Genomic DNA, 144,179 nt, shown 5'->3' on the forward strand with positions numbered 1-144,179 from the left:
TCACAAAGGCGAATTATCAAAATGTTACGCATGTAAAAATTAGTAAAAATTAGTATATACATGTGTAAATAGCATGTATTTGTGTATATGCTATTTTTATATAGCTCAAATATACATGTGTAAATAGAGTTCTCATTTAAATTTATGCATGTAAAAAAGGGGCAATCTAGGGCAATCTGTGGTGGGGCCAACAGTTTAAAGTGAAAGTTGCTATATTATAAGAGACTTATGCATATAGATTTGGCTGCTTACTTGCATATACTTACACCCGCTCGTTATCTGCCATAAGTGATATTAAACTTCTTTATTGTGACGTACTGAGTGGGGGGGGGGGGGGGTTGGGAGAATTGGAGGGAGTTAAGGCTGAAGAACTAGGAGGGTCTAAATGACCTGCAATTGGTCTAATTGGTAAAACTGGTAGTTTCCTTTACTGGCGCACGTTGGAAAATCTACTGACTTACATGCGTAAAAGCCGACTTGTGGGGGCGAGGGGAGGGGAAATGCATAAAGTAAGAAGTAAAAATACACGCTCAGAGCAGTTGTATGTCACTTATAATTCTGACTTATTCAGCTAAGTGAGATAGCCGAATACATTTTAAAAGCACTAATTAGCCTGATAAGTAGCGTTTTTAAGATTTATCTGGTTATCTTACTTAGCTGAATAAATAGTATTGTTGAGACTTATTCTGCTAAGTAGCAGCATGTGTGAGAGGGAGAGAGACTGGTCGGGGGAGGTGACTGGCATGTGAGTGAGTGAGAGAGACTGGTCAGGAGAGTGATCGGTGTGTGTGTGTGTGAGAGAGAGAGAGAGAGAGAGACTGATTGGGAGGTGGATAGTGTGTGTGAGTGAGCAGGTTAGAGGACAAAGGAGGAAGAGGCTAGGGAGAATCGAGCAGGGGAGGGAGAGAGCACAGGGAAAAGGATGCAGGGGGTTTGGGAATGTTGGGTAGGGATGTGAATGTGAGGGGATGATTGAAAAGAAGTAATTGGGAGAAGTGAGGGATGATGGGACCTGGAAGGGGAGTGAGAGTGTAAGAACCTTAGGGCCGGATTTTCAAAGGATTTACACGTGTAACCGGGCTTACACATGCCGGGCCTATTTTCAAAAGGCCCGGTGAAGCGCATAAAGCCCCGGGATGCGTGTAAGCCCCAGGGCTTTACTAAAGGGGCGGGAAGGGGGTGGGGCGTGGGTGGGATGTGGGCGGGGCGGGGTCAAAGGCTCCCAGCAAAACGGCCATTTGCTGCTGTGAGGGGGATCGTACGCCGGCAGTCAGTCGGCGCGAGCAAATTACTTCAGCCCCAGGGCTGAAGTAAGTTTTAAAACAAGAAAAAAAAAAGAAAAAGGTAGGGGGAAAGGGGAGGAGATAGGGGAAGGGAAGGTGGGGTGGGGGGATAGGGAACAGGGGAAGGGAACGGGGGAAGACAGCGCGGCTCAGACATGGACATGGACATGGACATGGATTGACAACGGACTCACTTTGTCTAAGGTACTCTGCCTCCTTGGACTTGCCGGAGGTGCCCGCTCCTCGGGGGCCTCGCTCTCTCCTTGTTTTTTCAGATGCCGGTCTGGAACCGGTACTCGCTCCTCGAGGGCCCTCATCCCAGACTTACTACGTATACTCTTCTGCCTGGAAGTCTTCACTACCAACTATCTCAGCTACATCAGTGAGTTGCCATTGTTCTCTCTGAGCTTTCCCTGGAAACAGGTGCTCGCTCTTCGAGGGCCTATACTTTCCAGCTCCTGGGCTTCATTGGGATATTATGTGAGTGTTACATCTGCATACCCTGCCTACTCACTATATCTCGGTCTCTCTTCAGCTCGGCCTCCAGGGATCGCTGTTCCAGTGTCTGAGGGACTACAGCCCAGCTGGGCTTGCCAGCTCACTACTGCCATCTCTGGTGGTTCAGTATACTGTCTAATAAAGAACTAGTGTGTGTTTGTCTCCTAACTCTGAGCCTGACCGGTGGTCCCTCTCGGGGTCATTCTCCGGGGGCGTGGTCATCTGCCACTGGTCCAGGGATCCACCCTCAACTCTTATATATATCTACAGATCCCGAATGGATTGCTAACTACTGATTGCTCCTCCCATCAGGCATCAGATCAATAACAGATTGCTAACTCCTAGTATCAGATTCCTAACGGGTATCAAATAAAGAGTACCAAGTAGTCACTATGGAAAAATCTAGAAAAATATGATCTTACATATAACCATCCATCTACAGTAATGGTCTTTAAAACAATTTTTTAGATTTTTTGAAAGAATGTTAATTCATTGAACAATAATACCATTAGTAGTAATATGTCAATTTCTAGGCTCTGTCTGCGGTTATTGGTAGCTGCTCTCTGGTAGAGTCTGTTGCTGGATCTCAGGTGAGCTTTCGTCTGTACTCTGAGAATGGGTTACTTGCTCTTTGATAGGATTTGTTTGCTGGGTCTTAGGTGAGCTCTGCTCTGCTCTGTGTCCTGGAAGTGGATTGTCATTTCCTTTCCCTGTTGGGTGGCTGGATTTGTTTGGGGCTCAGGTGAGCTATGTTTTGTTCTCTTTAGATGGGTTACTCGCTGACTGAGTCACAGGTGGGCTGTCTGTGTCATCTGCTTCTTAGCAGACTCTGTTTGCTAGGTATTAGTTCTATGCCACTGGGACTGGGTTATCTGCTCCCCGACAGAGTTTGTTGATTGATTCTCACATAGATTCTGAGTTCCACTTTAGGCCATTACACATCTCCTTTTTTCACTTCTGTCTCTGTCTCATATTCATTCTTTTTTCTTCTGGATTTTTGAACAGTCATAAGTAGTTACTACAGATTTTCTTGTTCGAGTTCAGATCTTTTCACAATGCTGTCACGATTCTGGCTGCTAGGCAGCCCTCCCACCAGCAGAGGTCCTCATGGATCCACGCTCTTTCCCATTCTAGCCACTGCTTTGACTCAGCAAGGACAGCCCTATTAAGCCCAACCTCTCCCAGAACTCGAGGCCTCTTCATCAAGGCATCCTGGCTCCTTACATTGTCCCATCTTGTTTTCCTTCCTGCTGCATGGCCACTGCGGCCTTCTTATTCCTACCTTGCCTTTCAGCCTCCTGGGCCATCTTGTCTTGCCTTGTGGCCTCCTTGACCTTCCTGTCTTGCCTTGTGGACTCCTCAGCCTTCCAGCCCTGTCCTCTGGTCTCCTCAGACTTCATGCCCAGCCTTGCAATCTTTGAGTTCCCAGGTCTTGTCTTCAGTTACAGCTCTGTTTTCAGTCCTAGGCTGTCTCGAGTTACAGCGCGGTTTTCAGTCCTAGGTCTTATGTCCAGCTCTGCCTGCCTTCAGTATCCACTGTGTCTCCTGCTCCAGGCCTTGCATCCACTTCCAGCCCTTGCCTCCAGCCCTGCTTGTCTCCAGTCCTGTCTGCCTCTGAAATCCACCGTGTCTCCTGCTCCAGGTCTTGCCTCTGATTCCAGCCCTGCCTGTCTTCAGAAACAGCCGTGTCTCCAGAATCAGGCCATGACTGTAGCACCAGCTGTGTTTTTAGTTCCAGGCCCATTCTCCTATTCCAGCTAAGTCCTGCCGGCCACCAGAACCTGAGGGCTCAACCCGAGGGGGAGGTGGCTGGTCCAGGCAGAAGATCCAGTCTGGCCTTACCTCAGAGTCTGGCCCTGCTTCTGATGGAGAAATCCCAGTCCTAGCCTGCCCGACCGACCATGGGAAGTGCTTTACACTCTTGTTGTATCTTTTACAGCTCTTCTTTTCAGCTCTTGATATCTTTTTCCAGTCTTTCAGTCAGGTCTGTGATTTTAAATCACATATGGCTGACTTGTATTCATTTTTCATTTTGACGGTTTCATTTTTTAGAAATTACCAGGAATTGTTACTATTAGCTTCTTTTTTGTTCGTTCTATGAATTTGGCAAATTGCTTCTGTAAGGAAGCAAGGCAATCTGTATCCCTTTTATGGTGATTTTTTTTCTGAGGTTTGGTTCTTTTCTGATTTCTCCTCTTCTTGTATAAGGATTGCTTATTTTGGGCTGGGATATCAGGGCTAGTTATTTTCACTTTTTCCAGTCTTGTTTTGTCTTTAGGGCAGGAGTAGTTTGCTGTAAGGGTTTTATTTGCTGCGACTGGCTGTCCTAGTAACACAGGTTTCACTGAAGACCCAGTTGGAATCCTGGGCAGAATTTCATCTGAACACTATATCTCTCCCCTTTTCTAAAAGAATATTATTAATGTGTCTAGCAGCCACAGAGCCTAAATATCTGTGACAAACTAGCACAATGTTCATGTCCCCAGAATCAGGCATCCTTAAGTCACCTGCTCCAGGTCTTGCCTCTGATTCCAGCCCTGCCTGTCTTCAGAAACAGCCGTGTCTCCAGAATCAGGCCATGACTGGAGTGCACTGTACTGTATCGGCCCGGTACAGCGCACTGTTAACCCGCGTTTGGACGCGTGTTTTTGACGCGCTAGCTTTACCCCTTATTCAGTAAGGGGTAATAGCGCGTCGAAAACGTGCGGCCAACCCCCCGAAACTAATAGCGCCCGCAACATGCAAATGCATGTTGATGGCCCTATTAGTTATTCCTGCATGATTCAGTAAGTAAAATGTGCAGCCAAGCCGCACATTTTACTTTTAGAAATTAGCGTCTACCCAAAGGTAGGCATTAATTTCTGCCGGCACCGGGAAAGTGTACAGAAAAGCAGTAAAAACTGTTTTTCTGTACACCCTCCGACTTAATAGGGGTGTGCATTCGTTTCCTACGTATTGGTAATCCACAACGTATAGGGCCATATTCATTGTATTCGTGGGGAAGTGAAATGTATCGCGATTCCTCACGAATACAAGAAGTCTGCGCTGAATTATTCAGCCATCTAAAGGAGCGGGTTTAAACAAACCCCCCACCCTCCTGACCCCCCAAGACTTACCAAAACTCCCTGGTGGTCCAGCGGGGGGTCCGGGAGCCATCTCCTGCACTCAAACCCTCGGCTGCCGGTATTCAAAATGGCGCCGATAGCCTTTGACCTTACTATGTCACAGAGGCTACTGGTGCCATTGGTCGGCCCCTGTCACATGGTAGGAGCAATGGATGGCCGGAGTGCAGGAGGTCGCTCCCAGACCCCTGCACTCGGGCCGTTGGCTGCCAGTATTCAAAATGGCGCTGATAGCCGTCGGCTGCCAGTAATCAAAATGGTGCCGATAGCCTTTGTCCTTACTATGTCACAGGGGCTACCGGTGCCATTGGTCGGCCCCTGTCTCATGGTAGGAGCAATGGATGACCGGCGCCATCTTGTGCTCCTACCATGTGACAGGGGCTGACCAATGGCACCGGTAGCCCCTGCGACATAGTAAGGTCAAAGGCTATTGGCGCCATTTTGAATACCGGCAGCCGAGGGTGTGAGTGCAGGAGATGGCTCCCGGACCCCCCGCTGGACCACCAGGGAGTTTTGGTAAGTCTTGGGGGGGTCAGGAGGGTGGGGGGTTGTAGTTAATTCAATTTTAGCCGGGAAACGAATAGGAATTAAAGCATGAACGTATCGGGGGCCCCCCTTGCCGAATGCAACGTATCTGCCCCCCGACAAATACGAATCCAGAATGCAACGTATGGCGTCCCTCTGCACATCCCTACGACTTAATATCATGGCGATATTAAGTCGGAGGTCCCAAAAGTAAAAAATAATTTAAAAATTAAAAAAAAAAAGTAAAATCAGCCCGCGGTTCGCGGGTTGAAAACCGGACGCTCAATTTTGCCAGCGTCCAGTTTCTGAACCCGTGGCTGTCAGCGGGTTTGAGAACCGACGCCAGCAAAATTGAGCTTCGGATTTCAAACTCACTGACAGCCGCCGCTCCTGTCAAAAAAGAAGCGCTAGGGACGCGCTAGTGACCCTAGCGCCTCTTTTTACCGTGGGGCCTCATTTGAATACTAAATCGCATGCACAGGAGAGTGGCCTGTGCGGGCGCCGGGAGAGCAGGCGCTCGCCCGCTCTCCCGCAACTTTTACTGTATCGACCCAATAAGGATCAATTTACTAGCGTACATTAAAGCTAATGCAAGTGTGAGGTTCCTTACAAGTGAAAATGTATCTCCATAAGGGCACGCATATGACTCAGGTTACAGGATACACCACAAAGGTGTTACGGTTGGTGGGCGATAGCCAGGTGTGATGAACACCACCTGCAGGGGTGACTCAGGACAGGAGAGTAGGAGCCACAGCAGAATCTCTGGTAAGGCTGGTTAGAGTTTCTGGATCGGGGTGCAAGATGAGAGGAGTCTCTGGTGCTGGCTGGAAAGAGTCTCTGGTGCTGGCTGAGAGGAGTCTCTGGTGCTGGCTGGAAAGAGTCTCTGGTGCTGGCTGAGAGGAGTCTCTGGTGCTGGCTGGAAAGAGTCTCTGTGCTGGGTACAGGCTGAGAGGAGTCTCTGGTGCTGGCTGAGAGGAGTCTCTGGTGCTGGGTGCTGGGTGCTGGCTGAGAGGAGTCTCTGGTGCTGGGTACAGGCTGAGAGGAGTCTCTGGTGCTGGCTGGAAGGAGTCTCTGGTGCTGGGTACAGGCTGAGAGCAGTCTCTGGTGCTGGCTGGAAGGAGTCTCTGGTGCGGGCTGAGAGGAGTCTCTGTTGCTGGCTGGAAGGAGTCTCTGGTGCTGGGTACAGGCTGAGAGGAGTCTGGTGCTGGCTGGAAGGAGTCTCTGGTGCTGGGTACAGGCTGAGAGGAGTCTCTGGTGCTGGCTGGAAAGAGTCTCTGGTGCTGGCTGGAAGGAGTCTCTGGTGTGGGCTGAGAGGAGTCTCTGTTGCTGGCTGGAAGGAGTCTCTGGTGCTGGGAACAGGCTGAGAGGAGTCTCTGGTGCTGGCTGGAAGGAGTCTCTGGTGTTGGCTGAGAGGAGTCTCTGGTGCTGGCTGGAAGGAGTGTCTGGTGCTGGGTACAGGCTGAGAGGAGTCTCTGGTGCGGCTGGAAGGAGTCTCTGGTGCTGGGTACAGGCTGAGAGGAGTCTCTGGTGCTGGCTGGAAGGAGTCTCTGGTGCTTGGTACAGGCTGAGAGGAGTCTGGTGCTGGCTTGAAAGAGTCTCTGGTGCTGGGTGCTGGGTGCTGGCTGAGAGGAGTCTCTGGTGCTGGCTGGAAGGAGTCTCTGGTGCTGGGTACAGGCTGAGAGGAGTCTCTGGTCCTGGCTGGAAGGAGTCTCTGGTGCTGGGTACAGGCTGAGAGGAGTCTCTGGTGCTGGCTGGAAGGAGTCTCTGGTGCTGGCTGAGAGGATTCTCTGGTGCTAGGAGTTGGCTGGAAGGAGTCTCTGGTGCTGGGTGCTGGCTGAGAGGAGTCTCTGGTGCTGGGTACAGGCTGAGAGTAGTCTCTGGTGCTGGCTGGAAGGAGTCTCTGGTGCTGGGTGCTGGCTGAGAGGAGTCTCTGGTGCTGGCTGAGAGGAGTCTCTGGTGCTGGCTGGAAAGAGTCTCTGGTGCTGGGTACAGGCTGAGAGGAGTCTCTGGTGCTGGCTGGAAAGAGTCTCTGGTGCTGGGTACAGGCTGAGAGGAGTCTCTGGTGCTGGCTGGAAAGAGTCTCTGGTGCTGGGTGCTGGCTGGAAGGAGTCTCTGGTGCTGGCTGAGAGGAATCTCTGGTGCTGGCTGGGAGGAGTCTCTGGTGCCGGGTGCTGGCTGGAAGGAGTCTCGGGTGCTGGGTGCTGGTTGAGAAGGAGTCTCTGGAAGTGGAACAAGGTGCGTGGGGGTAAGGGTGAACTTCGGGAAACACTGGAACAGCATGGGGGGTACGCGTGGATGTGAGTGCAGGTAAGCGTTGTCTGTGCACAGGAACTGAGTGCAGGTATGGGTGGAATCAGGTAAGCGTGAGACTGGATGTAGGTAAGTGTGAGCTGGATGAGAGAACCAGGGAGAGCAGGATAGATAATGACTGGACTAGACAAACCACGACAAGACTTACACTGAACAGGAAGCACAAAAACCCGAAGGCAGCGAGGCAATGAAGCGGGGGGAGGGGGGAGTAGGACAGCAGCAGGGGGGAATGCAGGAATAGGGAGCAAGGAGGCAGGCAAGGCAGAAGGCTACAGGACAAGAAGAGCAGAGGCCCAAGGCCACGGAGCCAGACAGGTAGTGAGAAGCCCGGAGGCGCACAGGAAGTAACAGGAGGGAACTCAATGCCGAAGCACCGAGGCATGGGCTAGGCGGGGTGAAATAGGGAGTTCGGGACATGGTGTACTAGGTATGGAGGAGAGAGAGAATACTGTGGGGGTGTGGTAGGGGAGGCGAAGAGATGCTCGGTGCTTGGTAGAGAGAAAGAGAGTGGATGCTGGACACTATGGGCAGGGAACAAAGAGAGGGATGCTGGGCAGAGGGTGGAGGAAGAGACTGCGTAGGGATGTTGTGCCAGAGCCAATCAAGCAAAAAAATGGGAAGCTGGTTTTACTATAAAAAGAATTTTTTGCTCTGTTTTTAGTCTTTTTTATTTATTTTTATTTTTAATTAATTTTTATTTTTAATTAATTTTTAATTTTCTAATCACATCTAAAGTAGAAGTAAACTGCATCAGCAAGCCTGACAGCGTCTCTTGACGTTATATAAAGAGCGCCCGGTCTTCTCAATCATTTGCAGTTACTTCTGAATGTTATACAGCTTTGACGAACCCAAATGGATTTTTATGGGTTAACACAACTTTGGGTTTGCTGAAAGTCTCGTATAAAGGCAAAGTCTGTAAACACCGGCCTTGCTGAACTTCAAATGATGCAGCTACTTCGTTACAAAAAAGACGGAATGACAGGCTAAGACCACTGCTCTACTGCGGCCGAAGTTTCGCTGTGAACCAGCTTCATCAGGAGCCTGAAATCACAATCTTTAAATTGAGGAAATATCATACAGTTCCGTCTTGTCAGAAAACAATGCAGTTATACTTCTAAAGTTGCAGCATTTGCTGTTGAAAGTTTCTATAATTGCGTCTTCAATCTCTTTACATTTTCAGGACCATCCGGTCTCCCGCACAGATTGCCAGAGCCAATGCCAGTAAAGGGAGCACTGTGCTGGAGCTAGCGGCAATAGGCAAATCTTGGAAGAGCTCAAGACCAGGGGTTCACCTAGAGCACCTAATACTCTTGCACTGGCCCCGTGGATCCAGGGTTCCAGGAAGGTGCCTTTGGGTTTCTCAAGGAGACAGTTTCTGGAACTGCTTGTATTGGGGGTTTCAGGAGAAATCTGGAGAGGATTCCTAGAGTGAGCAATCAGAGGAGGCTTTCTGGCTCTGCTGGGATTTGACTTGTCAGCATTTTTTTTTTTTTAATGTGAAAGTGATACAAAAGCTCAAGGTGGTCTAGTGTGTCTAAAGATCTGCAGGCAAGAGAAGCATGTAGCAGGAAGTTCTCCAGTTGGTGGAAAATGAAGGAGAAAAGAAAGGTGCCCAGAAAGCTTTGCTACATTTCCAGCAAGATGGAGAGCCAACAGGGATAATTCATGAAGGATTCTGTTGCGTTCGGCAGTCCGCAGGCTAACTCCACAAACCGCTGTCCTTACTCGGACCTGCCTGGCATGGTGAAACGCCGCCAGCACAGCTCCCCAGACGATGCAGTGGGACGCCGTTGGAAAGCACGCAGCGCGTCTCTCCTTAGACACACATGCACGACCTCCCCACTTTTAAAGGGATCGTGGCGGGAAAGTCTCCATGGTCCCTACTGATGACGCAAGCACCACGGCCGTATATAAAGGCAGCCTCCCAGATGCAATTTGCCTCAGCAACAGGTCCAGCTACTGCCTTGTAGTGCATGTTGCCTCCCAGCTGTTCCTGTTTTTGCCTTTGCTTTAGCCTGTTCCAGACTTTGTCAGCCTGTGTCTTGATCTGTTTCAGACTTCATTCCAGCCTGTCCCAATATTCATCTTAGTCTGTTTCAATCTTTGTTGTCAGCTTATTCCATCCCTTGCCTGCCTGCCTCAGCCCTATCTATCCCTCTTCCTCTCTCTTGGACAAATACCTGGTTTGACCTCTACATGGACTTTGGATACACTTGACCACCACCTGCCGTGACCTCTGCTTGGACTTCGGATATACTTGACCACTACTTGTCTCTGACCTCTGCCTGGACTCTGGATATGCTTGTCTGCTGCATGCCTCTGTCCTCTGCCTAGACTCTGGATACACCTGACCACTGTCTGCCTATGACCCTAGCCTGGCCTTGGACCATCTCTTCTGTCATCAGCAAAGAACCTTGCCTAAGTCCTGCTGGCCCCAGCACCCAAAGGCTCAACCCGAGGGGAAAGTGGGCTAGTATAGGTGAAGGTCCTGACTGGGTCTCTGCTCCGCCTGAGTCTACCTGCCGACGGTGAGATCCAATCTTGCCTCAGCTCAAGGGTCCACAGACACAACGGATTCATATATAAAAGGGAGTCCAAAAAAATCCAAGGATAGATCCCTGGAGTAGATTGAAGGGATACATAGAGACAAGAGATGTCCCTGCATGATTTGAACTGTTTACGTGATTTTTACCTGAAGAAAATGTGGGTTTTTTTGGTCAACTTATCACGATTTAGCAAGTTTCACAGTATACTCTATTCATTTTGGAATAGCACATTCTGGTGTGGAGGTGACATTATTTCAAGACCTCTGAAGTGTTTCCATAGCTCTACGGGCCCTAAAGCAAAGTTTATCCCTTCTTGGAGGAACTCCAGGGAGCCTCATGGGTTGCACGCTAGTCCACCAGCTCCCAGATGTGCCCACTTGTCCCGTGAGGTGTTGGAAAGGGGAGTTACAGAAAGGTTAACACACATTACACACGCTTTTAACGTATGTTAATGCTGAATTCTTTAATGCACTTTAGTGCATTAATGGCACTGATGTTAATGCAGACAGCACAAATATTTTTAATGAACTGCTTCACATGTAAATCAGCTAATTAATATTAAAATGAGTTTCCATAAACCATTAAGCAGGATGTTTTTTGTTAACTCACTGGTTAACATTAAAACTTAACTATACCTTGGGCTACAGGGCCTCTGGCACGCAAGTCATTTTCAAAGATAAAGCTGAATTCTTTGCAGCTGGTGATGCCTTTGTACTAACGTAAGAATTATCCACAAGGTTTTTGATACATGAGCTTTCCATATCACGCAGGTCCCTTCTTCCAGCAAAGAAGAAAGGTAAAAGCAGAGCAATGGCGACCTCTGTTGGAGAACATCTGTAAGAACAGTTGTAAATGCTAGAAATAAAATACACAGATGCTCTCTGGATCTCAATTAAACATAATCTTAGTGTCTTTAATTCTACTTGGTCACATTTCTTTATTTCATTTCTTTAGATTTTTATATGCCCCTTTTTAGCACTTCAAAGTGGATTACATTCAGGTACTGTAGGTATTTCCCTAATGCCCAGAGGGCTCACAATCTAATGTTGTACCTTCTAATAAAAAAAAGTTGATATTGAGGCATTTTATGGTAATATTAGTTATTTATAAGCCATTTTATCATATGATCTGGACCAATTTAACAGATAACAAATTAGAAGTGATAAACCTCCCGGGTTTGTACAGTTATAACTGGTATTTTTTTTTTCCTGGCAGACTCGGCCTGGCACGACTCCCCTGTCTGAGTCAGCCCCTTCCATATGGCCAACTGGAGGCTCCAGCTGCCGATCCCCCTGTTGTTCCCTGCCACAGCATTTCCTAACGGGAACCGTGCCGGGCGTGCAGCCCCTGACTGCTGGCTCCAGGGCTCTGGCAGCTGGAACAGACTTTTCAATGTTCTAGTGTCCTCTAGTGCCTCTTCGCTCAGGTGGTCTAGACAGGGAAAGCAGCTCCACAGTCCCAGCTGCTTTCCCTGTTTTTTGCCGGCAGAGCGTAACCAAGCATCATGGCCTGGAGTACTGTAACCAGAAGGGTCACAGACAGCTGGACAGGGAAAACCAGGACATAAAGCATCTTTATGCAGAAAGAATGCACAAAAGGGGTTGAAAGAGTTATCTGTATCAAGCTGACATATTTATAGTACTAATTACAAAATGTAATATGTAGATACTCTTAGCACATTAACCCATTATGTCCCGAATGTTTTAAGAGGGTGTTCTCTAAATAGAACAGTGAGACATAATGGGTTAATGCAAGCATCGTATTCTAAGAAAATACCAATACATTTAGATCTTCATGTGTCTGGCTCATCTAATTAGAAAGCCTCTCCTTTATACTAAAGAAAGAAGGTAAACGAGGGCCCCAGAAAGATAAATAGTTCTTCTTCAAAAACTCCGAAACCCATATTCAAATGCTACTTAGCCGGATAAGTTGGACTTATCTGGGTAGGTGGCAGCTGCTGAATATCCAGCTATGTTCAGCAGCCACCACTCAGCCAGGTAAGTCAGTTATCCAGCTAAGCAGATAGCTGGATTAGTTGTGAGTGGGCAGATTGGGGCGGTGCTACTTTTCCGGCTAACTTAGCTGGATAAGTAGCGATATTCATACTTATCTGGTTAAGTTTATTGGATAAATTAGACCTGCCATAGAGCAAGTCTAACTTAGCTGAATATAACATATAATGCTAAGTAGCGCCAAATACAGCATAGCTGTGCTGCTGAATAACCCATGTAAGTGAATGGGTAAGTCTTATCCAGCTAATTTACCTAAACGGATTGCCTTGAATATTGAGGCCACCAAGCCTTGGGTTTGGACAGAAGCACGTATAATGATAAACTAGCTTTGGTTGCCTAGCAGTTGTGAGAACCACTGTGAGAGTTTGGTGTGAGCTGGTCTAACAACTGTTGTTTAAGTGGACTGCAGGTGCCAAAAAGATTACGTTACACAATCCTTGGGGAGCCAAACTACTTTACTACAATCCTTGGGGAAACAATTATTTCCTCCTCCTGTTATGATTTTTCAAAAAACCGCAAACCATGCTGGTACTGCATTCCAAAGGTGGCTGCTTTTGACAACAGCTCATAGCAGGGTCCAAACAACAGTATAATTGTGACTTGCAGTGCTTCTTCAGAATGTAATGCCTTCAGCATTCACACAGATAAGCAAGAAGAGCATTTCTGAAGTCTGCCTCACACGTCCAATAAAGCTCAGAAGTAGCTAACATCAGTCTGAATTCAGTCCACATTAAAGAGCCTGAATGCAATAGCTGGCCTTTGCACACTGAATGTGCTTTCTCCCACCACGTGGGATTTCCATAGCAGCAAAAAGAAATAATCTCTAGTTACCAAGCTATTGCAGGACAGCCCTGGAGACATTACATCACAATGTGATTTAATTAATTACTCTTTCGGGAAATCTCACTGCCCCACATTGTTTACAAGCCCTTCTCAAATAATTAGCTTTTCTCCTTCCCATGCTTACAGTTTTCCAATGGGTTGCTGTTCTGCAGGAGAGGCACATGGATACCAGGCTGCCACCATGATCAAAGTGGGGTGTTGCATCAGGAGAATCTTAGGGGAATCTGCCACTTTTCCCACCTTCTTAGAAAACGTTTCTGGATCTTTACTCTGATCAATCACAGCCTGGACTGAACCAGAAGGCATCTCTCTCACAGGGCACACCAAATGTTTCAAGAAGTCAAAGGGCTACACTAACTATCCATTATTTATTCTGGTCTGAATACTGCATCGCCTGTCCCACCTCCCAGCATTCACTCACCTCTCTGTCCCTTGGCAATCCCTCCACTTTCACTTTTTCTCCCTCTCTCAGTACCCCCATATTTTAGTATAGTAGATACCGAGTTTACATATCCATAAGAGCAGAGAAAGGTGAAATTATACTGCAGGTGGCCTGGGCGCCACTAGATGGCATTCGTAGTCCTGCTTTTTACAAGAGCTCATGTTTAATTGGGTGAGGTTAAAGGTTGTGCTATCGCTCTGGCATTTTCATCTCTTTTCTTGGAGATCCTGCATTCTTTCACGGATGAGGTGTGCTTTAGAGGATAGAAATCTCGGCTGATGACCTAAAATAAAGAAAGAAATATTATAGTAACGAATAGTATTATTACATTTAATGCCTTCATTCAGATTATTTTTTAGGGCAAAATTAAGCAGTGCATCAATCATTATTTTATGGGTTTATAGTTAAATTATCTCAATTCCTAATTTAACTATTGAGAAAAATGGTTTATTTCTTTTCCAACTAAACTAATATTGGGTTCTATAAATAAGTAATATATTTTAGTATTTTATATGAATATATTGCTCCCCCTCACACACAAAGATGTATGTATCCAGATTTTATTAGCAATCATCCAATAAAAAGAAATTAAAAGAATCAGATTGAAAAAAATATCAAGAATAATATGAGTTCCAGGGCTTCTTACATGCTATAAACATTTATATAAATTCTTCCATTTGCTTCATACTATTGTACATATTTACTGCAACAGTTTAGCACTAACACAGCTTTTATTTTTACAATCATCACATATTGCAATTCCATGCCCAGAAAACCTGTTTCTTGATTTTTTCTTTCCTCAAACTCAATATATATACATATAAACTGACATGAGCTTTCTTTATATCTATTATTAATTTTCACTTTTTTCTTTTTTTTTTAATCTCCCTTATTACTCAGGGTACTCCAAGCTAAGAATATTACATCTACTGAAATCCTTGTTAACAACTCAAGACTTCCGCAGTGTCTTACAAACACTTATATTTTCCATCTTAGACTACTGCAACTCTCTTTTTACTAGGCCTACCTTTGAGTCTACTAAAACCACTACAGCTACTTCAAAATGCCTCTGCAAGACATTTACTAATAACAAGGAAATTTGAACACATCATCCCGTCGCTGATTGCTCTGCACTTGCTTCCTATACAATCCAGAATTCACTATAAAGTTTTAGCTCTAATATTCAATAATCATCAACAACATTAGCCCAAGTTTATTAGGAGTGACAATTCAAAACTATACACCTCAGAGAGACCTAAGATCACAAAACAAAGGTCTGCTTATGGTACTTTCAACTCGGAAAACACATCTAACGCAAATAAGAGACCAAATGTTTTCCATAGCAGGACCCAAGTTGTGGAACTACCTTCCAGAGTCAATACGTCAAATAACAGATAAAAATAATTTCAAACGTGAACTGAAAACATGGCTCTTCAGAAAAGCATATGATTTAACGTAAAAGACCAATAATCTGATAACAGCTATATCAGTATCAGAGATAATACTAACGGAGCGAACAATAAACAATGAATGATGTGATGTAAATAGATGTTAATAGAATGAGCAATAAGCAATGAATGATGTGACGTACATTAAATTAAATGGAATGAGCAATAATAATGAATGAAGTGATGCACATTGTTAGTATGATTAGAACTTCTGTCTCTGCTAGATCCAAGGGCCCCCACATTTGGCGTGCACACCCTCATGCAGTGACTGGAGTTAAGTGGGGAGGTAGAGTCCTGGGTACCAAGTAGCAAACTCGTTTTTTGGAGGGAGAAACTGATTCTGAGTATCCACTGATAAAAACAATTCTGTTGTTTAGTCAATTGTTTTTTTGGTTTTTTTTTTGCTTAGTTCAGATATCCACAAGGTATTGGAAAGGGGCCATGGAACTGGTGGGCACAGTTCTCGTATCTCCCAGTTTCTGTTGCGCTTGGAGGTGGACCCTTGTCCTAGAGCAGTGTAGGACGGCTCCCTGGTCGGGCCCAGGGAGCACCTGCCCCCAGGGGGCGGAGCACAGGAGGAGACAGAGGCTAGGAGTAGCTTCACCACTGGAAGCCCAAGGTCCCCTGGGTGGAGCCCTTGTGGCCCCGGGCCGCTTGGACTTAGGTGGGTCTCGCAGGGTCTCCCAGAGAGGAAGTATAGCGGTGTGCCCACCAGTAGCAAGGGAGCGCGGTCGGTCACTAGACTGTAGGCCTGGAGTAACAGGGAAGGCCAGTACAGCGTAGGCGATGACAAGGCAAGGGACAAGGTCAATGGCAGCTGGGGTCAGGTTCCGAGGATCAGTCCAAGGAGTGTCAGCCAAAGCAGGAGTTAGATACCAGGAATCAGTCTGAGAGTAGTCAACAAAGCGAGGGTCAGGTTACGGAGGTCAGACGAGGTCACGAAAGCAGGCAGAGGTCAGGATCCAGGCAGCGAGTAGAATGGTCAATGGAGCAGGCAGAGGTCAGTACCAGAGAGTCAGTCCGAAGGTACTACCTGGGGAGACAGGACAGACAGACGCTGGAACAGAAGGTCGCTGGAACAAGAGAACGCTAGAACAGGAGAACACTGGAACAAGACTGGAACAATGCTGGAACAAGACTGTGATCGCGGAGGCAAACTAGAACACATACAGTGCCGACCTGATTGCCAAAGCAAGGAAGTGCAGGCAAGAACTTCCTTATGTAGTACGTTCAATCAGGATGCGCCGCGGAGCTAGGACCCACCCTTGGCCCTACAAGAGGCCAGGCGGTCCTCGCACGCACGCACGTAGGGGCATGGCCGACGCCACTGAGGACGCCGAACTCTGGCGTGAGGCCTGGTGTACAGTGGAAGGCCCGGTGACCGCCGCCGCGAGATGCCGAGGCCTGGAGGAGCTTGCGGCTGCCACTGGGGAGGCCGACCCGTGACCTGCAGAGGCGCTAGCGAGGTGAGCAGGCCCGAGTGCGGGCCGAGCACGGTCAGGGCATGCAACAGTTTCTATACAGTAACTTGCAACCCCCATCTTGTTCTTCTCTGTCCAAAAGGCTAGATTGGGTTTATTCAGCCTTCCCTCCTTTGGTGACAGGTGCCCTGTAATACCAGAGGGGGGAGGGGGTGCTACATCACTTTTACATAATAACATAGTAAATGATGGCAGAAAAAGACCCAAGTGGTCCATTCAGTCTCCCCAACAAGTTTTATATTTTATGTATTTATTATTTATTTATTTTGGATAGTTACTACTGCTGCTCTGTGCAAGTTACCACATACTTTCTGTTAATGGCAGTAACTGCTGCTCTTTACAGGTTACCCCCATACCTACTGTTAAGGGGAACTGCTGCTCCATGCAAGTTACCTCAGTTAACATAGGTTACTGCTTTTCTTCATTTCCATCCTTTAGCCACTAGAGATCCTCTGTGTTTAGCCCAAGCCTTTTGAATTCCATTACAGCTCTTGTCTTCACTATCTCTTCTCTGAGGGCATTCCATGCATCCACCACCCTCTCCGTGAAGAAATATTTCCTGATGTGGTTCCTGAGTCTGTCTCCTTGGAGTTTCATATCATGACCCCGAGTTCTACAGCTTTCTTTCCAATGGAAAAGGTTTGATTCATGTGCATCATTAATACCTTTCAGGTACTTAAAAGTCTGTATCGTATCTCCCCTGTCCCTCCTCTCCTTCAGGGTATACATATTTAGGTCCTTTCATGGCAGACCCCACACCATTTTGGTTGCCTTTTTTTAGACTGCTTCAGTCCAGTCTCTATCCTTTTTTGAGACACGGTTTCCAGAAATGAACGTGGCACTGCAGGTGAGGTCTCACCGAAGACCTATACAGAGGGATTATCACTTCCTTTTCCCTATTGGTTATGCCTGTTTTTATGCAGCCCAGCATCCTCTAGCCTTAGCCACTGCCTTGTCACATTGCTTCACTGCCTTCAGACTGTCACCACCATCACCCTGAGGTCTCTGTCCCAGACTGTGAGCATCAGTTTTTCACTCCCTGTCACATAGTGCTCCTTTGTATTTTTGCACCCCAAATGCAGGACTATACTTCTTGTACTCGAATTATAATCACCTCTTTTCAAATGATTTTTTTAAAAGATATTTTCTTCTTGTGTATTTTTTAACCACCCATACAGATTGGTGAATATTTCTTAATCACTATTTTTTGATTGAAATTCTGTTCAAAAAATATTTTTTTCAAAAAGAAAAGTTTTTTGGAGGGAGAGGAAGGTTTCATACCACATTATTTTTCTCACTACCATCCAGTAATGTATTCGTTTTAATCATCAACCGACCTCCTCTGACCTAATTTTGTTTTTATATCCAGCGTGAATTAAAACTTTTACATTAACTGTTCAACAATCATCGGTCAAACATGGACCTACAGCTTAGTTTATAGTGCCGACTCAACATCGACTTCTAAAGCGCCTGATTTCTTTCAATACAAGTCCTTTTAATCTGAACATTAAACCGACGTATCTGAAGATAATCGTTTCCCAACGAGTCCTTGTTTCAGATCCGTGGATCTTTCCTCAGGGGATTTTCTGCCTTCTTCAAAAACTGTTGGAAGTGTTCGGCGCTACATTTCTCAGAACATCTTTAAATTCTTAAATAAGCTCCATGGCATTGATGTAATCTCTATCACCGGTTCACATTAAATCCCCATGTTTGCTGACTGCTCTTATATCCCTCTTCTGATTTCGAGGATCACCAAACAATGATTGCGTATTTTGTGACATCATCACATATTTTTGAAATGAGAAGTCCCAGTTAGTTCTTCATTGAATCTGTATTCAATTTAGTTCTCATACTGCATGTCGTCCTACCAATATATACTTTCGGGCAAGTACAAATCAAGGCATACTCTGTGGGCTGGATTTTAAATGCCCTGCGCGCATAAATCCAGCCGGATTTACGTGCGCAGGGCCCTCGCGCGCCTATTTTGCATAGGCCGCCGGCACGCACAGAGCCCCGGGATGCACGTAAGTCCCGGGGCTTCATAAAAGGGGCATGTCGGGGGCGTTCCGGAAATGACGCGGCGTTTCGGGGGCGGGCCCGGGGGGTGTGGCGCCGGCCCGGGGGCGTGGTTGAGGCTTCCGGACCAGCCCCCGGGGTCGGGTGATGGCGCGCCAGCAGCCTGCTGGCGCGCACAGATTTACGTCTGCTTTCAGCAGGCGTAAATCTGCCAACAAAGGTAAGGGGGGGTGGGGGGAGGGCGAAGGAAAGTTCCCTGCGAGGCCGCTCCGAAATCGGAGCGGCCTCGGAGGGAACAGGCAGTGCGCGCTGGGCTTGGCGCGCGCAGGTTGCACTAATGTGCACCCCCTTGCGTGCGCCAACCCCGGATTTTATAAGATACACGCGGCTACGCGCGTATCTTATGTTCGCGCCTGGTGCGCAAACAAAAGTACGCACTCGCGCAAAATTATAAAATCCACCCCTATATGATCTGAATTACACGTGGTAAACGTTCTGCGGGATACCCTATATTTTGTTACAGGATCTGTCCATGTTGTGCCTTCGATACAATTGCAACTATGTGTACAAGTTTATCTTGGATGTTAATGCTCCTCGTGGTGACAATCAATGGGGGTTCTTTGAAGACAGGCCTTACTACAATACAAACCCAAAAGACAGGATCCACAACTTGTATGTGTACTTAAACAGACAATGGCAATGGCCATGATTGTGACATCAATACGACAACACTGGCACATTTTAAAGTTACACGACATCTTCAAAGAACCCCCATTGATTGTCACCACCAGGGGCAGTAACATCTGAGACAAACTTGTTCATGCACAGATAAGTCCACATGTTGAGGCAGGGGATAAAGGCCACTTTAAATTTGGTCAATGTACACATTGTTGCAATTGTATCGAAGGCACAACATGGACAGATCCTATAACAAAATATAGAGTATCCTGCAGAACATTTGCCACGTATAATTTAGATCATATAGTGTATGACTTGATTTGTACTTGCCCGAAAGTATATATTGGTAGGACGACACACAGTATGAGAACTAGATTGAATGAACACAAGTTCCGATTAAACACACAGACATGATCCGCCCCGATTGTTGCACATTATATACAAAACAATCATACTTTCACACAATTTAAATGGACAATTGTAGATCATGTCCAGCAGTCATTACATGTTGGCAATCATATAGATATTTTGAATCAAAGAGAGGCATTTTGGATCTTCACACTACAAACTCAAACACTGGGCGGACTCAATGAAGAACTAGACTGGGGCTCTTTACTTTAAAAACATACAACGATGTGGACTCAATGAAGAACTAACTGGGACTCCTCATTTCAAAAATACATGATGCTATCACAAAATATGCAATCATTGTTTGGTGATCCTCAAAATCAGGAGAGGGATATAAGAGCAGTCAGCAAACATGGGGATTAAATGTGAACCGGCAATAGAGATTACATCCATGCCGTGGAGCTTATTTAAGAATTTAAAGACGTGCTGAGAAATGTAGTGCCGAACACTTCCGACAGTTTTTGAAGGAGGCTGAAAATCCCCTGAGGAAAGATCCACGGATCTGAAACGTGGACTGTTGGGAAGCGATTATCTTCAAACAGATAAGTTGGTTTAATGTTCAGATTAAAAGGACTTGTATTGAAAGAAAGCGGCACTATAAACTAAGCTGCAGGTCCATGTTTGACCGATGATTGTTTGAACAGTTAACGTAAAAGTTATAATTCACACTGGATATAAAAACAAAGAAAAATTAGGTCGGAGGAGGTCGGTTGATGATTAAAATGAGTACATTACTGGATGGTAGTGACAAAATAATGTGGTATGAAACCTTCCTCTCCCTCCAAAAAAAATCTTTCTTTTTGAAAAAAATATTTTTTGACAGAATTTCAATCAAAAAATAGTGATTAAGAAATATTCACCAAACTGTATGGGTGGTTGAAAAATACACAAGAAGAAAATATCTTTAAAAAAATCATTTGAAAAGAGGTGATTATAATTCGAGTACTAGAGTTTCAAGGTATATATCCCTCTAAACATATTTTCAATGCATCGATGTATTGGTATCTGACTATACGTCTTGGCATTGAATCCAGGCTGCAAAGCTTTCGACCACTCTTCGAGCTTTCTTAGATTGCTTCTCATTCTCACTACACCTTCAGGTTATCCATTCTGTTGCAGATCTTAGTGCCATCCGCAAAAAAAGACAAACTTTTCTTTCTTACCCTTCCACTATATCGCTCATAAAGATATTGAACAGGACCAGCCCTAGATATGATCCATGAGGCACTCCATTTATTTCTACTTCTCTCCTCAGAATAGGTTCCATTTACCAGTACTTGCTGCTGTCTGTCAGTCAGCCAATTTGTAATTCATTCCACCACCTTAAGACCCTCTCCTAGGCTTTTCATTTTGTTCATGAGCCTCCTATGTGGGACAGTATCAAAAGCTTTGCCAAAATCGAGATAAATCACACTGAGTGTTCATCCTTAATCTAATTCTCTAATCACCCAATAAAAAAAAAAAAATCAATCAGATTTGTTTGACATGACCTTTCTCTGGTAAAAACCATGTTGCCTTGGATCCTGCAACCCACTGACTATCCTTTCTCATCACTGAAGTAAGTCTAATTGGCCTGTAGTTTCCAGCCTCCTCTTTGCCACCATTTTTGTGAAGCAAGGCCCCCAACTGCCCGTCGACAATCCTGCAGCTTCACTCCCATTTCCAAGAATCTATTAAAGAAGTCTTTGAGCATTCCCAGGGCCTTGCCCACTTTCAATTTTGCTAGTTCTACACAAACACTCTCATCTGTAAATGAGGTTATATCTACCCCACTCCCATCTGTACTCTTGCCAACCAGCAATGGCCCTCTTCCAAGGTCTTCTTAGTGAACACCGATCTAAGAGGTGAATTTTCAAATGTTAAATGCGTAAAAATTAGCACTTGTGCATATAAAATAGCACATACACCAAATCATGCTATTTTCAAAACTGCAACTTACACACATAAATCAGGGTCTGTGTCTGTGAGTAACTTTACAAGTGATAAAAAAAGGAGTGTTCCAGGTTTTGGCCAAATAACTTGCTATTTTAAAACCTGCTAAAGTGCCGCATGTATGCCTTTTTACTTACATATATTTACTGCTGCTCAGTATTTGGTGTAAGTGATCATAAACATCATTAAAGTGAAAAAATGACTGAGTAGAGGGTCTGGGTGTAATGGAGGGACTTCAGGCTGAACAGCCAAGAGGCTTTTCATGAGCTGCAGATGGACGGTGAACTGGTAGACTAAATGTTAAAATTGGCTATTTCATTGCCATGCACATGTTATAAAATGCTCTGATTTATGCATGTAAAAGCCAGCTTTTGTGTGTGGGGGTAAGAGTGTCAAATTAACATGACAAAAATCTACATGCTGTTATCGACCAGCTCCCCCGAGGGGAGGAGTTAGTAATCTGATGTCAATCAACTCCCCGAGGGGTGGAGTTAGCAATCTGTTCCTTCTCTGGTTAAGGAGTTAGCAATCTGTTAATGATCAGCTCCTCCAGAAGGGAGGAGTTAGCAATCTGATCAATGCTGTACCCCGAAGGGGAGGAGTTGGCAATTTATAATACTCCGTAGGCGGAGTTATCAATCTGTAGTGAGTTGGCTCCCCACAGAGTGACAGTCTGTACAATACAACTCTTGTAGTGTGGGGAAGAACTCCCAATGTAAGTTGGTGAATTCCTGGGCCGATGGCAGATGACAACGCTCCCAGGGGGATATCCTGAGAGGGACCACCGGCTAGGCTGGAGTATGGAGACAGACACAGATAGTAGGGATGTGAATCATTTTTTGACGATTTAAAATATCGTCCGATATATTTTAAATCGTCAAAAATCGTTAGAGGCGATATACAATAGGAATTCCCCCGATTTATCGTCAAAAATCGTAAATCGGGGGAAAGGGGAGGGCGGGAAAACCGGCACACTAAAACAACCCTAAAACCCACCCCGACCCTTTAAAATAAATCCCCCACCCTCCCAAACCCCCCCAAAATGTCTTAAATTACCTGGGGTCCAGTGGGGGGGTCCCTGTGTGATCTTCCACTCTCGGGCCATGGGTGCGTTAATAGAAATGGCGCCGGCGCTACCTTTGCCCACAGGGCAAAGTTAACGCCGGCGCCATTTTGCGCAAAATGGCGCCGGCCGTACAGCAACACGATTCGACTGCAGGAGGTCGTTCCGGACCCCTGCTGGACTTTTGGCAAGTCTTGTGGGGGTCAGGAGGCCCCCCCCAAGCTGGCCAAAAGTCCCTGGGGGTCCAGCGGGGGTCCGGAACGACCTCCTGCAGTCGAATCGTTTTTCCGTACGGAAAAACAATTCGCGGTAGGAGATCGCTCCCGGACCCCCGCTGGACTTTTGGCAAGTCTTGTGGGGGTCAGAAGGCCCCCCCCAAGCTGGCCAAAAGTCCCTGGGGGTCCAGCGGGGGTCCGGGAGCGATCTCCTATGCTCCTGACGTCGGGGGACAAAAAAACAAAATGGCGCCGGCGCTAACTTTGACCTGTCATATGACAGGTCAAACGTAGCGACGGCGCCATTTCTACAACGCATGGAGGTCCGAGAATAAAGATCACACCGGGACCCTTCCTCTGGACCCCAGGTAATTTAAGGCATTTTGGGGGGGTTTGGGAGGGTGGGGGATTTATTTTAAAGGGTCGGGGTGGGTTTTAGGGTTGTTTTAGTGTGCCATTTTTCCCACCCTCCCCCTTCCCCTTCCCCTCTCCCCCCACTGGACCCCAGGTAATTTAAGGCATTTTGGGGGGGTTCGGGAGGGTGGGGGATTTATTTTAAAGGGTCGGGGTGGGTTTTAGGGATGTTTTAGTGTGCCGGTTTTCGATTTACACGATATTTAAAAAACCCAAACTGCGACGATCCGATTCCCTCCCCCTCCCAGCCGAAATCGATCGTTAAGACGATCGATCACACGATTCACATCTCTATTATTCACCATTCCTTTTCTAATAATTCCCAACATTCTGTTTGCTTTTTTGACTGCCGCAGCACACTGCACCGACGATTTCAATGTGTTATCCACTATGACACCTAGATCTCTTTCTTGGGTTGTAGCACCTAATATGGAACCCAACATTGTGTAACTATAGCATGGGTTATTTTTCCCTATATGCATCACCTTGCACTTATCCACATTAAATTTCATCTGCCATTTGGATGCCCAATTTTTCAGTCTCACAAGGTCTTCCTGCAATTTATCACAATCTGCTTGTGATTTAACTACTCTGAACAATTTTGTGTCATCTACAAATTTGATTATCTCACTCGTCGTATTTCTTTCCAGATCATTTATAAATATATTGAACAGTAAGGGTCCCAATACAGATCCCTGAGGCACTCCACTGTCCACTCTCTTCCACTGAGAAAATTGCCCATTTAATCCTACTCTGTTTCCTGTCTTTTAGCCAGTTTGCAATCCACAAAAGGACATCGCCACCTATCCCATGACTTTTTACTTTTCCTAGAAGCCTCTCATGAGGAACTTTGTCAAATGCCTTCTGAAAATCCAAGTATACTATATCTACCGGTTCACCTTTATCCACATGTTTATTAACTCCTTCAAAAAAGTGAAGCAGATTTGTGAGGCAAGACTTGCCCTGGGTAAAGCCATGCTGACTTTGTTCCATTAAACCATGTCTTTCTATATGTTCTGTGATTTTGCCTTTATTTTTTCAGACACCTCTTTGAAGAACCATCTTGGTTTCCTTTTCCTCTTACTGTTTTTACTTTTCTTACATAAAAAATGTTTTGCCTTTATTACAGCTCCTTTTCATTTGGCCCACTGGTGTTCCCCTTCACCCATTTTCACCTAGTCCTCAAAGTATTTTCCCATTTTAACAGAGCCTGCATTTTTAATCTTCTCGTGGCTTTGATCTTCACGTGACTTCTCTCTGTCTTGGCTGCTATATCAAACCACATTGTCTCAGACAGCATTTGAGATGCTGTCTCCATATGTGAGCATCAGGTCCAGAGTCTCTTCCCCGTCCCCCCACCCCCCGAGGGCTCCATCACCATTGGTATAAGCAGAGTATCTTGAAGGGCATCCACAATCTCCCTACTTCATACAGATTCTGCAATAGGGATTCTCCAATCTGCATCTGGCAAATTAAAATCTCCCACGAGCAACTCTTTTTCCCTTCCTTCCCAACTTTTTGGTGACCATGAGGGCAATTTTCAAAGGGATTTCCATGGGTAAAGGTGTTTGCCTGCAGAAAACACCCCTTTGAAAATGCTGCTTCCCATGAGATCAAAAGTATGCACGCTTTGCATAGTATGTGAACGTTTCTGTGTGGAGATTAAGAGCGGCGCCGGGGGCAGGATTAGGGTTGATTCTGGTAAAGCATACATGGAAATTTCATTTAAATCCCTGCGCATTCTTTTCCCCGCAGACTTTGCAGGGTAAAGAATCCCGCAGAACTTTCCCACATGGGATTTTCAAAGCATAACTCTGCAGAGTTTCTCTTTGACAACTGGCTTGTAGTTCTGTGAGCAAAAAGTACCTACAGACTTGCAAGCAGCCCACAGAAGTTCAAATTTTCCCTCCATGACTACAAAAGCCACCTCGTGGACGTGTTTATCCACTGAAAGTCTTGGCTTGCTTCTCATAAGTTTGGCTAATTTTGGCAGTGGAAAACTTAACGTTTCAGGTCAAAGACAAAAATCTGCTTTTCTCTGCAATGTTGCTATTCTTGAACCATGCTGACAGTTATGCACTTGCTCAGCTGACTCTGCTTTTAACATTTAATCTGATTGAGTCCGTAATCTGATTTTACCAACCACATGTTCATGATGTAAAATATCTACCCCTCCCTCCTTCCTCTCCGTTATGCTTATCAACACAGAATTGTCCTGCAATCTCGCTGCAGAGCTGGGGATCATGTACAAACAGTGTGAAAGAAGTTAAGGATGACACATTTCCTGAACATCCTACTTACTCACCTTTTATAAAATAGGAGATAGGCAGTTTCAGGGCTGAAAGAAATGAAACAGAATAATTCAATAACGATCCTTGTTGTACCCATTTTTCACAATGTGTCTCCGTAAAATAAAACGGCGTGCGTATCTGTGAACATGTCAAGTGACCTGAACAGGTCTCTGGGAACACCTTCTCATAGTCTGGCTAAAAGTGTATCTACTATGGAAGACCAAGAACACTTTTAGCCAGGCAGAAGAGGGGAAATGGATTGGTCCTCACCAAACCCACTTCTCACCATCTCAGTACTGAACTAAAAGTATAAAAAGGAAGGCCTGGCTCTTGTTTTTTTGGGGTTTTTTTTTTTAAACAGAGGCTGTTTGCAAAATTATAACCTTCCATGGGAATTGGTTACAGGGTTCATAGTACTAGGTCTTTAAAAAGAAATCCACAACACTCTTCTTTAAATACCAACTGTAGAAGTTGCAAATTTCCTATAAGATTGGAGATCCCAGTTGTGGTTGGGAGGGCAAACTATTCATTTCTTTGGCCAAAATACTGACTGTTTTTCCTTCTGCTTTTCTCCACTCCATTCTACTGGCCTTAAAATGCGACTCTTAAATGACAAACTGTTAACTAATACACATCCCCTCATATGAGTGCGTGGCAAATAGCAATACTTCAAGGAGTGAATTTTCAGTACTGTCCCTACTCGCAGAGTCACATGCACAAGTTCAAGCCCAAAGAAACCCAACTTAATGTTCAAACCTAAGATCCATGCATAAGTTGACTTTGAAGACCGGGTTACTGTCCGGTAAAATGTATGTGTGCAACATTACTTGTTGCAGAATAGGGTGTAAGTTAAGTACATAAACAGCCTGCCACTTATGTGCATAACTTTTGGAAAATACAGATAAGTTTACAAGTTTATTGCTTTTTCTATACCGATGTTCGTATGCACATCACACCGGTTTACATGGAACGTATAGTCTTTCACATGCCTCCTGAAATGCCCCTTTTTTTGTGCAGGTAAATTAAGAACATAAGACTTGCTAATTAGGTCAGACCAAAGGTCCATCAAGCCCAGTATCCTGTTTCCAACAGTGACCAATCCAGGTCACAAGTACCTGGCAGGATCCCAAGAGGCAGACAGATTCCAAGCTGCTTATCCCAAGAATAAGCAGTGGATTTCTGCAACTCCACCTTAATAATGGTTAATGGACTTTTCCTCCAGGAACTTGACCAAACCTTTTTGTAAAAGCAGCTACATTAATAGCTGTCACCCTATTCTCTGGCAATTAATTCCAGAGCTTAATTATGTATTCAGTAAAATAATATTTTCTCTTATTAGTTTTAAATGTATTACCTAGTAACTTCATTATGTGTCCTCTGGTCTTTGTATGTTTTGAAAGAGTAACCAACTGATTAATTTTACTCGTTCCATTCCACTCATTGTTTTATAGACCTCTATCATATCTCCCCTCAGCCGTCTCTTCTCCAAGCTGAAGAGTCCAAACCTCTTTAGCCTTTTTTCATAGAGGAATTGTTCCATCCCTTTTATAATTTTGGTCACCTTTCTCACTATCATTCATGCCTGTAATGAACCTCTGTCCTCATTTTTAGGCATCTCAACATCTACGTTGAGTGCATCAGGCCAAGTTGTGCATGTAACTCATTTTTTTACACATCTGTGGGGTCTATTATCCACTAAAGTGCTTTATGGCTAATGTGTGCAAGTATTCTGTAATGTACATCTATAAGAACAGTGTAATTAACTGCTGGCATGCCAAGCCAGCTAGGGGGAGATTGTAAAATATCTAGAGCACTATAGCATGAGGTATGAGAGAAATCAAACAATCGTCCTCAGCTTCATCCACCCCGTTCCCTGTCTCAAACAAGATTCCCACAGTTCCCCAATAAAGCTACCTATTCCCCCTCATAACACAATCCCCCATCTTCAAGTCAATCACCTTTCCCTCTCTCCTCCTGCCCTCAAGTGAAGTCAGCAAGGGGGTAACCTGTACGAAGCAGAAGTTACAGCCCTAAGCACCTTGCTGGGCAGATTGCACGGGACATCATTTACTACGATGCAAGATTCCCTCATACCCTACCTGTGGAAGTCCCTGATCCGTCTCCCACTCCACCCCTGTGGTCACTGACCCTTCTCCCTGTGCTCCCCCACCCACCTCCTCCCCAAGATCAGGGAAATGGCAGGAGGAAGAGTACAGCAGCCTACCTTACTCCTGCTGCTTTACCAGTTTTCAACTGAATGGCAGCATTGCCACCTTGCAGTTTGACTTGCATGTTTCCCACAGGAAAACTGGGCCCTTTCTTGGCTAAATGTTTGTGGAGTTTTTTTTTTTTAAAGTATCTTTGGCTATTTTAATTTGCTTTCCATTTGGTGCACTTTATAATCGATCTCTTGGTTCCAGCATCTTGTGAATGACGGTGGAGACAGAGTACATCACTGCAAGTATTCCTTAAAGAGGCTGGTTTTTGGATTCAAACTGCATTTGGTTAGAGTTGCTAGTTCATCAGTGCTACCTTTCCTATCTTAAATGGGGTGCAGGGGGTGGTGACTTTGCCGATGGGGCTAGGTTATGGATTTCCACGGATGAGGGAGGGAGAGATCTTGCAGTACTCGGTGGGGGGAGGGGCCGGGGCTTTTACTGGTAAGGGTAGTTCCTGACTCAAAGGGTGCAGTTTGGAGGATTCCAGGGTGAGAAGATAATACTCCGTATTGATGCTCTCCCTCCTTGCTAATGCTGGATCATCTTCAGCCCATGCTAGCCACCCTACATCTCTGGGCTCATTAGTGCAGGCTGCAGTGGATTACACAGATCGAGTGGCCATGTTAAAATGGCTGTGTTGAGTTTAATCCGGTCATAATCTGCATCTCATAAGCCGGTGGACTGTGCAAAGCTGTAGTTTATCATGTGAATTAAAATTGGTAGGCAACCTACATTACCTGATGATTTGAATGAGCATTAATGGATAGACCGGAAATCCACATTAAGCTTTTGAAAATTCATCCCAAAATATACTGGTTACAAATGTATCTTGAAGGTAGTTTTTGAATTTGTAAAGCTTTCCTCTGACATTTCTCTACACCCCTGTTAGCAGCCATGATATTAAGAGAATCAGTTGTCTTACAGTCTTTGTTTCTGATTGCTCTAAGATGCCAAAAAAGACACAGTCACCACATAAACCAATCAGATAATATCTGATGCTCTTCTAAACATGGCTGCTTCAAGGGAATTAAGAAGGAAAGTAGAGGGGAGACATTGGGGCTCAAAGCCCTGTTAAACCTTGGTGGGTATGGGTTTGTCTTTAAGTGGGTGAGAGACTGCCTTGAGGGACTTGGTAGCGAGTGATGGAGAAGGGGGCTTAACACTCGAGGGTACCCACCTCATTAAAGATGAGGGGACTGGCTGAGAACATCAGCACATGTAGGAGCTTGCTGATGATCTCAGGGCAAGTTAACAACACATCTTGTAGCTAACTTTCTGATGTGATGTTTACCACAATCCGTGTTAAGCCATTTCAATTTTAATGAGCTGCTTTGCATGCCTTTACATACAGTGCAGCCTTTTAAGTTCTGCTAAACATTCTGCCAAATCTTTTAGCATTTTCGATAATACTCATGCGAGTGTTACTGGTAACATGCATTAATGTGGGGAATGTAGCATTGCAGCTTAATAAATAGGCCCCTAAACGAATACTGGAAGAAGCGTTTTATTTTTAAATCGTACCTAGAAACACGTGTACCTCCAAACGTTTTTTGCACATCTTCCCAGGAGACCTAAGAGATAACACAGAAACATTCCACACAAAGTCAAAGAGCACGCTGTTGATTAAGAGTTTACAATCTGCTCATGTGGTTTCAGTTCTGAGGATTCAGCAAAGCAGTTGCTATTTTGCTTAAAGATGATTATAAAAACAGAAGAGGATGTAAGGGAGAGATGGTGTGAGAGACAAAAAGGAAGGGTCATGGAGGGAGAGTGTAGTAATACAAATCAAGAGAAACCCTGGATGGCAAATGCAATTCCAAAATAAATCTGTGTGACCTTGAACAAGTCACTATTTCCGTTCTTGATTTGCTCAACTGTAACAGATAATATAGCAAGTGCAACAAGATTATTGCTTTTACTCTGTAAAGTTGCCATGCAGTTGCAGACAAGATAGAAAAAGAGAGATCCTATGCCTCATTCGCCAGTCATCCAGCTGGCGTTTCATTAATAACTACTTCAGGGGGATAGTTCAGAAAAACAAGAAACTTATCTGAGGCAAACAACGACTTCCGTGAGTTCATGAAAAAAGGATCAGGTCCTGAACTACCCCCCCTGAAGCAGTCACTAACGAAACGCCAGCTGTCCTTGGGGTTCTTTCTCCTTGCTCATTTCTCCTCTCAGGGATGCTTTGGATCTTTTATTGAATTTTAGTGCATTTGAAAAATGAAAATAAAGCTTTTGGCATTCGTTGCTTTCTGCTTGTGCACCAAAATAAGGGTGAATGATGGATAAGATCGAGCGGTAGAGAAATGTTCCACATACCATCTGGCTTGCTTACACCTCTCATATATTAATATAATACACAAGTGTTGTGAGCCATTAAGACTATTATTTTTATACTTGTCTTTTTCTCATCTGTCAACTGCAGACACCAGGATGTGCAGTCTGGTCATCTGTCCTATCATTTCTAAGATGCCTCTGTAAAGCACATTGGTTTCCCATCAGCCAAGTGATGTACAAATCCAAATATGATTACTGGAAAAAAGAGAAAGAGCTAGACAGGCAGAACAGAGAACAGAGAAAGCTGTAAGGGGAGTGAGACAGAGACACAATACAGAGTAAGTGGAGAGAAAAAAACTAAGGCCATCACGCAGTTCAGAATTCTGGGCAGCCGGTATGAAAAAACAAATCTCTGCAAAAGGAGATCAGATCAAGAAATGACTGGGACTGGAGCACGAGAGGCAAAGGACAGCCTAGGATCAGCCAGCATCTGTTTGAATGATGGTACTGGTGGGGCAGAAGTGATGGGTGACCTGGGGTTACAGGTTAGGGTAAGGAGGGGGATCAGGGAGTGGAGGGCACGGGGGGGGGGGGGGGGGGGGGTTGGCAGTTTTGCCAAGCGGGTGGAGTAGGACTACTTATATGTGTTGGGGCTATGCCTGGGAGGGGGACTATCTGGAGATCTTGTTTGGGAGGGGGCTTTTGAGAGCAGAGGGAGGTTACTTGGGACTAAAGATCCCAGGGGGAGGGATGGCAGCACACATCCACGTTTCCGTGAATGCAAGATCCACTAAGGGTTTAATGCTCTTCAGCAAATCTTGTGTTCATGGCGGAGGGAAACTAAAGTGTGTTAAAAATACACATTAAAGCGTGCTTTTAGCACTCTTTAGTAAATATGCCCCTTAATGTGTCTGGTGACATTTCTTCCTGGTAAGACAGCAGGCACGTTTCTCTTACCGGATGTACAGATGTATCATTTATGCAGTGCCAACGGTCTTGGATCTGGTTCCTGACATAAACCAGGTAATGGCCGGCTGAAGCATTGCCAGAATGGGCTACCACCGAAAACAAAGAGTGCAGCTCCTCTTTCTGAAAAGAGAAAGAGAAACGGGAGGAAATCCTGTCAGATCCACTGCAGAATTACTGGGAACATTTTTCCAGATAAACCGAACATTTCAGCTTTTAAATGGCACGTCGTTTTAATTTTTGCTGAGGATGACCCTCCCCTGAAGTTTCAGGAGGCAAAAGACCGCCCTAAAATGAGGGTGACCCTAAGTGCAGAGAAACTTACTTCAGCACGCTGCTCATGAAAGGACCAGAAGTTTATTTCCTGAGGAAATTTCATATAGTGATAGAGTTTTTTGGGCCTCCCAGTGTTGAAATCCAAAGTGAACCTTTTCAGGTGTAAGCACACAATGGGTGAATAGGTCCGCACTCGGCATCCCTGACAGGAGAAAAATGAATTCAAGGTTTTTAGAAGACATCATCACTATGTATCATATTTATTTTTTTATTAATTGTATTCAGTAATTTTTATAATTAATTTAGGGGACATAGAAATCCCTCACTTGATCCCAGAATATGTACAGAATAGAGATGTGAATCGTGTCCTCGATCGTCTTAACGATCGATTTCGGCTGGGAGGGGGAGGGAATCGTATTGTTGCCGTTTGGGTGTGTAAACTATCGTGAAAAATCGTTAAAATCGTGAGCCGGCACACTAAACCCCCCTAAAACCCACCCCGACCCTTTAAATTAAATCCCCCACCCTCCCGAACCCCCCCCAAATGCTTTAAATTACCTGGGGATCCGGCGGTGGTCCAGAACGGCGGCGGTCCGGAACGGTCCCCTCAATAGAATCGTGTTGTCTTCAGCCGGCGCCATTTTTCAAAATGGCCGCCGCAAAATGGCGGCGGCCATAGACAAAAACAATTCGACGGAGGAGGTCGTTCCGGACCCCCGCTGGACTTTTGGCAAGTCTTGTGGGGGTCAGGAGGCCCCCCCAAGCTGGCCAAAAGTTTCCTGGGAGTCCAGCGGGGTTCCGGGAGCGATTTCTTGCCGCGAATCGTTTTCGTACGGAAAATGGCGCCGGCAGGAGATCGACTGCAGGAGGTCGTTCAGCGGGGGTTCTGGACCGCCGCTGAACGACCTCCTGCACTCGATCTCCTGCCGGCGCCATTTTCCATACGAAAACGATTCGCGGCAAGAAATCGCTCCCGGAACCCCGCTGGACTCCCAGGAAACTTTTGGCCAGCTTGGGGGGGCCTCCTGACCCCCACAAGACTTGCCAAAAGTCCAGCGGGGGTCCGGAACGACCTCCTCCGTCGAATTGTTTTTGTCTATGGCCGCCGCCATTTTGCGGCGGCCATTTTGAAAAATGGCGCCGGCTGAAGACAACACGATTCTATTGAGGGGACCGTTCCGGACCGCCGCCGTTCTGGACCACCGCCGGATCCCCAGGTAATTTAAAGCATTTGGGGGGGGGTTCGGGAGGGTGGGGGATTTAATTTAAAGGGTCGGGGTGGGTTTTAGGGGGGTTTAGTGTGCCGGTTTTCCTGCCCTCCCCCTTCCCCCGATTTACGATTTTTTAATGATAAATCGGGGGAATTGGTATTGTATCGTGGCCCTAACGATTTTTTGACGATTTAAAATATATCGGACGATATTTTAAATCGTCAAAAAAACGATTCACATCCCTAGTACAGAATAATGTCCTGCTGAATCTCCTTAGCTAGGGAGAGTTGAGGTCAGTATTCACCAGTCGGTCCTAGGGTATAAGACTGATAGGTGCAGGTTAGGTACCGGGCAAAAGATCTAGGTGCCTAACTTAAAGTTATGTGCTTAGATCGGTCTTAGTGAATGTTTTCCCCTGCTGGGCACCTAACAAATGGGTGGGCAGATAGTTAGATTTAGGATAGGAGAGAGAATTTAGAAACCTAGGGGCTGATGCAATATCATGCACCGAGCCTAGTGCACAGGTTAACAAGCTCTTGGATGGGAGTTTTGGATGTGCGTCCAAACTCCCAATCCAATAAGGGGATCAGCGCATCCAAAACACGCATCCAAACTCATGCATAGTTAATAGCGCACATCACATGTAAATTCCATGTAGATGAGGCTATTAGCTATTATCCCTTGATGCAAAAAAATTCCCGTGTGCCTGAGGCGCACTTTTAACCCATCAAACTTTATCCCTGCCCAGAACAGGTGTAAGTCTTACCATATGTCAAGGGCTCAACTTAAAAACAAAAAAACTGCTTTTCTGTGGTTTCTCCTACTTAGTATCATCGCAATACTAAGTAGGAGGAACCCCAGAAAGTAGCACCATGCAAAAAAAGAGTCTTGACGTAAAAAAAAAAAATTTCAGGGCACACAAGATATACCCAAAATATACACGCTCCAGGCAGTGTATATTGTATGTGCGTATTGTGCCAGTAAATTAGCTGCTGCAGGTTAAAATGGACGCTTATAAACTGAGAGTCTGTTTTGGTATCCTGCACGCAAAAGGCACTTAATATTAATTTATTCACTGCTTCACTTACTGCCGATTGGTCCATTCACTGTCAGATGTCAGTGAAAGGACCAATCCCCTTTCAGAAGGCTGTCCTAAAAGGGGATTAGTCCTTTCAGTAACATTTGTCAGTGAAAAGGACCAATCGGGAACAGCCCTGCCAGGGGTGGGGAGGGAGCTCTGGCCAGGCTGCTGTGGACATACAGCCACTTCTCCTGGGCGCCTGATGCAGACCACTAGAGGCACACAAATTATCCATTGTGCGTCCCTTTTAGTGCGGTAGCTCATTTGCTCCACTTTGGACGCATGTTTTTTACGCGCATGATATTGCATCGGCCCCCTAATGCTGAAAATAGCACTTTAATCTATGCAGGCAAAGCTAGGCACAGGGATAACCAGCAATCTAGGAGCTATCCCTGTGCCTCAACCCTGATGCTCCCTTCTCCTGAATTGCTATGGCTCCCTTCCTGAGCCTGATATAATAAATATCATCGTGGTCAACCCCACATTTCTGCACCATGAAGATACAGGCCACTTCCCATCATACCATGAAGATTCAGACCCCTCTCCCCACAGCAAGAATATCTAAGCTGCCAACTCTCCAAAATCTGGACTCACGATTCCGGAAGGTCTTCTTTCTTTGAGTGCAGAAGGGACATGATCCCAGTCTCGTTCCTACCAGTCCTGCTGACTGAAGCTGAATAACACATCTCATTGGTGCTGGCATGAGAGAGATCACAATTGCATCCCTCTTCCCAGTAAAAGATGATCCTTTGGATTCTAGAGGGGTGATTGCCTAGATGGTTTTGGTGTGGGGAGACTGGCCTAGAACTTAATGGTGGGTATGTGGGGGAAGAGGTCAGGGGCCTCCTGAGAATATTATATCAGGTGTTGGAAGAGGACATTGTGAATTGGGAGGAAGGAAACAACATATTGACTTGGAAGGGTCAAATTTAAGCACCCATTTTCAGTCAAGGTAGAGCAGCCTATATTTTTTCATCCAAAAATCTAGGTGTATAGGTTCGGCTGAAAATTCTCCTAAACCTAGGCGTTCAGCTTTGGCTGAAAAGTGACCCGCAGGTCTTTGAGAGATTGGTGAATGAAGTACATATTGCTCAAAGAGGTTGGTAGAATGAAGAACAAATAATCTGGGTTTTGCAGTCCAAGTCAGAGGGCAGAGGTTGGGAGCTAAGTGGTGGGTCACCAAGTCAAAGAGGTACCAGTAACAAGTGGATGAGTTGAGAGTCAAGGTGTAGATCAGCAGGGACAGCGTTTAAAATTGAGATTTGGGCAGGGGATAGCAGGGATAGGAGTTGGAATTGAAGGGTGGGTTTGAGAGACAGGGGTTAGTGGCTGAGATGTGGGTTTGGGAGTCTCATGAGGTGCAGATCTGAAGGCAGGAATTTAAGGAACTGTGCAGGGTATAGGTAATAGGGTAGTGATCTGAGAGATTGGTGGGCAGAAGTCAGAAAGTGGAGGGAGGGAGGTAAAGTATTCATGGAATCTGGTAGAGCTCATAGGGATGTGTCGTCATTTGTTTAGTGAGCACTCGTTTTTGTAGTGCGCACTCCAGCCAGTAGGTATTAAATGGGTTTTAGCACGCAGTAAAAAAAAATGTAGTGGGTGCAGAAACACAATAAAAAGAAAACTAAATGAAAAAACTCCAAAATGAAAAAGCAAAAGATTTTTGGCTGCACACTAGATCACACAGCATGTGGCTGAGAGACTGTTAGGCGTTCAATTAAGCTTTGTAATGATTTCAGTTTGAAATATATCTAACACACTCCACAATTCAGAGGGTGTAATATATTTGGCTTTCAAAAATAGTTCCTTATTCCTTAAAATATGAAATATGATTTTACTTCTAAAAATTATAATGACTCATCTAACTTTGGACAGGGTTATTTTTTTCCAAGTTTGAAGACTTAACGTTTAACTGAGCCCCAAATGGAGTTGCTTAGGTAACAAGGAAGGCAGGCAGGGCTTCGGGAGGCTGTTGGGTGGGGGGGCAGTGGCCAGGGCTTTTGGCAGATTGTTGGGTGAGAGTCAGAGGAATGGGGTTGGGAGATCGCTGGAATGAAGGAGGATCAGGAGCACGTTTCATACCTGATGTGCTTTTCTGGTCCTCTCACACTTCTGACAGTACACCATGCTGTCACCGTCCAGGACCTGGGTGCTGAAGAACACTTTAAGGGCCTCCTCCTAGGAAGAAGGAAAAGCCTCAAGTTTAGCCTCACGCAAGAATCCACACGGGCTTCAATGTCCCTCCAGCAGCATTTATTATTTCTAGGGAAGCCAAGATTCAAAGCTGTTTACGTGGGTAAAGAGCACTTTGCTCTCATTAATCTGCCGAGCACCATCTACTCTCCCACTGATGCAGCTAACAATCCGCGTGTTTTGTTCCACTGCGCGCGCACAGGCGTTCCCGGCGAGGATGGGGGGGGGGGGGGTGCTTGGGTCTGAGGAGGGAAATAACACACACGTTCCATTTTTAAACCCAGGCGAATTATTCTCCATGAAAAAAGGGGCATTCACACAAAAAACAGCTGCAGAAAGTTTCAAAGCAAAAGTAGGAGCTTTCCGCCGCTCTGAACACTGGCGCAAAATCCGCGGGTAAAAAGTGGCGCGGGCGTGATCCCAATGCAAGCAGTTTGAAAATCCCCCCCTCTCCCTAAAAAAAATGGGCAGGATTCAGGTACCTTTCTAGCAGGCTTAGAGACATGAGAGTATCTTTACAACCATGTAGTCTGAATTGAGTTCACTCTGAGGCATCCTGTCAAAACAGCTGTCCAGCAGCATAACCACGGTTTCAATACTGAACTGTCTTTACGTCATGATATGTGTCTGTTGCAGAAACAAATATTCATATTCAGGTCGATACAGTACAGTGCGCTTCGATGGAGCGCACTGTTAGCTGGCATTTGGACGCGGGTTTTGGATGCGCTAGCTTTACCCCTTATTCAGTAAGGGGTAATAGCGCATCCAAAATTTGCATCCAACCCCCCCCGAACCTAATAGAGCCATCAACATGCAAATGCATGTTGATGGCTCTATTAGGTATTCCCACGCGATTCAGAAAGCAAGATGTGCAGCCAAGCCGCACATTTTACTTTCAGAAATTATCCAAAGGTAGGCGCTAATTTCTCCGGGCACTGGGAAAGTGCACAGAAAAGCAGTAAAAACTGCTTTTCTATGCACCCTCCGACTTAATATCATGGCAATATTAAGTCGGAGGTCCCGAAAGTTTAAAAAAGTAAAAAATAAAAAAAATAAAAAATTTAAAATGGGCCCGTGGATGGTGGATTGAAAACCGGACGCTGAATTTTGCTGGCGTCCGGTTTCTGAACCCGTGGCTGTCAACGGGCTCGAGAACCAATGCTGGCAAAATTGAGCGTCGGCTGTCAAACCTGCTGACAGCCGCCGCTTCCGTCAAAAAAGAGGCGCTAGGACGCGCTAGTGTCCCTAGTGCCTCTTTTTACCGCCAGGCCTTATTTAAATAAATTAAAATACTGTATCGGCCCGATTATTAGAAAGCTGATGTTCACACCTGTCCACTGCCTGTACGAAAAGTGAGCCTTGAGAAAATCAGTACTTATAGGGACAAAAAGTTTTAGTCCAGAGAGCTGTAGGACTTCAGCTCCCCAAGTCAGCTGCCTCTCTCCTGGGAAAGCAGCTTGGAGCCAAGATTGTTAAAATGACTGGTTAATAATAAGTAGTAATTTATAATCTGATTACTTTTCCTTTTTTTTTTTTTGTAATTTAAGCTTTATTAGACTTTTTTATTTATTTATTTATATTTTATTGGCAATGAGAACAATAACATAGCCATATTCGCTTCAAATACCAAACACTGAAATGTACAATACAGCTTTTACAACCAATATCTTGCCATTCTTTTCTGGTTTTCCCCTCACCGCCCCCCCCCACCTCCCCCCCCATACCAAGCTGTCTAACTTATACTTACTCCAAGGATGGGAGCCTTGAAATTGGCTGCCTCCATCATAGCCCAAGGGAGCCCCCCAATGTCACCATGTCCATAGAACCTAGCTTCTCCTTACCTCCGTCCCCAAGAGGCCCTGTGCTGCCCCAATGCTCTCCTGGTGCTCAAAGCGCATTATACCAATGTAGAAAGGGCTCCCAAATGAGAACATGCTTTGCCACGGCATCCTGTTGTGTGGCCCTTAGGTAAAGCCACGAGTGCATAAGCCATAGCCGCTGGATAACTGACTCTGCAGCCGGCGGCCTGTCCTGCTTCCAATGGGCCGCCAGTTCCTGACGCGCCGCGCTTAGCACGTGATGCACCAACTGTCTCACCCTCCTCGGCCACTTCTCTGGAAAATCAGACAGCAAGAAGAATGCCGGTTCATGGGACACTGGCACATGTAGCATCTGTATGAGCGCCTGCCGAATCCATTTCCAGAACGAAAGGATAATGGGGCATCCCCACCAAACGTGTAAGTATGTCCCCTTTTGCGTACAGTTTCTCCAACATTGTTCAGCTTGTGCCGGGTACATTTTGTGCAATTTGGCCGGTGTCAGGTACCACCTCGTCAATACTTTGTAGTTAGTCTCCATGGTACTTGCCGATATAGTCCCTCTGGATGCCTGAAGAAAGCAAGTATTCCAATGTGCCGCCGTCCAATTCAGATTTAAGTCCTTTTCCCAGGCCTGCTGAAAACGATGACCGGTCAAGTCCTTTTCAGATAGCCAAACGTAGATATTTGAAATAGTCCCCTTTAATTCATCCCTTGTACTGCATAAGCTTTCAAACGCCGAACATTGCCTGCTTACGTTCACTCCAATATAAGGGTCCTGAAGGCAATGTCTAATCTGGATGTACCGATAATACTCCCCTCTGGGGAGGTTGTGTTTACATTGCAAGTCCTCAAAGGAGTTTATGCGAGAGTCCTGAAACAATTGTCCGTAGCGCAAGATCCCCCACCTACTCCACCGATCCAGACCAACCCCCCCTTCAAAGACCGCACATCGTTGTTGATACAGCCCAATAGGTAACAATGGAGTCACTACCTCTGTCCCCGTCAGCCTCCCCCGGCATTGACTCCAAATTTTCAACGTTACCTGCGTAAAGGGATTTGCTACCTCTTTAGGGTGCCCTTTCATTGGGAGCCCCCACACCCTCGTATGGAGAGGCATGCCCCCCCCCCCCCAGACTTTGCTCAATTTGAGCCCATAGTTTGAGACATCGCCCTGCAGCACATTCCGGTATGACCCGGAGCTGTGCCGCTTGATAATACTTAATAAAATTGGGAACCGCTAGGCCTCCTTCCTCTCTAGGGCGATTCAACACCCTCCTCGCTATTCGCGGTGGCCTTCTCCTCCAGATAAAATGGAACACCTTGGTTTGCAGTGACCGTAAAAATTTCGAGGGGACCTCTATCGGCAGCGATTGAAAAAGATACAACCATCTGGGTAATATATTCATTTTAATCACTGCCACTCTCCCCACCCATGACAGCCTATAGGGAAACCAGATATCCAGATCCCTAGTCATTTGCAGCATCAAAGGAACATAATTGAGATGAAACAACTGCCTCCAATTTGCAGACAGTGTGATCCCTAAATATTTTATTCCCTTCGTAGCCCATTTAAATGGAAATTTAGCCTTTAACGCCGGAATCTGCTCCGCCGGCACTGTTACATTCAAAATCTTGGTTTTGGTCATATTAACTTTGAATCCCGACATCCCACTAAATTTGTCCAGTTCTTGAACTAGAATCGGCAGGGTACCCTGAGGGTGAGCCACTGTAAACAGGAGATCATCTGCGAACAGCGTGACCTTAGAACAATCTCCCCCTACTTCCAGTCCCTTTATATCCCCATTTTGACGTATAATAGCAGCCAATGGTTCCATAAATAGAGCAAATAACAGAGGGGATAACGGGCACCCCTGTCTGGTTCCCCTTCCCAAGGCAAACGCTTCTGAATAATATCCATTCACTTTGACACAGGCCTTGGGATGAGTATACATTGCTCTAAGCCATTGTTGAATATTGGGACCTAAGCCCACTTTACGCAGGACCCCAAACAAAAACCCCCAGTGCACCCGGTCGAAGGCCTTTTCCGCATCCACAGCCATTAAGACCAAGGGTACCCCTCGATTCTGTGCGGCCCACATCAAATTCACTACTTTGCGAACGTTGTCCCCCGCCTGCCGGCCCTGTATGAACCCAGATTGATCGGGCTGTATAAGGGAAGGTAAGACCATATTCAAACGCCTAGCCAGCACTTTAGCTAAAATTTTTAAGTCAATATTAAGTAGGGATATCGGTCTATAGGAGCCACACAAAGTTTTGTCCTTACCCGGCTTGGGCAACACCGTGATCCCTGCCAGGCTCATGGTGTCCGGGAGAGCCGAAGTCTCAAGTATATCATTATACACCTTTTGCAATTGAGGGACCAGCAAATCCTTAAATTTTTTATAGAACAGCCCGGTAAATCCGTCCAACCCAGGGGCCTTGTGTATTTTTATACTGGTAATAGCATCAGAGATCTCCCCCCTAGTAAGTGGCATATCCAGAATTCGGATTTGATGCTCCTCTAAACTGGGTAAAGTAATTTTGATGTGATTCCTATCATGAAACTCGGGTTGATGTGATTCCTATCATGAAACCCGGGTTGATGTGATTCCTATCATGAAACTCGGTATAATAAAAATAACAAATAAAAATAAAAATAAATAAATTTTCCCAAAGTAGTCATCAATTTGTTCTGCAGTCACATCTAACTCTTCCGTATATAACTTCTGATAGAACTGGGCAAACCGGTTCCTTATTCCCGTATTTTCCATGAGAATGCCACCGTTATGGGCCTTTACTTTGAGGATGGTACTTTGTGCTATTTGTTGTTTCAGTTGCCTTGCTAGCCATTTACCCGGCTTATTACCCTCCAGAAAGTGGATCCCTCTTCTATGGTCCAGCTTATCCATAATCTCCCCATCTAATAAGGCCCGTAATTCATTACGTTTCTGATCTAACTCTCGAAGGATCCGCCATCCCCCTACTCTCTTATGGTCTCTTTCCAAGTTCCCAATGACCTTCGTCAGCTCCTGCTTATACTTCCTCTCTTCCCGCAGCTTCGCTGCTTCCCTGGCTATTAGGCGCCCCCGAATTACAGATTTAAAACAGTCCCACACCGTCCGAGAAGGGACTTCCCCATTATTATTGTTCTCAAAGTATTCTGCAATGTCTAGTCGCAGAGACTCGTAAGTTTTCACATCTGTAAGGAGCTTATCCTTGAGCCTCCAATATTTCATCCCCCTTTCTTCCTGCGTCAGTCGAAAGGTCCCAGATATTGGGGCATGATCTGACCAAACAATCTGGCCTATCTGCGACTCTTCACAGGCCACCACCCATTTCTTACTACCCAGCCACAGATCTATGCGGGAGTAAACCCCGTGCACTCTGGAGAAAAAGGTATAATCCCTATCCTTAGGATGTCGGTGTCTCCAAATATCAATGAGCCCCCAGTGCTCCATCAGGATTTTTAGCCTTTCTCTGTGCCCTTTACCTCCACCCCGCCCAGCACTGTGATCCAGACTAGGGCTCAGAGTGGTATTGAAATCCCCACCAACTAGTACTGCACCCTGAATAAAATCACTAAGTGATTGCTCCAGTTGAATAAAAAACATCCCTTGGTTTTGATTAGGGGCATAAACGTTAATGAGGGTCATCAAAATATTATCGATCTTTAACACTAGAGCAATATACCTGCCCTGTCGGTCCTTTCTAGTATCCAAAATCTCGACCCTCAGTTCTTTACTCAACATGATTCCCACCCACAAGTCTTCCTCGCCTCACAATTAGAAGCCAGAAAAACATGCGGATATGCCGCATCCCTCAACAACCGCTCATCCCGCCTCAGCAGATGTGTTTCTTGTATAAAGTAGATCTGCGCCTTTTGCGCTTTGGCATCTTTGAATAACAATTGCCTCTTCCTTGGGTGATTCAGCCCTTTCACATTCAGAGACACTATATTTAATTTAGCCATTCTGACCTCCCTCTATTAATCCTGTACTTATAAATTGAAAAGTACTCCCACCCCGTTGTTTCCTAAGCACCAACAGAGTATACCCCCATCCCCCACCCCCCTCCCCCCAACCCCTGCCACCATCCGTGAGGAACTCATCCTCACCCAAGCCATAAGAGGAATGATCCCATCCCTTGTGGCTCCATATCATAGTTTAAACATGTACATGTATTAAGCATTAAAACAGCATAAACCCCCCCCAGTGTAACCACAATCAGAGTCAACCTTTATCCCTTAACATTTTAAACCTGAACTGCCGAACCGGTCTACTATACCCCATGGGTACCTCAACCCCTGGCCAACTTGCGATCCCCATAACAACATATTTAGAGTTCCAGAACATGGATTCCCCCCCAGCACTGAATAGATTTATTCGAATACATCATATTGTCCTCCTCATCCCTCGCTGGATCCCCCCCCTTCCTTAGCAACCTCCTGACGCCGGAGCCTCTTGCCTCCCTTCCCCATTCTTTGCCAGCGGGGGATGGGAACTCCTCTCGATGACGGCTGCTCCGCTGGCTGTGATTTGACTGCAATGCCCTGTTGTCTGAGGAATTTTTCTGCGCCCTCCGGGCTCCTTGCAACACAGGAGTTTCCACTGATAGTAAACATAATGCCAAACGGATACAGCCACCGATATCGCACATTCTCCGCTCTCAGGGTTTCAGTAATATTCTTCATCGCCCTTCTTTTTTGTAACGTCACTGCAGACACATCATTGAAGATTTGTATCTCCGCTCCTTTCCACACTATACGCCCCAGGCCACGTGCTTTATTCATGATCAGTTCTTTGGTGTTAAAGTTATGCAGACAGGCCACAATGTCCCTCGGTTTGTTATTAACAGGCTTACCCAGCGCGCGGTGGGCTCTATCAATAAGAATTGGTTGCCCATACGGTTTTTCCGCTTCCGAACTCAATATGGATCTGCATATGTTTTGCACAACCTGTCCATAATCAATTGTTTCTTCCCCCTCCGGTATCCTGCGGATTCTAATATTGCAGCGGCGCTGCCGGTTTTCCAGATCTTCTAATTTAGTTAGTAAGTCCTCCGTGACCTGCTGCAAATTTTGTATATCTTTATTGTGTTGCCCAAGGGCAGTAGCCTGCTCATCCACACTTTGCTCCACCACATGTACGCGTTCTCCAAGCTCTTCTACCTCCACCCGAAGTGCCCCCATGTTTTCCTTTATTTCCAGTTTCAGTGTCTGTATAATTTCTTGTTTCATATCTTGCAACCATGTCTGCAGTTCCTGCTTAGTGGGGCTATTCTCAAGATGCACACCCAAATGAGACCCACCGGTAACAGCTGGCTCGGCTGCCACATTTTCCACTTCATCCCCCCTCGGGGCTCCTTTCTCCCCTTCCATGGATTCACTGTAGGCAAACGCTGACAAGTCTATAGTTTTCTTACGGGCTGCCATTTGCTTTGCCTTCGCTGTTCAGGTCTGCCCTAGCCTCAGGGCCCCTTTACACCTCAGCCGCCGTCTCAGTAGTCTGCATTCAAGGGCACTCTGCCTGCTGCAACTCCCCGGGGGCTTCTCTTTTACACCGGCACTCACCCACAGCCGTTCAGCTCAGACCCAGCTTGGTTAACAGTCCCAAAGTCCAAAGTTGAAAAATAGTTTACTTCCCCACTGTTGCCACTACACTCCGGGCCCCCTGGAGTCTTTAATTTAACTGTAGTTTATGGTTTCGCCTCTTCCCCGGGACTAGCCACGTGGTCCGCCGCCATTTTAGCTCCCTGTTCGTCCCGCTGAGCTCGCTCCTCCACCTCCTCTCTTCCCCTGCCTGCTGCCGATTTCGGCAAGAGAAGAACCTCCCTTCACTGCTGAAACTCCGGGGTATTTCGACGTCTCAGGTTTGATGCCGATTTGGGGGCACTAGGGAAGTGAGCTGCCGCGATCGCGGACCCCACCACGTGGTCCGCCTCCATTATGGAAAGTACTTGTCTCCCTCGGGGCTCCCTCCTCCACCGCCCCGTACTCACTGCCGGCAGACTTTTTCTCTCCGCGGTTCCTGCTATTCAAAGCCCGGGTGTTTCCCCTGCATAGCCTGCTCGTTTTATCCGGCGGGGCCCCGTTTTACAAATTATACATGCCGTTTCTCATAACTGCCACGGCGAGCTAGGCACTCAAGCTGCCATTGCCCCGGGATGACGTCACTTCCTTCAAGCTTTATTAGACTTTTAACAACCAAGTACAGATTATCAGTATGCTGACAGATATATAAAGTTATTATAATAAGACTCAAAACTTTGAGGTTCTCAGTGCACCCCATGATGTAAGAGAAAAGACAAACAGGCATGTAATAATAACTCTCATTCCCCTCCCCCTTGATCTTGGAGTTGCCCCATAAGAATTATAAGAAAAAGCAGCCATATGGAACAATCGCATAAAGAAGTCATCAAAAAGAAAGCTTTAACCAATGAGTATCTAAGTAATGAAATACATTAAAGGATTGCTTTAATTTAAAATCATATTATTCTAGGGTGGGGGTAGGTGTTAAGTGAGAGATTACTTTAAATTACTTTTTCCATTATACTTTTGACCAAATCGCAAACAGAGGCCTGACCATTCCAAAACCTTTTTAACCCTGAGTTTATGGTAAAAATCGTTGTGCCAGTGGCTCAGTGGCAGTGCTGTGCATCGCCATGTGGAGGAATCTGGATACTATTTCTTGTTCAGGTCTTCCTTTCCCTAGGCAGATGGGGGCTGAGGATGTTGCAGAAGTAGCATTCACAGCTCCTGCTGGGAGGGAGTCACGGGCGTGGTACTATGGTGACCCCTAGAGCCTGGATTTACGGCCCATGATTGCATGACCTCATCACTGCAATGACCAGGTTAGGTTAGGATTGCCAATTGGCTAGTATTTAGCCAGCTTGACTTTTTTTTTTTTTTTTTTACTCTGGACAGACCAGCTTCTGGCACATTATAATAGTTGGTAGCCAGGTCAAGATTTAAGCATAGACAGCATAAGCAGCTGCCTAGGGTGCCAAACTTTGAAGACACCAAATATCCAGGCCAACAAGGAGCCTGCAGCTTGCTCATGGGTTATATATCAACATGGCTTCAGAGAGCAAGCTGCAGACTCTTTGTTGGCCTGGATATTTGGTGTCTTCAAAGTTTGGCACCCTAGGCAGTTGCTAGGGCCTGCTCTCCCTAATCTAGTGCCTGCCACTGAACAACTTCTGCCTGCCAGGACCTTCAACAATACAGCTCTCTGCTTCAGTGAGTACCTTTCAGTCTGTCTCACCTTCAGCTTCAGCGCTCAGTGTGTACATCCGGGACCTGTCCCTGCTACACCGCGCTGCCTATCATCTACTCGAGTGTGAGACTGGTCTCTTCTGCTGAGGACCCCTGGACTACTTCACTGGGCTACCTTCACTGCTGCCCGCCCTCGGGAAGTACCATCAAGCTATACAATAAATACTACTTCTCTGTGTCTGCGTGTATAGAGTCTAACCTAGTACTGCAGTTCCTCCCGGGGCTCCTCCCCGTGGGAGTGGCCATCACCGCAGTACCCAAGAATCCACTCCAACAGCTCATAACCATAACAGCTGCATGCCTGGATTGGGAGCTGTGAACCTGTGAGGTGTTGGATGGAGATGGGTCCCCCTCACAGAAGGCAGCCTGGCGCTCCCTCCCTGCTTTCTGCTTCCCCCAGTTGAGACCTAGCCAGCACAGGTAATGGCCCTGCCCTCACCTAGGAGGGGAGCTGCTCCTCACGGCATGCATAGTTCATACTGGAGTTGCCAAGTGCTTCTGTGTGGTCTGCAGTGTGTGTATTGCTGGAAGGCAGTGCTACCTTTGGCAGATGTGCATGAGGGGGGTTGATTCTATGCAGTGCGTATGTATGGAGGGGAGGACCACTGGGGAAATATATATGGAGAGAGGGTACCGGGGAACCTGCATGGGAAGTGGCTTCTGTGTAGTGTATATGTATGATGATGATAAGGACGATGATATCAGCATTCACATTTTGAAGCTTAACGGTTTTTGTTTTTTTTAACACATTAGTAACGTACTTTCAATGAATTCTAGGAACTGTTTTTCCATTTACCATTGGTGTGCTTGAGAAATTGTCCAAATGTTTCTTTCGCTTACCAGAGAACTGTAAGGAAGATCGTTGTGCTGCAGGAGTGGCAGAGGGATAGTCAGGAGATGCTTCTCTTCCACTTCAGAGTGATCACAGGGCTTATAGAGCAGGAAATCTACGGCTGACACCGTGAACAACTTTGATATGGCCTGTAAGAAACCCCACAAAAATGGGACCTTTACTATACAGAACCTAAAGTCTAAGGATGGCGAAGCCACTTGCACAAAAATCAAACCGTTTTTGGTGCTGAAGAGCTCAGTAGATTGGATCTAAGACATTCCCAAACCTGTCCTGGGGGGCACCAGCCAGTCAGGTTTTCAGGATATCCACAATGAATGTGCATGAGATAAAATTTGCATGGTGTGGAGGTCCTGACAAACCTGACTAGCTGGGGGTCCTGCAGGACAGGATTGGGAACCACTGATCTAAGATTCAAGAAAGAACTGAAAACATGGCTGTTCATCAAAGCCTACCAAAGCTCTCACTGACACTAACTTCTCCCTCCCTCACAAGATCACAACCATCCATGTTACATGACTATACCTATAATATAAGCCATGTTCTATATTTATACCTTTGTTAACCTTGAAAAGTTAACGCTACGTAAGCTATGTTCTATATTTATACCTCTGTTACCCTTGAAAAGGTAATGTTATACTGTATGTCCTACTAATTTTGTTCTTTGATCCTTGTCTCCTACACTATTTAACACCATCCCAAATGTATCACACGAACTAACCCATACCACTAGTTGAAAACTCTGCCTATGAAAAATCACTAATCCTGTTAACCAAATGATAAAATCTGTAAACCGTTATGATGGCAATACCGAACGACGGTATATAAAACTCTATAAATAAATAAATAAATAAATAAATAAATAAACATGCATTTAGGGCTGGAATAAGAATCAGTAACTGGATAGGAATAATCTTTATCACCTCAACAGGTATCTGTTTATTGGGTAGAAAATAACCATTTGGTTCCTCACTACTTTGAAAACATTGATAAACTATGAGCTAGAAATACTAAGCTTATTACCCCAGAGACACAAAATGGGGAAAGTCTCTTTAGTACATGGGCCTCTGTATTGGCAAAAGGCTGCCAATTTCTTACCAAGACGCTCTCACCAATTCTTCTCTATTTGGTAAGACACTCCTTGTTTTTCATGGGGGAGAGTCCCTGGGAGCCCCTCCAGGATATCACTATACTAAATATTCCCTGAGGAAGGGACTTTAATCCCGAAAGCTTGCGTCTTTAAACATCAGTTATCCAAATACAGATATAATGTACTTTGTTATTTTAATTAAATAATGACACGCAACAAAACTACTGAGAAGAGAGGGCAGAAAGCACCACAACTTCCTCTAGCTAAGTAATCACATGTTTATTGGTGCTTGGCTTTATTCCATTTCTTTTGAAATATAGCTTTGTATTTTTTTTTTCGTTATAGGTATAGCACATGTGGATCTGAAAGGCTTCAGCCCTCAGGCAGCCATCTTTAGAGAGAGACTAAAAAAAAAACCCAAAACCAAAACACAGCTGCTTTGGGACACTGCTCAAAGTTTCCTGCTGAGAGATAGGCTACTGTGTCACTGTGTTCCAGTTTAAGATCAGACACTGATGCTTTCAAAACGAAACGATCAGGGCCGGTGCAAGCATATTTGGCGCTCAAGGTGAACCTTTGTTCATTCACCCCCCCCCCCCTCTCCCCCAATTTAATTACCGGCAGCAGTGGCTCCAGCAAAGCACTCCCTTCTTTGACAGTACTGGGTGTGGTAGGGCACCCTCTCTGGACATCACACTGGCAGGATTTTGCCGCCCCCCCAAAATCTTGGTGCTCTAGGTGACCGCTTAGTTTGCCTAATGGAAGCACCAGCCCTGTAAATGATCAATATATATATATAATACACTTAGCTGAAACTGGTGCCTTTCTGTTGGGGACTGGTGGGATGCATGTGTGTGTGTGCCAGCGTGCAAACGCAGCCTGCCAGCTGCTGAGGCACATACGCGCACAGCTCAGAACTCGGGGGCGTACTTGCCGAGCTAAGTGCATAGCTCGGTGTATTCGTACGTAAATAAGAATGCTGAGCTTGGACTGAGTGTGTGTGTGTGTGTGTGTGTGCTGGTGGAGCAGGGGGTTTGCAAGATGAAGATGGGAGGGGTGACTGAGTATGTCGGGGAGTGGGGGTTCTGGGCTCGGGCTGGTGAGAAGGGGTTGGAGGGTACTTGGGTAGATTGGGGAAGGGCAGAGGAGAGTTCTCAGCATGGGCTGGAGGGAGGTCAGAGTGTATACTTGGGTGGACTGGGGAGGGGGAGAGGAGAGTTTGGGGTTTGGGGCTGGGGAGGAAGGTCGAGCTGGGAAGAGAAAGATGGAGTGTCTTGAGATCGGGTGTAACAGTGAAAGAAGAGAGTCTGGACTCAGAATGGGGAGGGGGGGTCAAGTGCTTTCTTGCCTCAGCTTGGGTTGGGGGTTGGGCTGCGGAGGAGGGAGGAAAGAGTGAATAGGTACCTCCAGAGAATTTCATCAGGCATCAGCTAGTTAGAAATGTATTTAATGGTTGATCAAATCAAAGATTTTACAAGTTGAGTTTTGAGCTCTCAGTGGATAGACATTCATTGGCCATAACTGGCCTCCCAAGACAATTAAATTTTGTACGGGAAAAATCACAGAATAAACCAGTTTATTTTACATAGGTAGTTATTTTTTTATATTAAAATTGGCTTGATTACAGGTGCTCCTAGTTAGCTTTATCTCTTGTCAGCTTCTTAGCTCTGCTTCACACTATGGAAGGGGCCTGAGTTTACTGGAAGATTATAGCTCTCACACAAGTCCCTTAAATACCTGGGGAGGTGAGCTGGCGCTGTGTGATCAGCAGCTGGGGCTGCAGGGCTTGCGCTGTGTGATCAGCAGCTGGGGATACAGGACTGGCGCTATGTGATCAGCAGCTGGGGCTGCAGGGCTGGCGCTGTGTGATCAGCAGCTGGGGCTGCAGGGTTGGCGCTGTGTGATCAGCAGCTGGGGCTGCAGGGCTGGCGCTGTGTGATCAGCAGCTGGGGCTACAGGACTGGCGCTGTGTGATCAGCAGCTGGGGCTGCAGGGCTGGCGCTGTGTGATCAGCAGCTGGGGGTGCAGGGTTGGCGCTGTGTGATCAGCAGCTGGGGCTGCAGGACTGGCGCTGTGTGATCAGCAGCTGGGGCTGCAGGGCTGGCGCTGTGTGATCAGTTGGAGCTGCAGGACTGGCGCTGTGTGATCAGCAGCTGGGGGCTGCAGGGCTGGCGCTGTGTGATCAGTTGGAGCTGCAGGACTGGCGCTATGTGATCAGCAGCTGGGGCTGCAGGGCTGGCGCTGTGTGATCAGCAGCTGGGGCTGCAGGGCTGGCGCTGTGTGATCAGCAGCTGGGGCTGCAGGGTTGGCGCTGTGTGATCAGCAGCTGGGGCTGCAGGGCTGGCGCTGTGTGATCAGCAGCTGGGGCTGCAGGGCTGGCGCTGTGTGATCAGTTGGAGCTGCAGGACTGGCGCTGTGTGATCAGCAGCTGGGGCTGCAGGGCTGGCGCTGTGTGATCAGCAGCTGGGGCTGCAGGGCTGGCGCTGTGTGATCAGCAGCTGGGGCTGCAGGACTGGCGCTGTGTGATCAGCAGCTGGGGCTGCAGGACTGGCGCTATGTGATCAGCAGCTGGGGCTGCAGGGCTGGCGCTGTGTGATCAGTTGGAGCTGCAGGACTGGCGCTGTGTGATCAGCAGCTGGGGCTGCAGGGTTGGCGCTGTGTGATCAGTTGGAGCTGCAGGGCTTGCGCTGTGTGATCAGTTGGAGCTGCAGGGCTGGCGCTGTGTGATCAGCAGCTGGGGCTGCAGGGCTGGCGCTGTGTGATCAGCAGCTGGGGCTGCAGGGCTGGCGCTGTGTGATCAGTTGGAGCTGCAGGACTGGCGCTGTGTGATCAGCAGCTGGGGCTGCAGGACTGGCGCTGTGTGATCAGCAGCTGGGGCTGCAGGGCTGGCGCTGTGTGATCAGTTGGAGCTGCAGGACTGGCGCTGTGTGATCAGCAGCTGGGGCTGCAGGGCTGGCGCTGTGTGATCAGTTGGAGCTGCAGGACTGGCGCTATGTGATCAGCAGCTGGGGCTGCAGGGCTGGCGCTGTGTGATCAGCAGCTGGGGCTGCAGGGCTGGCGCTGTGTGATCAGCAGCTGGGGCTGCAGGGTTGGCGCTGTGTGATCAGCAGCTGGGGCTGCAGGGCTGGCGCTGTGTGATCAGCAGCTGGGGCTGCAGGGCTGGCGCTGTGTGATCAGTTGGAGCTGCAGGACTGGCGCTGTGTGATCAGCAGCTGGGGCTGCAGGACTGGCGCTGTGTGATCAGCAGCTGGGGCTGCAGGGCTGGCGCTGTGTGATCAGCAGCTGGGGCTGCAGGACTGGCGCTGTGTGATCAGCAGCTGGGGCTGCAGGACTGGCGCTATGTGATCAGCAGCTGGGGCTGCAGGGCTGGCGCTGTGTGAGCAGTTGGGGCTGCAGGACTGGCGCTGTGTGATCAGCAGCTGGGGCTGCAGGGTTGGCGCTGTGTGATCAGTTGGAGCTGCAGGGCTGGCGCTGTGTGATCAGTTGGAGCTGCAGGGCTGGCGCTGTGTGATCAGCAGCTGGGGCTGCAGGGCTGGCGCTGTGTGATCAGCAGCTGGGGGCTGCAGGGCTGGCGATGTGTGATCAGCAGCTGGGGCTGCAGGGCTGGCGCTGTGTGATCAGTTGGAGCTGCAGGACTGGCGCTGTGTGATCAGCAGCTGGGGCTGCAGGACTGGCGCTGTGTGATCAGCAGCTGGGGCTGCAGGGCTGGCGCTGTGTGATCAGCAGCTGGGGCTGCAGGACTAGCGCTGTGTGATCAGCAGCTGGGGCTGCAGGGCTGGCGCTGTGTGATCAGCAGCTGGGGCTGCAGGGCTGGCGCTGTGTGATCAGCAGCTGGGGCTGCAGGACTGGCGCTATGTGATCAGCAGCTGGGGCTGCAGGGCTGGCGCTGTGTGATCAGTTGGAGCTGCAGGACTGGCGCTGTGTGATCAGCAGCTGGGGCTGCAGGGTTGGCGCTGTGTGATCAGTTGGAGCTGCAGGGCTGGCGCTGTGTGATCAGTTGGAGCTGCAGGGCTGGCGCTGTGTGATCAGCAGCTGGGGCTGCAGGGCTGGCGCTGTGTGATCAGTTGGAGCTGCAGGACTGGCGCTGTGTGATCAGCAGCTGGGGCTGCAGGGCTGGCGCTGTGTGATCAGCAGCTGGGGCTGCAGGGCTGGTATGTGATCAGCTTTTGGAAGAGGATGGAGAATGGAGCCCTGGGGGCCTGTGGGAGGTTGAAGACCAAAGTACTGTAGAAACACTGAAAGAGTAACCACCTCAGTGTAGAAATATGGCAGCAGTTTTTTATGTATTTCATATATGGAAGGGAGAGATTAAATACAGAGAAGTGGAATCCGGGTCTCCAAGTATTACAGCTTTCTGCTCTCACCACTAATCTGTTACACTGCTGGCTCCTTTCTAGGGTACATTTTTTTTTATGCACTGACTTTTCATGATAGTTTATTTGTACTCACCAATTCTGATCTGCAAGCTAGCTGTGTCTTTAAAGCCTCGATGATATATCTCAGCAGCTCTTCTGCATCCAGCTGTCCATCAGCTCCACCAGGACAAAAAAAGAGAACTCTTACAATCTTAAAAAAAAAAAAAAAAGAACAACTTTTCCCTCCTCCCCCCTGCAGAAGCCCCTTCCCCCCCAAATTAGCAATATTCTGGCTCTCCGGAAGGTACACCTAATATTTTACTCAGCTTCGGGAATGGGCAAGCGGACCACAATTTGATTCAAATTAGTTTCATGGCAGAGGGGTCCTGTAGGACTCAGGTTCTCCAAGACATAATTTAGCTCTCCGCACATGGGCAGAAGATAAAAGCTAAGCCTCTCCCAAAATTGCCTGAAGCCCAGCATGGAGGAGATTGGAGTCCTCTCCACCAGCTGGTGAAAAGAAGAAAGCGACAAGCTACCGGGAGCTGCCAGATTTGTCGCAGCAGTGGGAATGCATCTCACGTGGAGCGTCTCTGAGCTGGCTGGCATGGGCCCTTGTCTTGACTAGTTTTAACATTTTTGGCCAGCTGTGTTGTTATTACACATTTTGAATTTTTAATGTGCGGTGTCACACCACCAGATTTGGCCCCTTCCACTTTTTTGCTCCTAGGGTGCAAATTTAGTGACCAAGATGGGCATCTTGAGTCAATGAAAGCAGACATTGAATGGGAAGAGTGTCAATTTCAGTCCAAGAGAACCTACAGTGGAATTATGCTTCAGCATGTCAGAGTTGGGCCTGCTCCCACTCCCAACTGAAAATATCCGAGCATCGCTCACAGGCTTGACTCAAAGCTGTCAACAGTGTCAGGAGAAGCCTGTGGACACCCCCATTTCTTGCTCATTTTAGAAAGTTTTGTACTAGTTCAGAATAATCCTTGTTTTTCATTTACCTTGAATCCCGTTTTTCTGTAAGCACATTATGAGGGGATAGCCTGACACGTAGGCCTGGTCTGTATCCCTCATCTTGCAGAAGAGCTGGTATAGCTGATGAGGTACGTTCTTTTCAGAGTCTTCAGAACCTCCACTGTCACTATGTCTTGTAAAAGAAAAACAAGTTACTACTAAAATGCTTGATTCTGACATAGCATTAACAGTTATATCTTTTAGATAGCCTCTTTTTCACCTCCTTGTGGACTAAAAATATGTTCTAGTTTTGTTTAAATGTTCAGAGCAGGGATTCTCAGCCTAGTCCTTAGGACGCATCCAGCCAGTCTGGTTTTCAGGACATTGACAATGAATATGCATGAGCTAGATTTGCATGCACTGTCTCCATTGTATGCAAATCTATCCCATGCATTTTATTTATTGATTTGCTTTTATATATATTCTGTCTTTTAGGCACTTCAAAGCAGATTGTGCCTATCCTGAAAATCCGACTGGCTGGCTGGGTCTCGAGGACTGGATTGAGAACCACTGGTTTAGAGCAGTATTCACCTTCAGTCCTCAAGGGCTGTTAATGGTTCAGATTTTCAGGATAACCCTAATAAACATGCATGAGGTAGAACTGAGGCAGTGTTCATGCAAATCTATGTAAATCTATATGATGCATATTCATGAAGGATATCCTGAAAGCCTGACCCATGTGCAGCCCTCAAGTTCTGGAAGTAAATACCATTGGTTTAGAGTATTTGTCCTAACACAGATGTTTCCATCAGTACCCTGCCATTAAACCCAGGAACACTGAGAGTAATAGCTAGTGCTTTATACATGAAGTTAGCCCTGTGAGTTCCAGCAGGGTCATATCACTGCAGTGCCTTGTGTATGTCAGCAGGATTGTACATACTACAGCAGGGCCCTGGTGAAGCTTGGCTATGGTCCTGCTGCCATAGCCTTAGTGAGCCAATTTGGCACCTATGGTCAAGTGAAAAGCTGCACCCTCACCCATTCAACAAATCATGACACTTTGAGTTTGGGAACTCTGTCAAATGTTTGTATAATGATACCCAAGGCTGCTACAGCCTTGCACCACCATCCCAGCTTGTCACATCCTCCCTACACAAAATTAAAATGTATACATTTATAATAGATTTTACAAGAAAAAATGTTATTCAAAATACAGTCTTCTGATAGAAAATATCACTTACAATATGCATGTTATATATACATGCAATACTATGGTGCCAACCAGAAAGTCCTGCAAAAAAGCAAAACAGACACTTGGAATCTATATGATATTAGGCCTACTATAACACACCATGGGCATGGGCTTGGCTCTCAGAAAGCCACAAGAAAATAGAATTACAATATAATACACTTTCTAAATCAAAACAGCACTAACTACTAGCACTCAAACAGCAACAACCCTACTGATGAAAAGGTAACAATGCAAACTTTACAAAAGGCCCTAAAATCCTAAACTACCTCCTAGTAAGAAAACAGAACAAGCCAAACTGCTAGAGATATCTACCCAGAAGCTATACACTAGCGGAAAACCTCACCTCAGTCACACATGCAGAACACTGACAGACCCTCGCCAAATACAGAATAAATGGACCATAAAATATAAATGGAAAAGTACAGACAAAAAAATGAACTGGAAATCTCAAGAAGCCAGACTCTGTATGCAGTGAAACAATGAAAAAAACCATTACCATTCCTTATAAAAAAAAAATAAATTGCAAACTATAAATGTCATTAATAGTAGTAAAACCATATGAATAAAGAATATAATTCAAAACAGCTAACAAATAGAATAACAATCAATAATTAAAAACTCATATAAGCATTTTCTGAACATTTCAAAACAGACACATTCTGAACATTTCAAAACAGACACATTAAATAACACCCAGTAATTAAAATCCATAAGGATTTTTAAAAATCCCCTGTTTTCCATACCTGGGAACTTTTGTTTTCCAGTTGCCCTGAGACTATCATAATTTAGCAGGAAGAGAGGAAGGAGGTTTGTTGTACACAAATGTTCTGCTCTCAAGCACACGCATGCTCTGTCTGATTCAAGTGCGCCCACACATGCTCTCATGCACACATGCTCTTCCTCACTCTCTCACACATGCACATGCTCTTTCACACACACATGCTCTCCCTTTCTCACACATTCATGCACACAAATACACACATGCATGTATAAACATACTCTCATTCTCTCACTCATACATATGCACACACATACTCTCATTCTCCCACATTCTCAGACACTCTCTCTCTCTCCCACCCATACACACACTCTATCTTCCCCTCTTATTTATTTATTTATTTATTTATTTATTTATTTATTTATTATTTTAACTTCCCCTCTCTTGAAACAGCAACAGCAGTCTTTTTTATCCCTCTCAGCCAGCAAGAGAGGACTACTTCTTGGGGTTGACCCTGCTCTGGCTAAGAGCTCCTTCCTGCAGAGTGCGTCGTTCCCATCCTCCTTTTCCTCAGGCCCCGCCGGCAATTCCAGCAGGGCTGCGACATTGCTCCTTCTCCCCAGGCCCTGCTGGTGATTCTGGCAGGGACGGAGCATTGCTCCGCCTTCTCAGGCCTCACTGACGATTCCAGCAGTGCCGCAGTGTTGCTCCTCCGAGTCCTCAGGACGACATCACCAGCAGTACTATGGCGCCCTTCAGGTAGCAGCGCCTATGGCCGAGGCCATATTGGTCATAGGCATGCTGCGGCTCTGCCTGCTGCGGCATAATCCTGCAGGCACACACAGGGTCATTCTGTGATACAGTACTGCAGGCACTTACAGGTACGGTTGCCAACCTGGCTCCATATCATAAGGAACAAGCTAGTCCATTTCTGGTTTTACCCCATTTGTAGTTCTGATTTTCTTAGGTAAATCAATGTACACTGTCTTCATTAATGAGAAAAGCAGTATAACAAATTGAATAAACTAAATTAAACCACAAGTCCCTGCATATATTGGGGTACAGACAGGACTGGACTAGCCTGCTCCTTATCACATGGAGCCAGGTGGTAACCCTACTCACTGAGACCTACTGAAGTATTGTCCTACATAAACACACAGGGCCTTGCTGTGATATAATCCTCCAGACACTCACAGGACCCTTCTGACATACAGTCCTTCAGGTGCACACAGGGCCCTGCTGTGATACAGTCTTTCAGGCACTCTGAAGAGCCCTGCATGGGCCCACAGAACTGTACCACAAAAGAGCCCTATGTGTACCAGCAGGACTATATTACTACAGCAGGGCCCTGTGAGTGCCTGCAGGACTGTAAGAGAGTGTTTCTGAAGTAGAAATAAAGACAACTGAAAGCTGCTAGTGAACGGGTGCCCTGTTGTATTGTAATACTCGTCAACCGTCACACAAGGATAAAGTAACAACAGAGACAGGAAGAAGAAAACAGTGAAATATAACAATCAGCTACTGCTGTAACAAACAGCAGTGCTCTGAGGGTGCCAGCTGGGATACCAGCAGCATGAGCTTCTCACAGCTGTACTCTCTGGGCCGGATTTTAAAAAGGTTACACGCTAGGCCCGGCGACGCGCATAAAGCTCCGGGACGCGTGTAAGTCCCGGGGCTTGCAAAAAGGGGAGGGGGTGGGGCGTGGGCAGTCCAGGGCGGGGCGGGGCCAGAGGCTCCAGGCACAGTGGCCATTTGCCGCTGTGCATGGGATCGCGCGCCAGCAGTCGGCCAGCATGTGCAACTTCCTTCAGCCCCAGGGCTGAAGGAAGTTTAGCAACAGAAAAAAGAACTCAAAAAAAGTAGGGGGGAAAGGTGGGGGAGGTAGGGGAAGGGAAGGTGGGGTGGGGGAGTAGGGAACAGGGGAAGGCAGTGCGGCTCGGAGCGGGCTCGGTGCGAGCAAGGTGCACAATTGTGCACCCCCTTGCGCGTGCATGTTATAAAATCGGGCGTACATGTGTGTGCGCCGGGTAGCATGCGCACATGTACGCCCGCGCACAACCTTTTAAAATCTACCCCCTGTGTGCACTGATACCAGTATCAACAACCAGATGCCATATTTCCCTTGCCTAAGACTCTCTGAAGATGTGACGGTGCTGGAAAAGGTTTGTATGTGCTGTAAAGAGGGTCTGTAAATACATGGCTTTCAATATCTGTTTGAAAAGGCTCTCTCAGTCCATATCGTTTCCTACGTGAGTGAGACTGGAATCATAAATAATACAATATATGTAGTGATTGCCCTCGGGTGACTGTGCAAAATTCTTTAAAGTTGGAAAACTCACTGTTGGAGGAGGTCTTGAAGGTCCTCAATCCTGAATAATGTCTGGGTGAGGGAATTCAGGCAACAGTTTAAACTGTAATTCTTAAGCCCTACATAACCTGCAATGGACAATTTATAAAACATGGATATCACAGTTCAACTCGGCTTACCAGATCCTAATTCTTTGGCTTCTCTTTTTAATTTTATTCTTAAACGTTTTCACATAAAATATCACAAGAAGACTATCTTGAAAAAAAAAATTAGAACAAAGAAAACTGCCAAGGTACGTTAAGAATTAATCACCATGTAATGAAGTGCCAAAATCTGCCTCCTAGTAGCCAAGGTGCCCTTTATCTTTATGGCAGCGTGGCCTCAAGAGCTCTGCTTGCCAGCAGTGTGTTTCAGAGGTCTTTCTAGACCCTACCCCTTGATATGGTGTCAGCGTAATGAAGTGTGCTAGTGGGTTGTGCCACTCCCCATTGGGAGGGGTTGTAAATGTGTATAAAAAGCCTTGCATCCATGCACTACAGGAGAACTTGAGAGAGGTTTGAGGTCAACCTTAGAACAGGGCTGAGGTAGCAGGTATGTCTCCTTGCTGAAGATACTTGGTGGATTTGTCTGAACACAAGGATAGTACATGATGGAGAGAAAGTTCCTGGGAATCCAGAGTGAGCTGGAAAAGAAGAGTTCCTGAGGACAGATTAGAGACTGAGAGAGACCTATTTTGCAAAGGATTGTACAGAAACTGCTGGATGTATCGGGAGATTTCAGAGAGATTAATCCTGACTAGGAGAACCCACCAAGTTGCTGACTGACCAAGTAAATCAGCCAGAGGCTCTACTAAGAGTAAGAATGAGAGGCCAAGGAACAGAGGAGAAGACCTGTCACTCAAAAGGTACTGAGAGGGCCCAGTGAGGAAGGGTACATGTCCATAAGAGCTTATCTTTGTGGTAGAGATCCTCTTCAAGAAATGGTTCTTTGTATAAAGCTGGGCATTTAATTCTGTTGACCATCTAACGCCTTATGGAGCAACTCCTTGTGGCATGGGAGCCCACGTTAACATGTGAATTATACCTGAGATGCAACTTTCTTATCAACCTTATTATAGGAACTTCTCTCATCCATCTGGCTTTACAAGAGTTTGGGTTCAGTAATCCTGTGCATCTCTTCATTTCATCTGTCAACCGCAACTCCATGTGCCATCTATCATCAAAGGTATAGAATTTACCCCAAGACCAGCTTTCCATCTTTTGAGCAAGTTTGGACTGTTTCATTTCACCTAGCGCCCCTCGTACCAATGTTCATCTAAACAAATGGTATCTGTAAGTTTGCACACTCCTGATACACCATCTTGCATCCAAGATTCCAACAGTGATGCCTTAAACCTACTATCTGGCTATTGCTTTCAAGAAGAAGATGCTGTGGAGGTGTTCCTCAGTCAGGTCTTGATTTAATAAAAACCTGAACTGGACCATCTCTTAGGATGCTTCAACTACTTCTGTGCCTTCAACTCAATCTGGGTCATATCTTCTTTTGAGTTTCATCATGTGTTTGTCATGTCTTCAGTATGTTGCTTTGCCTCATCGCTTCAGCTCCTTCCAAGCTTTGAAAATCTTGTGTTTGGACGCCCAAGTTCCCCAGCTGGTATAGAAGATATGCCTTCTCGTCTTCAGCCGTTGAGAAGAGGCTGTAGAGGAGGCTTTGAGGAGGGGATGCTGTTACGATCCTGCCCGCGGACCTCATCCCACAGACAGGCTCTTCACCTACCCATTTTGCTCTTCAGCCTAACGCCGCCATCTCTGGGGCCTTGCCTGTGCAGCACGCTGCCCCAACACTGTCCTCCACGGCCAGGAGGCCACTGCTGAAATGCCGCCAGCTCCATTTTCACGGCCTGGCCGCCGCTGGTGCCACTGTTCTTCTTGTTTGCTGAAGGGGAGCTGCTGCTGGAAACCCCTCCCTCCGTGGCAGGAAGCCGTTGCTGGGATTAGTCTTCCGTGCAGTCTGGAGGCCACCCCAGATGCCGCTGGGATTCCTTCAGGTGGCAGAAAGCCTCCGCTCCCTCCACCTATGAGGCCTGTGCGCCGCCGCCAGGACCTCTCTCCACCACGCGGCAGGGACGCCACTGTCCTTGGTCCTGCTTCCACTCCTAGGCCCTTCCTAGGTGTGGGCGCATGCTTCTTCGTGTTATTTAAAGGGACAGCGGCGGAAAAAGCCCACAGCCCCACTGGAATCCAGCCTCAGCTAGTTTCCTGCTTCAGCCCTATAAAAGGGCTCACTTCCAGTTCCTCAGGGCCTTCGTACCAGAATCCACAGTTGTCTGTGCTCCTCTTCGGGTCAAGGTCCTCCGTGGTCTTCATTTATCTAGATGGCTCTTCGTTCCATGTTCTTGGATGTTTCTGATCTCCTCGTCTTGATGTTCCTGGTCTCGTTCCTTGTCCGAGCTCCTTCGTTGCCTTGTCCTTGTTCCAGATGTTCCAGATGTTCCTTGGTCCTAATGTTCAGAAGTCCTGATGTTCCAGAGGTCCCGTTGTTCCGTGTCCAGAGGTTCCGTTGCTCTGTTTCCTGAAGTCCTGATGTTCCTGAAGTCCTGATGTTCCTGAAGTCTTCCAAGTTACGAGTCTTCCAAGCTCCTCGAGTCCTCCAGATGACCACCCTGAGGGTAAATCCATATTGATCTGGTTCCTGTCTCTGGTCATTGGATCCTCGTTTTGGTTGGATCCCCTTCTGGCGCTTGTCCCGCTCCTACGTGGTCCACGACCAGCCTTCTCAGGTTGTGTAGGGCGTGAAGTGGGACAGGGTGGTCCGTGACCAGCCCATGAGGGGCTGTGTAGAGCACCCTGAGGGACAGTGCCCGTCTTTATCTTCCAAGTTCCAAGTCCTCGTCTGAGTCTTCCAAGTTCCTGTCTTGGCTTGTTCCTGCCCTCAGCCTCTGTCTGGCCTCACGCACTCATCATTCCTAAGCGGCAGGTCCAGAAGGGCTACCGAGTGGCCAGAGGGCTACTCCTGAGACCAGCATTGCGTTGCTGGGTCTCATTGGTGCGTGTAGGTCCAGTGGAGGGCTGACCCTGCCTTGTTCCTGTTCCAAAGTTCCTTGTCTTAGTTCCAGTCCTGCCTTGTTCCTGTTCTGCTCATACTTGCATGCCCTCACCTCCCATGGTGTGCCTTGGGACTCCTCCCTAAGTCATGCTGTGGTTCAGGTGCTCACACTCTCCTATGAGCTAGCAACGGCGCCTCCATGCTCTTAACACCAGCCGTAGGCCGTGCTCACAACAAGACCCTTTTTCAGAAATTTTTTCAATTAGCATCATTTGCTTTAGAAACATCAGAGAAAATGTGGATCTTATTACCCATGAACAGAGAGTCCCTATTTCAAAATAATTATTTTAGAGTCCAGTTTCTGTTATACTCAAGGATAAGACACCTTCAATGTAGCCAAGCTCTTCCCAATAACAGTTAATTGGATTTATTCCACATCCTGTGTCAGATTCAAATCAAATCTAGCAGGCTAATTTTCCAGGGCTATCTCCTACCCCAAACCCCTTAGTTGAGAGGTAGGTGGATAATATATAGAGACGGAAACTTTAAAACAAACACCCGTGCACCCACATATGCGCATATGCGCATATGAGTGCACGTGCGCAGGAATTTTAAATCATCCCTGCAAATGCATATGTGTGCTCCTAATTTTAAGTGGTTACACCAGCAAATGTTATTTGTGTATCTTCCTTAGGAATTTTGGCTTTAACGCGCACAGCTTGGCTGATTTTAAAACATGCAGGCATGAAGGAAATAGCCAGTTTGACTAATTAGTCCATCAGTTTGCCCAGTCTATCTCTTGGTCATCGAGATCCTCCTGGTTCTTCAGCTTGCATTACCCCTAGTTTAAAAACCACAATACTGAGTCAATTGTAGCTCCCCAAAGGGGAGCACATCAAATGTATATCTAACAGAGTTGTAAACCAGCAGTAATAAAAATGTATCTACTGAATAAGATGCCAGGTATCAGGAAGCCAGTTGGTGTGTCCTGCGTTGCACAGACCACCTGGTCAGTTCGATTATTCACCTTGATTGCCGCAACAATTTTTTAAAAACATTTTTTAAATGCATATAAAAAACATGAGCACCACAACAGTCAAAGATTCCATTAAATAAGTCCAACAAGGCTAGTGTTTTGCAGCCACTGCTTCTTCAGTTGTATTCCAGAGAAGAAACGTCAACAGTCTGTACAGGTTTTTGATGGATTTGGCCCCTGAGGAAGCAGGAGTAATCCAGAAGGTTAAAAACTTATAGGAAGCACGGATGCTGTTTAAAATTGCCATCTTTGAAGTCTAGTCAACATATATTCTGTGCATTAAAAAAGGCGGCCATTGTGGTTTAATAGTGAAGTGAAAGAAGCAATTAAAGCCAAAAGAGTATATTCAAAAAAATGGAAAATAGACACAAATGAGGAAAGTAGGGAAGAGCATAAGCAGTGGCAATTAAGATGTAAAAAAGTAATTACCGGTAAGCAGGCTAAGAGAGAATTTGAAAGGAAGCTTTCTATAGAGGTAAAATAAAAAATAACTTTTTCAAGTAAAAAGGCCTGGGTGGGAGTCAGCTGGGATGCTAGATGATCAGGGGGCAAAAGGGGTAGTCAGGGAGGGCAAGAAAATAAGCAAAAATATTAAATGAATTCTTTGTCTTCTGTCTTTACTAAGGATGATATTGGGTCCATACCCACACCAGAAACATTTTTCCGTGGTGATGACTCAGAGACTAGATGGAATCACTGTGAAACTGGAGGACATAACTCAGACATAACTCCATTAATGGCTATTAATCAATTATACTTAGGGAATAGCCATTGCTATTAATTGCATCAGTAGCATGGGATCCTCTTAGTGATTGGGTAATTGCCAGGTTCTTGTGGCCTGGTTTGGCCTCTGATGGAAACAGGATGCTGGGCTTGATGGACCCTTGGTCTGACCCAGCATGGCAATTTCTTAAGTTCTTATGTTCTTATGACAGACTAAAATCACCGGGACCGGATGGCATTCACCCCAGAGTTCTGAAGGAACTAAAAAATGAAATTGCAGTCCTGTTTCTGATGATTTGCAACGTATCATTTAAACCAGCCATGGTACCAGAAGACTGGAGGGTGGCCAATGTGACACCGATTTTTAAAAATGGTCCCAGGGGTGATCCAGAAAACTATAGACCTGGTAAGCCTGACTTTGGTGCCAAGCAAAATGATTGAAACTATTCTTAAAAACAAAATTACTGACTACATAAATAGACAAAGTTTAATGGAGGAGAGTCAACATTTTTTTGCAAAGGGAAATCTTGCCTTACCAATTTACTAGATTTTTTTGAGGGTATAAATAAATATATAGACAAAGGTGAGCTGGATTTGGATTTTCAGAAGGCATTTGACAAAGTCCCTCATGAGAGACTCCTCAGGAAATTGGAAGGTCATGGGATTAAAGGTTGTTGTGATGGAGGAAATCCGGATGTGGATCCTTAGGCCGACCGACCCGAGGGAACAGTCGGTAGGCAGAACTCCCACTGGGCAATTGGAGCTTCACCTGGAAACCCGTGACTCCTCCAGAGGAGCTGTGGGAGCCCGGGTCGCTAGGACTTAGGAGTCTTCGCCCTGGAAGTCCGAGGTCCCCCCAGGAGGAGCCCGTAGGGACCCGGACCGCTGGGACTTAGGCGAGGACGAGGAAACCCAGGAGTGGAATACGAACCGGAGTCTTGGCAGGCGGCGAGCAAGCAGGAGTCGGGGACACGAACCGGAGTCGAGGCAGGCTGAAGACAAAACAGGAGTCGAAGTCACGGACCGGAGTCGAGGCAGGCTGAAGACAAAACAGGAGTCGAAGTCACGGACCGGAGTCAAGGCAGGCTGAAGACAAAACAGGAGTCGAAGTCACGGACCGGAGTCAAGGCAGGCTGAAGACAAAACAGGAGTCGAAGTCACGGACCGGAGTCAAGGCAGGCTGAAGACAAACAGGAGTCGAAGTCACGGACCGGAGTCAAGGCAGGCTGAAGACAAACAGGAGTAACAGGAATGATGGCAACTAGCTCTTCGGGAGAAGGAACCTCGTTGCAAGGCAAGGAAGGCTAGGAACTGCAGGGCTTAAATAGCCCTGCAGCGTCTGACGTCAGGAAAGGGAGGAGCCGTGCTTTCCCGCGCTGGGCCCTTTAAAAACAGGGCTCTGCCGCACGCGCGTGCCTAGGGGGCGGGGCTAGCCGCGGGAGGACGCCGGCGGTGGAGAGGGAGCCGGCGCATGGCGCCTGAAGGCCTTGCAGGCCCGCGCGGGGTCGGAGCGGAAGGAGGGAGCTGCGGCCGGGGTCCCGAGTCCGCGGATCGCGGCAGGGCTCCGGGACCCGAAGAGGAGGTAAGGTCTCGGGCGCCACCGTGGCGCCTGAGACCGCAACAGTACCCCCCCCTCTTACGCCCCCTCCGCCGAGGGCCGGGTTTCCCGGGATTGTCCAGATGGAATTGAGTTAGCAATGATTTGTCCAAGATGTTCCGAGCTGGTTCCCATGAGTCTTCTTCGGGGCTGCACCCCTCCCATGCCAGCAGGTATTCCCAGCGACGGGCATGGAAGCGAACGTCCAAGACCTCCCGAACCTGATACGTATTCTCCTGAGATGCAGGTGACGATAGTGCGTCTGTGGAAGGATGGTGGAATCGGGAAAGTACCACCGGTTTCAACAAGGAGACGTGGAACACGTTATGGATGCGGAGTGAAGATGGTAGGCGAAGTCTGTAGGATACTGTTCCTATACGCTCCGCAACTTGAAAAGGCCCGCAGTATCTGGGAGCCAACTTACGAGAACGGTTAGGTAGTTGGAGGTTCCGGGTGCTTAACCACACCTTGGTACCCGGCAAGAAAACCGGCGCTGGACGTCGATGACGGTTAGCAAACTGCTGGGACTTTCTCGCTGCAGTGGTCAGTTTGAGTTGAATCCCCTTCCAGAGATGATGCACTTGGCGTGCTGCGGTTAAGGCAGCTGGTGATGGAATGGGAATAGGAAGCGGTATCGGAGGCCTTGGGTGGCGTCCAAACACAATCTGGAAAGGTGTTTGTCCCGTGGCAGCATGGGTATGATTGTTGTAGGCGAACTCTGCCCAAGGCAGAAGAGAAACCCAGTCAGTTCCCTTTTCGGAGATGAAACTACGGAGGAAGGTTTAAGAGTGCGGTTCGTGCGCTCCGTCTGGCCATTAGACTGGGGGTGAAACGCCGTGGACAAATTTAATTGTACCCCAAATTTCTTACAAAGGGCACGCCAAAAACGGGCCGTAAACTGTGGCCCTCTGTCTGATACGATACTCTGTGGTAGTCCATGAGCCCGGAAGATGTGTAGGGTAAACAAGAGCGCGAGTTCAGGCGCAGAGGGCAGCTTAGGCAAGGGTACCAGGTGAATCATCTTAGAAAAGCGGTCTACGGTTACCCAAATCACCGTATTACCTTCCGAGGGTGGCAGATCCACTACAAAGTCCGTGGCTATGTGGGACCATGGCTCCGCGGGAACAGGCAGCGGCTGCAGGAGCCCCCAGGGCCGACCACTAGGCGGTTTTTGCCGGGCACATACTGGGCACAAATCCACATATACTCGCACATCTTGACGAATTCGAGGCCACCAGTAATAGCGGTTAAGCAGATCGAGCGTCCTCTCCCTGCCGGCGTGACCCCCCGAAAGGGAGTCGTGGGCCCAGGCTAACACCCTTCTGCGGTCTTTGCGAGAAACCACAACTCGTCCTAGAGTGGAAACTGTGCTACTGGCTACCTGGATTCTAGCGGGATCAATGATGTGTTGTGGGAGGTCTTCCTTTCCCTCCTGAATTTCATAACGAGAGAGCGCATCAGCCCGTACATTCTTCGAGGCGGGACGATACTTCAGTATGAAATCAAAATGGTTAAAGAAAAGGGACCAACGTGCTTGTCGGGGGTTAAGTCGTTGAGCCTGGTTGAGGAACTCCAGGTTTTTATGATCTGTATAAATCGTGACCGGATGAAGGGAGCCCTCCAACCACTGTCTCCACTCCTCCAGCGCAAGTTTGACAGCCAGCAACTCCTTATCCCCAATGCCGTAATTACACTCGGCTGACGAGAATTTTTTGGAAAAATAGGAGCAGGGTAAGAGATGCCCGGAGGTAGAGACCTGCGAGAGGACCGCCCCTACAGCAATGTTAGAGGCATCGACCTCAACAAAGAATGGGCGTGTGGGATCCGGGTGACGTAAACAAGTATCCCGGAGAAACGCCTCCTTTAATTGTTCGAAAGCCTCACAAGCCCCCTTAGGCCAAAGACGGGTGTTTGCCCCTTTCCGAGTTAGCGCGGTTAAAGGTGCCACCAATCGAGAGTACTGGGGAATAAAGTGTCTATAGAAGTTAGCAAACCCCAAAAAACGTTGCAACGCTTTAAGCCCCTCAGGACGGGGCCACTTCCTGATGGCGGACACCTTACTGGGGTCCATCCGGAAACCGGTAGAGGACACAATATACCCTAGGAAGGGTAACGACTCTTGCTCAAAGAGACATTTTTCAAACTTTGCATACAAATGATGGTCTCGTAAGATCTGGAGTACTTGTCTCACATGTTGCCGATGGGAGGTAAGATCCGGGGAATGTATGAGAACATCGTCCAAATAGACGATCACGCAGGAGTGCAATAATTCTCGCAGAATCTCGTTCATTAAGTGCTGGAATACGGCGGGAGCATTGCACAGTCCAAACGGCATCACTAGGTATTCATAATGGCCGTCCCGGGTGTTGAACGCCGTCTTCCATTCATCCCCGGGACGGATTCGGACCAGATTGTATGCGCCACGGAGGTCTAATTTAGTAAACACTTGGGCTCCTTGGAGCCTATCCAACAATTCCGGAATGAGGGGAAGCGGGTACCGGTTCTTCTTGGTGATAGCGTTGAGCCCACGGTAATCTATGCAAGGCCGCAAGGCTCCGTCCTTCTTTGCAACAAAAAAGAAACCTGCTCCGGCGGGAGAGTTTGAAGGGCGGATGAAGCCCTTAGCCAGATTCTCGGTGATGTATTCTGACATAGCCCGGGTCTCAGGCTGAGACAACGGGTATACCCGTCCCCGAGGGGGAGTAGTACCCGGGAGCAACTCTATCGCACAGTCAAAAGGTCGGTGTTGCGGTAACAATTCTGCTTTTTCTTTGGAAAAGACATCCAGAAAATCTGCATACGGAGCCGGTAATACCGGAGAGGTGAGAGCCAGCGGAATCCGTTGGAATCTTTTTGCTTGGAGGCAGGATTGGAAACACTCAGAACTCCACTGGGTAATCTGAAAGTCCTTCCAGCGAATTACAGGAGAGTGTTTTTGGAGCCAGGGTAAACCAAGGACCACCGGATGTACAGCTCTCTCCAAAACTAACAACGAAATCTTCTCTGTGTGCAATAAGCCCGCCTGCAAAATCAACAGAAAGGTCTCTGAGGAAATGCATCCAGACAAAGGAGTACCCTGAATAGAGGTTACCCGTAAGGCAGGAGTCCTAGATCGTGTAGGAAGATTCAGCTGTTGCACCAGGTCCTTAGTAATGAAGTTGCCTCCTGCCCCGGAGTCGACTAGGGCTTGCGTGAGGAAGGAACCACCAGGATATTCCAAGGTTACTGGTATGGTACACTGAGGAGCAGCGCTAAGGCAGCCTAGGGGACACTCCTCCCTTACACCTAGGCGCGGGAGTTTTCCGCCCGTTCCTTACACTGTGCAAGGTAGTGGCCCTTACCGCCACAGTACAGGCACAGCCTCAAGTCGCGGCGTCGCTGCCTTTCTTCGGGTGACAATGACGAGCGGCCCACTTGCATGGGCTCGTCAGAGGAAGTTGCTGGTGAAGGTGCAGTTCCCCGTGAGCCCGAGTTCGAGATCCTGGGAGTCACGGATGTCAAGCGTCGAAAAGGGCGCCCCTCTTTCGCCCTCTGCTGCAAACGCCGATCAATTCGGCCCGCCAAGTCAATAAGGGAACTCAGGGTCTCCGGCAGATCCCGAGCCGCTAGCTCGTCCTTAATACGACCGGCTAAGCCTTCCAGGAACACGCCCCGAAGAGCCTCATCCTGCCAGCCTACCTCGTGGGCGAGCGTGCGGAATTCCAACGCGTAGTCCGCCAAAGTCCGCGTTCCTTGCCGGAGCTGAAGTAACTCTGAGGTAGCGGAAGCCTGTCGTGCTGGCTCATCAAAAGCCGCTTTGAACTCTTCCACAAAACGGTTCAAGTCCCCCAGCTCTGGATCATTATTCTCCCACATGGGGGAAGCCCAGTTCAGGGCCCGTCCGTCCAAAAGGGAAAAAATGTACGCCACCTTGGTGCCATCTGTAGGAAACTGGTTAGGCAGTAGTGCAAAGCGCACATAACATTGGTTTAAGAACCCTCAACACGCCTTGGCATCCCCGGCATAGCGTGAGGGCGCTGGAAGCTGCGTAGGGGACTGGAGGGTTACCAGTGGTGCTGGAGCGGGTGCTGGTACCGGAATAGGTGCGGGCGGCTCGGCATCCATGCGAGCGGCCAGCCGCTCTACTGTTGCAGCCAGGGAGTCCAGGACCTGCTGTTGCTGAACCAACCGCTGGGCCAAACCCGGAATGGCCTGTAGCCCGGCGAGGTCTGCCGGATCCATGGCCTTGCAAACTGTTGTGATGGAGGAAATCCGGATGTGGATCCTTAGGCCGACCGACCCGAGGGAACAGTCGGTAGGCAGAACTCCCACTGGGCAATTGGAGCTTCACCTGGAAACCCGTGACTCCTCCAGAGGAGCTGTGGGAGCCCGGGTCGCTAGGACTTAGGAGTCTTCGCCCTGGAAGTCCGAGGTCCCCCCAGGAGGAGCCCGTAGGGACCCGGACCGCTGGGACTTAGGCGAGGACGAGGAAACCCAGGAGTGGAATACGAACCGGAGTCTTGGCAGGCGGCGAGCAAGCAGGAGTCGGGGACACGAACCGGAGTCGAGGCAGGCTGAAGAGAAAACAGGAGTCGAAGTCACGGACCGGAGTCAAGGCAGGCTGAAGACAAAACAGGAGTCGAAGTCACGGACCGGAGCAAGGCAGGCTGAAGACAAAACAGGAGTCGAAGTCACGGACCGGAGTCAAGGCAGGCTGAAGACAAAACAGGAGTCGAAGTCACAGACCGGAGTCAAGGCAGGCTGAAGACAAACAGGAGTCGAAGTCACGGACCGGAGTCAAGGCAGGCTGAAGACAAACAGGAGTAACAGGAACGACGGCAACTAGCTCTTCGGGAGAAGGAACCTCGTTGCAAGGCAAGGAAGGCTAGGAACTGCAGGGCTTAAATAGCCCTGCAGCGTCTGACGTCAGGAAAGGGAGGAGCCGTGCTTTCCCGCGCTGGGCCCTTTAAAAACAGGGCTCTGCCGCGCGCGCGTGCCTAGGGGGCGGGGCTAGCCGCGGGAGGACGCCGGCGGTGGAGAGGGAGCCGGCGCATGGCGCCTGAAGGCCTTGCAGGCCCGTGCGGGGTCGGAGCGGAAGGAGGGAGCTGCGGCCGGGGTCCCGAGTCCGCGGATCGCGGCAGGGCTCCGGGACCCGAAGAGGAGGTAAGGTCTCGGGCGCCACCGTGGCGCCTGAGACCGCAACAAAAGGTAGTGTCCTATTGTGGATTGGTAACTGGATAAAAAGAAACAGAGGACTAAATGTTCATTTTTCCGAATGAAATGCCCCAGGTGTCTGCACTGGGACCTGTGCTATTTAGCATATTTAGAAATGATCCAGAGAAAGGAACGGAGAGTGAGGTGACCAAATCTGCAGATGACAGAAAATTGTTTTGAGTCGTTAAAAACAACAGCAAGCAGATTGTGAAGAACTGCGGAAGCACCTTGTGAGACTAGGAGATTGGGCTTCTAAATAGCAGATGCAATTTAATGTGGACAAGTGCAAAGTAATGCATGGAAGGAAAAAGAATTCCAACTACAGGTATATGATGCTGAGTTTCATGCCAGGACTCACCACTCTCGGATTCCTTGTGGCTCAGTGTGCAGCGATGGTCAAAAAGGCAAAGAGAATGCTAGGAATTATTTGGAAAGGAATAGAGAACAAAACTGAGAATATCATAATGCCCTCTACAGAACCCTGGTGCGACTGCACTTTGAGTACTGTGTGCAGTTCTGGTCGCCCCATCTCAAAAAAGATACTACAGATATGGATATGGTACAGAAAAGGATGACAAAAAATGATGAAGGGGTGGAAAAGCTCTGAGAGGGGTTATAATTGAAATTCATAAAATCATGAGTGGGTGGAATGGATAAATAGGAAATGGTTATTTACTCTTTCAAACAACACTAGGACTAGGGGATATTCCATGAAAGTAGCAACTGGAAAATTTAAAATAAATAGTAAGAAGTACTTTTCACTCAGTGCACAATCAACTTATGGATTCTGTTGCCAGAGGACATGGTCAAGGCAAGTAACATAGTGGGGTTCAAAGAGCATTGGAAAGGTTCCTGAAGGAATAGTCCATAACTAGTTATTAGCCAGGGAGACATGGGAAGGTTAGCACTTATACCTGGGAGTGAAATATAAGAAACAGATCAATTATTGGGGCTGACGTGTACTTGTGACCCAGACTGGCCACTGTCAGAGACAGAATATTAGGCTCCATGGACTTTAGTCTGACCCAGCCTGGCGCTTCTTATGTTCTTAGTTTTCTAGACAAGTTTCACTGTTATTCAGCAGAATAAGTCTATACTGGTTTCGCCAGCAATTAAAATTGATATGTAATGTTTTGGCCAATTACAGGGAGGCCCGCGACCAGCCGCATTTACCCTCAGCATTGCCGGGCCCTGCAGACGCCGCCTGACACCATCAGCTGGTTGCAGCATGGACACTACCATGTTGTCCTCCCTTGGCTCTCCCTAGGCGCGTGTGTGCAGCATGCGCCGTCTCTTATTGGCGTTGCGGTGGAAAAGACCCTGGAGGCGCCTCTTGATGATATCTGCGTGGCTGGATATTTAAACCCCAGCCGTGGTCCAAGCCCTTGCCTCAGCAATAGGTCTCCTGAAGCCTTGCACTATGTGTTTCTACCCGGATCATGTTGTGCTTCAGCCTGCCCTGCATCGTCCCAGTCCCTTTTCTGCTTTATCTCCTGATATTGACCTCTGCTTTGGACCCAGACCACTCTCTTGCCTGCCGCCTGCTGTTGGCCTTTGCTACAGACCTCGACTACACACTGACTGCTGCCTGCCTCTCCCCCTCTGCCTGAACCTGATAATTCTCTGATTGCTGCTAGCCCGACTCTGGACTCTCCTATTCTGACTGCCCTTTGGGACATTTGCCTGAAGTCCTGCCAGCCCCTGGAACCCAAGGGCTCAACCTGCGGGGAATGGGGCTGGTATAGGTGAAGGTGCAGCTTCAGTCCCAGCCTAGGGCATGTCCGCCAGCTGTCAGCATGGGCCTAGTGAGTTCGCCTGTTAGGCTGTGTCAACCATGCCACAGCACAAGGGCTCACAACCGCGACATGATGGGATGAACTTATCAGTTACTTCGCAAGTGCAGAGTCTTGGAGCTATCACTGATGCCAAGCTTTCCTGCATTCCGCATATAAAAAATATTGTCTGCTTCGGCTTTTAAAAACTAAGTTTCTTGAGTGGCCTTAAACCACTTCTCCACCCAAGATCTTTTCTCTTGGTGATTCAGGCCCTATTATTAACAATGCTGGACTACAATAAATCCATCTTGATGGATTTACCAGCAATCCCACTTCCACCTCTGCAGCTCTTACAGAACTCTGCAGCGTGCCTGGTCAGTGGATGCAAGCAAAGAGAGCCAGTACTGTACGATCTACACTGGCTTCCAATTCAGTGGAGAGTCCAGTATAAAACAGCGATGTTGTTCCAGAAGTTATTATCAAACGATTTACTCCCATGGATTAACACTATGCTGCATGTACACAATCCGACAAGAGCTTTGCGCTCCTCCCAAAGAGCTCTACTAGATGTTCCATCAATTCGCCAAACAAGACCTCTGGATACTTCAGAACGTGCTTCCTCAATTGCTGCACCAGTTTTGTGGAAATCACTCCCTCAAGAGCTCAGGCTAACAGGCTGCACTAAGATGTTGAAGAGTCTCCTAAAGACATTTTTACTCAAGCAAGCCTTTACCTAAGATGTATTAATTATGAAAGCACTGTGAGTCAGTTGTATTTTTTGGTTTTGTTGAGTTAGGTGTTGTTTTAGCTGACATAGTAAATTAATTTAGGTTTTAGTTGGTTTAGGAGAAATGTATGCATGTGGTAATGTATTTGGTAAAACTATGTATGCCTTTGTTGTTTCATGGGAACTTTATGTATGTGATATTGTAAACTGCCGAGGACCTCTGGTGTTGGCGGTATGTAAATATAAATAAATAAATACTTAGCCGGTGCCTGAGGTTCTGGAAAGGTTGTCCTCACAAGGATGGGACAGGGCCATGGCACAGATCTGGTACCTCTGCAGTCCTAGCCAAGACTAAGAACTTCTAGTAAGTTCTAGGCTAGTCCCCACTAGTGCTGGTACTGTACAACCAATGATAGTCCAAGGCACTGGCATCCTGATGAATAGCAATACAGAATGTCGCAGCATTATACATTCTCATGGAGACTGGTGGAGTATGCCTTCCAAGCCTCATTTGGTCTGTTTAGTCCTAGCGGCATTTGGCCTGTTTAGTCCAAGCCTGTTTAGTCCAAGCCTCATTTGGCCTGTTTAGTCCTAGCGGCAAGAAACTGTAGGGTCCAGCAGGCGTTAGGCTGCCACCTGCCTGTCAGTTCAAGGATTGCAAGTGAAAAGAAGTGCTGGAGAAACAAAAAGGCCTCAGCCACAAATAAGAAATCTGAATAGGCTCAAAGATCCCGATTTCATCATAAAGCCTTTAAATATTTTGAATGTATCTTTCCCTTGAAAAGGGCTGTCTTTGCAGAGCCAAAGCCTGAGCTAGATTGTAGTTGTAACAGTGCCATTTTACTTGTAGGGTGGGCAACTTTGAAACTTCCCGGTACCACGGATACAAAATGTTTCCCTTTGAAAATCCCCCCAGTGCTGCCAACAGAAGTACTAAAGTAGCTGCATACTTTGCCCCTGCATGGGAACAAGGGGCAAAGTAAGCACAGAATGAAATTTCTAAACGTACATTCTCTCTCCTGCCCTGACCTCTTCTTTTTTATTTTTTTATCTCTGGGGGAAAAGTAATATGCTGTTCACAATTTGCATGCAATTACCCTCTGCCAGGGTGGGGGCGGGGGGAGAAAGAGGGCATTAATCAACAGGCTTTTTTTTATGCAAGTATACATGTTTTATAAGCCAACCACATGCACGCACAACTACTGATGCGTGAATATCTTGCATTGGGTATTCCAGGGTGGAGCCAAGAGTTACACACACAAGTAGCTACGCGCCTAGGCGCGCGCCCAGGTATATTTAAGCGCAAAGTTACTTCTGCTATAGATGAGGTATAAGTCTCAATAAAACTATTTTCTGGCATCTATGAAGTGTTTGAGGGGTAGGGATAACTGGGGAGGTGTGCAGACTAAAGAACCAGGAGGGGGTGGAGAACCTAGCTCCAGACTGGGAAACTGGTGGCAAGCTGGTGAAACTGGTCTGTCTGTTATAAAATTCCCTCATTTGTGCATCCCAAAGCCGAATTACGCTGCAGTGCGCGCATAAGCTTAAAATTAGGCAAACACATATATGGGCCAGGGTTATTTTATAACATGTGCGTGTATTTGCACGCAGGATATAAAATTGTAAAATATCTGGCTGCACACCCCTATACACATGTGTATGCGCACCTGCTTTAAAGTTATTGTCTAAATATGTATGTGATGTGTCAGTGTTCTATTCTGAAGATTTTTTTTAACAGACTAATGCAAACTTTTATTATGAGCAGGATATACGAGGCAGACACTGTGTGCAGGACTGGAGAATTTGGGAGGGTCAAGCCACCCAATCCAAGACGAAACCCAGTCAGCCATTATAAATTTATCAGTAAATGCTGGCAAGACAAGACAAGAAGGTCCCCCTGATGCAGGAAAATTATTTCCCAAAATACTGACTATGTTTCTAAGATGTCATATATGACTTATATGATATATGACCTTCAAAGATGTAGTTTTCCTTCAATATATTTTATAGCATTGAAAAATTTCTAAAAAAAAAAAAATCCAGTATCACTTCGAAAGGCACCAATGATTATATAAAAGGGCTTGGGCACTGTTGTGTATTTGCTGCATGAAATTATAAGCAAATTGTGACCATTGGGTTAATGGAGCCTCAATATTAGAATTTAACATTTTAGGTACATTTATATATCACAGAGATGTAATGCAATTTTGAGAGGAGGCTATTTTTGTGTTGTATAATCCTTATGATGAAATAGCGACCTGTTAGCCATGGCACTGAGAATTTATACTGCACCTGCTTCATTTGGATAGTCCGGCGGTGGAATCAGTGGCATCCAGGATTTGTCCACTTCTGTAAAAAAAACCAAACAACAAAAAAAAACAAAAGACCATAAATGAGACTCCCCCAGCTCTGAAGTGTTAAAAGCCTCAAGAATGAAATATTTCACTAATGTTAGTGTGTCTGCTTTTGGGGGAATATAGCCAGCTATGGTCCAAAGGTTGTGACATTAGTTCACAAATAAATCAACTTTTTCATCCTTGGGGCAATAACTCGTGTGCTATTGACTGTCGGTCATCAGTTCTCTATTTTAATCTGCTTGAGTTAAAGTAAACAATATTATTAAACCTCACATTGTGAATGTAACAATTTAAACTTGCTGTGTACCTGCTTCAGTACGCTCAGGGTGGGCATTGACTGGATGTACTTCATAGTCTGGCTTTGGTAAAGGCGGTCGCGAAGAATTGTCCATTCCTATAAAAATATACAAATCATCATCAAGGAGGATGCCTGTATTAAAGCTGATCCGCAAAGAGTGGATTTCAGTAGATCTCTACATATATCTTTTTTTCTTTAAAATGTTATAAAACACCTGAGGGCTGAATCCTATTAGATGAGTCTGTGGTTAGTTTCAGTTTGCACTGCTTAACTAGAGGTAGTGCTGCAGTCTGGTCTCCATAAAATCATATTTAAACAGATTTTTTAAATTTTGTTTTTGAAGCTCTGAAGTTTCCTCTTTCTCCTTTTGGCTTCCAGCTCAACCAGAACTTGGCTTCTGCTGGTCTTGCAGAAACGTAGAACATGATGACAGATAAAGATCATGAGGTCCACCCTCAACCGCTGACCGGCTAGGAAAGACAGGTAAAACTTATGGGGCTAACTTTGCCGGCAGATGCAGCGGTGCCAGTCTTTGCTGAATATCCCTGACTAACTTTAAGTTGGACGAATAAGTTCATCTGGCTAACTTTAGGACAGCTCTTCAGCAGTCCTCGTTATCCAGCTATGTTAGCCACATAATGCTGAAAATCAGCGTTTATCTGGCTATGGATAGCCGGTTCCACCATGCGCCCAACTGATCGGGATAAAGTTATCCAGCGAATCTGGGGCCAGTCAGTGTGACAGGATTAAGTTCAGATTTAGCCTGACAAATGGCACTGGATATCTGCCTCCATATGGCCCATCCACATCCCCCCCCCCCTCTCTCTCTCCCTCAGAGGTCCTCTGTGCTTGCCCCATGTTTCTTTACATCCTGATACTCTCTTTCTCTCCACCCCTCCACTAGGAAGCTGTTCTGTGCATTCACCACCCTTTCTGCAATGAGATATGTCCTCTAGTCAAGCAAATCAGAAGGTACAAATGACAATAACATGTAACAAAACAAAAAAAGTGTATTAAAGCAGTGTATGATATCCTAACAAGTAATATAAAACCCAGTCAAATTTCAAAATATTTAAATTCTATTAAAAAAAGAAAAGAGTGAAAAACCGGCATGCACACAATGCCTGAATAGCATATTTTGCCAGCTACTTTTTAAAACTATGAGTCTTGGTTAATTATGAGATTTCTTGTTCTTTAGTAAGACAGTTATGCTTTTGAGAGATCTAAGTGGTTTTTCAGGGTCAGTACAGTGGTTTTTATGGATTGGGTGAGTAAATGCTTTTAGGGGTGATTATTCAGCCACTGAGCGACTAGGTTAGTTAGTAGGATACAGCGGATAACACGGTTATTCAGCAGCGCAGCAGAGCCGCTGAATATACCTGGCTATGTTAAAGTTAGTCACTCATCACAGAAAGCAGAAAAACAGCAGCTTTGGAGAAAAGAAAATGGACAGGGGATAAAGGGAGCAATGCAGTTAGTAGCATGTGTGTGGTTTGTGGAAGAAACATGAACCCTGTACATCGCACAGGGTTCATTTTAAGCTGAACATCTCAAATCACCCGGGAATGCCCCTGGAACATGCTTTCCAAGGCTCCAAGTATTTGCCAGCTCTGTAATGTTAAAAGCCTCAGAAGATAGGGAGCCATGCAACTACTAAAGATATTTAGCAGTGGTGAGAAGCCTTGGGGACTCAAAAGGTCTAAAGAAGGAATCCCTCAACAGTTTTCCTTTTTTTTTTTTGATGAGAGCCAAATATATTAAACCTGCAATTGAAAGTGTAATCACAAAATGTTAATGATTATATACAAAAGGTTGTAGAAATGGAGAACATCTACAGGAGGCAAGGAAGGATGAATGAAGGCTGGGGGATAATGTGAGAGAAGGAGATGATACCGTCAAATAGTGGGTGTGCAGGGATGTGAAAGCCTTTCATTCAGAATACCTGCAGTTAGGATTTTTGGTGTCTTTCTTGACTGTGGCCTATCTCTGCTCTCCTGTGACTGGGAGCATTTTGTTGAATCTTTACTGCCCGTCTGGAAACCTGAAGCATCTTTCCCCATCCCTTTGGTGCTTTGTGATGGGGAATGTTTCTTTGAAGCATTAGACCCCCTTTGTCTGGTGTCATGCGTCTGGGACGATTTTCTTGGCGAATCAGCTCTCATCTGCCTCATGCCGTTTTTCTGACAATTACTTCTCGAACTATCACGTCTCGTCTCTTTGTTGCTGTGTGATTGGGAATGCTCTCCTGGACCGTCATGCCCAGCTCTTTCAGCGTCGTGTGTCTGGGAGCGGCAGCTCAAGTTATTCTGTCTTCTCTCTCTGCCGCTTCGTGCCTGGGAATACCCTCGAGGGCCGTCAGGATGGGTCGTATTTTGCTGCTCTGCCTCCCGATCGGTTGCAACATCTTTATTCCTGGCTTGGTCCTTTGCTAGTGGAGGCAAGTTCCCAAAGTTAGTGTTGAGGTTTTTCATCCAAAGAAACATTAGCCGAAAGTTCATTTACGCACACCACAAAAGGATGACCAATCCACAACAATAAACTTTAGGAGTTTTAGAATATTTTGATGACTGACCACAGCCACCTGTTGGGACTCATGCAATAATGAAAGCTGTTTGAATTTGATAGATATTAATGGCCAAAACTGTCATAAAATATACAAAAAAATTAAAATGTATTTGCTAATCTCATTTTGAGTAGGGAATGGAAGAAAAGTGGAAACCGAGGAAAGAGATTGGTATATTTTAGCAGCAGTGTCCATGAATCTGGAGTTCTCTGCTCTGCATGTATTTTTCCACATCCTGGCCTGGCTCAGATTAAGAATTTCTGGGCACCTGGAACAGAAAAATCATGGCCATCCCTTCCAATTCATCTTGCTTACTCTCGCTATATGTACATATATTTTTCCATATCTTAGTTGGGTTAGGGGTACTGGATGCCTAAATTATTTATATAGGTAAATATTTCAAACACTGGGACTCTCGACCCATATCCACATAACCCTAACCCTTCGGATTCAGCCCTGGCCGTTCCGAATCCCATCCCCTCCCTAGTACCTCTAGGATAGTGGGGAGCTCTTCTCCCACTCATGGGATCTAGAGGAGGTGTTGAACTGCATTGGTTGATTTCTGCTTCCTCCCTCTTGCTCTCCTCTTTTCTTCATGCTCTCCTTCTCCTCCGCTTGTGCCCAATGCACTCGCTTCCTCTCCCCCCTCCCCGCCGTGGCTCTCTTCCTCTTTTTCCTGTTGATTTCCCTATGTTTTTCTGTGCTCTTTTCTCCCCTTTTGTTCTCCTCATCCTTTTTTCCCCTTTTTGCTTTCCTTATCTTCTTCTCCATAATTCCTTAACTTCTCCATAATTGTTCTCCATAATTGTTATCCCAGAGGATAAAAGCTGCTTTCTACTTTAATGGCCCTGTTACTGTACTACATGGTTTTAATTACCATAAATAAAGAGGTTTCTTTTGATAGCATGCATAGAAAAATGAATGAATTAATTAATTGTTCAGAATTCTCACCAAAATGACAGCAAAGGAGCCTAAAGCAGATACCCACTTATCACTCATGATTTTGTATTTCTACTAATCTTCCTAAGAACAGTTTAAATAATTTGATCCCCACCTGTTAAGGATACCTTTCCTGGATGCTGCCCTTTGCTTTCATAAGGAACAAAGTCTCTGCTCTTTATAGTTGATTGTGCCGATGCCGGGTCTCCTGAGAAAAGGAAGCAGACGTGATGGCGCAGGGATTCTATAGCCTTCGATAGTGTCACAGATCATGAAGTCTATCTGTCCCCTACACTGTTACAAATCATGCAGCAGGGATTTCATGGCCCCTTATGATGTCACAGACCACGGAGCAGGAATTCCATTGTCCCCTGGACTGGGACAATGAACGGAGATTTCTTTGCTCCTTCAGGACTGGTGCTACCTGTTTCGCTACTCTGTACAAATGATTGCTGTTCTACCCCCTTCAGGGGTAGTGACGGCAGCACCAAGCGATGGAGTAATGGTGCCTGCGAGCCAGCACATGCGTACCTACTCTGCATGGCCCTGCCTACTGCGTGGGTTTCCTTATTGAACAGGAAGGCCCTGCATGAGGAGGGGGCAGGGCCGCTGAAGGACCTGTGAGTATGCTGGCTCACAGGGCCCATGCTCCGTGACTTATGCCACCACCAAGAGAGGGCCTTTGGGTAGAAGGGGGCTGCTCACCAGCTACTGCTCTGACCAAGATACTCACTTCCTCAGACCAGGAGTCACCAGAAGCAGAGGAGCTTGAGCCTAGAACATTCAGTATTGCAAACCAACATCTCAAATATCATGAGACAAACTCTTAAAAAATGTAACATTTTGTTACGGTTCTGGCTGCGAGCACTGCGACCAGACCCTTACCTCCGTGTTTCTGGACCTGTTCCTGCTTCTGCTGGTCTAGTTCGCGTCCTGTTCGGCGGCGTCCCCATGGGGGCCGCGCCGCCGGGAAGCCTCCCATGGATGCCCTGTCTCTGGGCGCGCGCACGCGCCACTTGGGCGCTTTTCTAGGCCATTTCCCGCCAGTGGTGACTCTGCCCAAATCCTGACGTCAGACGCCACGACCTTGATAAGCCGGCCGCGGACATTTACTCTTTGCCTTGCAACGGGGTTACCATCCGGTTCCCAGTTGCGCTGTGCCCCGGAGTGGGTTGCTTTGGAACTCGCTCCGTTCCTGCCTGCTTGCTACAGTACCTGCCTGTTTCCTGCCTGCTTGTTACAGTACTTGCCTGGTTCCTGTCTGCTTGCTGCAGTACTTGCTTGGATCCTGCCTGCTTGCTACAGTTCCTGCCTGGTTCCAGTACCCGAGTCTTTGCTACAGTTCCTGCCTGGTTCCAGTTCCTGTCCAGCTCACCTGCCTGCCAGTTTCAGTCTCAAGCTTCACTACTCGCCTAAGTCCTAGCGTCTGGGCCCCTACGGGCTCCTCCCAGGGGGGGCTTCAGCTTCCAGGGGTGAAACCTCACCTAAGTCCCAGCGGCTGGGCTCCTACGGGCTCCTCCCAGGGGAGCACCAGCTTCCAGGGTGAAGAGCACCATCCACGTCCTGCCTGACATCTGCCTCCCAACCTGCGGTTTGCTAGAGACAGTGAACACCTTCTCCCAGTCTCTGACAGGTCGGCCCAAGGGTCTACTAAAACTGAGACTCCATAACACATTTGGTAGATAAATCATGTGTTGCTATTTTTTCCAACATTACCAATACTGATATTGCATCTTATAAAGAAGTACTATAGCATACAATGCCTTCTGCAAAGTCTGCAGCACCCACGGACAAAAATGCCCTTGAGCCAGGGGAGGTGGGGTGAGAGGTGAGCTCCAAATCTAGCCACCAACTCCTCACTGCCCCACCTTGAAGTGCTCCAGAAATTATACGCCAGCCATCTCTCATTCTGATACTGTGCAAAGCGAAGCCCAAACCCTTCAAAGCATTTGTTTTCCATAGTGGGCTATTTTCAAATGATGACACAGTGATGGGCTGGTCCATTGCCCCCTCAGCCTTTCCCTGTTCAATACTCCTCCTCACCTGCCTCCACTGACCCTTGTCCCCTTTTCACTCACCCCTCCTCTGGTCCATTGTCCCCTCTGCCTGCCTTCTCCCTGGTCTATTTCCCCCTTCTGCTCACCTCTCTTCCAGTCCATTGGTTCATCCTCCCCCTTAGCCCATTCCTTAACAGCTGATACAAAGACTCAGTCAGCTTCTCTTCTGCTACATCATAGCTCCGTCATCTCTGTTGCTCCCTCACCTCTTCTCCCCTCCTCTTATTACCCATTTTCTAAATCTTCCCTCTCTGATTCTCTCTTCCCCCTTTCCTTTTCTATACTGCACACCTTCCCTTCTCTCTTCTATCCCCTACCCTAAATGCCTCCTCTCTGTTGATCTTCCTTCCCTCTTCCCTTCTATTCTCCTGCTGCACTGCCTGCTCTTTTCAGACCTCCTCTCTCCTTGTCCCTTCCTCTAGCTGTGCTCTCTCCTTTTTTCTCTCCTCCTCTTTCTTCCTTTCTACTGCTCCCCATCCTTTCTTCTTCTCTTCTCTCTTCCCCTTTCCCTAAATTTGTCTTTTCTAATGATCTCTCTCCTTTCTTCCCCATCTTCCTCTTGTTGCTCTCCATCCCCTTTTCTTTCTGCTCTCTTCCTTACCTCCTCTGGCAAGCAGCTTCCCCCTTCCCCCTTCCCCCTTCTGTGCATCAGCAACAGTAATTTGTGCTCGTGGCTGCTTTCTTCTGCCTTCCCCATCTGATTGGTTACACTCTGCTTAGAAGAACCAATCAACTGCAGAAGGTAGGAGATGAGCAGCGGCTGGCCATCTCTACTGATTCTGATCAACATGAGAGACAGAAAAGGCTCATGCTGTTCCTGGACCATCCCCTAGAAGTTGCTACCTTGTGTAAATGCATGAGTTGCACCCTAGTGACACCAACCCTTTGCCCCTTACACTGTCTCAGGTCATGGAGCAGGTACTTCATAGACTCTTATGCTGCCACAGGTCATGGGGCAGGATTTTTTGCCTCCACCCCTATACTATCACAGACTATGGAACAGGGATTCCTTTGTCCCTTATACTGTCCTGGACATCATAGTACTCTATACCATTATAGCCATCATGGAGAAGGGATTTCATGACTGAATCCTCTGCTCTAGGGTTCTATTTTTTCCCTTTTATAATATTTTCTTGGCCTACCTCCACTGTTTAGCAACCGTCTCTGTCCTCCGCTCTTTTTGTCTCTTTTTCTGCATGGTGAAGAACCTGGTGTGAAAAGCAGGGTTTACAATTTAAACAGATAATTCTTCTTTGAACTGTTATCATCCATCTGGGGACCAGTGACCTCAACAGAAATAGTATCTATAAAGTACAAAAAGATTTTCAAAATCTAGGCAAGATGATAAGACCAATGCAAACACTATTGCCTTTTCAGAAATATTATCTATTCATGGACGGGGAAATGAGAAGCTTTGCCATATAAATAATTCATTTCCTGGCTCAAAACTTGGTGTAAAGAAAATAGTTTTGGATATACATTGGAGGCTGGGGTCGTGTATGGTAAGGATGGTCTACATTTGTCTGTAGCAGGAAGGAGGCTGCTAAGTGTCAAATTCAGATCATATATTATCAGATATTAAAACTAAAGAATGGGGGTGGCAGGAGATAATGAAATTGACGTTACCACCTAGCAATACAGGACATGGGAGGAGAAAACAACAAAATAAATCAGCTCAATAAAACAGAAAAGATACCTAGGAACTGCAACAAATTAAGGGAGAATAATTGGAAGGCTATGACTACAAATGCTCATAGTTTGGGCAATAAAATCCCAGATCTGCAGGCCCTAATGGTGGAGGCAGACCTGGACATTGTTGCTCTTATGGAGACAAGGTTCATGGATTCTCATGATTGGGATACGGGCTATAACTTGTTAAGGAAGGACAGAGAGGACAGAAAAGGGGGAGGAGTAGCTCTTTATGTCAAAAACAATATCCAAGCAACTGAACTGTGGGGTACAGAAGAAGCATTATGGGCCATCTTAAAAAAAGATGAGGGTGCATCCATTTTTACTGGTGTGGTTCACATGCCTCTGACTCAAACGGAAGAAACTGACAGATCTGGTCAAAGACATCCAAAAGGTGGGAAAGAAGGGAGAAGTATTGATTGTTGGAGATTTTAATCTGCCGGACGTAGACTGGAGAATCCCTGCTGCGGAATCTAACAGAAGTAGAGGGATAGTGGATGTCCTGCAAGGGGCTCTGTTCAATCAAATGGTAATGGAACCCATGAGGGAGGGAGTTATACTCAACTTAGTGCTCACTAACGGGGATAATGATGCTAATGTCTGGGTGGGTGCCCACCTCAGCACCAGTGATCATCAAATGGAATGGTTTGACATTGCAAAAGGGATAAGGAGCAGTCACACGAAGACCCGAATTTTGTATTTCAAAAATACAGACTTTGTCGAAATGGTGACATACCTGGAGGGAAAACTAGAAGACTAGGAGAAAATTGGAGAGGTGGAACAACAGTGGGTCAAATGAAAAGGAGCAATTACAAAGCAACAAATCTACATGTTATAAAAGTAAACAAAAGTAAGGGAAATAAGAAACTGATCTGGTTCTAAAAGGAGGTAGCTGACATAATAAAAATAAAACGAACAGCATTCAAGAAATATAAAGAATCCCAAGATGAAGAATACAAGGAAGAATATCTGGTGAAACTGAGGGAGAAGAAGAAAAAATCAAGAAAGCTAAAAGTCAGGTGGAAGAAAGGATTGCCAAAGAGCTAAAGAGAGGTGACAAATCATTTTTCAGATACATCAGAGAAAGAAGAAAAGTCCAAAGTGGTATTGTGAAATTGAAGAGTTACAAGGATCAACGTGTAGAGAGAGATGAAGACATGGTGTAAATATTAAACAAATACTTCAGTTCTGTGTTCACTAAAGAAGACCCTGGAGAAGGACCATTGCTAGTTAACATGAAAATGAAGGGGGATGGAGAAGACAAATCTCCGTTTACATAACAGAACATATGGGAAGAGCTAGGAAAACTGAAAGTGGACAAAGCCATGGGGTCTGGTGAGGTTCATCCCGGGATACCAAGGGAGCTCAGAGATGTGCTGACGGGTCCGCTGATGGACTTGTTCAATACATCCCTGGAAAAGGGCATGGTGCCGAGTGATTGGAGAAGAGCAGTGGTGGACCCACTTCACAAGAGAGGGCGTAGAGAGGAGGCTGGAAATCACAGGACAGTTAGCCTCACCTTGGTGGTGGGAAAAGTAATGGAGACTCTGCTGAAGAAAAAGATAGTGAACTATCCACGGTCAGGAGGATTGCTGGACCCGAGGCAGCATGGATTCTCCAGGGGAAGGTCCTGTCAGACAAATCTGATTGACTTTTTTGATTGGGTGACTAAAGAATTAGATCGAGGAAGAGTGCTCGATGAGATATACTTGGATTTCAGCAGAGCTTTTGATATGGTCCCGCATAAGAGGCTTGTGAATAAAATGAGAAGCTTGGGAGTGAGTGCCAAGGTGGTGGCATGGATTACAAACTGGTTGACAGATAAAAGGCAGCGTGTGATGGTAAACAGAACATACTCTGAAGAAAGAACGGTGTTATGCGGAATGTTGCAAGGATTGGTGTTGGGACTGGTCCTGTTCAATATCTTTGTGAGCAACATTGCTGAAGGGATAGAAGGTAAAATTTGTCTTTTTGTGGATGATACTAAGATCTGCAACAGAGTGGACACGCCAGAAGGAGTAAAGTGAATGAGACATGATTTAAGGAAGCTTGAACGGTGGTCGAAGATATGGCAGCTTGGATTCAATGCCAAGAAGTGCAGAGTCAATCATCTGGTGTGTGGTAACCTGAAAGAGCTGTATGTCTTGAGGGGTGAAGGGCTGTTGTGCATAGAGCAAGAGAGGGACCGTAAGGTGACAGTATCTAGCGATTTGAAGACGGTGCAGCAATGTGACAAGGCAATAGCTAAAGCCAGAAGAATGCTGGGCTGCATAGAGTGAGGAATATCCAGTAAAAGGAAGTGATAGTCCCCTTGTACAGGTCCTTGGTGAGGTCTCATTTGGAGTAATGTGTTCAGTTCTGGAGACCATATCTCAAAAGGGACAGAGACAGGATGGAGGCAGTCCAGAGAAAGGTGACAAAAATGGTGGGTGGTCTCCATGAAATGACTTATGAGGAGAGGTTGAAGGACCTAAATATGTATACCCTGGAGGAGATATGATACAGACCTTCAGATATCTGAAAGGTTTTAATGATATACATTCGACAAACCTTTTCCGTTGGACAGAAATCAGTATAACTAGGGGTCACGTAATGAAATTCCAGGGAGGATGACTCAGAACCAGGAAATATTTCTTCACGGTGAGGGTGGTGGATACCTGGAATGCCCTTCCAGAGGAGACGGTGAAGACAAAAACGGTGAAAGATTTCAAAGGGGCATGGGATAAAAACTGTGGATCCCTAAAGGCTACAGGATGGAAATGAGGAAAAGAGCACATCGGGATAACTTGCTGGTGTGGCGGTTACTACTCTTAACCATCAAGCCTTCATACTGTTGATGCAACTCATTATTGCTCTCTGTATTGTAACTTGAACACTGCTTTCTTCTTCAACGGCAAGAGATAAAGGGGAATTGGACTCAGACATTGCTCTCTGCTTCAACGGCAACAGATAAAGGGGAATTAGAAAAAAACAGCAAGGGCCCTGACTTTAATGGTTTTGGAAAATAAGTATGTGTGAATACCACCACCCCTCCCCACTCCCCCCACCTCCGCTCTCTACTCCCCCCCCCCCCCCAACTAATCCATGACAATCTCAGGGTTAATGGAATTCAAAGGTTCCCAGGTATGGTCCTTGTGGTAGTGTGCCACTGAGATTATACTTTTATGGGGAGACCTGTGTACGCATGCCAGTGCTACTCCCTGCTGATACCTTTATGGGAGAGACCTGTATGGCACGGCTGGTGCTACCATAAGCTTGCTGGGCAGACTGAATGGACCATTTTGTTCTTTTCTATTGTCATTTTTGTTTCTATATATGTTTCTATATAATCTCTATATCTTTGAACTAGCATGATGCTAACAATATCTGATTACATTTTTCCATGTATTGTACTAAAAAAAAACTATCTGTTTAGTGTTTGCATGATATAAGACACTCCAGATTAAAATCAGAAGTCGCCTAAATATTAATCATTTTCTCACAGGGAAATCTGAAATCACCAATCACATAAATGTTTCCTACAGAATCTATTGCCTGCAATCAAATGGGCAATGTCTGACAGTGGAAACACACTGCATGTTGCTGAAGTGATGCTGTCTTCAGCTTAGGATATCAGGAGCCGCATGGGCCTGCATGGGAGCAGTAAAGGGGTGCTGGAGGGGGCGTGAGATACCATGGCTGGTGGATTGTTATACCCTGGTTCGTATTATTGTATCCTCATACTCACTGGCTGCTTTTTACCTAGGTTACAGTGTGTTGTCTCCCTTTTCCCCACTGTCTTCCCTGTTACACACTTACTACAGTTTGTACTGCAAATACCAAAACCACTATAAACACATCCTTAGTCAATCGCCAAGGACCTGATTCAGCTCTTTTGTATGGTGAATATGTGACTATATGATTGCAGACAATCTAACTGGAGGCTTCAGTGTTTCTGTTTCATAAAGCTTCAATATGCGGCCACATATCAGCCACATAAGGGAATTAAAATGAGGCCCTAAATTAATCCCTCAGTGTCTCTACCTCAGTCTCCTCTTCCCCTCCCTGAGGTATTTACTGCCTACGTTCCTTGACATATCAATTCGATTGCATAATGCTAGGCCTCCCTCGTTAGGTCTTATTCCCAGGTTGTTTTGTGGTATTTTATATCTTATATCTTATTGCTTTTTGTGAAATAAAAGGTGATCAGCTTTTACACTCATCAGGCCTCATGTTGGATAAAAAATAAAAACCCTCTTCCCCTGGAGGTTGCTCCTTCAGCATCACATATTTGTTGCTGACCTGGCAGGGCGGTGCCAGTGCAACTTCCTAGCGATGTCCAAAATTCAGTACAACAGCAATAAGATTAACCTGGATGGAGAGCAGCTGGATAGCTGAGCAGGTAATGACTTTTCAACTACTTCTTTCTCTTCAGCAGCTGGTGGAGCTATTTTAGAAAATGTTTCTTTATAACATTTTCACTTAAAACTGCAAAAGCGGCAGAGACCTTTCAATATGTGATGACTCCTACGTTAGAAAATACACAAAAAGAGTTCTGCACTGAGAGGGTATGCCGGCTGCATGCACTGGGAAGGGCAGAAGCTTACAGGGATCTGTCACCTACCGTTAAAGCAGCAGCAACAATACTTAGCTAGAAATTGTTGAAACCGTCTCATTATCACTTGGACCTATATTGAAAAAAAAACCAAAAACATGGAAACTTCACTAAAGGCTTAAACTTTACTTTTATAAAATGCTCTGCACAGAGCAAGTTCAGTATCAGACAGGAACATGCACAGCACTTAGAGCTAGTTCAAATTTTTCTCTGATCTTAATTACCAGCCTAATCATGAGAATATATTAAATAAAATATGGCCCCTGTGCCACATGGTATGTCCCAGAAAGTGCTGAAGCTGTGTGTTTTGAATCCATGTCGTACCTGGGAACTCTCCGGATTTGGCCCAGAGACTTCGGGAATTCTAAACGAATTGCCGGGTCTCCAGGCCAATATGAGAAAACTCAGGGTAGACCAAGATAGCGTCCATGCAGCTCAGGTGACTTTTTTCCTGGTCGCAAGGACATGAACGAGGAGGAGATGACAGTCCTGCGGCAGGAAGGAGGAGCTTCTGCAGGAAGGAAGAAGTAGCAGTGAGAGCAGCGGCCTCCGTGGTCAAAAGCAGAAGGAACTTTACATTCAGGTGCATGGATCTGAAGGTGGGCGCTGCTGCTCAACCTCATGGGCCAAGCGCAATTAGAAAGAGGCTGCTGCATCATCCAGCGGGCCCGAAGGAGGAAAAAGCTGCTGCTGAATAGTGGGCCCAGAGGAGGAAGAGAAAGCTCCTGCTGCACTGTGGGTCCTGAAAAGGAGGAGGAAGCTGCTGCTGCCCCGCAGGTCTAAACAACAAGGAAGAAGCTGCTGCTCCTGGTGTGGTCAGGATGGTGAGAGAGGATGAATTAGCTTTATATATGAGAGTGAGTGAGAGACAATGTGTGTGAGAGAGGGTGATATGGTGTGGGCATGTATGAGAGAGAATAGTTATGTGTGAGCAAGCGGGCATGTGTGTGAGAGGGAGAAGAGAGCTAGCATGTGTGTGAATTTTGTATGAAAGAGTATGTGAAAGAGTGAGTGTCTATGAGAGAATGAATATGTGTGTGTGTGAGAGTGAACATGTGTGTGTGAATACCACCACCCCTCCCCGCTCCCCCCCTCCGCTCTCCACTCCCCCCCCCCCAAACTAATCCATGACAATCTCAGGGTTAATGGAATTCAAAGGTTCCCAGGTATGGTCCTTGTGGTAGTGTGCCACTGAGATGATGCGCGCATGTTCTCGACCGAATGTATTGTTTGTTTGTTTTTTTTATAATTTATACTTTATTCAATTTTTATATTCAAATTAAATAAAATTAACATAAAAGGCAATAAACTGAACAATTCAGGCAAACTTATTACAAGAAGATTAATACAGCCAAAAGTAAATTTGATTGTCACATTTATCCAATAAATCAGGGTCTTTATATGGTAAAGAAAAACCTTACATAATACAATTAACAAGGAGGAGAGGGGTAGAAATCTTTATTTTTACAGACCTGTTTCTGCTGCTTCAACCTGATTTTCCTTTACTAACTCTTTATCTCTCAAAAAACTTTCTAGATGTTGTGGCATACTAAAAATAAATTTCTTGCCTTGATAATTGACTAAACATCTACATGGGAACCTTAAATAAAAAGTTGCACCCAATTCAATAGTCTTACTTTTCAAAACCAAAAATTGTTTCCTGCGCACCTGAGTGGCCCTTGAAACATCTGGAAAAACATAAATTTTTTGACCACAAAATAATAGTTCCCTATTTTTTAGAGATTTTTCAAAAATAAACTCTTTATCCTTTTCTAGGGAAAAAGATACAAAAAGATTAGCTCTCTTATTTATGATGTCAATAGATTCTTCCAAAAAAGTAGACACTCCTGGGGATTGTAGGTCTCCCTGATTCCCAGGGGTGTCTCTTAATTGGAGAGGAAAAAAATAGATCTTAGAAATGATTGGGATCTCATTATCTTTATATGCTAAATTTTCCTTAAGATATTTTACAAACATCTCATAAGGAGACAATAGTCTTGTATAAGGAAAATTTACAAACTGCAGGTTTTTAACTTTTAAACAATTCTCCAAATTCTCTATCTCATTGTGTAACACTATATTATCTGAAATACAGTTAGATTCAACACTTTGAGCGTTCTGAATTTTCAATGATAAACTATTTACCTTAGATTCCAATTCAGTTAATTTTTTCCCTTGACATTTAATCAAACCCTGTGTATGGCTTAGACTGGCTTTGACTGTCTTCTGATTGCCTTCTGATTGCTGTATTTTATTTTGCAATTGTTTTGGGATATATGGGGCGCAAGAGGAAGGCCAAGATCATCACCTCCTCTCCAGCTACTTTAAGACTCGGTCCAATGGATAATCTTAGTAGGTTCAATTTGCCAAGAGAGGACAGTGTTAGAGACATATTAGATGTCTCTTTAAGTCCTGGTGCTGGACCAACTCCTATACAGCCCCCAGGATTTACAGAGGAGGGCAATTCCATTGAAAATGAAGCAGCAAGTGTGAATTTTGCAAATGTAGGTGAGTTATATGTAGATTCAGCAGCTTCACAACCCTTGAATACTCATCAAGAGGGAGTAAATGGAAGCCCCTCTGTAAACATTGGTGGCATACAGGTGACTGCTGTAGATGCCACCAATGTTACTCTGGGTGACTTGTGGAGAATGCTGCAGAAACTAGATACTAATGTAACACAAATGAATTTATCATTTTCAGCTATGGTAGGTGGAAACAGATCAATGATTAAAGACCGAATGTATTCTAAAGGTATTGAGCTATCTGGAAATAAAGTAAAGGGCACTGAATGGAGCAGAGATATAGAGGTTTCCAGAATGAATGGCAGGAGACAGGATAATGGTCTCCAGGTGAAACTGTGAACAACAAGACAGTGCTACCCAACTTTTTCAAGTCCAAGGAACATCTATGTTAACAAGATTGTTGTGTGGCACAGCAGCCTCCACAGGACAGGCAATGCGGTCAGGGAGAGGACTCAGATGGTCAAACGAAGAGCCGGGGAAGGACTGAAAGCCCCACCAGTCTCTCTTCCAAATTTTAGAACAAAAGAAAAGAGGGGCAGAGACACACACATGAATCCATCACGAATGGACCAGCTTCCTCCGTTCACAAGTGCAGGAGAAGGGAGAAATCAGTGTGGTGCAGGAAGCCATCTCAGTTATGGCTCCTGCACAAGGCTGTCAAAGCACCTGCTGCTGCTCCCAACATTCAGCGGGAGTCACATCCATTGCTCACCGCACACCCTCCCCATCTCTCTCAGCCTGAGGATAAGACAGAGGGTGGAAAGGCTCCAAGGAGGAGGCTAAGGATGGGGAAGATGAGGTGCCACTGTGTGCCTTGTGTGTGCTGCACAAAGTGGGGCCCAGCTAGCCATGCCCTGCATGCTGCCAATTAATTACCATACACAGGGGCCCATGCTATAGCCAGGCCTATTTGCAGCCTGTCTTCAGGGCAGGGCAGCTGAGGGCAGGCCCGCCCGTGTAGAGCTTCGGCCCCTGGAGCTCTTTGGCTCCCCAAGAAGTATGGATGCTGGCACATGCTCTCAGAAAGGATCTCCTACATATTTAAGAGCCACTGCAGGTGTGCCTTATTGCTGCGAGGTGCTGAAAGCAGAGCCCAGGTGCTTTTCTTGATCTGAGCACCAGGCAGAGGTGACTTCCGAGGCACACCTGATGAGGTCTGAAGATACACCAGTGCGCCATTGGCATACCGATTCGGAAACACTGATCTAGGAGGAGGATGTAACCATACTTTTGAAAGTTACCTGTTAGTCAAGACATGAAACAGTGAGTAAAAGGGATCCTCCTAACCCACACACTCTAAAAATAATGCTAGACTCTGTCATGTAGTACTGCTGGAATACAGAGGATTCACTGGATAGTACCTGTCTAAGGGACATGTTCATGAGAAACTGTCAAAAGATCTTTTTCTTGGGTAGGTTAGGGAGAAGCCACAACCTTCAAAATCCCAGGGCTTTATTGTAATATTTCAAGTTTACGTAGGATATACTAATGATTTTTCTATTCAGTTGTGTATCCCTTACTAGGGGGTTCAGTCCCAAAGGCACACAAACATTTTTTTTTTTTCGGGGCTACTCTGGCTAGCAATTTACATCCCGTGCTTGACTCTCTATTTCTTGGTGGATTCTTTTTATGGGGGAAAGCTCTCGCTTATGGCCCGGACCATGGTGTCTTGCTTTCAGTGTGTGTAAGTAGCAGCTGCATCCCAAGGGGTGAGATGCCGGGACAAATCAGACAGGACCAAGCTCTGGGTATTAAATAAAAATTTACCGATAGGTAATAATCAAATTAAATACCGTTTGTCCATAATGTTAAAGTTGCACCTGACTGTTGATACATGTGTATTTCTCTGAAGGGAGGTATCCTTTTATTTCAGGCATATGGGTAGAGCTCCCATGATGGTTTTAATTGCCCAAAGCTCACCCAGCGGTTAAGTGGGAATCCTATTGCAGGAGTCACCAACTTCACAACAATACAGTCCTACCTGACTCCATCTCCTTCCTGGACACTCAGCCCGTCCTGGTCTCATGAGGGTGGAGATCCGATGGGGGTCTCCCGATCTTACTCTTTCTCCGTAGTTGTTATTACTGAGGACTCCTCTTGGAGAAAAGTCAGAAGGGGATCAGGCTATGCCAGCACTGCATCCCTATGGGGAAGGGTGGATCAGAAAAAAACTCCCCACACTACTTGAGTCCAAAAAATGTTTTTAAAGGCAAAACTGGATACATCTTCAGCTATTATTGTCTCTCTGTGGGCTCACAGGTCTTCGGTCCCCTGGATGAGGGCTCTTTCACCCCAAAATAGAATCCAACATAAAAATCTCTCTCTCTGTAAATTAGTAGGAGAAGAACCCTCTGGCACGATGAGGTATCACTTCCAACCGAAACTCCAGGGTGAAGCTGGGATGCCTCACCGGAGTGTAAAACTTAAACATTCTCACTGTTACAAGGCTTCCCTATGGGGAAGGGTGGATCAGGGGAGGAAAATAGGGGGAATGCTGTTATGCAGCAGGTGGAGGATGGAAGATAATGCTGGGCAGCGAGTGAAGATCCAAAGGAGAGAGGGAGGGATGCTGCTGGGCAGGGGGGAAATGCTAGGGAAAGAATAACGATGGGGGAGTAGCTGCCGTAGAAGGGGTGGAGGATAGAGAGAGATGCTCTGCTGGAGCCACAGTCTCCAGAGGAGGGAGATTACTGTATTTGAGCCGTCGCTGGTAAGTTGAGGATGGGGGTGTTGGTATAATTCTGAATATCTGCTTCAGATTCAGAAAAGTTGGTCCCAGCACTGAAAATATCCACAAAAGCATCCCACCAGGTATTGAAATCTCTCAAGTATAAGTCCACTCGGATGCCACATATGGTCACCTATTCCTGAAAATCTTCTCAGTGTCATTTTCCCTTGTAAAATGTAAGGACAGTTTTACTATTTTTGTGTGTGCTTGAGCTGTTATTACTGTTATAACTGTTATAACAGCACTTCCAACCGAAACTCCAGGGTGAAGCTGGGATGTCTCACTGGAGCGTAAAACTTAAACATCCTCACTGTTACAAGTCTTCCTGAATCTGATCCCATGGAGTTCTAAAATGGCGGAGCTAAATAGGGTTGAGGCATCCAACCACAGCCTTCCACCTGGGAGAGACTGATGCAGGATAGAAGGCTCATTATATTAGCGTTCTCTACAGTAGTAGACCCCAACCCTGTCCTGGGGGCTTACCATTGTGGATATCCTGAAAACCCGACTGGCTGGTGGGCCCCCAGGACAGGGTTGAAGACCACTGCTCCACAGGAACCTAGTGACATCTAGTGGCCAACCCACAAGGGTACCACAATTGTGATATGTCATCCTCAATCTTCAAGTCGAAACCAATAGTGGAGAAAGCTTGTAATGCAAAATGATTAGTCAGATCTACTATCTCTAGAAGCTGGAAGAAGCAACATGCTTTAAAATCCTTAAACTTTTTCATGAGAAAAATTATCTAGAAGTGGAGTGAAATCAAATGCCCAATCTCTGTACTGGAATTGTGAAATTGAACCCATTAGGTCATCACAGAAAATTAAAAACTGTGAACACTCAAACTGCCTGTGGATGTAGTTTGTAAATATTTTTTCATGTGTCAGGTACCACAGCCTTAGAATTGTCTGCAGTCATTTATGGTCCTAACCCTTATCAGTGCCGTGACAAAGAAAACTTGGTCACCCTTGATTCTGAGTGCTTTAACCCACGGTCCACTAAACCATCTCATCAACCACATTCTGAATAACCTTACGACTTAGCAGGACTGATCCACGGAGCAAACAGTTACAGTTATAACAGCTCAAGCACACACAAAAATAGTAAAACTGTCCTTACATTTTACAAGGGAAAATGACACTGAGAAGACTTTCAGGAATAGGTGACCATATGTGGCATCCGAGTGGACTTATACTTGAGAGATTTCAATACCTGGTGGGATGCTTTTGTGGATATTTTCAGTGCTGGGACCAACTTTTCTGAATCTGAAGCAGATATTCAGAATTATACCAACACCCCTATCCTCAACTTACCAGCGACGGCTCCAATACAGTAATCTCCCTCCTCTGGAGACTGGCTCCAGCAGAGCATCTCTCTCTATCCTCCACCCCTTCTACGGCAGCTTCTCCCCCATTGTTATTCTTTCCCTAGCATTTCCCCCCTGCCCAGCAGCATCCCTCCCACTCTCCTTTGGATCTCCACTCGCTGCCCAGCATTATCTTCCATCCTCCACCTGCTGCATAGCAGCATTCCCCTATTTTCCTCCCCTGATCCACCCTTCCCCATAGGGAAGCCTTGTAACAGTGAGGATGTTTAAGTTTTACACTCCAGTGAGGCATCCCAGCTTCACCCTGGAGTTTCGGTTGGAAGTGATACCTCATCGTGCCAGAGGGTTCTTCTCCTACTAATTTACAGAGAGAGAGATTTTTATGTTGGATTCTATTTTGGGGTGAAAGAGCCCTCATCCAGGGGACCGAAGACCTGTGACCCCACAGAGAGACAATAATAGCTGAAGATGTATCCAGTTTTGCCTTTAAAAACATTTTTTGGACTCAAGTAGTGTGGTGAATTTTTTTCTGATCCACCCTTCCCCATAGGGATGCAGTGCTGGCATAGCCTGATCCCGTTCTGACTTTTCTCCAAGAGGAGTCCTCAGTAATAACAACTACGGAGAAAGAGTAAGATCGGGAGACCCCCATCGGATCTCCACCCTCATGAGACCAGGACGGGCTGAGTGTCCAGGAAGGAGATGGAGTCAGGTAGGACTGTATTGTTGTGAAGTTGGTGACTCCTGCAATAGGATTCCCACTTAACCGCTGGGTGAGCTTTGGGCAATTAAAACCATCATGGGAGCTCTACCCATATGCCTGAAATAAAAGGATACCTCCCTTCAGAGAAATACACATGTATCAACAGTCAGGTGCAACTTTAACATTATGGACAAACGGTATTTAATTTGATTATTACCTATCGGTAAATTTTTATTTAATACCCAGAGCTTGGTCCTGTCTGATTTGTCCCGGCATCTCACCCCTTGGGATGCAGCTGCTACCTACACACACTGAAAGCAAGACACCATGGTCCGGGCCATAAGCGAGAGCTTTCCCCCATAAAAAGAATCCACCAAGAAATAGAGAGTCAAGCACGGGATGTAAATTGCTAGCCAGAGTAGCCAAGAAGCAGGGGAATTGTGGGACTTAATAAGTACTTAATAATGCTCTTTCAGTGCCCCCTTTCTCTATCTGGCTCACAGGCACATAGACTCAGACTGACTCAAAAGGATTGCATGACACCCTTCCCTCCAGCCTGGCACCCAGGATGGTTGTTGTTCATACTTACTCCCTGTGATGGCCCTTCCAGAAGCCCCTTCTCTCTCTCCCCTTCCAATATCCTCTCCTCTCTCTCTCCAAATTCCCCTACTGGCCTACAAGTATCTTATTCTCCCCCCCCCCCCCCCCCCGTCCTACTCACCCTTCAAGTCCCTGTGTCCCCTTCTTCTCACTTGGCTGCCCAAGTACCTTGAGGGCTGCAATGCCTAAGATCTTCAGATTGCAATGTCAGTAAAGCAGAGAAAAGTCAGCATGGTGCCTGTGAACCAGTGCATTCTCACTCATCCTGTAGCACCCTTGCCCCCTTCCTGTTACTAAGGAAACTTGTAGAAGAGAAGGGATCACCATAGGGTTTGTGAGCTTATGTGGGCTCATAGGCCCTGTGGTGATTTTATCTTGTGTTGCTGCTGCCTCTGCTACGGTCCCTCAGTAGGCGCAACGATGCATTTAGCAGGCATGCATCCCGTGCAAACACCCTTAGTCCTGACACTGGATATTTCAATGAGTTTGTGATATTATTTTACTTTTGCTGGCTCCTTTGTTAATCCAAGGAGAGTATAGCCATATGCATGTGAAACCTTTAATTTGTTGCTTTGGAGCAAGCACCTTACTGATATTCCATGTACTTCTGGGAGAATTCTGCACCACTCTTCAATGCAAAATTCCCCTTTCTTGCAGAATTCATGGATGTTTTGCAGAATTTGGTATGGCATTGGCCCATACAGTCTCGAGAAAGAAAGACCAATCCACATTGACCTGTGTGGGCTTAAAGCTGAAGGAGATTGTGGTGATCAAAGTGTAGGCCCTATCCTACATGGGCCCAAAGGAGGAGAAGAAGGCCACTGTGGCACTGTTCCACCCCATGTGGGCTCAAAAGTATCAGGGATAATCGGGAAGGTGAGAGACAGTGAATGGGTTGGGCTCAGGGGGAGCTTGAGTGGGTAAGTTGGGCTATGGGGGGAAGGGAGAGGGAGTGAATGTGTGAGTCAGGCTGGAAGAGGAAAAGAAAAGTGTGAATAAGAGGGTGGGCTGGAGTAAGGGAAGGATGAAGAGTGGGCGGGTGGATCAGGCTGGGGTAAGAGTGAATGGATGGATTGGGCTGGGGGGGGGGGAGGATGAAGACTGAGTGAGTAGGCTGATCAAGCTGGAGAGAAGAGTGTGTGGGTGGATCGGGCTAGAGGGAGAGGGAAAAATGGATGGGTAGGTAGGTCAGGATAAGGAGAGAGGGGAGAGAGTGAGTGGGTGGGTGGGTTGGCATTTACCATTGAAGAGAATGGAGGGGACAGCCTAAGGTATGGTCTATGATGCACTATCCCAGTACTTCTGGGGGAATTCACCTTTGAGTAATAACTTTTTCTGTACTGTATTTTAAATGCATTCATTTATTTACTGTATTTCCATTTGATACTCTACTTTTTTTTCTAGGAAAGGCATAAGGTGGCTTACGAAGAAATATATGAATTGCAGTACATATGTTGGAGGGAGGGAGGAGACATATAGAACATATAAACCGGGAATTGAGCAATGCAAATCTGTATAGGTAATTATTACTCAAACACAGTGATTATAATGTGCTAGTGTGATAAATAAACAATGCAGCATTTTGCAGAATTTTAAAACATTGTGCTTAGAATTTATAATTCTTTTGGGTGCAGAATTTCCCCCAGACGTACAGGCCAAGCATTGTATGTAATGGGATTCCGTGATCTTGGGCATCCTGTTACAGTATCTAACTAGATAAATGAAGCTTGACCGACGTGCCCGCAAATGCGCAGTAGAGAGCAGCTCTACTGCGCATGTGCGGGCGAGCACGTCAGTCTTAGGCAGCGTCAAAAAAAACCAAAAAACATGGCGGCAGCGGTGGTAGCAGCGGCAGCGGGCGGCGGTAGCGGGCGGCGGCGGCAGCGGCGGCGGCGGTAGCGGTAGCGGGCGGCGGCGGGGGCGGGCGGAGGCGGTAGCGGCGGGCGGCGGTAGCGGGCGGCGGTGGCGGCCAGTAGCGAGGGAGGGAGGAGAGAGAGGGAGGGACGGACTAAGTGGGAGGGACGAAGAGAGAGAGTGGGAGGGAGTGACTGAGTGAGAGGGGAGGGATTGAGTGAGGGGGAGGGACTGAGTGAGGGGGAGTGAGCGGGACTGAGGGAGAGGGAGGGAGGGAGTGGGACTGAGGGAGAGTGAGTGGGACTGAGTGTGAGTGAGAGGGAGAGAGGGGGAGGGAGTGAGTGAGACTGAGTGGGAGGGAGGGACTGAGTGAGAGGAGAGGGAGGCTGGGGAGGAGTGGGTGAGTGGGTGGGAGGGAGGTAGGGGAGAGAGAATGAGGGAGGTAGGGGAGAGAGAATGAGGGGGAGGTGAGAGACAGAGGGATGTAGCCCGTTTTAACGGGCTTAACGGCTTGTATGAGATAAAACACAAGAGGGAGCCAGTGAGACACAGTTGACGTTGTTTTGGCTGCATTAAGCAAAAGTAATTGTGAAATAGGTTAATAGCAAAAGAGCCACTCCACTTTCCTTCCAATGGCCTCTGCATTTCACCGCTCCAGTCCCAGCCCTTTTTTTTTTGGGAGGGAGGGGGGAGGATGATTCTGCTCCATTCTCTTTGGAGGGTCCCTGGGCCTCCCAGCCTGCAGGCTGAGTACTTCAGTCGATCACATATTTGGAGGTCTTTATACCTCAGCCTATACTGGCAAGGGCAAGAGAGAAAAGGGGCATTAACCTGCCAAAACCTTCCCCCTTTTATACTTCCTGCGTCCTCTGAACACCCAGTCACTGAACCCCCAACATTTAAGAGGACAAACTCCACCTTCCCAACTTCATATTATCCTTTAAATACACTGTTCATTTATATAAACGCCATCCGGTGATCGTTTATGGGTACTACACCACAAATCAAAATTACAAGAGGTAGGGGGCACCCTATAGACTAACCCATTTATTGAACATTTTCTCAACATGCTTAACAGTAAACATAGGGTGGTCTCTCCCATCCAGAACCTCTTTCAGGGGTACCAAGTACAAACAGGGTGCACCGAAATTGGGGGTCTCCCTACATTTTGCTGGATTTTCTTCTCAGTTTAAAAGCAGAGTTCACTGAGGACCTGGGTTTGATTCCTGGCTCAGGGCTTCTGTTTCCCGGCTCAGCTAGGGCAGGGGATGCTGCAGACATAGAATTCCCCGCAGCTGCAGAAGAGTCTCAGCCATGGTTACACAATGGTGACACCTACTGGCTGGACAGAAGGTGTGCGTATACTGGACTGCAATGGCTGGGCTAGGTGGTGGATTATAAAAATAGGGTGGAAAGGACTTGGTAGCTGTGAATGAAGGCTGATGGTGCTGCAGCCCAAGAAAGGCCAGTTCCAACTGAGCTGGAAACCCTACCTCTCCCCCTCTCCACAAAAACAAACAAAGAAAAAAACTCAGCAGGAAACTACCAGGTCAAAAGTACAGTGAAATAAATAAATAAATAAATACAATCAGAGTTTTACTCCTAAAGCTTTATTGCACTTTTTTTCACCTGTTGCAGTGAAGTTAAACTCTGCCATAAAACACGTTGTCTGTGTCAAAACAGGTGCTTAGACAGCATTTTAAGAAAAAAACAGCCCCTTTTCTGTACAGTGTCACAGATTCTTTTATAGGGAACCTGGTTCAAAAGTACAAAATGCTTTTGCAGCTATTTTGCTTATTAAAGAGTCGTTTATGTTACCCAGGGAAACCTCCCCTACAGAAGCATGGCTAAGCAGCACACATGGGAAGAGAAAACGTGGCAGAAAGATACAGAAAGAGTCCCAACTGAATTGTCCAGTGTCCTGATTAAAAACACTTAAATGACCTTGATAAACTGGCCGTACATCCTGTATGTATATAATACAGATTACATCCTATGAGCTCCGAAAGTGAGCTCTCTTAAATTACAATGCAGAAGAGCTCTAGCAGTAAATCTGAGGGACCAAGATCCTATCCAACACACCCTTGCATTAGGAGTCAGGTTCATTCTTGGTCATGGTTTGTGCAAATCAAACCTATTTTTGCAGCCCGTGGTTTCTTACATTCTCTTCCTGGGTTTTCTGCTACCTTTCCTGGGAGGCTCTTCCATGCATCCACCACCCACTCTGACACTTCAGTCTTTTCACACCTTCTCACTCCGCGTATATTTCTCTTTTCTCCCATTTCTCTCTCTCTCTCTCTCTCTCTCTCTCTCTCTCTCTGTTTTTCAAAAGCACTTACCTCAACAAGAAGCAGTTTTCCTATGGAAACATTAAACCCGGAGATCCCTCCGACCTCAAAACCTCCTGCAACATAATCTCCCAGATCCACAGTTTCAACTTTATATACAGTACTAGTACTTACAGGACACCACCGACGGCACTCAGCACGCCTCTGATTGGCTAATGCAGGCAGCACTTCTGGTTAAATCCTTCTGCCGAAGGCCAGACTGAGTTGAGTTTCCCTCTGTCCTGCAAGAAGCAGGGAGCAGTCAGAATGCTGTTCCAGGTGCTAATAAGGGGTCTGAGGAGTGGAATCACGACGATCGATGTTGCAGGTACTGAAGACGCCTTCCGCAGCACCACTGTTGTGCAGCTGAAAGAGAAAATACTGAAAGTCATGCCAGGCGATGAGAAAAAAGGTAAATGGGATAAAAGGGGTCAGTGTGGGACTACATGCATTGTTTTTATGTTTTGTGAGTTTTGGGCTTCCTCCAGACATTGCAGGAGGGCTCATATCGGTGCCAGCTTTCACACACACTAATCCTGCTATGAAGGAACATTCTCTAGGGAGGAAGAGGCGAGCTCCAATTCTTTTCTGCTATCTACATGACCTTTTAACGTTCTAGGGTTTATTGGCAGAAGAGAATGAGATGTCTGATATATCCCTCTGAAATGCACATTATGAAGATTTCTGGGATCAAGAGAGTAAAAAATGGTACAAGAAAAGGGAATGTTCATTGCTCTGATTTGTTTCAGTCTTTGACCTTTCTGCTGATTGCCAATAAGAGTCAGATTGTGACAGTCGTTTTAATGATATCTGTCTCTTTTTATTGGGAAGTAGGTAGGGTTGCCAACTGGCTGTCATTTGGCATGTCTGGCTGGTAGTTATCATGGGAGGCCAGCAGCTGGCAGGATCTTTAATCTGGCAATCAGCAACAGCATGGCATGCATTTCCAGACCCCAAATGTCATATCCAATGATTCTCTTTTAAAAATTGCCCCTCCCAAAACTTAATCCCACCTACTTTAATTCTTCTCAGTCATAGCCTCTTTATTTTTTGTTGTGTGTCCTGTCTTGACTAGATTGTAAGCTCCAAAGAGTAGGGACTGTCCATTGTTTCTGTACAGACCTGCAGATTGCTGTATGCTTTATAAATCATGATAATAAGAACGATAATGCAGCATGAGGCTTGTGAGTGCGCACATTCTTAAAGATGCTGCAGTGGCACCCCGTTCCACATACCTTTCACTGTAAGAAGGAAGTCCACACATAAGGCAGAGATGCTGCAGGAGAGACCCTAAGGGCACCTGTCTCACCATCCCAATGCTGTGTGCTGAAGTTGCCAATCTGTACTGTTGAATAATAAATTTTGTGTAGGCCTTCACACTGCTGTCACATGAAAATGAGCAGTGCCAACTTAAGCTGTTTTGGAGCCCTAGGGCTGAAAGACTTTGATGGGGCCCCTCTGACACTGCTGAGGTCAAGAAGGGTCCCGTCCTCCCCCGATGACAACAAGATTGAGGAGCAGGGAGGGTATTCAGGACTGTCACAAGGGGTAGGCAGGTGGGAGTACCAAGACATAAGTTCAGCACCCCTCTGCTGCTGGTTCCTAATCTTCCCGTGATCCATGAATCTCACAGATCAGCTCAGCTGTTTGATATGTGAGGGGCTTTGTAGATATAGACCACCAAATGGTCCAAACAGCTGATCAGTGAACCATGCATCTGTAGGAGGAAGACAGAGGCGCTGGTGCCTTGGCAAGAGGAGCAGCCAGATAGAAATGGCAACCCGAGATACAAGAAGACTAGTGAAGGAGAGAAATGTTCAGTGACTGCGGATTGGGGGAAGAGAGCAGGGACACTGTCAGGGCCATTGGAAGTGAGCTTCAGTGGGGGGAATCCCTGACTGGCCGCAACACTGAAGAGGGATCCCCTCGCCAGTTCAGGGCGCCATTTACCCAATGGCTCTGGGGGCACTTGTGTCCCTCCCCTGACTCAGACTGGCATTGACTGATGAGAAAGGAGGGTGCATGCAAACTCTCACACCACACCCCCCTGACTCAAACTGGCATCAATTAGAAGGATGAGTTGTGCACGCATTCTTTCCTCTGCACTGACTCATATTGCTGTGGATTTGCTGGGGTAAGGGAGGATGTGCACATTTTCTATCCTGCCTCCCCCAGACTCATTCTCTTCATCACACACACACACTGTCTCCCTCTTTCCACCTCAGCACCCTCCCTCTTCCTGCCTCCAGATCCACACCTTCCACCCATTCAGCTGCTTTCTCAGTGATGCTTTGTCTTCCTTCTGGCCTTCTTTTCCTGGCCTGCACATTATGACGTACCTCCTCCTCCTCCTCACATTCTGGCCTGCACAAACCAATGAGAGTCCTTCTCCTCCTCTTTCTAACCCATGCAGACTGAAACAGCCTCCTCCTCCGTCTGGCCTATGTGGGCAGATATCATATCTCCTCTTCCTCATTCTTCTTTCAGCCCATGCAGCCAAATGACCTTCTTCATCCTCCTCCTTCTGCTCTGCATGGACTGATGGCATGCCTCATAATTCTCCTGGCTTATGCCTCCTCCCCCTCTTGGTTCACATGGGCTGATACCAGAAACCTGGATCTGGGGCCCCCCTACGAACTTGGAGCCCTGAGCCTGGGCACCAGTAGCTCATGCCTTAAGATGACCTTGGTATTGGGCAAGTTTCCCTCATTGACAGTTTGGGATAGAAACGAACTAATGCTCTAGAAGTGAAATAGCCTGTGTTCCTCTGAAAATGCACAAAATCCTTCATTCACATAAAAACTAAGATATTTTTTAGGCTGGTATGAATGGTGTGAGCACAGTGGGCCCAATGGCTATAGGGGATCCACACAGGATCTGTTTGTACTGCTGCTCCTCTTGCCTGCTGGTGGCCTCATGTTTTGCGTTCAGCGGTCCGTGGTGCCTCTTGATGACATCACAGCCTGTTCAGTATTTAAGGCTCTCCTGGACGACCCTTCAATGCCTCGGTAATAGGTCATTTCCTTTGAGAAGTGCATTGCCCCAGCATTCCTGGTTCCTGTCTTCTGTTCCTGATCCCTGCTATGTTCCTGTGTTCCTCTGTCTTGTTCCTGGTTCCATTGGCAGTCTGGTTTGACTTGAGTTTGTGTTCCTGGTCAGTCTTCCTCGTCTGTCTTCAGCGTCCCTTCCTGTTCCTGTGGTCCCTTGTCCTTCCCTTCGTTCCTTGTCTCTTTGGATTGGACTTCTGGCTTTGACCTTGGATTAGACCCTGACATTGCTTGACTTCTGCCTGAACCTCAACTCTGAGAGAGTCTGCCCACCTTGACCTCTGACTGAACCTGACTCTGATTACCTGCTGCCTGCCCTAACTGCTGCTTGACCTGACTCCGCTTTCCGCTACTGTGCTGGCCTGCATCTACTTCCATGTGACAGTTCTTCACCTCCACAGAGGCTTGTGCCTGTCCAGCTGGCCCTGGCACCTAAGGAGAAAGAAGGCTGGTATTGATGAAGCTCCAGTTGGGCCTCTGCTTCAGTCAGCTCCACCTGCCAGTGGTGGGGACCTGCAGGGCTCCTCCCTGTAGGTTGTGCCAACTCCCCCTCAGCCCAAGGGTCCATTCCCACAACATCATGTGGGAGCCAGCACTGGACTTTCTCACGCCAGCTGCCCAATTCTAGGTTTGTGTGAATGATGTTTTCTTGTGTTCTGAGATCAATTGGGAGTGAGTTCCAGAGTTTAGGGCTTCCTAGAGAAATTGCTCTCTTTTGAGTTGAGGTGAGTTGTTTCGACCTAGCAGGTGGAATCTTTAGTAGTCTTTTATTAGCTGATCTGAGGTTTCTGTTCAGAGTGAGCAATTTTATGGATGAACTGGATAGTATTTTATAGTCTATCCTAAATTTTATTGGGAGCCAGTGCAGTGATATCAGTGTGGGAGTAATGTGATCATGTTTTTTGGATCCAGTGAGTATTCTAGCCGCTGCATTTTGTAGGATTTGTAGAGGTCGGATGGTGCTCGGGGTAAATTGAAGAGGAGGGAGTTACAGTAGTCCAGGTTAGAGAAGATGAGTAGTTGAAGGACTGATCTGAAATTGTTGGGGGAGAGGAATGGTTTTAATTGGCATAGTGTTAGGAGTTTATGATATCCGTCTTTGATTTTAGTTGTGATGTGGTTCTTGAAGGAAAATTCTTTGTCGATTATGACTCTGAGATTGCAGGCATGATTGACCGGAGAAATTGCCACTTTTTGGTCAATTAGGTTGAGTGGTGGTAGTTGATGAGTGTTGGTCATTCTATCCAATATGATTATTTCAGTATTATCAAAGTTAAGGATGAGTTTCATGTTGGTTAGTATTTGTTTTATTCTGTTTAGGTAATTGGCTGTTTTTTTGAAGGTATCTTCCAGCGAGTTGTGTATTGGGATTAATATTTGTATGTCATCCGCATAAATGAAGTGGGTCAGATTAAGGCTTGAGAGGTAGTGGCATATCGGAAGCAGATAAATGTTGAATAGTGTCACTGAAAGTGCAGATCCTTGTGGAACTCCGGTGTCTAAGTTAATTTTTTTTGAAAGGGTATCATTGCTCAGTACTTGGTAGGTTCTTTGAGATAAGTATGATGTGAACCATTGTAGAGTTTTTTCTTTTGCAGCAATTTCTGCTAGACGGTCAATCATGATAGAGTGGTTTACTGTATCAAAGGCTGCTGATAAGTCGAGTAGTACTAGAAGGTAGCTGTGGCCTTTTTCAAAGCCTTTGAGTACAGTGTCGTTTAATGATAGTAGTAGTGTCTCCGTGTTCAGTTGTTTCCTGAAGCCAAATTGCGCGGGTAGTAGGATGTTGTTTTCTTCAAGGTGGTCGTTGAGATGGGAGTGGACTATTTTCTCAATGATTTTGGCAATGAAGGATAGGTTTGATATGGGTTGGTAGTTCAGTGGTTTCTTTGGATCAAGAATGTTCTTTTTCATAATGGGTTTGATAATTGCAGATTTTAGGCATTCTGGGTAGTATCCTTCAGTGAGGGATAGGTTTACGATTCCAGTTAGTTTTTTGTTATTGATGGTTCAATATTTTTGATTGTCATAATGGGTATGGCATCAATAGGGTGTTTAGCTGGATTCATTTTTTTGATGATCATTTGGATTTCCAGTGATGATGATGTTTTGAAGTTGGTCCAGCTTGATGTTTGAAGGTTTTGTATTTTCTGGTCTTGTGAGTTGCTGTTGAGGTTGGTGTTTATGAGGTTTTTTATTTTTTCATTAAAGAAATCTGCGAAGTTGTTACTAGTGATCTTAGATGTTGATTTTAACTGGTCATCATTGGTTGATTTGGTTAGGCTTTTTACGATGTTGAAGAGCATCTATGGGTTATGTTGGTATTTGTTTATTTTTTTTGAGTAGAATTCTTTTTTTGTTTTGTTGATGAGTTTTTTGTATTCTGCTAGTTGTGCTTTGTATGCGTGTAGTATTGTGGTTGTTTTGTTGTTGTTCCTCCAGGTTTTTTCTTTTTTTCTGAGTTCCTATTTAGCTGATCTGATGTTGTCATTGTACCATTGGTTCAGATGTTTTGTGTTTTTTATTGTTTTCTTTATCATGGGGTTTATCTTATCTGCTACTATTTTAGTTATGTTGAGCCAGGATGCAGTTGCGTTCTCTGCATTTGATAGGTCTATGCTTGTTAGTTCTGTTTGTAGATTTGCTTGAAGTGTTTCGATGCAGAAAGGTGGTCGGTATGAGAATGATTTAGGTGGGTTTTTAATTGTTGTAATTTTGCGGTTTGAGTATAAATTTGTGTGGATTATAGAATGCTCTGACCAGGGTATCTTTGTGATCTTTGTTTGGTGGTTAGCCATATGTCAGTGTTGATGAAGATGAGGTCTAGTGTGTGACCTGCTTTGTGTGTTGGGCCATTGATGATTTGGCTAAGGCCTAGAGATGAGAGCGCATTAATGATTGAGGAACATGCGGGCGAGAGAGATGTGCTTCGTTTTTTTCTACCGGGTCGTTTTTTGAATCCGATACTTCGTGGTAAAATTCGGGTTTTCTCGTTTAGTTTTTTTGAAAAACAAAACGAGGAAACCCGAAACCGGGCTAAAAAACGAAGCGGGAAACGAAGCTAAAAAAACCCCCACCCCAAGCATTTAAAATCATTTTCGTACATACATACAAACTCCCCCCACCATCCCTATCCCTCCCCAAGACTTACGAACATCGTTGGTGGTCCAGCGGGGTCCCGGGTGCCATTTGTTCCTCCGTGCCCATGTGCACCATTGCCAGCCTTGCCTCAAAATGGTGCCGAATAGCCTCTGAACTACCATGTCACAGGGGCTACCGGCACCATTGGTCAGCCCCTGTCACATGGCCATCGGCGCCATCTTGTGCTCCTACCATGTGACAAGAGCTGACCAATGGTGCCGGTAGCCCCTGTGACATAGTATGGGCAAAGGCTATCGGCGCCATTTTGATTACTGGCAGCCGACAACGAAATCGCTCCCGGACCCCCGCTGGACCCCCAGGGATTATTGGCAAGCCTTGGGGGGTGGTGTTTGCTGTGTCTGCTATTTTAAAATATTTTATACTGTTTGGGAATTTAAAAAAATGTAATATGTTTGTAATCACTGGATGATCTTTTCATTAACTGTTTTGGAATATTTATTTTTTTTATGAGTTTGGTTTTACTATTATGATTGATGCTTTATATTTCTTGATGTTATTGTTTGGTGTTTAGTGAGGAATGATATTTGTTTTTCCATTCCATACAATCTGGCTTGTTGCGGTTTCAAGTTCAGTTTTTGTCTGCATGTTTCTATTTATACTTTATTATCTCTTCATTTTGTATTTGGTGAGGGTCTGTCTGAATTCTACATGTGTGACTAATGTGAGATATTCTGCTAAGCAGACGTGGGGTGGCCCCCACCGATTTGCATGGATGGAATGGGGGTCTACAGCTTTGTTTACTCACTGCTGGTCTAGAGTATGCTCTATTTCTTTGTTATTTAGGAAAAATGTGAGATTTATTTTGGAAATATTTGGGCTTAATTTTGTCGGGTTTCAGAGTCGACTTGGTGTGTTGATGCATGTGCTGCAAAGAGAGTGCACAAGAGAGTCAGATACCCCGTGGGCCGGTTTTGAAAAAATGCCCCGGACTGATATTTTCCTGCAATCCGCCCCTGATAGCATATCAGACCAGTGGGGTGCAGGAAGAACATGTGTGTATCTTATTTAATGTATGGTAATCGTTTGGTCATACTGTTTCTTGTCTTTCTTTCCCACTTTTCCTATGAAGCTGAATTCCTGCAGCTAATCTTTGCAGACAAAATGCTGGAGGATAAGCAGACTCTCAGCTACTACAAAATCAAGCACACATCTGTCATCATGTTGGTACTGAAGCTCCCGGGAGGCCGACACCAAGGACCCATTTAGACATAGCTGCAGGTGGAATCTCCGCTTCGGGTCAAAATCGGCAACAGTTATTTTACTTAATTTTTTTATCGGATTTTTAAAAAACATTTTGCTTTCTCAGCACTTTTTCTGCTTGGCCTGCGTTCAAATGGGGGAGGTCCCCGGGGAATACTTTCTCATCCATGCACAGATTTTATATGCATCAAGGAGTCGCCGAGTGCCATAATCTCTGCGCAATAAGAGGTTTTCCCTTCTGTTATGCGTGGATGGTAGAGAAGGCTAACCAATTTGCTTGTAGACAGATGTGGAGAATGAAAAGAGCATCATGAACACAGCTTTCATGTCATTCACTGGCTGAAGATGCACAGAGTTTCTCCACGTCCCCTGAATTATCACTTCAAGAAAACAGGCACCTGGAAGAAGGTTGGACTGAGACTTCTGCTCTCCTTCAACTCTTATTAGATATATAATTGTGTAACTGTGTAGCACAAGGGTTTTCCAAACATCTGGAAAAAGGTCAACTATGTCTTGCTCCCACAAGGCTCAGCAGGTCCAGCCTAGTGTATAGCACTTTTTTGTTCAAATTATATACAGAAATTGAAACAATCAACTAATATATTTCTTAAGAGAGTGAGAAATGTAAATTTTACTGTCAAATAAAGCAAAACGTTTCTGCATTTACCAGCCCATATGATTCCATGGTAACTGATTGTACTGTTATATAGGCAAGAGCAAAGGACTCTGTTTTTTTTAGTGTCCATTGAACATTTCTCCTGAAAAAAAAAAAAATCACTCGTATGCAAAAATTGACAAAGAAAATTTCTGTTTTCAAAAGTGTAGCAAAAATGATGCCCCACTAACTAATCAGTTTACATGGCACAGACACGAGGCCTGATTTATTAAGGCTTTTTCTCCTATTATGTGCCTATGGGGAATAAAAGCTTAGGGGTCGATTTTAAGACACACGCGCGGTTCCTGGCACGCGCACATGGACGCTGGATTTTAACATCCATGCCCCGGGCCTGCCCCTTTTACTTGGCTTGGCACTTCTGCACGCAACGGGGGTTACGTGCGCAGTCAGGCCCTTTGTGAAATGTGCGTGGCACGCGCAGGGCCCGGCCACACACATAATCCCCATTTTTTACGAGTGCGGGGCCTTATAAAATTGGCCTTTAGTAAATTGGGCCCCTTAAGCAGCACATTTTACTTAATGCAAACAAAATGTAACCTATGATGGGAGAATGCGAACATTAAATGCCTCCAGAGGAAGTATTGTAATCATTAGGCCTGATGTGGGTAGTAATTCTCGGTTGGTACATAGGGACATCAGCCTCTCGCTGTTCTCTGTTTATGATGAAGCAATTTTGGTCTCAGATAGTGATGTACAGTTGGGATGTGCATTCATGCGTCCATTCATTAGATTCGTTACGCCACATTTCGCGGCTAAGCGCATATCTAACTAATGGACAAACTGACACACAAAACAAATGGTGTGCGCATATGTGGACACCTGTGGACAAAAGCGCACACCATTCATTTTGTGTGCCTAGCATCCATTTGTTAGATAATGCTTGATGGCAAAATGAATCAAAGGAATGGACGCACGAATATACATTCCTAAAGTACAGTACATGAAAGAAGGAGAGGTAGAAAGTGATGTTTGAGGCAGAGATATTCTGTGTGAATTGCTGGGACAAGTTGATTCACAGCCCAGAAGCTAATTCACAGTCCTAAGCGAGATCCTGCTGGTGCACTTCCTGAATCTGAATTTGCAGCAGAAATGAAAGCAAATAAAATGATATAATGGAAGAATTACATTTCATTTTACAACTCGCCATACAAAAAAAATATAAAAATTCTGGTGTTACTTCATTAACAGTAATATAACTCTTTCCATGATCAGGCACATTCAGGCTGATGCCATAAGGAGCGTGGGAAAACGGGTGCTCAGTGTTGAGCGTCCGCTCTCCCAATGCGCGCCCAGCCACTTTTCCTGGGTGCGCGATTCTGTATTTAAATGAGGGGTCGTGCTAAAAAGGAGGAGCTAGGGACAATAGTGCATCTCTAGCACCTGCTTAGCAGTGTAAACACAGGAGAGGTGGCTGTCAGCGGATTCAGAAAACTGGCGCTCAATTTTATGAGCATCAGTTTTCCGAACCCCCTGACAGCCATGTGTAGGAAAATGGACGCTGGTAAAACTGAGCATCCGTTTTCCTAACCTGACCCGCCAGCACATTTAGTTTTTATTTTTTGTTTAAAATTTTTTTTAACCTTTTTGATTCCTATGACTTAATATCTCTAGGATATTAAGTCAGAGGATGTACAGAAAAGCAGTATTTTCTTCTTTTCTGTACACTTTTTTGGGCCGCTCAGAAATTAATGTCTGCGCTTGGGCAGGCATTACTTTCTGAGTGTAAAATGTGCAGATCGGCCGCAGGCGAATGACTAATAGCCTCATCAAGAGGCATTTGCATGTGATGAGCGCTAATAGTGTTGGGGGGGGGGGGGGGGGTTGGACGCACATTTTCGATGTGCTAAACCCTTTATTGTATAAGGGGTAGGTGCTGCGCGCCGAAAACGCGTGTCCAACTGCGGGTAAATCACTGCACTCAGCCAAGCGCACTTTACAGTATTGGTCTGCCTGTGGGCAAATACAAAACTCAGCTAAAAAAAGATGCTCAGAACCTGTGCAACTAACTATCCAGGGCAAACCTAGATAAACAGTTGAGCCTGAATCGAGGCCTGGTAATGATTCTGTGGCTGAAAATGATCTGTGATTTCTTGAATATGTTTATGTAAAACAGTTGCAAGTATTAATACATGTTCAGAAAGTGAAATTGTGAATGTGTAAGAAGATAGTAATTAAAGATGTTACCAAAATGTTGTGTACACAGCATTTACTGGTTGGTAGAGAAAAGTGTAACCTTTGGTTTAAATGTTTACATTCAGGCCAATACAGTAAACTCCGAGGGAGAGCTGGCACTCCAAAGTGAGCGCCCGCTCTCCCAACGCGAGCCCAGGCATGTCTCCTGGGCGCGCGATTCAGTAATTAAATTAGGGCCCAGCTAATATGGAGGCACTAGGGACGCGCTAGTGTCCCTAGTTATTTGGTGGAAGCGGCGGCTGTCAGCGGGTCTGACAGCCGACGCTTAATTTTACCGGCGTCGGTTGTCGAACCCGTTGACAGCCACGGGTTCGGAAAATGGACGTCGGCAAAATCGAGCATCCGTTTTCCAACCCATGGGCCGCGGGCAGATTTTTTTTTTTTTAAGAAGATTTTTATTTTTTTTTATTTTTGGGGCCTCCAACTTAATATCGCTATGATATTAAGTCAGAGGGTGTACAGAAAAGCAGGAGTTAATTTCTGAGAGTAAAATGTGCGGCTTGGCCGCACATTTTGCTTTCTGTATTGCGGGTGACTACCTAATAGGCTCATCAACATGCATTTTTATGTGATGAGCGCTATTAGTTTCGGGGGGGGGGGGGGGAGGGTTGGCCGTGCGTTTTCCACGCGCCATTACCCTTTACTGTATAAGGGGTAATAATAGTGCGTCAAAAACGCGCGGCCAAATGGTGTGCTCGGCCGAGCGCACCGTTCTGTATTGGCCTGATTTTGAGTAACTATTTAGGGAAGTGTGGTTCCCCTTTTAATTCTGAGCTGCTGAGTTAAAAGCAGCAATCACTGGCTGCAGTTCAGATGTTGCTGAGACTTGGAGAAACAGAAAAAAAAAAAAGAATACTGCAAGGCTGTGAACACCACCTTAGCAATGCCCTGCAGTCTTGGGGCCAGAATGTGAATGCTGCTTCTATGGGACAGAAGTAGCATGATATTTGTATTGCAGATGTTTTCTAAAAAAAAAAAAAAATGCTCAAAGAGAATTAGAATTCAGCACTGAATCCTTAAACGAGGCTGCTTTTTGGGACAGGAACAAGCAAGGGTTTCCACCTGGAGTTGTGACTGTGTGGCACTTTGGGGTTCTGCTAACATAAGAACATAAGATATTCCATACTGGATCAGACCAAGGGTCCATCAAGCCCAGTATCCTGTTTCCAACAGTGGTCAATTCAAGTTACAAGTACCTGGCAAGTACCCAAACATTAAATAGATCCCATGCTACTAATGCCAACTACAGGCAGTGGCTGTTCCTTATTGAATAACAGCAGTTTATGGACTTCTCCAGGAACTTATCCAAATCTTTCTTAAACCCAGCTATACTAGCTGCCTTAACCGCATCCTCTGGCAATGAATTCCAGAGCTTAATTGTGAATTGAGTGAAAAAGAATTTTTTCTGATTTGTTTTAAATGTGCTATATCTTAATTCATGGTTTGCCCCCTAGTCCTTGTATTGTCTGAAAGAGTAAATAACTAATTCACATTTACCCATTCAAGTCCTTTCATGATTTTGTAGACTTCTATCATATCTCCCCTCAGCCGTCTCTTCTCCAAGCTGAACAGCCCTAACCTCTTTAGCTTATCCATGCTCTTTATCATTTTAAGAACATAAGAATATGCCATACTGGGTCAGACCAAGGGTCCTTCAAGCCCAGCATCCTGTTTCAACAGTGGCCAGTCCAGGCCATAAGAACCTGGCAAGTACCCCAAAACTAAGTCTATTCCATGTTACCGTTGCTAATGGCAGTGGCTATTCTCTAGGTGAACTTAATAGCAGGTAATGGACTTCTCCTCCAAGAACTTATCCAATCCTTTTTTAAACACAGCTATACCATCTGCACTAACCACATCCTCTGGCAACAAATTCCAGAGTTTAATTGTGCGTTGAGTAAAAAAGTACTTTCTCCGATTAGTTTTAAATATGCCCCATGCTAATTTCATGGAGTGCCCCCTAGTCTTTCTATTATCCGAAAGAGTAAATAACCTATTCACATCTACCCGTTCTAGACCTCTCATGATTTTAAACACCTCTATCATATCCTCCCTCAGCCGTCTCTTCTCCAAGCTGAAAAGTCCTAACCTCTTTAGTCTTTCCTCATAGGGGAGCTGTTCCATTCCCCTTATCATTTTGGTAGCCCTTCTCTGTACCTTCTCCATTGCAATTATATCTTTTTTGAGATGCGGCGACCAGAATTGTACACAGTATTCAAGTTGCGGTCTCACCATGGAGCGATACAGAGGCATTATGACATTTTCCGTTTTGTTCACCATTCCCTTTCTAATAATTCCCAACATTCTGTTTGCTTTTTTGACTACCGCAGCACATTGAACCGACAATTTCAATGTGTTATCCACTATGACGCCTAGATCTCTTTCTTGGGTTGTAGCACCTAATATGGAACCCAACATTGTGTAATTATAGCATGGGTTATTTCTCCCTATATGCATCACCTTGCACTTATCCACATTAAATTTCATCTGCCATTTGGATGCCCAATTTTCCAGTCTCACAAGCTCTTCCTGCAATTTATCACAATCTGCTTGTGATTTAACTACTCTGAACAATTTTGTGTCATCTGCAAATTTGATTATCTCACTCATCGTATTTCTTTCCAGATCATTTATAAATATATTAAAAAGTAAGGGTCCCAATACACATCCCTGAGGCACTCCACTGACCACTCCCTTCCACTGAGAAAATTGTCCATTTAATCCTACTCTCTGTTTCCTGTCTTTTAGCCAGATTGCAATCCACGAAAGGACATCGCCACCTATCCCATGACTTTTTATTTTTCCTAGAAGCCTCTCATGAGGAACTTTGTCAAACGCCTTCTGAAAATCTAAGTATACTACATCTACCAGTTCACCTTTATCCACATGTTTATTAACTCCTTCAAAAAAGTGAAGCAGATTTGTGAGGCAAGACTTGCCTTGGGTAAAGCCATGCTGACTTTGTTCCATTAAACAATTTCTTTCTATATGTTCTGTGATTTTGATGTTTAGAACACTTTCCATTATTTTTCCTGGCACTGAAGTCAGGCTAACTGGTCTGTAGTTTCCCGGATCGCCCCTGGAGCCCTTTTTAAATATTGGGGTTACATTTGCTATCCTCCATTCTTCAGGTACAATGGATGATTTTAATGATAGGTTACAAATTTTTACTAATAGGTCTGAAATTTCATTTTTTAGTTCCTTCAGAACTCTGGGGTGTATACCATCCGGTCCAGGTGATTTACTACTATTCAGTTTGTCAATCAGGTCTACCACATCTTCTAGGTTCACCGAGATTTGATTCAGTCCATCTGAATCATTACCCATGAAAACCTTCTCCATCATGGGTACCTCCCCAACATCCTCTTCAGTAAACACCGAAGCAAAGAAATCATTTAATCTTTCCACGATGGCCTTATCTTAGTGCCCCTTTAACCCCTCGATCATCTAACGGTCCAACTGACTCCCTCACAGGCTTTCTGCTTCGGATATATTTAAAAATGTTTTTACTGTGAGTTTTTGCCTCTACAGCCTCTTTTCAAATTCTCTCTTAGCCTGTCTTATCAATGTCTTACATTTAACTTGCCAACGTTTATGCTTTATCCTATTTTCTTCTGTTGGATCTTTCTTACAATTTTTGAATGAAGATCTTTTGGCTAAAATAGCTTCTTTCACCTCCCCTTTTAACCATGCCGGTAATCGTTTTGCCTTCTTTCCACCTTTCTTAATGTGTGGAATACATCTGGACTGTGCTTCCAGAATGGTATTTTTTAACAATGACCACACCTCTTTGACATTTTTTACTTTTGTAGATGCTCCTTTCAGTTTTTTTCTAACAATTTTTCTCATTTTATCAAAGTTTCCCTTTTGAAAGTTTAGCACAAGAGCCGTGGATTGGCACACTGTTCCTCTTCCAGTCATTAAATCAAATTTGATCATATTATGATCACTATTGTCAAGTGGCCCCACCACCGTTACCTCTCTCACCAAGTCCTGTGCTCTACTGAGAATTAGATCTAAAATTGCTCCCTCTCTTGTCGGTTCCTGAACCAATTGCTCCATAAAGCTATCATTTATTCCATCCAGGAACGTTATCTCTCTAGCGTGTCCCGATGATACATTTACCCAGTCAATATTGGGGTAATTGAAGTCTTCCATTATTACTGCTCTACCAATTTGGTTAGCTTCCCTAATTTCCCTTAGCATTTCACTGTCCGTCTCACCATCTTGACCAGGTGGACGGCAGTATATTCCTATCACTATAGTCTTCCCCAACACACAAGGGATTTCTACCCATAAAGATTCAATTTTGTATTTAGTCTCATGCAGGATGTTTATCCTGTTGGACTCTATGCCATCCCAGACATAAAGCGCCACACCTCCTCCCGGGTGCTCCTCTCTGTCACTGCCCTTCTTTGTACTTTCCCCAATGCAACTATATCTTTTTTGAGATGCGGCGACCAGAATTGCATATAGTATTCAAAGTGCCCCCCCAAGCCTTCAACACTCTCAACTCCTCACCTCGAATTTAAAGTTCCCTCTGTTAAACTGCTATAAATAGTAAACTGACCCATTCATCCACATTGAGTCTCTCTCTCTCACCACAAAATGGTGCTGTCTGTGGGGGTGAATGTGCTGGAGTTAATTAATTCTGGTGTGACCCCAGTGGACAGCATCAGTTGAAGAAGAAAGAAGAAGATGACAGATGTGCTATGAAGAGGAATTCTGAGATCCAAGCATTGGGACACTGCCTCCAGGCCAGACCACAGCATCAGGCCTAGGTCCAGAATCCAGTCTAGTCCAAGGCTCAGGAATTAGGACCCTGCCTCTGGGCCAGGCTTTAGCAGCAGGCCAGGGTTCAAGCCAAGGCCATGGCATCAGGACTAGTGTCAGGCCTGGGCTTGGGCTGAGGCCCCAGCATCCAGATCTGGCCTCCAGGCTAGGCAGTGGTATCAGCAATGGGTCTGCCATAGGATGAGGTTGAGATCGTGGCAACCTACTGTGGACTCAGCTTATGTAAGGCAGAGGTTTAGCCTGAGTCTAGGCCTCATCAGTGTTTCTGCACCAGAATGGGTCAGTTGGTGGGGGGGGGGGGATCCTGGCCACAGCATTTTCCTGGGTGGGTGGGAGGCCTCATCTATGTTTTTTTGGCCATTTTGGGTTTTTTTTTAATTGTTTAATTTGTTTTTTCACATGAATGAAATGAATCAAACTTTCCATGAACTGAAATTAATGGGAAAAATCTCCCAAAAATGAAAAATGTTTTCCCCTGCAGCTGTGTGCTTAATAAGTGGGGGGAAGTTTTCATAATGGGGAATTTACGCAGCTATTTAAGTTGCCTGAGCAAATTTGTTTGGACATTTTCCTAATATTTCCTTCATTCTGTCTTTTAGAAGCACCAAAGAAAGCTAAATATTTTATTTTATTTTGCTTCTTCCATTTGTGAAGCTTTTTCCCTATGTAAAACTTAATAGATTTATACCTCAGATGCATTGCCCATAAATCTCACTCTTTGGGCAGTCTATTCTTGGCAATTATGGTTTGTACTAGAAGCAGTGGAGTGAATGACTTGCCCAACTATCTTAGTTCCAAGTCCACTGTCCCAGAGCTGCCAACCCAGTTCTGTGACAACTGTTAATTACTTTCTCTGATATATTTTCTTGTTGAAAATTTTACAGAAACTCAAACATGAATGTCAACAAAGCAAAACTATTTAGTTTCATGACTGCAGCTTATACCAAAACATATCCAAGTAAAACATCCCAGTAAGTACAAAAGGAGGTCACTGAAAAATGGCATTCAGTTATAAAGGCTGATTTTCCTGAGAATGTTTCATCCTTACTAGCAGACTGGAATTCTTTAGCTATGAAAAAACAAGGCAATCTTCTAACTTTTTGGGCCAAACAAGGTGAAACAAAGTCAAATTAAGAGACCATGGCAACAAGTCCAGCATCATATGATGCTGGTCAGCCAAATGCATCTATTGCTGATGATGATGATAGCGCAAAAGAGACCACAGTAAGCATTTCTGTTTCTTCCGAGGTCTCTATTAATCAGCGGTCTAAATTCTGAGCAAAGTTGAAGAAGCACTGATCAGCAACATATCTGTGGTAGAAGCTGATTTTTGTGGATTTATGACGCGAAAATCTTGTGGTCTTCTTTCTCAAGAACAAGCAAATGAACTGAAAACAAAACAAGCCAAGCTGTCACTGCTGAAAGTTAAAGCTAAAACAAGATAGAGCTATGTGAGTCAAGAAATATCAACAGTTTAAAAAGAATCTCGAACAAGCACGTCAGGATAACCCACAGCTTTGAGATGCTATGAAGCTGAGGCAGAAGCCAGGTAGATCTCAAGTTGAGGACAATCAGCCACTTCTGAAAAGCATAACACTGGGGAACACAATTTTCATTGAGTTAGATGTGACACTTGTTTTTCACTAACTTTTGACATCTGAATTAAAAAATGACCCCAGTTTTTCTCTATCACTTCAACTTTTTAAGGTACAGGATATACTCCCTTTGTCCCAAAAATCATACAAAATGTACATACAAAGGAAATAAAAGAAAAAATTACTTGAATATATTGTTTATTTAGAGCTATTTTATTCATACAAAGGCTCTATATTGTTACTGTAAGTCAAATTGTGTGCAAGTAGTAAAGTTCTGCTACCAAACATACATATTAAGATAAAAAGTTACGCTTATAGCTTTTCTGGCAGTGTTCACTCTGTGGCAATCTCGCCTGATGCTCCAACAATAGTCAGCCATCATATGTATATCCCATCTACCCTGATACTGTGCCTCCATGACCTTCAAATCTTGGTGGAATCGTTCACCTTGCTCATCACTGACCGCACCAAGGTTTTTCGGGAAGTCAGCAAGATGGCTATGCAGAAAATGCAAGAAGGCTATGCAGAAAATGCAACGAAGCATTTTTAAGCTCTCCAAGAGTTTCTGGACAATTTCGGTGTAATTCTGTGCTTGTGTATTTCCAAGAAAGTCCTTGACAAGGTTTTTGAATGACAACCAAGCATTCTTTTGGAGTTCTTATATTGTCCCGATGAAATGTTCATCTTTAATGAGCTGCCGAATCTGTGGACCGTCAAACACACCGGCCTTTATCTTTTCAAATGACAGGCTAGGAAATGCCAAAATGAGATACTTGAAACAGTCTCCTTCAGTTGGCAAAGCTTTAACAAATTGCTTCATGAGACCCAGTTTTATGTACAGAGGTGGGAATGTAATGTTCTTTCTGTCAACAAGTGGCTCATGTAGAATGTTTGGATCATCAGGTTTGAGGTCAGATCTTGGAGGCCAATTCAACTGCACCCAATGCTTCTCACAAGCTCTGCCTTCCCACATACACAGAAAACAGGGATACTTGGTGTATCTGCATTGCTGACCAAGAAAGAAGCAGACCATTTTAACGTCAACACAGATGATCCAATTGTGCTTGTGATATTGCAACAGATCAATGACTTTCTTTATGTCTTCATAGTCTTCACAAAAACAAACTGAATGGCCAATTGGGACTGCACCAAATAAATTGCCATACAATTTATTTGGACATACTTCAAGCTCCGCTTTGAGCTGTCGATGAACAGTCGCCATTCAGTTGCATTATAGATTGGAATTCCCAATTCCTCCATTAAACCATATGTTATGGCAATAGACAAAGCCACTGTCACTTCGAAAGTACTGCAGAAATGCACTTTCTATTGATCGAAAGTAGGATACCTACGCTCCTTTTTCAAGCAAGTTTTTCTCGTGCAGTCTTGATGCTAAGAGTTCTGAAGCCTTTTTGGATAGTCCCAAATCTCGAGCCAAATCAGTCAACTCATGCTGATCAAATCCCTTATGAATTGAGTCATCTTCAATTTCAAAATCTTCATTGTTGCTGTCACTTAGTTCTTCACCATACTCCTGTTTTTCGAAAGAGGGTAGTTCAATGAAAAGTGGCACTGGGATTTCAGATGAATGAGGCACTGGGCATATAGCTGATGGTAGACTAGGATACTCTATTTTACATTTATTTTTCTTGTTATATCCTGACGTTTTCACTATACAAAAGTAACAGTCATGGGCTCTCGTCAAACCATAGGTATACCAAATGGCAATTTATCACGTGTTCCCTTCGTCCACATCCATAAAGTCTCGACACATTGCTTGCACACCTTGTGAGGGGCCCAAGACTTATCTTGATCACCAAGTTTTACTTTAAAATATGCAAAATAGGCTTGCCTGACAAATGCGCTGATGTTTGTCCTTTGACTGGGAATGGTGAAACTGCCACAGATATAACAAAACGAATCAGGGTTGTTTAAGCACTTACGACGAGAAATAGCAGAGGCAGACATGATCTGAAGGAAAGGAAATAATTATGTATGTAAATAAAAAAATAAATTCTGCTAACTCCTTGTATAGAGACAAGAACTCAGACTACACTTCGGAATACGATTCACTATATAGAGTGGCACATAACCTCTCACCACACTGTTTCATGTGTAACTGAATAGTCTAGGCAAGTATGAACCTGTCGCTAGTCTCCAAGGTTGTCCCCCACCCCTCTCCACTCGAGGGAGGTTTGCTCTCAGCCAATAGGAGAGCAGTAGTGCTTCCCTCGATCCAGGCTCAAACCAGCCTAGAGTAGTTGCATTAAGGGGTCATTTATCAAAGTGCTATATGGGTAACATCAAGCTAGGTTGAGAGAACAAATCTCATCTTTGGATGAATTTCCTCACTCTGAAGGTCATCAAATCTTCACAAGAGTGCACTGTTCTGTTCATACATCGCATTCTGAATGTCAAAGTGGCCCCTAACCCCTACACTAATACTTAAACCTCACCTCGAGTAACTAGGTGGGCCTCCTATAGAGGTATAAATACCTATCTAGTATGAGGCCCTTATAACTAGGTTCGTGTTCTCTCTCTCTCTCTCTCTCTCTCTCTCTCTCTCTCTCTCTCTATGCACTGTCTCCCCAGTGTTTTGATATTGTGACTGCATGGATCAGCAGTTGATGACATAGTGATATCTATCGCAGTATCAGATCTCTGGTTGAACTGACAAAACAATTACAGTTGAACGGATATACTATTAGCAGAAGTGCAGTATACTTGTGCCTTCTCCTGCATCAAAGCCAGTCTGCAGAAGGACGCTGCCATCTAGTCACAGTGCCTGTCAGGCTTATGAAAGCTCCAAACAACAAGCATACAAGTCACATTCATGGGAAGTTCTGCACTGCAACCATAAAACGTCTGGAAGAATTTGCATTACATGGTCCTCAGAATGTCTGCTTTATCAGCTAGGATGATAAAGCTAGGGTACTGCTTGGTTTGGCTGCAGCTCAGAAGCAGTCTCTGCTCTTAATGCATGTAGAGTATTACATTTATGCTGGAATAAAGGTACAAGAAAATGGGATGGGAGCCTCAGAAGCTGTTGGTTATATCAGACCCACCTATATTGCTATTCGTTCAGGGAAACATTCATCAGCCACAGTGTACTTTCACACACTGTAGATATTGAACACTTGCTCCAGCTACCGGAATTTGAAGTACTTACAAAAAAAGAATGGGATAAATCGGCAAAGCCAGTCTTCATTTTTACCATCAATAGAGGACCAGACAACAATCTTTGATTTCAATAGGTGATTCAGGTGGCTATCCATCACTTTTTAACTCTGAATCTTGATGCAATATACATTGCCACAAACGTACCAGGACGGAGTGTGTTAACAGTGTTGAACGTTGAATAGCTGTGCTGAGTAAAGAACTGTTTGGCTTCATTTTACCACATGAGACATTCAGCATTCATCTTGATGCACAAGGAAACACAATCAGTGCTGAGTTAGAGATGCAGAACTTGGAGGCCACTGGTAAAGTTCTAACTGAAATATGGTCAAAATCATCTTTGACGATTTTCCCACAGTTGTAGAATTTGTGAAGCCAGCAACAAGTGAATTAAATCCATCTAGCTTGCAATCCAGAGATGAAAAATGGTTTGCAGATCTTGTGTGCACCAGTCAGTATTTTCTTCAGATTGTAAAGTGCATGAATAATACTGATTGCTGCAACAGACCTGTAGTTCATTGTTTACCATCCTTCCAGGGTGATTTTGCCACCACCCATTGGTGTAATCTAAACTCATGGAGTTCTAAAGGCACCAGAGAACAAACTGGAAACTTTTGATTTCCTTCCACTTTACCCTACTTTGGCACTGAAGATCAGTGATATCCTTCTGAGATTTGCCTTGGCATTTAGAACCTGTCTTATGATTTCTATTGTCCTTCGGTGCGAACACAGCTGATTGATCGAGCTTGTAAAGTTTGCCATTAGTAATTTGCATCATCCACTCTTCTTTCAAACCACATGAAAGACCACTCTCTTGATCGACAGAGTTGTCTCGTTGTGAAGAAGATTGTGAGACCGGTGCGAATAGCTGCTCAAAAGCAGAGAGAACTGATGGCTATCATTGCATTGAAGGAAAAAGGAGAAAGTATAGATTGGTTTGACGAAAAGGACCTGGATGAAACCTGGGCTGGAACTTCCCGACAACATAATTCTACATTGACAGATGCCTGTTGTTTCTATGGACAGACATATTTAGTCACCATGGGAAGAAACATAGTGAACTAATTCATGAGATAGATAGGCCTAATTACTGCCACACATTTGCAGATAAATTGTTTTAAAGGTTTACCCCACAGAAAAGGGGTCAGCCAAGGTGTAACGTGATTTTAAAGGGAGGGATGGTACGCACAAGTTACAAGGGGATAGGTGGGTGGCTGAAAATGTCAAAAATTGTATTAACTATTTTCCCTTAATGGGGAGGTCCCAGTAACATCCCAAGGGCACACAAACTTATTTGTTCCTTTCGAGGCATGCATCCAGTTAACATTTACTCCCATGCTTAACTCTCTATCCCATGGTGGATTTGTTTTGTGGGGGGAAGCTCTCGCATATAGCTCAGACAATAGTGTGTGTTAGTAGCTGCATCCCAAGGGGTGAGATGCTGGGACAAACCAGTCAGGACCAGACTTTGGGTGTTAAAATAAAGTTTATTGATTACGCAACAATGAAATTACATTCCAATTTGTCTATAATATTGTGTTAGGAACCCCGCCCGCACTGGACCTGGACTGGGTCCCCCCACCTGCACCAGTCAGAGGCCTGGCTCTGCTGCCATTGCTCCTGGCCGCTGACTCTGCCTGAGGCCTGCTCTTGCGGCGCTCCAAATGCCGCCAACTCCAGCTCCTTGTGGTCTCCTTTCTAGGCGTGCGCACCGAGTCACGGATTTAAAGGTCCAGCAGCGGGAAAGTTCCTTGCGGCCCAGGCTGATGATGTCAGGCTAGGCGGGTGTTTAAATCCTCCCTCTCTGCTTCCAATTCACCTCAGCAATGGGTCCTGCTCTTCAGAGAGTGTGAGTTGTCTGTGTTCCTGCTCCCAGTGTTCCTGTCTCTGGCTTGCTTTGTTCCTGATCCCTGGTTCAGTTTTCCTGTTCCTTGCCTCCGGTCCCTGTCTAGCTCCTCGTCCCTTGGATTGGTTTCTTGGTTCTCACTCCTTGCCTGGTACATGACGCTGTTTGATCTTCGCCTGCCCTGACTCCTTGCCTGGTACATGATTCTGCTTGATTTCTGCCTGCCTTGACTCCTTGCCTGGTACTTGACTGTGCATGAGCTCCGCCTGCCCTGACTCCCTGCCCAGTACCTGACTCTGCTTGATCGCCACCTGCCTCCACACCTGGACTCCTCCGTTGCTGCTTCTATCCTCGCCTACTGGTTCCTCACCTGGGAAGGCCTGTGCCTAAGTCCTGCTGGCCCCGGTATAGGCTCAACCTGCGGGGAACAAGGGCTCGTATAGGTGAAGGTCCTGTTGGGTCTTCTCTCCCAGAACTGCCGCCCGACGACGAGGACTTCCAGTGGCCACCCCCTGGAGGCAGCAACAATCTCCTCTCAGCTCAAGGGTCCACTTTTCCAACATATTGAAGTTATAGCTGACTGATGGTACAAATGTGAGTTTCTCTTTAAGTAGGTGTCCTTTATTTCAGGCATCTGGGTGAAGTGTCCCATGCTAATGTTAAGTGCACAAAGCTCTCCTAGCAACTAAACAGGAATCCTATTGGAGGGGTACCTTCAAACACAGAAAAACAGTCTTACCTGAATTCATCTCATTCTTGGACACCCAGCTTGTCCTAGTCCCATAAGTGGAGATCCAATTGGGGTCTTCCAGTCTTGATCATTCTCCTTAGTTTTACTCAGAAGTGCTCAGCTTCTTGAAACAGTATTTGGCAATTGGATCTTTTCCCCGCTCTTCCTCGAAATATTGTAGCAAAGCAGCATAGTTTCGAACTATAGCTTGCACAGCAAGCACCTCGACAGCCATCGCACTTCATTTAAAGGTCTGAGTGCCATTGAATTATGCTCTGAGGCATCAACGATTTCTTGAAATTTAACTCTTTTCAAAATAGATCTGCTAAGCATTGAGTACACAGTTCTGATAAGAGTTTCAATGTCTTGACTTCTTTCCATGTAGCAGTTATTCCTAAATCTTCACAATGTGCTACACAATGTTGATGAGTTAGGTGTGGGATTTCTTTTTCCAACTGTGCTGCTACTCCATTTTTTCTTCCTAACATAACAGAAGCTCTGTTCAATGTAAATATAATCATCTTCCTTAAATCAAGCTTGTTTGCTGTATAAAAGAGTTTGATGGCAGATATGATTAAAGCAGCATCGCAATGTTCTAATCGCAAAATGCCACCAAACGAAACTGTGTAATCCAAAGCATTGCTAGGCCGATACTTAAAGTAAAGTATTAAGCATTTGGTCAAAGATATGTCAGTGCTTTCATCAACGGTTAAAGTGTGGAACAATGCCGAAGAAATTTCTTGCATTATATCATTTTGAACAATGCTGTTGATGACTGCAAGAAATTCAAATGCGTAATTTTTACTTCTCCAACTGTCTGGCAGCTTTACAAATTTGGCCATGTGTTCATTTATATCTGTAACAGCCAGCATAGAGGAGTTCAATTTGATGGCTAGCAAGACACTGTTAATCAGGACCTTTATCTCATCTGGATTTGAAAGCTTCCGTTCTACAACAATTTGCCTCCTTTGCTTTTCTTCTGGAGTCTCTAGTAACGGGTTCTTCAACCCACCGTGAAATAGTGGATTCATATTTTTCAATTTTATTACACTGTCAATGTGAGATTTACTTACTAGATTTCTTTTGAAGAAATCCAGTTTCCAGACCTCGTTCCAACTTTTACCTGTAGAAAACTCTCCTACAGCTTTCGCTTCAGCGCAGATCAGACAAATGACTCCTTTATCTTCATCATACGAAAATATTTCGCACAGGGCTACACGAGTTTGGCCGAGTGAATTCACAGTATTAGTTTCAACAGTCTCATCTAGCCATTCGGATTTAAATGATGTAGCTATACTCTTAAGTTTAACACCTTTACTCATTTCGGTTTTTATGCATTCAAATCTTATTATCTTAATTGTAATTAACTTAAATATTATCAACTTATTTAAACTTAACCAGTTGACACTATCTTTTTCAAATGTTCTTTATTTATATTACCACATGGTGTCATATACACTCAGTCATCTAGCTGCCGACGCAGAGTATAGATTCTTGTACGCGTCGCTAGCGCTGGCGGCATGGGACAGACTTAGTTTTTGGGTGCTCGCCGGGCACTTACGTCCAGTATTGGATGCTGCCGGGCTCGACGGACCCTCGGTCTGACCCGCTACGGTCATTTATTGCATCCTGTTCGCAGAGCAGGTAGAGATCGGCAGGGGCTGCGGGGGATCGTCGCAGGCCAAGGAGAATATCTGGGGGATGGAAAGGGATGAGCTGGGGGTGGGGACACATGTGTGCGTATGCCCGAGAAAACAGATCGGCGCCGGGTGTATGTGCTCGCGCCGGACCGGTCGGGCTACGGAGCGCGACTTGGGACCGGACGGGGTACGTGTGTGTATTGTGTAGCCTAGCAATGCTAGCATCCCATCCACTTTGGAGCAAATGTTTAAACCAATACTATGGACTGTGTAGAGATGAGTCAGAGATCTCGTAACCCACAGAGTGGCACAGACATTATGTAGTGCACGTTAGGTATCTCCCATCATTGCTGTGCAAGTATAATGATTTTATGCCTAATAATTTTGTTGCAACCGTCGCGGCCCGACGGCTTCACTCCGCCTACCTTTCTTTTTCTGCGACTCCTCCTGCTCCCTGTGGACGTCTGGCTGCCGCGGTGTCTGCCCGACGTCCTCTCAAGCGTCCCCAGACCGGCTTGGGCGCTGCCTCCAGCAATGCTCCTCAGGTACCTTAGGGCATGTGCGCCGCGCGGCCCTTATTCTTATTTCCTCTATGGTGCGAACCTCAGGGGCGTCCCCCTGTGATGTCATCACGCTGCCCAGATATTTAAGCCTGTTGTTTATTGCTAGCCTTTGAGTTAGCAGGGGATTTCCTACAGATGGGAGTCGCTCTCCGTACCCAGCTACTCTGCCTCCAACTTCTATTTGGACTCTTTGCTGTTAACGAAGTACCCGCTCCTCGGGGGTCTCTCTGCTTCTTTCAGGTCACTGTCAGGAACCGGTGTTCGCGCCTCAAGGGCTCATGTTCCCTGACTCGCTGCCTGTGTCCATCTCCTCTTCTACTTGGAAGAATTCACTACAGACACCATCTGTGAGTACTACTACCATCTACTCCTCAGAGCTGTTTCCCTGGAACCAGGTACTCGCTCCTCGAGGGCCTGCCTCCGTTCCAGCACCTGTGCCATCTTCTACAGAGAACTGCTGCGTAAATACTTGCCAACGTGTCTCTTTGCCCAGGGATCTGGTACTCGCTCCTCGAGGGCCAGCTCTCCTTATCTTGGGGCATCTCCATACTGGGGACTTTGTGAATATCTCAGTGTACTCATTTTGTCAGTTCTTCTTCCTACAGCACTGCTACCGGAGAAGCTGCTGTTCTAGCGCCCTGAGGAATACTAGCCTAGCCGGGCTCCATCTTCTACTCACTACCGCCACCTCTGGTGGCTTCATAAACTGTCTAATAAAAGATATAATCTGTGTTTGTGTGTCCGGAGCTGAGCCTGACCTGTGGCCCCTCACGGGACCTCCCCCAAAGGCAAGCCAGATGGTCCTTATTTTTTAACCATTTTGACTTTGTGCTCAAATATCGCCCCGGAGACAAGAATACCAGAGCTGATGCCCTGTCATTCTCCTTTCTCTTGGAGGATGTTCCCGAAGAACCTCAGCACATAATCAACCTGAAGAAAGTCATCTTGGGTGCTACCCATTCTGTACCCGCTAGTAAAACCATCATGCCTAAACATCTCAGGAAGAAAGTGCTCTATTGGGCTCCCGATTCCAAGCTGGCTGGCCATCCTGGTCAACGCCGTACCCTGCTGAAGCTCCAGAAGTATTATTGGTGGCCAACTATCAAGGAAAATACATTCTCCTATGTGGCATCTTGTGCCAACTTTGCCAGGCACAAACCTACTTCTGGCCAACTGTGGGGATTGCTGCAACCGCTTCCTGGATGCATATCGCTACTGACATTGTAGTTGATCTTCCTCCCTCTGGAGGTATGAATACCATCTGGGTCACAGTCAACAGTTTCAGCAAGATGGCCCACTTCGTGGCGCTGCCTGGCTTACCTTCAGCCTTGGAGCTTGCAAGCTCTTCATAACCCACATCTTTCGCCTTCAGGGCCTATTGAAGCACGTAGTATTGGACCGAGGATCACAATTCACGGCAAAATTCTGGAAGGCCTTGTGCAAACTCTTCGACATCTCTCTAGACCAGTGTTTCCCAACCCTCTCCTGGAGGCACACCTAACCAGTCAGGTTTTCAGAATATCCATAATGAATATGCATGAGAGAGATTTGCATACATTGGAGACCCAGGGTATGCAAATCAATCTCATGCATATTTATTGCGGCAATCCTGAAAACCTGACCTGCTAGGTGTGCCTCCAGGAGAGGGTTGGGAAACACTGCTCTAGACTATACATCAGCCTATCATCCTCAATCAAATGGCCAAACAGAACGGATGACTAGGACCCTGAAACAGTTCATTCGGGCCTATGTGAGTTGCCGTCAGAATAATTGGGCCGAACTGTTAACATGGGCTGAATTCGCCATTAATTCTTATCCAGAACATCCACTGGATCAACACCTTTTGAAGTGGTATATGGACGTTTACCACCACCACCACTTCCACTGAAGCTCTCAGTGACGTCCCCAGCAGCTCAATCCACTGCTGATGATATCCATCAATTATGGACTTAGACGAAAGAAAGCGAGTGATCGAGCTAAAAGATGTTTTATTTATTTATTTAAAAACTTTTCTATACCGTTGCTAACTTAAATACCATCGCAACGGTTTACATGTAGGCATGTACATGTTTACATGTTACGATGCTCACCATTCCAAAGCGCCTATCTTTGAACCTGGAGACAATGTCTGGCTTTCCACTAAGCACCTTAGACTGAAGTTACTCTCCACTCGATTTGCTCCTTGCTATGTTGGACCATTTCCAATCCTCCGACATCTTGGCAACATCACTTACAGTCTGAAGCTACTACCTGGATTAAACATCCACAACGCATTTAATGTTTCACTTCTGAAATCACTCATTCTCAGTGAGTTCTCTTCCAAGTCTCAGGAACCTTCTCCCATCAACACAGAAGATGACTTAGAATACAAGGTTGAAGCCATTCTTGATGTCCGAAGACGAGGCAAGACTTGGGAATACCTTCTTTCATGGGAAGAAAATTCTTAGGAGCCTCTGGCAAATATCCTTGACAAAGAGATGCTCCATCAGTTCCATCTCTCGTATCCTTGGAAACCAAAACCTGGTACCCGCAGAGGAGACTGCCCTTTGAAGGGGGGTACTGTTGCAACCGTCGCGGCCCGATGGCTTCACTCCACCTACCTTTCTTTTTCTGTGACTCCTCCTGCTCCCTGTGGATGTCTGGCTGCTGCGGCGTCTGCCCGCCATCCTCTCCAGCATCCCCGGACTGGCTTGGGCACTGCCTCCTGCCATGCTCCTCTGGTACTTTAGGGCGTGCGCGCCACATGGCCCTCATTCTTATTTCCTCTATGGCGCGAACCTCAGGGGCGTCCCCCTGTGATGACATCATGCTGCCCGGATATTTAAGCCTGTTGTTTATTGCTAGCCTTTGAGTTAGCAGGGGATTTCCTACGGATGGGATTCGCTCTCCGGACCCAGCTACTCTGCCTCCAACTTCTATCTGGACTCTTTGCTGTTAACGAGGTACCCACTCCTTGGGGGCCTCTCTGCTTTTTTCAGGTCGCTATCAGGAACCTGTACTTGCTCCTCGAGGGCCCATGTTCCCTGACTCGCTGCCTGTGTCCTTCTCCTCTTCTACTTGGAAGAATTCGCTACTTGCACCATCTGTGAGTACTACTATCATCTACTCCTCAGAGCTGTTTCCCTGGAACCAGGTACTCACTCCTCGAGGGCCTGCCTCCGTTCCAGCACCTGTGCCATCTTTTACGGAGAACTGCTGCGTGGGTACTTGCCAACGAGTCTCTGTGCCCAGGGATCTGGTACTCGCTCAAGGGCCAGCTCTCCCTATCTCGGGGCTTCTTCATACTGGGGACTCTGTGAATATCTCAGTGTACTCATTTTCTCAGTTCTTCTTCCTACAGCACTGCTACCGGAAAAGCCGCTGTTCTAGCGCCCTGAGGAATACTAGCCCAGCCGGGCTCCATCTTCTACTCACTACCGCCACCTCTGGTGGCTTCATAAACTGTCTAATAAAAGATATAATCTGTGTTTGTGTGTCCGGAGCTGAGCCTGACCTGTGGGCCCTCACGGGACTTCCTCCCATGGGAGTGGTCAGCTTCCACAGTGTCCAAGGGTCCACCCAAACCCTACAAAACATAACAAATTTGCCTAGTTTTTGGAAAAACTCTAGGATTAAAAACTCTGTGTGCTAAACTTTGTACCATGTGTGCGACCTTCACGGCCCGTGTGCGCACGCACAAGTGCACAGCTTAGAGAGAACATTGCCCCTCTGTATTTTCTAAGGTTTTGAATAAAGATCTAACAAGTTGTGCATACATTCTCAGTTGCAGTGCTTAAATGTTCCAACTACTGTCACTGAACTGTGGGGATTGCTAGGATTGTTACATTCTTGTCGATTATGGTTTCCAGCTTTTAGTACACGATGCCGTAGAGTCCATAGGCATTTGAAAGGTAACCCACCTGGTAAGCAGCTCATACAATTAGATGATGAAGATATTTAGACATTGAGGGGAGTCTTGCAAGACATTCGTTATTCTAATCCTTTAGCCACCATGAATGTACATTTGCTGGTTGATTTGTGGGTGACTCATACAGATTGGGGATGGGGAGCTTGTGCCATCCAGGAAACCTCCCACAACCCACTAGCATATTTTTCAGGAGTTTTTGGAAACATAGAGAAAGGTTTTTCTGACTGTGAAAAAGGTCTAGTTGCATGAAATTAGATACATCTTCAGCCATCAAAATCCTTTGCAGAAGGTGCTGTCACTAGTCTTTCTGACCTAGGAAGTACAGTGGCACTCACAGGTCTTCAGTCCTTTGAATTGAGAACCCCAAAGGGGATTCGACCCCTGTAACTAATAGAAGAGGGCCCCTCTGGCAGGGAGTGCACAATGATAGATCTCTTCAAACTTAAGACACATGATGGAAGGCCTCACCAGAGAATTGAAAAAAGACATCCTCACTGAAAAGAGGCTACCTAAAACTGATCACACAGGATACTAAAATGGCTGCATTAAATAGGATGAGGCATCCAATCCAAGCCCTCCAGATTGGGGGGGAGGGGGAGACAGAGAGGGATGGAAGGCTCATAGATGTAAGGGTTCTAAGAAAGGACTAGGGCCATCTAGAGGCTGACCCAAGGGGGTACCCTCACATAAGTTGTGAAAAGCCTCTAAAGTAAGCTATCCAATTTAGAATGTATCACTATCCAATCTAGAATGATACCACTTCCTTTCTAAAATCTGGTTGGTGAGTTTCAATTCACGCAGGTCACCTGAAAACTAGGGAGCGCTTCCGGGTAGGATATACCAACCAGGTGTTCTCTGGAGCTAAGACACTGAAAACATGTGCCAGCCTATCACTGCAGGACTGGACAAATTCATTCACAGTGTTATCAGTCTTCAGAAAGAGACCTTCTGTTTATATTAAAAACTGAAAGGGCAACCTTATTATGATACTTAATCTAACATTTTGCAGCTGTTCCAATAAATTAAAAAAATGGAAGCTCTATTAAACTAAATGGAATTAAAGGTGATCTGACCAGGGGATGTGAATTATGTTGACAGATGTATATATCACCATACAGATTTTAGATGGCATGAAATCTGTGGTACTACAGTATACTATCCCTGCATCTTTTTATCCCAATCTGAAAGGATATTTTCATTCTCTCCTTTAGTCTGAGGGCCAACTCCTTGTTTTGGACCATACCCAGCTTGTTCTTCTGTCAGCCTTGTCACCTGCAGGATTTGGAAAGAGTTCATACAATGAAGACAAAACAATGGAAAGTTCTTGAACAGGTAACATTCCATATCTGGTGCTTCATGCTCTACTAGATTCCTTTGGGTAGACTGATTTACAGGAATAGGATCTGGTCTGACAGTAATTGATGCACTTTTTCTGTTGTATTAACCTGAAACAAGCACGATAACCTTAAGCTGTATGCTAAGATTTCTAGGTAAATATTTTACTGTACTAAGCCCCATCCTTGGCTGAAACAGTGATATTAAATCAGGTTCTTTATCGCTTCTCAGCCTTTTGGGCTAAGATCAAATGTACTGAAATTAGGTCATTTGGACTTTATGTATATTAGTTTATTCTTAGATCATGCTCCTTGGAAAAACCTTGCTGAAGGACGTAAGGACTGAGACCAGTCCCAATTAAATCTGAGCCTCATTCAAAAAAGATGGTGGGGGAGGGGTGATGTGTTTTAGATAATCCAAAGCAAATCAGGAAGGGTCACAAATCAACTCAGAGAGTTGACCCGGGATGATGGAGAAATAGGCATGGTTGTACCTCTCAAGTGATACAGGGATGATGGAAGGGAGTTAGCCAGGAGAACCATTATCACCTACAAGAAAAGAAATTGGCAGACCATAAAATGCTAAAAACTATAAAGACATCACTGAAGACTACAATGGTTCCAGTATTTACCCAGGAGATCTCTGTCTTTTGGATCCCCAGCACACCTATAGTCAGTCGGGGTGGTTCAGCCTTAATGTGGTAGCCATATTTCCTGGGTCCTACCACAATGCTCATACAACTGTCACCAGTAAGTGATGGCGACAGCAGAGCTAGATGTTCAGACTGTGGTAATGCTTATGGTTCTGATATTTATTTATTGATTTATTTATTTAAAATAATTTATATTCTGCCTTTCTCAAAAACATTCATCTGAAGCAGATTGCTTTAGATGGATATGATAGAGGTCTATAAAATCATGAGAGGTTTAGAATGAGTAAATGTGAATCGGTTATTTCCTCTTTCAGATAATAGAAGGACTAGGGGGCACTTCATAAAATTAGCAAGTAGTACATTTAAAACAAATCAGAGAAAGTTCTTTTTCACTCAATGTCCAATTAAGCTCTGGAATTTGTTGCCAAAGGATGTGGTTAGGGCAGTTGGTATAGCTGGGTTTAAAAAAGGTTTGGATAAGTTCTTAGAGGAGAAGTTCAATAACTGCTTTTAATCAAGCTGACTCAAAGAATTGCTGGCATTAGTTGTATGGGATCTACTTAGTGTTTGGGTACTTGCCAGGTACTTGTAACCTGGACCTAAATTCATCAATCTATATAAATAAAAATGTTAAATAGTTTGTACAAAATCGCTAATCTCAGAAACCACTGCACCGATTGCTTTCAAATTTGGACACAACCTTCCTTTCGCATACGGGAAGGTTCTTCTGTACTTGCATTACATATATGTCACACCTGTGACAGGTAAAAAAGGTTTAAAAATTGGTTCCACAAAACAGCGACATCTGGTGGACGTCGGACGTCAGCGCAACCTCTTACACCTTTCACAAACACTCACACACCCCACACACATGACAAATGTATTTAATTCACACACCCTCCGAACACACAGAAATCCACACTCCTCACACCCCCCCCCCCACACATGCCAATTGGACTTACTTCACACACCTTCCCAAAACACACCAAAACGCACCAAATTCCAGGCTGCTACACCGGGGGGCCATGCACATGTCACATGTTGGCAATTCCCTCACCCCCCGAACTCACACAAAAACACCCTCCTCACACCCCCCACGCACATGCCTGTTCTACTTACTGCCCACACCCTCTGAACACACACAAAAGCGGAAACAGGTCCGCGCGGCTCCAGCGGGGGGGCCAAGAACGGTCTGGGACACATTGCGTACACTACGGCCGTCGGCTGCCAGCAATCAAAATGGCGCCGACGGCCCTTTCCCTTACTATGCCACTCGGAGACAACAATGGCGGCAGTAGCCCATGTGACATAGTGAGGGCGAGGGCCCGTCGACCCCATTTTCAGGACTGGCAGCCAGCGGACCTTTGCCCTTACTATGTCAGGGAACCCAGCGCTCCCATTACTCCTCCACAGTGACATAGTCAGGTCAAAGGGCTGTCGGATCCATTTTCATTGCTAGCAGCCGACGGCCCAAACCCAAGACTTCGATCCCGAACCGAACACCACCCACTGACTGTTTGCACAGGTATCCGGGGGGGCTGCACGGTGGGGGGCCGTAGTTATTTTCTTGTGTGTGTGTTCAGGGGGGGAGGGGGTATTTCGGTCATTCTGCAACTCTCGCGGGGGGCGGGAGGGTGGGTTACTGTATTTCGCCGGGGTGGGGGGGGGTGCGTATTTAAACACCGCGTTTATGGTGGGGTTCTTTTGGGGTCGAAAGACGGAGGGCACACACAAACACAAACACAAAACGTCTCTGATCTCGGAAAGGCACCAAAGTAGTCCTCTACAAAACAATTAACTAAATAGAGAGTGCTAACTTGGTTAGGCACTCCCCTATTTTGATACAGAACACGCACAACCTCCCACTGACAGACCACGTTTACCACCACCAATTTCTATTTCGGTGTTTTTTTCTCAATCGGCATCCTAGCTGCTTCTTACAGTCTGGGTCCTCTTACCTAAGAAAGCATACATTTCAGGGGAGGGAGAATGAGGGCAGAGGTGAGTGTGAGGGGAGAGAGTTGGAGTGGGGACAGGGGAGGGAAGGGGGGGGGGTGAGTGACCAAGGGGGAGGAGGATGAGTGACTGAGGTAAATGAGCAAGGGGAAGGGGGAGGGAGGGTAAAGAACCTGACTCTGCCACTGCAACACGTGGCCGGGTACCGCTAGTTTGCTATAAATTTGGCCGCTTCCCAACAGATCAGGTATGCTTGGCATAGGTCCCAGTGTTGGCCTAGGCCTAGCCTGAGATCTAGATATTGTGCTGAGGCCTAGGCTGCGGCCCCTGCTTTGGGTCTTGGCCTATGCCCTACGTGAGGCCCCAGCCTTGGGCCTTGGCCTAGGTCCGATTCATTCTTTCAAAATGAATGCAATGAATAAGGTTTGTTTATTTGAAGGGACCCCCAAATAAAACAAAACGGCCTTATTTGTCGCATTTTGTGCATTCGTTTTAAACAAATGCATATCCCTATGAGTGCACTTCTCCACTCCAGCTCAGAATTTCAAATGGGAGCTCTATTTATATGAGACACAGAAACATACACACAAGCATACGCTCTCTCAGTCAGTGCCCCCAGCCCTCACCAGGTCTCCCACCAGCATATACAGTTCTTTCATTTAGGGCCAGTTCTTTTCGTCAGCCTGTAGCAGACTCTTCACACTTCCCCCCATTCTTCTTAAATTTCTTCAACAATCCTTCTTCTCCCCCAGAACTTTCACTGGTTTCCCAGGGCTTAGCCCCTACTTCCTCCCCTACTCCAGCACTTGCAACTCAGCTTCTCCTCTCTGTAAACAGTCTTCCCATTGGCTAGATCCTTACTGCCGTATCTGTGACTAGTGAAGCCTTCCCATTGGCTGGATCCTACCACAATCTCTGTGACTACACGTTTACCACTACTTTTCCACTGCTTTCTACCCTCCTCCCTCTGATGAACCCCTTATACTCGCGTACCTCTTTCACAGAATTGTGTTTGTTTTTTACCTCATGTGAGATCCCCCTTGATCCTCTCCTCATGAACTTTATGTAACTAGCATGTCAGCTCAGACTTTTTCTTTTTATCTCTTTGCAATTGATCCACTAACGCTGCCTTGGAATGACCAAGAATTTCTGTACCTTGTATTATAGTCTCTTGTATCTTGTATTTTAGTATTTTAGCATGATACCCTGTATTATATAGTTCCTCATATTTAACATATAGTTATTTTACTGTTCCTCTTATCATATAATTGTTACTGTTCGATGTGCAAACGGCTATCGGTATAGAAGAAATTCTAAATAAATAAATACATAAATAAATAAATAGTGCTCCACCCCCACTGCCTTCCCATTGGCTGTATCTTACCTACAGTCTCTGTGACTAGTGCTTCCTTCCAGTGCTTTGCCCACACTGCCTTCCCATTGGCTGGATCCTACTACAGTCTCTGCCCTGGAAAGGGGGAGCAATGGAGAGCTACAGAGGGTTAAACTCTGAAAAGTATCCAGAGACTTTAGCCATTCTTCTGACTTGGAGACAGGTAATTTACAAACTTGTAGAATCCTGAAAAAATCCAGTTGGTAATCCTAGGCTGCTGAGTCCTCAGCATATCTAACAAGGCCCCCCCTACACTTTTGGGTCCTTGGCTGACTTCCATAGATATAAAATTCTATGATGACAATAAACTAGGTAAATAAGCAACTTTTGTGCACTGAATGTTCTCTCTTTGTCATTGACTAAAACAGTCTATGAAAAGCAAAAACTTTGTATAGCCTGTTTCCTATGAATTATCAATGTTTTTCCCTGCATTATGCAACAACACTTCAGAAGCACTTGACATGATTTACTTGCATTTCAGCAAAGGTTTGGATAGAGTCCTGCACAGGAGGCTTATGAATAAAACACCTGGGAATGGGAGTCATGGTGATGGAATGGATTAAAAATTACTGACAGACTGAATGACAGACGACAGCAGGTAATGGTAAATAGAACCTACACTGAAGAGTGATAAGTGGAGTGTCTCAAAGATCAGTTCTGGGACTGGTTCTGTTCAATACTTTGTAAGCATTATTTCAGAGGGGATAAGAAAAATTTGTCTTTTCATATATAACACTAAGATATGTTTTGTTTTTTTATTGCATAATATTTTATATATGTTTTTTATATTTCTCTTTATTTATTGTATAATTTATGTATGTTTTAATGTACACTGCATAGCGCATCCATGTATGTGGTCTATAAATGCATAATAAATATAAAGTTCAGTTTCAGAGTTGATGCACCTGAAGGAGTAGAGAGAATAAAAAGTGATTTAAGAAAGCTTCAAGAGTGGTCAAAGGTGTGACAGCTTGGATTCAATGCCAAGAAGTGCAGAGTAATGGATTTGGGGTGTAGTAATCCAAAGGAAGTGTATGTGATGGGGGAGGAGTGGTGAAAAGCTGATTTGCACAGACCGCGAGAGAGAGAGACCCTGGGGTGATAGTGGCTGAGGATCTGAAAGCAATGTGACCAGGCAGTGGCTAAGGCCAGAGGAATTCTGGACTGCATAGGGAAAGGAATAGCCAGCAGAAAAAAAGGAGGTAATAAATGCCCCTGTACAGGTTTTTGGTGAGGCCTCACATTGAGTACTGTGTTCAATTCTGGAGACCTTATCTCAAAAAGAATGGAAGAGGTCCAGAGAAAGGCAACCAAAATAGCGTAGGGTTTGCACTGCAAGACTTGTGAGAAGAGATTGGAGAACCTAAATATGAATACCCTGGAGGAGAGGAGGGACAGGTGAGATATGATACAGACTTTCAAATTCCTGAAAAGTATTAATGATGCACAAAAATCAAACCTTTTCTGATGGAAAGGAAACTGCAGAACTAGGGGTCATGATATTAAATTCCAAGGGGGACAACTCAGGACCAATATTAGGAAATATTTCTTCATAGAAAGGGTGGTGGATGCATGGAATGCCCTCCTGGAAGAGTTGGTGAAGACAAGAATGGTAATGCAATTCAAAAGAGCATGGGGTAAACACTGCGGATCCCTAGAGGCTAGAAAAGAAGACATGGGGTAACCTATGTTAACTTTAGGTGTAACATTTCTGCATGGAAGTAACCTGCATGAAGCAGCAGTTTCTACTCTTAACAGAATGCATGGAGTTAACCTTCATGGAGTGAAAGTTTACTACCCTAAGCAACTTACTGGGCAGACTGGATGGACCATTTTGGTCATTATCTGCTGTTATTTACTATGCTATTATGTTTTTTTTTTTTCAAGCCGTCTTGGCTGTTGGTTTAGAAAGAAGAGAAACAGAATATTATTTAGGTCTCATGACTTATTTACATAGAATGCCTTCTAATGTTTCTTCATGCTGCTAATTGCATTGCCAAAATGCCAACATTTATATTCATTTTTTGGGTGGGGGAGGGGAGGGGGGGGGGGTCGAGCCATTCCTAGAAAGTAAAATGGAAGGTGACAATTTACCTGCTACCAAGACTTGAATGAAAGTTATTTCCTTTAAATGAAGGCTGGAAGAAATGCCAATTTAAAAGAAACCCTTTTCAGCTCCCAGGTTCATAACTGAACTAAAGCAGAATAACTAGAAATGTGGTCAGGTAGCTTTGCAAGCTGATACTGCTTATTGTTTTATTCGCTGTTATGTGGTGAAGAGTGACAAGATTCAGCTGATCAGAGGCAGGCCCCAGACAGAACATGACTTTGTTCACATAATGACAGAAAGACTGCAAATTTGGCGTAGCGTTTTTTGCTAATATCTTGTTAAGGCTTATAGGCAGTGTGGGCATTAGATTAGGCATTCTCAACCACAGTCCTGAGAACCACACACAGCTCTGGTTACATAGTAACCTAGTGACGTAGTTAACGACAGCAGGTAAAGGCCAACATGGTCTGTCCAGTCTGCCCAGCAAGTTGCTTAGGATAATTAACTGCCACTCCATGCAGGTTACCCGCTGCCTTCAGTTAAGGGTAGTAACTGCTGCTCTGGGCAAGTACTCCCTTGCAGAAATGTAAACTTTGGGTTTAACAGAGGTTACTCTGTTTCTTCATTTCTATTCTCTAGCCGCTAAGGATCCTCCAGGTTTGTCCCATGTGTAACCGAAAGCCATTCTTCGGTTACCAGTATGCCCAGGGAAGTACTAGCAAGAGAAGGTTAGTGGATGGGGGAAGGACCCATTCAAATTCCAGTCCCTCTTTTTGAGGGGCCAGGGAATCGCTGTCCCCCCTAGGCGGCTTTATATCAGCTCTTTCCTGAGAGTCTGGAGGCAGTCCCTTTTGGTTTGCACAAAGTTAAGGGGCAGTTAGGAGCTTAGATTCAGTTGTTTTTCCAGGCCCAGACATTGGAGCCAGGCAAGCCCTGCCTGGTGGTCCTGACCAGGGTCGGGAGGGGTTGTCCTTTCCAATCCATTTACTGGCTGTTTTGGATTTTCCCTCTGGGTACCTTTTCTATATTTTATATTTTAAGCCTGTTTACCTCCTGGGTCCAGGGAACGGGGAACCCTATGTCCGGGGCTGTGCAGGTTAAGCCCCTCATACCCTCATATGAGGAAGGGGGTGCCAGTGATCTGCTGCAAGGATACATTCCAGTGTTATCTTCAGCTATTGGAAAAGATTTGGTTTTAAGATCAAGGAAGACGTTCTGGCTGCCCTTCCTGACTGAAGGGATTCCTTCCAACAGGGATCGAAACAGATGAGATAAAAGGATGGTATCTGAAGCAAAGATGTCCAGGAAATCATCTGTGAATAAGGCAAAGCCTAACATTCTTGAAGACACCCATCTGGTGCTCTCAAAAACCTGGGAAGAGAGAGTTTCTCTCTGCAGAGACTGTAACTTTATATTTTTGGCCAGTTGGAGGGTGTGATCTGCCCATCCATAGGACATCCTGCCCACCTGGAGACCCTATTTTTTTCCTAAGCTGTGGAGGGTAGAAGTTCCCCTGGCTCTAGCATCAGACATTCCTGCCCAGATAGAGGAGGAGACTGTAAAAAAGAAAGAGTCTGTGGTGCTATGGATTATGTGTTGTGCCATTTTTCATACATTTTCAACAGTAAGATTTTATTTGGACACTAACACTGTGGCTCCAGTGTCTTTATATGGCACATCCAGCATACACTGAGATATATAAGTACCCTTTCCCCAGAGATAGGAAAAGGATGTGAGGGGGTCACCCTCACCACTCGGGAGTAATCTCCTCCCCAACTCAACAAAGGATCCAGGCCCTGAGAGGAAGAGAGCGTGTAAAGCTAGCCTGGGAAGGTTCCAGCCCCAAAGAGTAATATAAATAATTTTATGGCCCTGTTGGATAGCAGTTCACACCCAGGGATAGGGTTACACATTCCCTTTTGAATTCCATTAGTGTCCTTGTTTTCACCACCTCTTCCGAGACAGCATTCTATGCATTTACCACCCTTTCTGTGAAGAAATATTTCGTGAGTCTAATCTGTTAGAGTTTCAAGTTTTCGGAGTTGACGTTTCTGGTTTTCAGAGTAACTAAGCTATACATATTTGTTTTGTACAAGGCCTTCCTCCAAATACCCATGAGAAAAGGTAATAGAATGTGGTAATTATGAGAAGATATTTTCTGCTAGGAAAGGTAGAGTTTGGTGGATCATAAAGAAGTTTGGGGGATAATGTGATATAGGGCTCAGCAGGAGCAGCATAAATATGGTGGTGGGAGTGAAAGAAGTATTAGGACAGTAGAAAAACAAAGAAAAGGTGTGGTGGCATCGTAAAGGTAAAAGCAATAGCTCATTGGGAGGCATTAGTCCTGGGGGAATTCTGCGCTACTGCGGAGTGCAGAATTTGCGCAGAATTCTCTCCCTGCGCAGCATTGCCATTTTCTGCATAGAGTTGCCAAATTTTGCGCAGAAAATAGCAGAGGAGACCCCAGCATGCTGCGAACACAGTGTGCGAAGAAGAAGGCCCGCGTGTGCCGCGGGTTGCGCTCTGCTCACGGCAAAGATGAAGGCCCAGGCGTGCCATTCTCTGCGAAAATGGAAGGCCCCCATGTGCCGTGAACGGAGTGCGCTCTGCTTGTGGCGAAGATGGAAGGCCCCGTGTGTTGTAGTGAAGATGGAAGACTTCCGTGTGCCCTGAACGGAGTGTGCTTCGCTCATGGTGAAGATAAAAGCCCTGATGAGAGAGAATGTGTGTGTGTGTGAGAGAGAGGGGAGGGAGTGTGAGAGAGGGGAGGGAGGGGTGTGGGAGAGGGGTGAGAGAGAGGGGAGGGTGAGAGAGATCATGGGAGGTAAGAGAGCAGGGGGGGATGCTTGAGTGTGGGTTTCAGAGAGGAAGCCTATATTTATTTATTTATTTATTTATTTATTTATTTATTTAACAGTTTTATATACCGAAGTTCTGGTAACAAAGTTACTAATCACTTCGGTTTACATTACAACAATAGATTGACAGTATATAGAATATTGTCTTACAGTGAACAAGGTAATTAGAACTTGGAAAAATAAATAATAATAACTTACAAAGGGCAAGGAGTGTAAATATATACAAAGAAGTGGACTGTCATGGAGTTCAAAGCTTAGATGTTGAGATTAAGATTAAGAGAATGCTTGTTTGAACAACCAGGTCTTTAGTCTTTTTTTCCTCCTATATGAGGAGATTGTGAAGGAATGTGTATGTGTGTGAGAGATTGGGAGCTGGTGTGTATAAAAAAGGGATCATGTGTATGTGAGGGTGCTAGCCTGTGTGAAGGGATTGTGTATGTGTGAGACAGAGCCTGTGTGTAGGGGTGCATGAGAGAGAGACATTGGTAGTCTGTATGAGGATGTATGTGTGAGAGAGAAAGGTAGCTTGTGTGGGTGTGTATGCAAGAGAGAGGACCTTATATGAGGGGATGAGTGTGTGTGCGAGAGAGTGAGGGAGCCTGTATGAGGGTGTGTGTATGTGCACTAGAGAAAGGGAGCATGTGTGTGAGAGAAGGAGGGATAGAAGGAGCCTGTGTAAGGGGCAATACTGAGAACAGGGTCAAACTCTGGGACTGGCGATAGAGTGGAAGGGGTTGAGCCTAGAGGTGGAGGGGAGAGATAATGGCAGGTGGAAGAGTTAGGGTCTGAGAGGGCAAAGTGGCCAGGGGAGTAGGGAGAGCAAGTGGAAGGGACACTCTTACAGTGAATTTCTAGGGAAATTCTGCTCAAAATATTTAAAATTCTGCATCTTTAAGTAATAACTTTTTTCTGTATTAATTTAAAATGTAATTACTTAAAGACTGTCATGTAAATTGTGTTATTTTGACCAATATAAAGTTTGCAGAATTTTGCAGAATTTTAAGTTTTTGTGTGCAGAATTTTAAGTTTTTTGTGGCAGAATTCTAAATTTTTTTGCGTAGAATTCCCCCAGGAGTAAGGCATAGACATTGCTTAAAATTTCTGTACATGAGGCCCAGACAAAATGTATTCCATGCATTAAAAAAGGTTGAAGGAAAACCAAACAATTACCAGCAAGGTTTAAAAATGAGGTGAAAGAGGCAATTAAAGTCAAAAGGGCATCATTCAAAAAATGGAATGCAGAACCAAATGAGGAAAATAGGGAGGAGCATAAGCACTGGCAAATTAGATGTAAAAAAAGTAATTTAGCAGGCTAAGAGAGAATGTGAAAAAAGCTTGCCGTTGTGATAAAAACAAGTAATACAACTTTGTCAAGAACGTTTGAAGCAAAAAGTCTATGAGGGAGTCACTTGGGATACTGAATGACAGAGGGGTAAAAGTAGTGCTCAGGGAGGACAAGGAAATAGCAGAAAAACTAAATGAATTCTTTGCCTTTCTCTTTACTGAGGAGGATGTTGGGAATACCCACACCGGAAACATGTTTTGATGGTGATGACTCTGAGCGACTAGATTAAATCATTGTGAAACTGGAGAATGTAATAAATCAGACTGATAGATGAAAGAATATCAAATAACTTGGATTCGATGGTATTCATCCCAGTGTTCTGAAAGCACTCAGCCATGAAACTGCAGACCTGTTTCTGGAGATTTACAATCTATCATTCAAAACAGTCATGGTACCAGAAGGCTGGAGGGAGGTCCGTATTCACTCATTGTCTGGAGAGCAAAGTTAGTTGAATAAACTTATCTACCAGCATTCAGCCCTTCTAAATTTGAGAGAGGAGAGTCTAGAGGCACAAAGACTTTGCTTCCGCGTCTTCTGGCCCTGTTTCCAGCTGATCGGGCTGGAAGCCATGCCCCCACAATGATGTCATCTTGTGGGGAGGGTCAAAAGCCAGCATAGGACGCCGGGGAAATTCAACTGCTGACATCTGCTGATACCTCTCCTCCTCTCTCCGGACTAGCGGGGCTTCTACCAGCATTCAGCCCTTCTAAATTTGAGAGAGGAGAGTCTAGAGGCACAAAGACTTGCTTCTGCATCTTCTGGCCCCGTTTCCAGCTGATTGGGCTGGAAGCCACGCCCCCACAATGATGTCATCTTGTGAGGAGGGTCAAAAGCCGGTGTGGGACGCCGGAGCGTCACGCGACTTGTCTCGCCGACGAAGGAGCGCAACAAAGGAGCTCCTTTTTGCGCTCCTTCATGCGTGATGAGTGTTGATGAGGGTGCCGTTAAGATGATTGAAGATCTTTCTGTTTGTATTCAGCAGATACCTGTGGTTTTTGGGAATGGTTTGTATGGTTCTTTGGTCAAAAAGAAAAATTCCATGAAAAAGTCTTCACAGCACTCTTCTTATTTAGTGAGCATTCCACAGTCTAATTTAAAACTTGACCCAGGTGTTGGTGAGTTAAAAATTGCGTTAATTAATGCTCAGTCAGTTAGGAGTAAGTTTCAGATTTTATATGATCTAATTCTTGATGAGAATCTTGATGTTTTATGCATTGTTGAGAGCTGGTTGTTAGATTCAGATCTTGTTACTATAAATCAGATTTGTCCATTAGGTTTTACCTTTTTTTCACAGCCAAGATCTAAAGGTAGGGGAGGTGGTTTGTTAATTTTATGTAGAGAAACATTGAATCTTAAATCACAAAATCTTAGTGGTTCATCAAATCAGGAGTTATTACTTGTTTATAATTCCTGTTTCTCTATTTGTCTTGTTTACTGTCCTCCAAAGATATTGCATTCAAATCTTTCTTTACTATTTGAACAATTATTTTTAGCTCCAGTTTGCTTTAGTAACATGGTTTTATTAGGTGATTTCAATCTACCTTTTAATCTTTTGAAGGTTGATCCTCAGGTTCAGTTGTGTTGTGACATCTTGCATTCTTTGGGTTGGTCGCAAGTAGTTGAATCATCAACTCATCGTTTAGGAAATATACTTGATTTAGTTTTTGTTAATGAAAGTCTAATCTTCAGTTAGTAGGACCTCTGGTAGTGAAGTCTGTTCCTTGGTCAGACCATTCATTGCTTAGTTTTCATCTGAATGGATTAGTTGGATGTTCCAATAATCGTGATTCTGATAGAAATTACGAGAAAAGATCTTTTGTTGATATTAGTAAGTTGAAGGAAGTCCTTACTAATATTCCAGAAAAAGCAGAGAATGAAGATTTTAATAATTTCTTTAATGCGTGGGTCTCCTATTTAACTTCTTCTATTGATAAGATAGCCCCCTTGAAGTTTTTTTCACCTTCTGATTCTAGTAAGAAAATTTCTCATCCTTGGAATACTTCCTTACTGATTTTGTCACATCAACAGCTTTGTAAAAATGAACGTAAGTGGTCCAAATACCCTTCCCATGAGAACGCCAGCTTATTTCGTTCTTCTTTAAAAAAATATCAATCTGATACTTTAGCTGCTAAAAAGGAGTTTTATTAGAAAAAGATAAACGAAATTGGTAATAATTCTAAAGCCTTATTTTCTTTGATACATAGATTAACTGAAAAGCAGAAATCTCAAAAGAGTGTAGATCCTTCCACTTTGAATGCTGATATGTTTGCAAGGTATTTTTCTGCAAAATTAGAAAATTTACTTTTGACCATTAATGATGTGTTTCCCTGGTATTTAGAGATACCCGTTAGTGGTCCATCTTTGTGGTCTGAATTTGAATTAGTAGCCTCTGTTCAAATTGCAAACATGATTGCTAATCTTAATAATACCATGTGTCCTACTCTGAAAATCTCAACTATTACTTTCAAAGATATATTTGAAATTATGAAAGCATCATTCACTTTTCTTGTAAATTTTTCTCTTAGTTCGGGGATAATGCCTACTGCTTTAAAATCTGCGATGGTTAAACCTTTACTTAAAAAATCTGTCCTAGATGCTGCTAAAGTAGAAAACTATAGACCTATTTCATCGCTTCTCCTACCTGCTAAAGTAGTTGAAGGGATTGTGTTACAGCAATTGACAAATTTTCTTGAGAAGAATGATATTTTGAGTCCTCATCAATTTGGTTTTCGCCGCGGTCTTAGTACTGAGTTGCTTTTGATATCTTTGGTTGACTCTATTAAAAGGAGTCTGGATAGTGGACAACAGTTTATTCTAGTTTCTCTTGATATCACTTCGGCATTCGATTCCATCGATCATCAAATTCTGTTATTTCGTCTTCGGGAATGTGGTATTGCAGGAACTGTGCTTGGTTGGTTTGAGAATTATCTTTCTGAACGCTTTCAAACGATCAAGTTTAACAATTCCTGCTCTGTATCTCAGCAAGTGAAGGTTGGGGTTCCACAGGGCTCAGCCTTTTCAGCAATGTTGTTTAATATCTATCTTGCCCCTATCACTAAGCTATTGGCCATCATTACAGATGGCTTTAAGATCTATGCCGATGATATTCAGTTTTATGTTAAAGTTAAAAAGTCATGGCAGGAAACAGTAGACTCTCTTTCCCTTTGTATGGATACCATCAATCGCTGGTTGAAACATAATAAGCTTTTGCTTAATACCAGTAAGACTACAATGTTGTTAATTCACCGATCTCTTTCTATTCCATCTCAGGATTCATTGTCCATAAATAATTTCTCATTTTCTCTCCTTAAACCGATTAAGAGTTTGGGAATTTTGATTGACTCCACCTTGTCTTTTAAACCTCAGATCAGAATGCTCATTAAAACTGGTTTCTTTAAACTTAGGTTATTGGTAGGTTTACGACATCTGTTATATGATAAGGATTTTCTGATGGTTGTACGGGCACTTATATTTCCTCACATTCATTATTGTAATGGACTCTACATTGGTTTACCCAAATGTCAAATTCTTTCGATGCAGTTATTATTGAATTCTGCTGCTAGGTTGGTTTCTAACTCAAAGCGTTTTGATTGGATTTCGCCAGTTTTATGTAGACCTAACTGGCTTCCAGTGTGTGAACGTATAGTCTTCAAGATAGGGATGATAGTCTTTAAGCTTCGTATGTCCAATTCTGCTTATTGGTTTAATGCATTGTTGCAGATAGATAAACCAGCGAGATGCTTGAGATCGTTTCAATTAAATCTGTTAGAGGTTCCTTCGGTTCGTCAGGCACAATTATTTAACACTAGGGAGACTTCTTTCTCGATTGCGGCACCCACTCAATGGAATCTTATTCCTTTTGATTTAAGATCCTTGGAAGATGTTAAGAAGTTTAAAATGTCTTTTAAAGAATTTCTGCTTAGCCGTGCGTACAATGTGTAATAACCCGGTATGAAGGCTTGATTATGTTTGATAACATAACACAGATATGTCAGTAACATGGATTTTCTCTTTCTGGAGATTATGTCAGGATGTCTAAATTCTACGATTGTCTATGTATGTGATATACTATGATATGGAATTACCAATTATTTATGGTATTTTGTTATGTAGTTTCTGTGAAACTAAAGTGTTATTTGTATTTAGTTAATTTTATTATGTATGTATTCATGTACATCGCCTAGGCCTTTCAGTGTTAGGCGATTAATACATTTTAATAAATGAAATGAAAAATGAAATGAAAAGGCTAACTTAGGAGAGGTATATTCAATAGTGCAACTGCACTATGGAATATAACAAGCTATCTTAAAATTATCCTGCTAATTTTAGGACAGCTCTTTGGCCCAACCAGACTTAGCCAACTACATTATCCAGCTAATTCTGAATATTGAAGTTAGCCAGATAAAGTAGCCAGATAAAGTAGCCGGCTAACTCAACTTCTCCCAGTTACGCCCCTGTAATAGAGATGTGAATCGTATGATCGATCGTCTTAACGATCAATTTTGGCTGGGGGGGGGAGGGAATCTGATCGTCGTGGTTTTGTTTTTTTAAAAATCGTTTAAATCGTAAATCGGGGGAGGGCGGGAAAACCGGCACACTAAAACAACCCTAAAACCCAACCCGACCCTTTAAAATAAATCCCCCACCCTCCCGAACCCCCCCCCAAATGTTTTAAATTACCTGGGGTCCAGTGGGGGGGTCCCGGTGTGATCTTCCACTCTCGGGCCACGGCTGCGTTAATAGAAATGGCGCCGGCGCTACCTTTGCCCTGTCATATGACAGGGCAAAGTTAGCGCCGGCACCATTTTGGTTCCTGTCCCCCGACGTCATGAGCGCAGGAGATCGCTCCCGGACCCCCGCTGGACCCCCAGGGACTTTTGGCAAGCTTGGGGGGGCCTCCTGACCCCCACAAGACTTGCCAAAAGTCCAGCGGGGGTCCGGGAACGACCTCCTGCACTCGGGTCGTATTGCCGTATTGCAAAATGGCGCCGGCCGTATGGCCTTACAGCCGGCGCCATTTTGCAATACGGCAATACAGCCATACGGCCGGCGCCATTTTGCAATACGGCCCGAGTGCAGGAGGTCGCTCCCGGACCCCCGCTGGACTTTTGGCAAGTCAGGAGGCCACCCCAAGCTGGCCAAAAGTCCCTGGGGGTCCAGCGGGGGTCTGGGAGCGATCTCCTGCGCTCGTGACATCGGGGGACAGGAACCGAAATGGCGCCGGCGCTACCTTTGCCCTGTCATATGACAGGGCAAAGGTAGCGCCGGCGCCATTTCTATTAACACAGCCGTGGCCCGAGAGTGGAAGATCACACCGGGACCCCCCCACTGGACCCCAGGTAATTTAAAATATTTTGGGGGGGTTCGGGAGGGTGGGGGATTTATTTTAAAGGGTCGGGGTGGGTTTTAGGGTTGTTTTAGTGTGCCCGTTTTCCCGCCCTCCCCCTTCCCCTCCCCCTCCCCCGATTTACGATTTTTGACGATAAATCGCGGGAATTCCTATTGTATCGTGCCTCTAACGATTTTTGACGATTTAAAATATATCGGACGATTTTTTAAATCGTCAAAAAACGATTCACATCCCTACCCTGTAATGCTTCTATCTTACCTGGCTAAATTCTAGCTGGTTAATACGTTAGCTGCTTAGAATCTAGCCAGATAAGTGCTCAAATCTTCATTTAGTTGGATTACTTTTTTCGGCTAAATTATTTTGAATATGGACCTCGACAGTGGCCAATGTGATGTCAGTTTTTAAAAAGGGGCTATGATGATCCAGAAAACTATATACTGGTGAGCCTGCCATCGATGCCAGGCAAAATGATAGAAGCTAGTCTTAACAAAATTACTGACCACATAGATATGGTTTAGTCGGGGAGTGTTAACATGGTTTTTGCCTTACCAATTTACTAGATTATTTTGAAGATTTAAATAAGCATGTGGAAAATGATGAGTCAATTGAGTTAGTGTATTTGGATTTTCAGAAAGCATTTAATAAAGTCGCTCATGAGAGAATCTTCAGGAAATTGGGAGGTCATGGGATCAGAGGCAGTTTCCTATTGTAGATTGGATAAAAGACAGAACACAGAAGACAGGACTAAATGGTCAGTTTTCCAAATGAAGAAAGGTTGTTAATGGACTTCCCGAGGGGTCTGACCTGGGACCTGTGATATTTAGCATATTTATAAATGATCTGGAGAAAAGAACAATGAGTGAGGTGACAAAATTTGCAGATGACACAAAATTGTTTCCTGTCATTAAAAGAGCAGCTGATTGTGAGGAACTGCTAAATGACCTTGTGACACCAGGAGACTAGGCATCTAAATGGCAGATGCAATTTAATGTGGACAAGTGTGAAATAATGCACATAGGGAAAAATAATCCCAACTACAGGTACACAATTCTGAATTCTGTGTTAGGAATTGCCACCTGGGAAAGGAATTCAGAGTCCTTGTGCATAATACCTTGCAATCTTCAGCTCGATGTGTCAAAAAGGCAAATAGAATGTTAGGAATTAGTTGGAAATGAATAAGAGAAGGGGAGGAGGAATAGCCTAGTGGTTAGAGCAGTGGACTATGAACCAGAAGACCAGGGTTCACGTCCTGCTGTCGCTCCTTGTGACCTTGGGCAAGTCACTTTACCCTCCATTGCTTCAGGTACAAAAACTTAGATTGTAAGCTCTCTGGGGATAGAAAAAAACCTACAGTACCTGAATGTAAACCAGTGTGATATCTCAATTGAGATCAAATGTCAGTATATAAAAATAATAAATAAATAAATCAGAGAACAAAATTGAGACTATCATAATGCCTTTGTAAAGATCCATGGTGTGACCACACTTTGAGTATTGTGTGCAGTTCTGGTCACCCCAAATCAAAAAAGATATAGTAGACATAAAAAACATACAGCAAAGGGTAATAAAAATGCTATTATTTCTTAAATAAATGAATAAATGGGATGGAAAAGCTCCTTTATGGAGAAAGCTAAACAGATTATTTACTTTTTGTTGTGCCCAACGCCCTCT

The 144,179-nt window shown here is 45.5% G+C and overlaps 1 protein-coding gene across 1 annotated transcript; it reads right to left on the minus strand.

The window, feature by feature from the left end:
• Nucleotides 1-11,239: 11,239 nt before the first annotated feature.
• Nucleotides 11,240-97,123, minus strand: USP40 (ubiquitin specific peptidase 40). The gene is made up of 17 exons (XM_029616904.1): nucleotides 97,052-97,123; nucleotides 84,985-85,048; nucleotides 79,835-79,900; nucleotides 76,751-76,843; nucleotides 75,076-75,561; nucleotides 73,143-73,229; nucleotides 72,771-72,827; nucleotides 56,414-56,510; nucleotides 52,152-52,297; nucleotides 51,236-51,318; nucleotides 45,687-45,827; nucleotides 35,643-35,738; nucleotides 31,318-31,470; nucleotides 30,984-31,115; nucleotides 29,268-29,317; nucleotides 25,542-25,574; nucleotides 11,240-13,864 (listed from the first exon to the last, which is right to left on the minus strand). The coding sequence occupies exons 2-17, from the start codon at nucleotides 85,034-85,036 to the stop codon at nucleotides 13,837-13,839; spliced, it is 1,800 nt and encodes a 599-aa protein (XP_029472764.1). The 5' UTR covers nucleotides 85,037-85,048; nucleotides 97,052-97,123; the 3' UTR covers nucleotides 11,240-13,836.
• Nucleotides 97,124-144,179: the final 47,056 nt, after the last annotated feature.

The sequence above is a fragment of the Rhinatrema bivittatum genome, chromosome 9, assembly GCF_901001135.1.
Source record: "Rhinatrema bivittatum chromosome 9, aRhiBiv1.1, whole genome shotgun sequence".
Taxonomy (NCBI): Eukaryota; Metazoa; Chordata; class Amphibia; order Gymnophiona; family Rhinatrematidae; genus Rhinatrema; species Rhinatrema bivittatum.

Excerpts from the sequence above, each read along its gene's own strand:
- USP40 (XM_029616904.1), bottom strand. The coding sequence starts at position 85,036 with ATGAGACGGTTTCAACAATTTCTAGCTAAGTATTGTTGCTGCTGCTTT. Across the intron at positions 76,844-79,834 it reads ACGGTTGCTAAACAGTGGAG|GAGACCCGGCATCGGCACAA; the intron begins GTAGGCCAAGAA and ends TCCTTTTCTCAG. Across the intron at positions 45,828-51,235 it reads TAGCTTGCAGATCAGAATTG|GCCATATCAAAGTTGTTCAC; the intron begins GTGAGTACAAAT and ends GGTTTCTTACAG.